Source organism: Thermobia domestica, chromosome 5, assembly GCF_964235325.1.
Source record: "Thermobia domestica chromosome 5, izTheDome1.hap1.1, whole genome shotgun sequence".
In the NCBI taxonomy this organism is placed as follows: domain Eukaryota; kingdom Metazoa; phylum Arthropoda; class Insecta; order Zygentoma; family Lepismatidae; genus Thermobia; species Thermobia domestica.
In genome coordinates this window covers 290520077-290651918 of record NC_137458.1, presented here as the reverse complement: position 1 = coordinate 290651918, position 131842 = coordinate 290520077, and the positions used below count along the sequence as shown (strand labels likewise).

Genomic DNA, 131842 nt, shown 5'->3' with positions numbered 1-131842 from the left:
ATAGTATTGGAGCTATGGACCTTCAAAATTATTTTTTTTTTTCATGTTTTCCGCAGCCTGTAACTCCGAAATGCCGGATTTCTGCTCTCAGGTTAGTCTATACTTTTTGTCTTATCTTGGTGTCAGGAACCACCTTCCAAACGTTGTCGGTGTTGTTTTGAAACACCCTGTATAGCTATGTGGAACAGGTCTCCCAGTTGAATACATTTCTATACTATCTTATATTTGCTTAGTAATAGTAGTTTTGGTTACTCAGTGACTAGGCTTTCTTCGAGAAAATTTTATTCGGGAGGGCAAAAATAAAATTTGAAGGGGCTGTACTGCAACACTATTTGCAGATTGACATGCAATCCCAATTTATCTTAGCTCCGGGAGGGGGCAGTCATCTCCGGCAGTGCTTTGCTTCCCCTGAAGGAAACATTGTCAATGGCATTATTCTGCAACCTACGAGATCGAGGATACTTTAGCTCTAACTCAAACTCCAAATTATAATTCCAAGGAGCGGAACCACAAATTAATACAGGTCACTGAAGAAGAAAAGAATTAAATTACAAATAATTATACTGATTGTAGAAGATGACAAATGACGAGCTATAATCGTCTTCGTATGAGGAAAACATAGAAGAAGCTAGTATTTTTCTTGTTCAAACAGAAGTACAATCAAAAACAACTGATCTTCGCTGCCTGACCTTCCCAACGCCCCTATCTTACGTAAGCTTTATATTATTGTACTGTTTTTACTTTCTCCCATGTATCTGCACCATGTTCTAATTATTTTTTCTTTTTCTCACAACATCTGATGTCATTAGATGTTGTTCAAATACTCTGAGAAGATATAATCACTGTCTTACACAGTTTATAAAACATTTTCTTCTTCTTTTTTTTAAGTGCCATAGTAGGTATTCTGTGAGGAACTGGTTTGAAATGCAACAGCCACTATTAACACAATAGAAGGAAGACAAAGAAAATAGTTTTCCTGATTATTTCCTTTCAGTTTATAACTCACTCTTTTATCACTTACACTTTTCTCACGGTTGTGGATCCATGTTATGTGTTGTAGCAATTCAGTGAAATACAGAAGCTCATGAGTAATTTTTTTTTTTAAATTACAAACGATTTCAACGCATTTCCTATATTTTTCACATATCTATTCGGCAGTACGGAAGTTGAAATTTACTGACATTCTTCATAGATCCTTATCAAGAAAGAAAAAAGCGTTATTGTATAAAGAAAATGTTACAGTTTTATTTAAGAAATTTGCTAATGCTGTAAATACTATAGGTTGAATATAGCGCAATTTTTTTATATATATTGTGGTTGGTTAGATTGAAGTTTAGCATCCCTTTTGGCATTGAGGCTATTTAACACGTGAACCTACAGCTTAACTTGGAATCAAAACTACACGAGCTGCCCCGGGAATCAAATTCATGTCTCCTGCACCGAAGATGTCTGCGCTAACCACATAACTATGAGTAAGCTTGTTTACTTCTTTTCATATAAAATACAACAAAAGATTATGCGAGGATAGCCCCAAAACAACACAAGAACATGCTTTTTCTCTCTGTATGTGTTCTTTCTATGTATCATGATCTTGTTTCATGTATGTAGGCCAATTAAAGTTGAGCTATGAATATTTAGAAGTAACTTTATGAAATTTGCATTTTTCTGAAAATTTGCCCGGTACCAATGACAAATGTGGGATGGAAATCAAATGTTAAATAAAATATTTTTACAATTAAAAGTAAAGTCTCCATTCGGATATATTGTGGTAGCCATCCACACACTTTCAGTTATGTGTGGAATTTAAAAAAAAATCGAGGGTTGGATAGAAATATACTCGCGGGCATGATCAATGTTTAGAGAAAAAAATACTGCCGATTTCACCTCATACAATTTGTTTCTCAATTGAGTATGTCTTGCATGAAAATTATTCCTCCTTATTTTATTTCGAAATTTAATCTGTGTGTATATTTTACAATAGTTACTTTAACGACTGAGTTTTCAAAACGTAGGTGTGGAGAAGAATCGATAGAATTAGCTGTGTCCAGCAGAAAAAGAATGAAAGGATGTTAGAAATTATCGGAGAGAAAAGAACAATTTTAGATAGTATTAAGAAGAGAAAGAGAAACTGGTTGGAATATTGGCTAAGAAGAAATTGTATCATGAGAGACGTGCTAGAGGGCATAGTGGCAGGAAATAGATGGAGGGGACGAAGGAGATACAATTAACGGACCATATCAAAACAGAAAAATCGTATGTGAAGACGAATTTCTTAGCTGAAGACCGTGGAGCATGGAAGATTATCAGTTGCGGCAAGTGACGTGCCAATAATGGCAGAATCCTTATGATGATGATGACTTTAGTAAGTGTGTAGATGTAAATGAGTTCATCTTTAAATTGATTTTGGTAATACAATTCTCGAACCAAATAAAGTTTTAGGAAAGTAACAGAGAACCAAGACAGAAAATTGAGGAATAAGCTAAACTTAACATACATGAATTTTGTTGCTGTGCATCATTCAAACAAGCGATTCTCTCTGTCTCTCTCTTTCTCCTCAATAATTCCAATTTCAAACTGGTATGAATAAGTTTCTAAACCGGAAGAAAATATACACATTTTCTATTTTTAAAAATCTGAGTATTTCGGACAAATTTTTCACTGAGAAAATGTTATATAAAATTAGATAGAATGCATTTCCTCATCGACTCATTTCAAGCAATTGAAACTACTGAAAACTTTAAAAAAAAAAAAAAAAAAAGTGCACAACGTTTGAGAAAAATCTATTTACAAAAAAGGAAAAGGAAAAAAGAAAAGTCATAAAGCACTTCTTCAAAAATCATGGTAGATAATGGTTAAGTGATACCTCATATTCAAGGTCCGTCGACCCTACTGTTCCTTTCCTCTTTTAAGGTCGCGTCATAACTACCCTTCTTTGAAAACCGAAGATGCAGTAAAATTGTGACGTCACGGCGGGAGCAGAAACAGCTTTCGCCCAAGGTCCTTGTCATTCACCCTTGCTTCTTTCTTTGATTTTTGCAGGAAAGTGAGTGATTCTTGCTTTCCTATATTAAGGAAACATTAATTACTGTAGTGCTCGTGTTAGCCTATAAGCATGTCGAATTCTAAGTACTTGTCTCAATTATAGTAGAAATACTACGGGTTCCAAAGTTATTTATCATGTATTTCCCTCGGATTTTTTGCGGAAAGTTTGGCAAAAGAAATGCTGTCGGAAAGACATCTTTAAAGTTGAAAACGCCAGCGTCTATTCCAATCATTTTATTCCCGAAGCTTATGGACATAATTTAAAATGTGAGCTTCGAAATATTCTACCCAAGAAAAAAGTTTAAACAAGATGTGCCTTCACTAAACTTACCATTACCATACGGAACCGTGTTGATGTAAATAATGAAAGAATTAAATGTACGGAAGTTAAGTGTTTAAAGAAAAAACAAATCAGACATTGGGGTGCAGCCAGATGAAATAACTATTGTGACTGAAACAAAAAATAACTCTTTGTTTATGTTATTTTCCGTTTGTTCTGTGGAGAGTGAGGGGCATAAACCAAAAGAAGAGCTCTCCTTCTTGCGTAAAGAGAATGAAAAACTGAAGTCTAACAGTATGTACAAAGCCAAATAATATATTTACAAACGAAGTTAAAAGAATTGGAAAGCAAATATAATAAAGAATTAATTTCAAAGGCTAGTTCTAAAATATAATATTGTGATCGTTTCAATAAAGTGGTTAATAACCGGGTGATGATATATTACGAAAAAGTTTTACACTAGGCCAAATAAATATGCTAATAAATGACCAAGAAAAAACTAAGATGAATTGATTAAGAAACCATTCGTGCATTAACACAACGCGCCTCATTGATAAATTATACAATCATCTGCGGTTACAAGTTCGAATCCCCGTACCCAATGTGTCAACATTTCGACGTTTTATGCAAAAATTACCGTTTTTTTCCTGGTATTCTTACCTCAGTTTTAAAAATTTTGACTTAGCAAGGGCGCTGCTTAAAGAGTGTGGAAAAATTTTCAGTGCTTATATTTGATGAATTGAATGTTAATAAGCGCATATTCTATGACCAAGAGGTTTATTTATTTTTAGGACCACACAGAAATTTATCAGGTGGCAATGATTCGAGGCTTAATAGATGTGTGGAAACAACCAGTGTATTATGATTTCGATAAGACTATGAAAAGTAAAAAAAAAAATTACTCTTCGAAATCATATCGAAAGTTGAAGTCTCAGGATTCAAGATAGTTGCGATTCTTTCGAAGTTCAATGGTAGCAATATGAGGCTACGTGGTGGTCTCGTTTCATCTTCTTCCAAGTGGATGAAAGCAATAAAATACAGGTAGTATGAAGTTATATTTCGAACATTTCACAAAAAACTGTGAATCGAAGAAAAAAATAATGTGATTGGCCGACCGTTTTATGTCCTAAGAAAGACAATTCAATCTTGAAACTATTCGACACGGCTAAGACATACTTCAGAATTCGGTTTTTGAATAGAAAAACACAGGAACTCCGCAGGAGGAATGTTCTTTAAGATAGTGGATGCAAAGCTATTCTTCAAGTGCTACTCAATGCTATAGTGAGTACATATTGTATCTGTATGTAGTCTTTATTTTTATTGCATTTAAAAATTTGTTTTCCTTTGCAAATCGCTACGGCGGAACATAGGCTTAGCACACGATATTTGTCCCTGCTTCACCGCGGTGACGTCACACTACAGCTGGAGAAAGTGGCTACGCAGAAACAGGGAGTTATGAAGGGACCTGTAAAAGCGCGGAACAGTAGGGTCGACGGACCTTGCCTCATATTTGACTGGCTTAAACTGCAAGCGATGTGAAATCTGTGAAAACCTCAACAAATACATACACAATATTGTGTGAAAATCGAATAATTGAGTTTCAAAAGTTAACATACAACACCATTTTTTGAATCTCTCGAGAGGGGGAGATCAGGTCGCTTGTCTATCGTTCTCGATTGATTTTAAATCCAAGTAGTGAGAATTTTGTGAAGCTTATATATATTAGGTCTATACGAAAATCTGATATTTTAAGAAAATGATATAAAATCTTTCTGTTTTACGTCCCACGCTTATGCTAGGCAAAAAGAGATGGTGATGATGGGAAATGAACGCAATGCTGGAATGAATAAAGAGGAAACAGGAGAACCCTGAGAAAACCTACGAACATGGTATTTGTTCACCACAAAGACCACTTTTCGCGAGCTAAGATCGAAGCAGGGACCCCACGCACTAGAGGTGAACGCTCTTCCACTGAGCAAACGTGCCCCCATTTTATGATAGATACTGCCGCTCATATTGGCTAGGGAGTAATACACCCTACATTAGGGAGCTAACTTCACTGCTCATACTTGGCTGATTATAATTCTAAGCGCTGAGTATTGCGGAGAAGAGTCTATGAAAATATTCATGATACTGTATCAAAAGCAAACGAGCTTCACAATAGTTATTGCGGTATCCTAAAAAATTGAGAGGAGAGTAAATTCATCTTTATATTTTCTGACTAGCCTTTGGCTACCAAATTTCTGACTACCGAATTCCAAGTTTCTTTTCCTGTTTCAAGTACCTAATAGATAAGATTTTTGTATCCCAAGAAAACACCCGTTTAAAAAAAACGTTAATTTCTTCATGCCCTTTAGACTCCTTAAAAACTAAAAATATTCACTTTTGGCAATTTTCCTGTGAGTTAGTCCCAGAAGGCTATAATCATGTGAAATTTCGTCATTCTAATCCTTCCGGAAGTTCCTAAACATTTTGAGGTTTAGAAGATGTCCCATATAAATAATATGCGAAAGATTTTTCTGTTCTTCATAAAACATTTGGAATTTTTTTTATTATTTTTGGCGATTTACTTAGTTAACGTGAACAAAAACCTATAATAATACGGAATTTCAAGTTTTTATTCCAATTCAAGTACCTAAAATATGGAAGTATCGGTCCCCCCCCAAAAAAAAGCCCGTTTAAATAAGATGACAATTTCTTCATCCCTCCTTTAGACCCCCTAAAAATTAAAAATATTAACTTTTGGCAATTTTCTTGTTGGTCAGTCTCAAAAAGCTACAATCCTATCAAATTTAATCATTGTAGTCCTACAGGAAGTGCCCAATAATTTTGGGGTGTAAAAGATGTCCCATGTATGGTAAACAACATGAAGAAGATTTTTCAGTTCCCTATAAAACCACTGTAAAGTTAGAAAATTTTATTTTTGATCATTTTTTTAGGTAACGCTAGGGAAAATGTACAATCATACCGGTTTTCAAATTTTTATTCCAGTTTCAAGTACCTAAAACATGAGATTATATGCCCAAAAAAACATTTAAATAACATGGGGTATTTCTTGATGCCTCCTTTAGATACAATAAAAATTTAAAATGTTCACTTTTAACAATTTTCCCGTGGATTAGTCCCGGAAAGCTACAATCATTCCAAATTTCAACTTTCCACGCCAACCGAAAGTTCCCCTTTATTTTATGTCAGTTCATGTAGTTCTAAATGTAGTTAGGATTTTAATTCCATGCAGAGTGGACGATTGCGAAGCCTTAAAGAAAATGTAAGACATGTTAAAGAAAAATCAAACATTTTTAAACGAAAATTATTGTGGAACATGTTTTTTTCTTTTAATTAGAGCTGTCGAAGTGTAAATTCAGCCTTACATTATTGGCAGATTTTAATGATGTGGGGATGATGAGAATATGTTAAACAAATACATACTAGGTTTTGTTGTAATTAGTGTTCCTCATGGCACTCCAGAAACTTCTCAGGTCATCACAAAGCAAGACGATTAGTACTTTTTTCAATTCGAGACGAGACTAGAAACATCATATTTCTCGATTGTTTTCGAGACGAGACGAGACATTTCTCGAGTGTAATGAGCAACACTAATTCACCCAAGTCTTAGAGATCTCAGGGACAATTTTAGTGTTACGTGATTCATAATATAAAAACTATTGCTAAAGTGATTCTACGAACATAATGAAGAGCATTTATCTACTTTTAAAGAAACATTACACAATATACTACAATAATAAAGGTTGTTTTATGATACTCTTCATGGATTTTAAACGACGTGGAAGAATTCTCATCTATCTATTTATCTATCTATATCTATATCTATCTATCTATCTATCTATCTATCTATCTATCTATCTATCTATCTATCTATCTATCTATCTATCTATCTATCTATCTATCTATCTATCTATCTATCTATCTATCTATCTATCTATCTATATCTATATCTATCTAACTATATATATATTAAAAGTGACTATATTTGTGACTTAATAACTCTTGAACCATCCATCCGATCTCGATTAACTTTTTAACATAGATGAAGTTCAGGCCTGGGAGGGGCTTTTATCATTTCACTTTGACGGTGTAACCTAGGGGAAGGGGGAGAGGGAGATCTGCAAATAGATCGAAAATAACTGATATTAGTGTCGAATCCATAGTTTTTGGGGTCGCTGAGATGAACAGTAACACTCTCAATGCCGCTGACAATAGTAATATTTAATTTTTAATTACATATATTTTGCTCATTATTTTCTGATTTTTCATTATATTTTCTTTGTTTCTATCGATTCGAGAGCTCTTCATTAATAGTAAAAAGTGAGTTGAGTTGAGTTGATTTTAAGTTTAACATCCCGTTCAGCAGCGAGGTTATATGAGACGTGGGCCTACTGATTAACGTGGAATCCGAATCACATGAGCTCCCGCCGGGAATCGAACCTGGGTCATTAGTAAAAAGTGACTAACTAACGGAATATATTACTATTTTTTTTCTTATTTTAACCCAACGAAACGGCTAATTGATGCTAGTAACTTCTGAATGAAATTAAGCAAAAGAAACTAGGTAATAAATTTTGTACATGAATTTACAGAAGAAGGCGAGACAACCAAAACTTCCCGAGAATTGAAACGGAGCGTGAAAGAATTTCTCGAGAGTTGACACAAGACGACACTTCTACAAAATTTACAAAAAGGAGACCAGGAAACGTTACTTCCCGTCTCTTTTCGTCTAGTGGGTGACGCTAGTTATAATCGGATAACTTTTACGTGATTTATACTTGATAATAGTCTTACATAAAACTTAGAACATAGGGAACGATTTCACTCCGTTATCCTTGATGGATTCTAACCAAAATAATAAGATTATTTCTGTATGTTGAGGCATAAGCAAAGTTTCATTAAAATCACCCAAGTTTTATGAGTGTTAGCGTGGAACAGACGAACAGGAAGACACAAAAATGTCGATCGAGTCAAATGGTACAAGCTTTGTGACGCTTCCTTTAACTGAAAATAAAATGAAATTCTTAAGGTTTATGTCGCACAGTTATGCCGGCTAGGCTAAAGGAGACAGTGATCATGAGAAATGAATGAAATGGTGTAATCAAGAAAGTGGGAGGGAACAAGAGAACCCTGACGAAACCCACGCACACGATGTTTGTCCACCACAAAGTTCACTTGGCACGAGCTGGCATCAAACTGAGGACACCATGCACCAGAAGTGAACGCTCTACAACTGAGCCACAGCGGTCCCATTCCCTTTAACTGGGTAAGGAAAGAAAAAACCAGGGGAACATTAGCTCCATATTTCCACATTTAGTGCTATTACTGATGAACAGGGCCCGGATCTTGTTGACAAGTCAACTTTCTTCTGTTACGCATAGGAGAAGGCAAGTTCAAGTAAAAACGTTATCCATCAACTCTAGGTTCTAAAAATATAGTTTTTTAGGATCAACTTTTGGTCTGTTTTTGCTGTTTTGAAATTTCAGGTCATTTTTTAATATTTTAAGGTAACTTTTAGGTCACTTATGGTCTTTTTATTCTTTTTTTCTACATAAGGAAATCTTTAAATGAACACGGTTTACGGATGTGCAAAAGACGAAGTTGAATAATCTCTTTTCTTACTTCCTGACTACTGGAGTGGAAAAACTGCATTCTTAACAAGGTAATGAAAACTAAACTGTAGCTGATTAACGAAAGGCGGGGGTCGGTAGGTGGCCAAACAGATAGTTTTGGGTTATTGACCACAATGAATGTTATCACGTGAATAACTAAAAATGCATTAGAAGGCGTACAAGGGCTTTAAACGTGTTTTTATTTATTAATTTCCTGTAGTCTAAACTTATACTTTCAAATATTTAGGATCAATATTAACAGACGAAAATCATATTCACGAAGAAATTAAATATCGACTAAAAGCAGGGAATTCGTGTTACTATTCGGTTCAAAATCTCTTGTCGTCGCGAATTCTGTCGAGGAATTTGAAGCTTAAAATATATAAAACGATAATCATGCCTGTTGTTCTGTATGGTTGCGAAACATGGTCGCTTACTCTGAGGGAAGAACATAGACTGAAAGTATTTGAGAACAGGATCCTGAGAAGAATATTCGGACCCAAGAGGAACGAGAATGGGGAATGGCGGAAGCTTCATAACGAGGAACTACATAGTTTATACGGTTTACCCAACATTGTTAGGGTCGTCAAGTCTAGGAGGCTTAGGTGGGCAGGTCATGTAGCTAGAATGGAAGAAAGTAGAAACGCTTTCAAAGTCTTGACTGCTAGACCCATAGGAAAACGACCATTAGGAAGACCTAGGCGCAGATGGGAGGATAATATTAAGATGGATCTCGCAGAGATAGGAATACAAAGTAGAAACTGGATGCAATTAGCTAAGGATAGAAGTCAGTGGAGAGCTTTTGTGAACGCGGCACTGAACCTCCGGGTTCCATAGGCCATAGAGTTAGTTAGTTAGTTAGTTAGTCTAAACTTGCTAAGTTTTATTGTTTAAGAGTGCTTCCTAGTTTCAACTCGGGAGTGAACTGACGCTTTCAATACTTACAATGCCGTACAATGGACTGATCAATGGACATAAGTGATAAATGGACCGCAACTAACTGAAACAAAACTTTTTGAATATGAGTGAGAAATGTTAATTAAAAATTCAATGGATATTAGAAAATGTCAATGTTTAATGAAATAAAAGTTTGAGAAAACGTAAGTTTTAAGGTCAATTTTTTGTGATTTTAGGGTCATTTTACAGGAATTTTAGTGTCATTTTATAGGTCACTTTTTAAAAATTTTTAAGTCAACAAGATCCGGGCCCTGCTGATGAACATACGGCGTTTGTTCATCATCACTGATCTTGCATTGAGGAATCTAGAGTTTTTTTTTCCTCGTGGGGAGGCAGGAAGTGTCTGAAAAATCAAGAGGGTTTGTCAAAAATAAGGGAACGAACAGGGTTGGCCCTAAGCAATTTGTCGCCCCGTGCATGGCATGGCCTCCCCCTTTCTCCAGAAAGAACAAATCTTAAAAGCCACAATTTTAAGTATGTTATCCGATCATGGACAACGAAGAGCAAGGAAGTTTAATTGGGTAATTGCCTGCAGGAAAGGACATGTGAGACTAGAAATTTAATTGAACAAATTAAATAAATAGAATACATTTAAACGTAAAAAGAAAATGTTTTATTTAGTATTTTCAAATTAGTGGTATATACTGTGTATCCACTTCAAGTCGTAATAAAATCTTAGAGATCCCTTCAATAAAAGCTTAGAGATCATAGCAAGGAGCAATTATCTTCTTTACTCATGAAAGTAGAAATTTTTATTCACCTGGAACAGAAATGAAAAAAAAAAATATTAGAACAGCTTCTTTAAAAGCATATTGAGTCATTTTTTCTAAAAAGAAAAAAAAGAAATGAACATCATCCTCCCTTGTCTAGTACAGTAGAGCGTCGATTATCCGAAGTAATTGGGGGACATGGGTGTTCGGAAAACTGGTTTGTTCGAATAATCGAACTGTACATGTTTATTTGCCAAAAAGAAGTACTGTACAGTAAATTTATTCATAAAAAGAAGTGTGCTGATTATTGAAACACAGGGACTGGCGGCTTGGCCGGTCAGCAGCGCCTTATGAAGGCCCCATAGAAGCAATGTTCCGCCAGCGGTGGCTCAGTGCGGCGACTACTGTGGGAAACTTGGTTTGGGAGTGAGGGGGATGATGGACAGTAGGGTGGGAGAGTAACAGGTGCGAGCGAGTACACAGTTCGGTTAAGCGGTCGTTCGGTTGACCGACGTTCGGATAATCGACGCTCTACTGTACATATTTAGCAGTTCTTTGTCTTTATCTATACGTAAATACGACGGCCAGTCTAACACTTTGCGGAATGTTCTTGCAGTTTGATATTGGTAATAGAATCACAATAAATCTTGTACAGGAGCTACAGTTCTTAGGTTGCTTAGTTATGAATGAGACAAGCAGTGTTTGCCAGTTCTCAAGATTAAAAAGTAGCGTCGGTGTGCTTTAAAGGTAGCGGATTTTAACTTTTTGTACCACAAACATAAAAATGATTTTGCTGCTATACACTTTTAATAATTACATATATATATCCTTATAGATTTAATGTAACCACCTGGAGTCGAAAATTCGTCAGAAGGCTGGGTTGGCAACGGCAAGGCGGTGGCCACAGTTTCGGACTGTTTGCGTTGGTGTGTTATGGTAAATTCCTTACAATGTAAGGAACAGTAGAATTGCTGTGTGCAATGTACTGAGCAGACAGTGATAGTTTAAAATGGGCGACCTTTCTGATTTCTAAAAAAAGATATGTTTGCTTAAGTCAGTTTTGTGGGCTCTTAAATTCACTTTATAACGTTTCAGTATAATTTTCCACTCTTGTTTCCATTTCCTTAGTTTATTTGCTAAATTCTTTATCAGGGAACTTTGAATTCTGGAAGTTTTTTAAATTCTAACTCAATTCACTCATTATGTTAATATGGATAATACACAAACACACTAATTTGTGATGTTCACGTGACAGGCTCGTACAACTATTACGCCCAGGCATTAACTGCAACAGCAAGACCCTCAGTGATAGATCATGCCACAGTGCGAACTTAACGAAAAGCATAGTGTTGTCAGATCTTGAGATTGAAAAGTACTGAAGAAAAGAATTAAACTATTATCGAATATGTTAGTTTTAGTAAATCTATAGTTCGTTCTGAATAGAATACTCAACAAACAAAAGTTTTATTGTTGGCTTTATAAATTCAATAATTGTATATACTTGTTGTAATTTGTGATTTCATGTATGAAAATTAAAAAAGTAGCGCATTCTAGAAGGTTATAGCCTGCATAAAATTAAAAATAACCCAAAAAGTAGCGTGTCGCCTAATTTGAAATTTTAGTAGCGAGGGCACTTAAAAAATCGCCCAATCCGCTACTTGCTGCCCAATTGGCAACACTGGTGACATAGTGTGAACAAGTCATAATAAGCAGTGTACGAATAGTGTAGCTGAACGGAAAAGTGTGTGGTGATCAGGTGGTGCAATGTCGCAATTCAAGCAACGCACAAACATCAAGTTCATATGGGAAAAATCTGCTTCATAGACCTTGATAGTCTTAAAAGCAGATTAGCCCCATCGGATGTTTAGCTCTTCTCAAAGCTGAAAATGAATCTCAAAGGTACTCGGTTCCCCACCGTAGAGGAGGTCAAAACCAACGTAATGACTGAACTTCGGAAGATACCAAACAAGGATTTTCGCCGGTGTTTCCAGTAATGGCAGAAACGGCAGAGCAAGCGTCTGGATTCTGAAGGTACCAATTTTGAAGGCAATTAAGTGTAGGAGTACCTATATAGTGGTAAAAAAAAAAAAAAATAGTTACAAAAAATCCGGAAACTTTCTGACTGTTCCTCGTATATAGGCCTACATGACTGAAGACTTGTGTAGTGACATCAAAACGTGATATATTTATTTTGTAAATATTGAGTTTACCACACTTTTGTAACTGTCAAGGTGTTGTTTACAAGCAATATGTGCGTTACTGTCAGGAGTGTTGTGTCACCGTTAAGGCAATCTGTATCATCGTTAGGAGAATATTTCACCGTTAGGGCAATGAGTGTCACCTTAGGAGAATGTGCGTTAGCCTTAAGAGAATGTGTGTCACTGTTAGGACAATGTGTGTCACCGTTAGGAGAATGTGCATTACCTTAGGAGAATGTGTGTTAGCGTCAAGAGAATGTGTGTCAACGTTAGAACAATGTGTCACCTTAGAATATGTGTTAGCGTTTAGAGAATGTGTGTCACCGTTATGACAAGGTCTGTCACCTTATGAGAATGTGTGTTAGCGTTAAGAAAATGTGTCGCCGTTAGGACAAGGTGTGTCACCTTAGGAGAATGTGTGTAACCGTTAGAAGAAGATAAGTAACAATGGATACAACCTGCCAATTAACAGTGTATTATTATGTACACTACTGTCCAAAATTATTGTCGCATGTCTGTAAGTGTGCTGTTGTAGGAATATAATTTGATAACGAATTCGCTCGGTATTTCTTACAATGTTACTACGTGTATAATTGGCAAAGACATATATGTGGCAAGTTTCATGTCAAAAAGCAGTAAACAAGAGCAATGAAACGAAAATAAAACTGTCTTATCCATTTAGCAACATTTTGTTTTACTCATTCTAATTTTCGTATTTATAATTCTTTTTTTATAAAATTTACCACAAATATACATTTCCCGACTATACACATGGTATCAGTATTAAAAGAGTAGGGGTGGGGTGGGGATTCTGCGCCACTTCATCATTTCCAATAACAATCTAGCACACCATCAATAATAATAGCGCACCCCTAATAACAATAGCGCATCCCCCTACCTCCAAATAACTTCTAAACTACCCCTAATAATTTCTACCGCACTCCCTACTTCCCAAATAACTTCTATCACATCTCAAATAACTTCTATCTTACTCATAATAACTTCTAATGCATTCTATCACTAAATCTAGTTACAAAAACCAAAAAAAATCACTAAATCTAGTTATAAAAATCACTAAATTTAGTAAAATAAAATTACAAAACACTTTTATGATTTTACCATAAAAGTTAACTAAATTCTACATAATTACATAATACTTACAAATTAGTATATTGATTGTTACAAGTTCGGATATTGATAATGGAATCGTCTGCTAACCTCGTTCTCTATAGGAAACAATGACTTCTTAAACTCTGTCCACTGATCATAATTCAAACTGAATAGACAGCCGTTAATATCAAAAACTACTTGAACTTCGGTTTGCACATTTTTCACAATCACATTGAAGTTATTAGTAAGTATAAATTTCTTTTGAGGATCCATTCTATTCACTCCATTTTTTACTTCTGACGACATATTTTTTTTCATTTTTTGGATTTACATACAGAACTCAACAGTTGGATAATTATCTTTTAAACCAGTGTATTTGATTTTTATTCCATCTTTAACGATCTCATCAATCATTTTATCTGTTAAGTGTTTTGTAAATCTAGGTGGAAGAAATACCTTAAACTCTTCACATTCAACTAAAATGCTCTTTCCAAACTTAGTTTTAATCTTTTCCATTTTCACAATTTTATATTCTGTATTTAATTCTAATTCTCTTAATCCAATAACCTGTTTTTGTTCAAGACTTCCAAGTTTATTTAAAAGTTCAATATGACTCGCCATCGTATTTGTTATATTAAAACTTTTTAAAAATCAGTTTCTAATAGCCTCGAATTTCGTTAAGTATGTCATTGATTCTGTTAACAATATCTCTTACATTTTCATCTGTTAATTCACCATTCATGAGCTTAATTACATTAAGCTCATCTTTAAACAGCCGAATTCGATTCACCATATTTTTATAATATTCTTTTTTTGAAGCTATATTAAACCGTGTTGATAGGCCAGTGATAACAGCAGAAGCCGAAGCAAATGCAGTTGTAATAATTGAATACACTGTAACAGGAATAAATACATTGATGAACCCTGTAGAAGCTGATAATAGAATTGATAACGTAATAAGAGTAATATAAACACATTTTTTTCTCTTAAACTTCCTTTTGTTTTTCGTTAATAACTTCTCAAGATTTAATATAGTATCTTCAATTAACACAATTAAATTCTCAAGTGGAATGTTATCTGGAATAGTCATTTTATTAAATATGTTTTTATGATATTATCATAAAAACACTTACAAACTAAACAAATCTAATAAACATATTATATAATTGATTTATATCTTCTCAATTATTTTTTCTTTCTCAACATCATACTCTAAATTTTTCTTACCAATCATAACAACATAGCAAATTGTTTTATCTGGTACATCACTTTCAAAATTAACAGTCAGTTTCAAATTAGTTCTATCACTTACAGTTACTGATTTATGCTTGCTTGTATTAATTACGAACATCGGCCTATTTTCTAAAAATTCCTTAGGATAATAAAACATCTCAGTATTTCCAATTGTAGCTCGCTTATATACTGTATACATTTCATAAACTTTCAAATACTTATGTTTTGCAAAATCTAAGTTTAAAGATTCTAATGGGAAAGATTTATTTCTAGAATTACGAAAATGGATATTCTGAACTTTACAATGATCAAAATAGCTTGAATCTCTTTCTTGATTATCATTTCTATCAGTTTGGAAAAAGGCAATCACAAAATTAGGCATATCAAATTCACTTGAGTTAAATTGTGTGGTTAAATCGAATTCTAAATATTTCCCACTAACTGATTTCTGTAAACATTGATACGTATTGAATGAAATAGGAACCTTACCTTCTTTTAACATATTAGATCTTAACAAGGTGGCATAGTTAGGTTCATAATTAACAATAGGCATTTTTAACTCCATATTTGTAATCTTAATTTTACCTGGATGTGGTTGATCATTCTCATATGTTCCATCCTGCTTTTTTGTTTTCCAAATAGCAAATGCATTATCATCAGAACCACTTCTTTTAAATGTATATTTCAATCCTCCTTTCCACATAATATCTTTAAAATCTGAACAAAATCCTGGCAAAAGTCTTAGCAAAAACACTATTTCTTCATCTGTTCTTGCCCACGTAATTCCTTCCCATCCACATTCATCATAGTGATTTGCCTCTGGTTTTGAAATCGTACATGTGTTTACAGCTGTTGAAGTTAAACCAAGATAATCAATAATATCTAATATCTGTCCATGCTTACTAACTTGAATTTGAGAAAACAAATGTGGGAAGAAATTATTAATAAGTCTAATATTTTGACCAGTAGTATATTCTCCATCACCATCTCTACCTCTAATTTCAAAAGTTACATAAATATCAGCATAATAAGGATGTATGAAGCCATCACCCACGTCAATATCAAATTCAATAGACCTGTTTTGTTTATTTAAATTCTCGATTGTTTTTGATTAGGTTTAAAGGATTGTAATTCATATGATTCTATCTTATCCATATTTATTATAAAAAATATTTATAATCGTTTTATGAATTAAGCCCATAAATTAAACTCATAAAACTTAAATATAACTTCTCCAAATATCCTTATTCCTACTCACCTGATTAATAATTTCTGAAAAACTATACCAATCTGTAAACATTTTTAACACTGTAATGCATAAATGTCCACAAATTACCTCGTTAAAATGTTGTATACGGCTGCTATTGTACTTTATATTATGACCAAGATATTTTACGAGTGTTTTTGGTGGATTACCTCCAAATGAATCAAACACATACTTTCTATTTCCTTTTTTCCAATAACAAATCCAATGCGTTCCTATATTTTTAGACGTATCAAAATTAACAATACCACACTCATTCTTCCTTGGTTGTTTAGGCAATTCATCACTCATAAATACACCTCTAAAGTTTCTTATCTGAAGTTTTTTAACAAGTTGTATTAGATCTAAATTACTTAAAGGTTTAATTTCTTCTTTTTCTTTACTGTTTTGGAGTTTACGTTTTTTGAAAGCTTACCACCTTGTTTTTCTTCCATTGCTAAGTTATGTCGCTTTTGTTCCTCTAATTCCATTTTATTCTTTTTTGCATCATCTACAGTCTTAGCAATAGCAGCCGCACCTCCAGCAACAGAACCTAGAGCACCTATTAAAGCTAAAATCGTTGGAATAGTAAATATAAAACCACCATAATGAACTTTATTATCATTTGCCTTCATTTCTTTGTTTATTTTCTTAAGTTGTGGTATAGAAAGAGATAGAGACATACATTGTCCTTTACTTAGTTTTGCCTCCTTTTGTTTGAGTTGTTTGTTAGTTAAAATGTGATCTATATTTAATTGTTTAAGTTCCTGATTAGGAATCGTAAATGTAAAACCTTTTAACTGCATATTTATTATATAAATTAAAAGCTTTTTATGAAAAAATTCCATAAAAAGTACATATATAAACCTAAATCTAAAAAATACTTATAAACCTAATCTTACTTTCATTACTTATAAACCTAAACCAAATCTTACTTTTGTATTCATCATTAAAGCAGTTCCAAGAGCAGGTAGTTTTTCAGTTATTAAATTAGCATCTTTATCAAAAACTCTTTCCCAAGCTTTATTTTCTAATTCCTTATCTGCAATATGTCTTGATTCTGTATCTTTATTATCCCTATAGTATATATCATGTTCTTTACAAGCCTCATCTAATTTGTTAATACCTTCATCACCTCTTTCTAATCTTTCTTCTAACTTAGTCCCAGGCCCGCAAAATCTAAATCCTGGAATATGCAACTCAAATGGAAGTTTATTAATCAAATCATTTACTAATCCTTTTCCATACTTTTCACTATTCCAAAATTTTGGTGGCAGCGTATTCAATATCTTAATCAAATAACCTATACCTTTTGGATCATTAGGAATAAATTGTGCAAGTTTAGAATTAATCATATCCATAATACCTACTTTTTCATTATAAAAGTCATCATTTCCAGATTTTTCTTCCCCATCAATAACAATCAAACGATCAATCAGTTTTCTCACATCATCCATCCATATGTATTCTTTTGATAATTCGTTATATACCTTTATTCCTTCTCCAGATTTTGGTGTCTTTTTTGAAGGTGTTGTTGGTTTTATATATTCATCCCAAAATAGGTTTGATAATTTCTTTATATTTTCTACCTTTACTAGATTTTTGTTTTCTTGTACTTGGATCATTATTATGAAATGCAACACTAGAATCAATTACTATTTGTTTATATTTTTCTAGATCATCATCATTATAATTTGTTGGATTATGTTTTGTCAATAATTCCCATAAACCTTCTGTTCCTGTATAATGTCGATTATTAATAACTAAATCATCACCATGAATTTTAACTTCCGCATTTCCTATCATATGTATAATTTTCCCATCTTCATCATATGGTTGTATTCCAAAACTTTTATCATCTCTAGTTGCATAATATCTTGAGGCAATCTTACCAAAATGAGTTGTTGCTAAAGATTCTATTCCTTCTACTTTATATTTAATTTGTTTTTTCATGTGTTTTATTTCTTCTGTTATAGGCGTATCACTTTCATTTATAGAACTATCATACATAGGCGGTGTTTCTAATAAGCTTGAATCCACTCTGGCACTTTTATGTACAACTGGAACTAACTCTTGAATTAGATTTTTATTTTCTTCTGCTACTTTTGATATATCTTGCCCTAAATCTTTAATTGCATCAATAACAGGCTGATCTTGTTCTTTAAATTTTTCATACTTACTTCGATTACTTTGTTTAATTTCCTTAAATCTTTTAATAAGTTCTTCTTTTAACTTAATATACTTCTTAGCTTTATTAACATCCATTTATTATATAAAGAAAAAAATAAAAACATAACATAACGTAACATAACATAACATAATATATACGTTCACCTGCATTCATATACGTTTAGTTTACACTTTTAGAAATTCTTTAATTTTATTTCTATATTTACCATTATTCACCTTCCTAGTCATATCTATTGTTAAGAAACCATGTTCTTCACTCCAACACTTGCTACATAATAATTGTAATTTTTCAAACGACATATCAGATGCAACAAATTCATCATATATATGTTTTAAATTTACATTGTCCTGTCTAAATATACAAAGAAAGTTTAAGTTGTCCCTAATTAATTGTTTTGGCACTTTAGAATATGTTTGTCCAAGATAGAAACAGTTCAAACCCTTATGACGACCTCGAGTAAAATATTCTCTAACGTGATTTTGTTCTTCTAAAATGAAATCATCAAATACTACCACAGAATAGTCCTCACATTCATCTAATGGAATAATCTCTTCATTGTTTCCTTTTATTATTGCTATTGTGTCTTTAATATTACGTTCTATATCTCGAAAAAGTTGTATTAAGTGTTGGTATTTAGGTTGATTTAAACTTTTAGAATATATATAAACATTTGCATATTTTAACCATTTAGGTGCCAACAAAAAATTATCAATCATTAACGTCGTTTTACCACAACCACTAGGCCCAACTATTAAACATCTTATATCATCAGGTAACAACTCACCATTCCTCTTTCTCTTCGCCGTTTCTTCTGTTAACCTTACTTTAATATCCCAATTATCCATATTAGTTATTTATTATATAATAAATGAAGGTATTTAATTTAAATGGTTATTCATCTGTATTAAACATGTCATTGCATTACCCATTTGAAAACGATTTAGAAGTAGCTGTTGCAGGATTTTACACAACATACTTAACTCCAAACATTACAGAAAAGAACAATAAATTAACATTTTGCACTGAAGAACCTGAAGTTACAAGACAAGCCATAGTTCAACCTGGTCAATATAGTTTAAAAGAATTAGAAAAATATATTAAATCAAACCTTCCATTCTACACTGATGAATTCAAAGATACTTTTGAAATTACAGAAGACAGGAAAAGAAATAGAGTTAAAATATTTAGTGAGGTTTGTGATATAACCTTAGATACCATTAACACTGTATTAGGTTTTAGTGATAAAAACTTGGCTAATAACATAGAACATATTGGAGATAAACCCCCAAGGTTTCATCCATTTGATACTATAAATATTCATTGTTATTTAGCAGAAGGCATGATTTTAAAACACAATGATACAACACACAACGAAACAGACTTAATTGCAACATTTAGAACAAATGCAGAGTTTAGAGAACCAATTATATATGAACCTAATGAAAAGATATTTTTCCCAATACATCACAATAAATTTAATAATTTGAAAGTTTCAATTAAAGATGAAAATGGTGATTTGATTGATTTTGGTGGAGCTCGTATAACTTTTACTTGCTGTTAAATAATTTGAATTGTTATATAATAAATATGGATATATTTGGTAATACTAAAACGAGGACTACAAACCTCAATCATGTAAGTGAAGTTTTTACATCAAATATAACATGGGTTGATTTCAAAAACAAAAGACTTGTTAATGTAAGTGATGCAATTGACCAACAAGATGTAGTAACTTTACAACAGCTAGATTCAATAAATAGTAATGTTAATAGTCAATTGGAAGGTGATAGAAACAAATTTGAAGATGTATTAAAAACATTACAAGACACATATATAAAGAAAGATGATTTTCAAAAGATTAGGATGGATACTACTAAATTGATTATGCAGAAAGAAACTATACCCCTAATATGTCGATTGAGAGTTAAAAATGTTAAGGAACCAATCTTTAGAATATTTAATCTCTCTAATGGTTACAAATTTCTATATAATGGGAAAATAATGCACATGGAATTAAGTTTGGATAAATACTTTCTAGAGATATATTTAGGTGATACTTTGATTGAAAATTTACCTGTAAACATTAAAAAGGGTGATATAATTATGTTTCAAGCAAATAAGAATTCAGCTATGGAAGAAGGGCAAACATTGCAAGTTATTATGTATATAGAAAGAGAACTTTCATAAAACCATTTGCTATATTCAATCTATATAACAACATTCTAATTCAATCCATATATATAACATTTTAATTCAATCTATGTAACAACATTCTAAATTGAATTATACAGATGAATTATAAATTGTTATATAGATTGAATTATTGTTCGAATTATAGACTAAGTTATAGAATGTTATATTGATTAAATTATATAGATGAACAGTGTTTGAATTGTAGAAGTTATTATATAGATTGATTATAGATTGAATTATAGATTGAAGTTCATGATCAATTATAGTATTAATGAACAAATACCAACAACAGCATTAATTATAGTATTAATCAACAACAGCATTAATTATAGTATTAATCATCAAATATCGACACCCGTTAATTATAGTATTAATCATCAAATATCGACAACAGCATCAAACAAACATATGCTTGAATTATAGTTTGAATTATAGTTTGAATTAGGCCGATCTTTAGAATTATGTTGTTAGTTGATATAGTGTTTGAATTATAGATTGAGGTTAATAATTTTCCATATAATAAATAGTATGATGTATTGTGTTAAGTGTAAGAAATCAACAGATACAAAAATAGATAACATTAGAATAGAACAAACAAATAATGGAAGATATATTAAGAAAGGTATATGTGTTGTATGTAGTACTAATAAATCCCAATTCATTAAAAAACCCGATTGACTATATGAAGGTGAAGGTATTAGAGAAGACATTATAGAAGAAATTCATAAACCATCTAGAAAGAATTATGCTAGGTTAAGTGTTATTGTTAAAGGTATAGATGATTTATGGCAAGCTGATCTTGTGGAAATGGATAGTGGTGTGTTAAAAGGTGTTTCAAAATTAAATAAAGGTTATAAGTATTTACTAACAATTATAGATGTGTTTTCAAAATATGCGTTTACTGTTCCTGTTAAAGATAAGAGTGGGAAAAATGTTACAGAAGCATTTGAATCAGTGTTAAAAGTAAGAAAACCCAACAATTTACAAACTGATCAAGGTAAAGAGTTTTATAATAAAGAATTTGAAGATTTGATGGGAAAAAACAGTATCAATCATTACCCAACATATAGTGGTAAAAAATCTTCTGTTGTTGAAAGATTTAACAAAACACTTAAACAAAATATGTGGAAAAAATTTACTGTTCAAGGTAATTATAAGTGGTTAAAAATATTGCAAGGTTTGGTTGATGAATATAATAATAAAGTACATAGAACAATTGGTGTGAAACCTGTAGAAGTGAATAAGAAAAATGAGAATGCGATATTGAAAAAAGTGTATAAGAAAGAATATAAGTCTGTTAAGTTAAAGTATAAGATTGGTGATTATGTTCGTATAAGTAAAATTAAAGGTTTGTTTGAAAAAGGTTATACACCAAATTGGTCAGCAGAAGTGTTTGTTATTAATGAGGTTATACCATCTAATCCACCAACATATAAAATTAAAGATTTAAACAATGAAGAAGTTAAAGGAAGATTTTATGAACCAGAATTATTGAAAACTAAATATAAGGATGAGTATTTGGTTGAAAAAATATTGAGAAAGAAAGGTAATAAAGTGTTTGTTAAATGGTTAGGGTTTGATAATTCACATAATATTTGGATAGATAAAGAAAATGTTGTAATGTAAATTTAATGTGTTTAACTTTTATGAATATTTTCATACAAGGTAATAAAGTGTTTGTTAAATAATTAGGGTTTATTAAATGGTTAGGGTTAATAATTTACATAATAATTAAATAATTAGGGTCTATTAAATGGTTAGGGTTTAATAATTTACATAATAATTAAATAAATAATTTGCATTAATAATTAAATAAATAATTTGCATAATAATTAAATAATTAGAGTTTATTAAATTTTTAGGGTTTAATAATTTGGATAATATAATATTATAAAAGTTGTAGTGTAATTTAATGCGTTTAACTTTTATAAATATTTTCATAAAAGGTAATAAAGTGTTTATTAAATGGTTAGGGTTTAATAATTTGCATAATAATTAAATAAATAATTTGCATAATAATTAAATAAATAATTTGCATTAATAATTAAATAAATAATTTGCATAATAATTAAATAATTAGAGTTTATTAAATGGTTAGGGTTTAATAATTTGCATAATAATTAAATAAATAAAAATAATATAATATTATAAATGTTGTAATGTAATTTAATTTGTTTAAACATGAAAAATATTTTCATAAAAGGTAATAAAGTGTTTATTAAATGGTTAGGGTTTAATAATTTGCATAATAATTAAATAAATAATTTGCATAATAATTAAATAAATAATTTGCATTAATAATTAAATAATTAGAGTTTATTAAATGGTTAGGGTTTAATAATTTACATAATAATTAAATAAATAAAAATAATATAATATTATAAATGTTGTAATGTAATTTAATTTGTTTAAACATGAAAAATATTATGAAAATGAATTAAAAAATCTGGTGAATATAAAAAATGATACAGTGTTTTTTCATATAAGGTGTGTTATTATATGGAAAAACACTGTATCATTTTTTTAATGTTGACATTAACAGCTGTATTAGAAAAATAAGTATGCTAATGTTGGTATAAAAATATTATGAAAATGAATTAAAAAATTTAGTGAATATAAAATTACGATACAGTGTTTTTCCATATAAAATGAGTATGAATAATGTTAATTTTACTGGTGAGGAGATGAAGGAGATGTCAATTACAAAACTAAAACAAATATGTAAAGTCAAGAAAATCCGCGGCTATAGTTATTTAAATAAGAGTGAATTAATCAAAAAAATCGAACAATACCAAAATGAACCAGATGGATTGAAAGTTATATACACAATGAAAGTTGATGAACTAAAAAACCATTGTAAAAGGAAGGGGATAAAAGGTTATTCTAAATTAAGAAAGGCTGAACTTATTGACCGTATTATAAAATATGAAGATGAACAAAACAGATCACAAATTAGAAACATATTTCCATTTAAACAAGATGTTTTTGAAGAATCCAAACCACAACGAATACCAATTAAAGTACAAACAAAGGAAACAGCAATACAGAAACGATTACAAACTATCACAATTGAAAACATAGGAGGATATAAGGATGCGGTGAAGTTTTTAAATATAAGTGGGAAAGTAGTTATTAATAAAATCAAGGAAGAATTAAAGCACCATCCATTAAAAGTCAACCTTGAATTCATTTGTGATTATATTAAAGATAAAGAAGTACAAGAACGCAATTTTAAAACTATGAATGAAAGAATATTACAATCAACTGACTTAGATGAATATATAACCAATGCTAAACAAAAACTATGTAGAGAGATGGAGGAATTTCAAGGAAGAGGTTCAGGTTGGTCATTACATCAAATTAAATATTTAGAAATCAGATTAAATAAATATGTACCATTACGAGCTTCTTCCTATATTGACCTTCCTAAACCAATTAAAGATAAAAAGCAGTGATTAATGTTCAAAATAAAGATAATAAATGTTTCTTATATTCTATTGCATGTTATTTAAAACCTATAGATCATCAATCACATCCTCAACGGCCTTCAAACTATACAGAAATTGTGGATGAATTACAAGAGAAATATTGTAAGGGTATTGAATTTCCTGTACAATTAAAAGATATAGTAAAGTTTGAAAAAAGAAGTAACATATCCATTAACGTGTATACCTATGATGATGAATATAATATATACCCACTTCAAATCACAAAAAATAAGCAGGATAAACACATCAATTTATTATATGTAAAAGATGAAAATAATGATCACTTTTGTTGGATAAAGGATTTATCAAGATTAATAAGAAGTCAAGTGACAAAGCATAAGGAAAAATTATACTTTTGTGATAGGTGTTTAACAAGACATTTTAGAAATGAGATACAATTACAAGAACATGAACTATATTGTAAGGAGCATGAATCTGTTAGAATAGAACTTCCAAAACCATATAACAATCAAATACAATTTCAAAATTATAATAGATCATTGAGGGTACCATTTGCGATATATGCCGATTTTGAATGCTTGTTATGTAAAATGGATGTAGACCATAATTGTTCTAAAACTGTGAAGTATCAAAAGCATTTACCAATGAGTTTCTGTTATTACATCAAATACTCAAATGGTGTGTATAAAAGGCCTGTTAGTTATATTGGTTTAGATGCTGCAAAGGTGTTTGTGGAGAATTTAAAACAAGAAGCAATAGAAATAAAGAAAATATATAACAAAACAGTTGAAATGATTGACCTAACTAAAGATGAGGAAAATAGATATAATAATTCCAATAGTTGTCATATATGTGAGAGAAACTTGAATGATTTACCACCAGCAATTGAAAAACAAATAAATATGTTAAATAAGAAAATAAAATTCGCTAAAAATAATGATAGCATGGTTGAAAAATTAGAAGAATGGAAACATGAATTAGGTAAATGTTTGAAAAATATAAATATAAATAAAGCAAAAGTAAGAGATCATGATCATTTAACTGGAAAGTTTAGAGGTGCAGCTCACAGTTATTGTAACTTAAGCTATCGAAATTCTAATTTTATTCCAGTATTTATTCACAATTTAAGTGGTTATGATACTCACCTGTTTGTTAAAGAACTTGCTTATGATAAGAATGAAATAAAACTAATTGCAAATAATGAGGAAAAATATATAACATACTCAAAATATGTGAAAGTTGATAAAAAGAATGGAATTAATTTACGATTTCTAGATTCATTTAGGTTTATGTCAAGGGGTTTAGCAGAACTAGCAAATAACCTTACAAAAGAACAATATAGAGAAACGTCAAAGTATTTCACTAATGATTTATTAGATTTAGTAATTAAAAAAGGTATGTACCCATATGATTATATTGACTCAATTGAAAGATTAGAAGAAACAAAACTACCTTCAAAAGAAATGTTCTTTAATAAACTTACTAACACCCACATCAGTGATGAAGATTATGAGCATGCGAAAAATGTTTGGAAGTCATTCAATATTAAAAATCTAGGTGAATATACAGAACTTTATAACAGGACAGATGTATTAATATTAGCCGATGTATTTGAAAATTTTAGAGATGTGTGTTTAAAGACAAATGGTTTAGATCCTGCTTGGTATTTCACTGCTCCTGGTTTATCGTGGGATTCAATGTTAAAGGTGACTAAAATCGAACTAGAAATGTTAACTGACTATATAACAAAATACTTTGGCTTGTGTAATATTTACCTGTACCTTGGGCAGAAAGTACTCATACATATGCACTATACTTAGTAGAATGTTCATTTCATATTAACAAAAGAAGAATGTTTTTAATATATGTAAGTGATTATTATGGGATAGTTGTTGATATAGACATGTTTTATGGTTACCTAGTCAGTGAGTTTGTGTACTTAACAGTTTAAAGAAAAGGATATTTAAGTTATATCAAATAATAAACCAGTTTAACACCATTTATAGACGTTGTCATATTTATTAAAAAGGTGAGATTAATGGTATTTACATATCGAAGCTAATTTTTACATGAGGAAGAAATACTACCACTTCGAATTTTTATTTTAGCAAACGAACCAGGTTTACGACTATCTTTTTGATAAGTCGTTATAAAAATTTTGGTGCCGAAACCCGGGACCTTGTAAATTCAGTTCCCGAAGAAGAAGAGTAAGGTTGAATTTACTTTTATATTACAGTTAATGAATACGAACTTAACCATATTGCGAAGTGGTAAAGTAATCATAAGAAAAATGGACAACGAAACAATGCAGCAGGAATCAAATACTAGTGACAAAGATGAAACTAGTGTAACACCAGGTTTGACATCAGAGGATCGACTCTTGTTAGCTTTACAGCGACAATTAATGCAGATGTCTACCGAGATAAAGAAGCAAAATGAAGAATTAAAGCAGAACATGGAACAGAAATTCAACGAATCTAACAAGACCATGGAACAGAAGATAGAACTGAAGTTTGACGAAGCTAACAAACAAAATGAAGAATTAAGTAGACGAATGGAACAGAAGTTTGACGAAGCTAACAAGCAAAATGAAGAATTAAGCAGACGATTGGAACAGAAGTTTGACGAAATGGAACAGAAGTTTGACCAAGCTAACAAGCAATATGAAGAATTAAGTAGACGGATAGAACAGAAATCAGATGAAACGAAACAGACAATTGTCCAGGTGGTGAATGACATATCCTCGCAGTTCGAGGAAAAGTTAAAAAGGATATCCGATGAGTGTCAAGAAAAGCACAATCACCAAAATCAAGAAATCTGTGCTGTAAAAAAAGATTTAGAAGTAATAGAATCTTCCATTAAACAGCAAAAGATCCAGGTCAGCAACAACTCTAATAACATACGTGTAAATACACAGTTGTTAGCTACTATTCAGGAAGAGATTAGAACGTTACAGGCTAAAGACAACCTTTACCGTAATAACCTGGGTAGTGATCGCTTTGAGTTTCCCCACTCACCAGAGATGAACTCGCCTTCGCCGGGGTCTGATGAAGATATTATACTAGAAGAAAGTTGTCCGAAGAGTACTGATGAGCGAAACATAGATGGTGTGACGACACAGCATGTCACGGATAGGAACTATCACTCAACAAGAACAAGAAATGAGAAAAAGAAGGTAAAATTAAGTGTTAAGATGAGTGAAATCCGAGCTATGAGCAAATTCAGTGGTAAGTGTAATGAGAATGCTACTTCTTTCTTAGAGAAATTCCAAGACGAATGCAATATAATGTGTATAGATAGATCACAATATATGAAATTAATACCCCATGTATTACTCCCACCTTGTTCCTTATGGTTTAAAGCAATACGTGATCACATTAGTACATATGAGGAATTCAAAGCGGCATTGATCGCAAATTATGAAAATGACTTTTTGCTGGCAAATAGAGATGCCACCCTTAGAAATCAACACTTCAATCCTCGATTGCACAAATCTGTTGTAGAGTTTGTTGTAAATGTCTACAACGAATTAAAGGTCGTTAATCCTTTGCAATCGGAATCGAGAATAATAGCATCGATTCGAAATTTGCTTCCATTTAAACTGCAACAGATCTTATTTTCCACACAGTGTATGAGTTTCAGCCATTTATTGATGCTTGTCCAATGCTACGAAACTCAATACCATGCCATGAATCCACAATCAGGAATAGGTAAAAATAAGAATAATTCAGATCATTTGGTGCCTGTTCGGAATTTAAATATTCGGAGTGTGAATAATACAGAACCTAACCTAAGCCGAGTATACTCTAGCAATCAAAATGAGCAAAATAGACAAAGTTATGTAGGGACTCCGCCTAACCTAACTAATCATGGTAATTATGATGTCAGATCACTCAACCGCAGTAGACATAAAATTAATCGAAGTAATGAGCGAAATTCCAGAAATGCAGCGAACTACGTGGATAGACGTAATTGGAGAGCAAGAGAGGGCACTTCATATCAACATCAAAATCACGATGAAAGACATGTACAACATAATGTAGAACCTAATCATGATTGTGCGGTACAATGCACCTTATTAGAACCGTATGCAAGTACGAATGTAACCTGATTACTGTCAATGAAATTTAGTTAGACTCATATCAGCTCTAGATTTTCATGAACATTTATTTTATTTTTAGTCAATTTAATTCTCTTTAATTTTCATTAATCAATGATAATTTTCAAATGATTTTTATTCTTTCTTGTTAATATGAGGAATTATAATTCGATTTATAATTAATTAAAAGCAAAGATTATTTTTATTAGATTGATTTGTGTTGAAAATTTAATTGTCAAAGATTATGTTAAAAAGAAGCTCTATTCTATAAAACTAATTATTCAACGACTAACTTGAACGAGATTCTTCTTTATTATAACATCTTAGTGCTACGATGTATATCTTTAAATGTAACATCTAACATATTTGTTATTTAATGCGCCCGCAAAGATTAATACTATTTGTAACCCACGTTTGTCCTTTCCATTTTTTTGAAATCGCACCCTGTGACGATTAATTAAATAAGCGACGATATTTTAATAAGAAAATGTAATGATAATATAGTAGATAATAATGAAATAAATATAATTAATGTAATTAAAGATAAATATTGATGAAATGAAAGAATTGTTATGAATGTATTTATATATATATGTATATGTGAAATGTAATGAATAGATATACAAGGTGCAATCAAAATATGAGGGACATATGTAATGTATGAACATTAATATAAACGAACCAGTGGTTCTTGAAGATAAAAGCCAAGCCTACTCATGACTTTTATATTCAGTCCCTTTGTCGAGCGACATTTTTATATAACAAAATACTTTGGCTTGTGTAATATTTACCTGTACCTTGGGCAGAAAGTACTCATACATATGCACTATACTTAGTAGAATGTTCATTTCATATTAACAAAAGAAGAATGTTTTTAATATATGTAAGTGATTATTATGGGATAGTTGTTGATATAGACATGTTTTATGGTTACCTAGTCAGTGAGTTTGTGTACTTAACAGTTTAAAGAAAAGGATATTTAAGTTATATCAAATAATAAACCAGTTTAACACCATTTATAGACGTTGTCATATTTATTAAAAAGGTGAGATTAATGGTATTTACATATCGAAGCTAATTTTTACATGAGGAAGAAATACTACCACTTCGAATTTTTATTTTAGCAAACGAACCAGGTTTACGACTATCTTTTTGATAAGTCGTTATAACTATGACAAAATATTAATGATTGAAAAAGGTATAAGAGGTGGAATTTCACAATGTAGTAAAGAGGTATGTAAAAGCAAATAATAAGTATATGAAAAGTTATAATAAAGATGAACTTTCAAAGTATTTAACTTATCTAGATGCAAATAATTTATATGGATGGGCAATGAGTCAATACATGCCCTACAAAGACTTTAAATGGGTTCAACCTTACATAAACATAATGAATATTCCAGATGATTCAGAAACTGGCTACATATTAGAAGTTGATTTAGAATATCCAGAATACTTACATGATAAACATACAGATCTACCATTAGCTCCAGAAAATATGTGCCCACCAGGATCGAAACAATCAAAATTATTAACAACGCTTTACAATAAAGAAAGATATGTTATTCACTATAGAAATTTAAAATTATATATGTCACTTGGAATGATATTAAAGAAAATTCACCGAGTATTAGAGTTCAAGCAATCAAACTGGTTAAAGGAATATATTGATCTAAATACAAATATGAGAACGCAAGCTAAGAATAATTTCGAGAAAGATTTTTACAAGTTAATGAATAATAGTGTATTTGGTAAAACAATGGAAAACATTAGAAAGAGGCCATCAATTACTTTAGAATGTGATCCAATGAGGGTGGAAAAGTTAATAGCGAAACCGAACTTTGATTATAGAACAATATTTACTGAAGATTTGTGTGCGATACATATGAAAAAAGAAAAATTGATCTTCAACAAAAATATATATGTTGGTATGAGTGTGTTAGATTTATCAAAACTATTAATGTATGACTTCCATTACAACATTATGAAACCTAAATATGATATTGATATAAACTTATGTTATACGGATACTGATAGTTTTATATATGAAATTGGGACAGATGACTTCTACAAAGACTTAAATGAAATGATTGATTTATTTGATACAAGTGATTATGGAAAGGATAATCAATATGGAATACCATTAGTAAACAAAAAAGTATTAGGAAAGATGAAGGATGAAAACAATGGTAAAATAATGACAGAATTTATTGGGTTAAGGTCGAAAATGTATGCCTTTAAAGTTGAAAATAAAGAGGAGAAAAAAGCAAAAGGAATAACAAAATGTGTAGTAGCAAAAGAGTTACAATTTGATGATTATAAGCAAACCCTATTCAATGATGTGAAAACATATAAAAATATAAATCTAATTCGAAGTTGTAAGCATGATGTGTATACCATAGCTGTAAATAAATTAGCTTTAGATTCGAATGATGATAAAAGATATATATTAGAGGGTGGTGTAAGTACATTAGCTTGGGGGCATTATAAGATATAGTTAAAATGTATTTATGTGTAGTTTAGTTTTAGGTCATATTTAATTAACTTTTATGTATAGTTTAGTTTAGTTTTAGGTCATATTTAATTAACTTTTATGTATAGTTTAGTTTTAGGTAAATTTAATTAACTTTTATGTATAGTTTAGTTTTAGATAAAATTTAATTAACTTTTATGTGAAGTGTAGTTTAGTTTTAGGTCATATTTAATTAACTTTTATGTGTAGTGTAGTTTAGTTTTAGGTCATATTTAATTAACTTTTATGTATAGTTTAGTTTAGTTTTAGGTCATATTTAATTAACTTTTATGTATAGTTTAGTTTAGTTTTAGGTCATATTTAATTAACTTTTATGTATAGTTTAGTTTAGTTTTAGGTCATATTTAATTAACTTTTATGTATAGTTTAGTTTAGTTTTAGGTCATATTTAATTAACTTTTATGTATAGTTTAGTTTAGTTTTAGATCATATTTAATTAACTTTTATGTATAGTTTAGTTTAGTTTTAGGTCATATTTAATTAACTTTTATGTATAGTTTAGTTTTAGGTAAAATTTAGTTAACTTTTATGTGTGGTGTAGTTGATAGGTGTTAGTGAGTAATTATGTATAATTTAGTTTTAGGTAAAATTTATATTTTTAAGTCATAAAAGTTGTTTTTGTAATTTTATCCTTAGACATAGGCAACCAGTAACGTGTTAGAAAAAAATTATAAGAAAATAGAACCATTTACCGTTTGAATTTTGAAAATCGGTTAATATTTGATGGTTACAGCAAACTCAAAATTTCGGGAATTTTTTACGGGTTTATTTTTGAGTTTTCGGGAAAATGTTATTCTTTAAAAAAGTGTTAAAATTTTATTTTAATTATGGTAGTATTTTTATTTTTTCGATTTGTTGAAATTTTGTGGAGATATTGAAAAAGGGAAAAGTATCCTTTGGGTTATGCAGCCATTTATGCATTTTAGAAAATTGGTTATGTTATTAGTATTCATTTGCCGTTTGAATTTTTGAAATCGGTTAATTAGGAGCCGAGGAATTAATTAATAACGTTATTTGGGGGTGGGACTCCTCAGTGTTGCCAACTCACTTTTAACAATTATCATATTTATTAGTAGTGGGGTGAATTCATCCCGATATGTTTTAAAGCGATATCTTGAAAAATTAAAATCCTGGAACGTTCCGAAAAAATATATGGAGTTGGATACACTGACTTTTTCTTTTTTGAACATTAATGTTTTAGCTATATTTACCATCTAGGTGACTATGATCAATAAGTTACTCACCTACTCAATAGATGGTGTGGCATGTAGTATGTTTCAGAGTAATAAAAGCTAGAGAGTTGCGGACAGATTTTGTATCAAGAATTTTCTTCAAAGTGATGACCGTGAATCGAAAAAAGCGGGACTGACAAGAAGCTGTGACACCTAGGACAGACAGCCTGGACAGACAGCCAGGACGGACAGTTTTGGTGTTGTTATTATTACATACTCAGAAGAAAGAGAGAAGGAAACTGAATTGTAAATGTGTGCGTGTGTGTTGTGTTGGGTTGTATAAATACAGGCGGCAAAATGCTAAATTCGTTATTTTTTATCCGATTTTGATAATTCAAACGGCATTTAAAAGAATATGTATCAGAGTTTAAAATGCAATTGTTCATTCTTGTTAAATGTTGTTAGATTTAGTAATTTTTTTGTTTTTGTAACTAGATTTAGTGATTTTTTGTAACCAGATTTAGTGATTTTTGAAGTCTAAACCGGTTATAACCAGATTTTGTAACCAAATTTAGTGATTTTTTTAAAGTCAAAACCGGTTATAACCAGATTTTGTAACTACATTTAGTGATTTTGTAACTAGATTTAGTGATTTTTGTAACTAGATTTAGTGATTTTTTATAACCAGATTTAATGATTTTTGTAACTAGATTTAGTGATAGAATGCATTAGAAGTTATTATGAGTAAGATAGAAGTTATTTGCGATGTGATAGAAGTTATTTGGGAAGTAGGGAGTGCGGTAGAAATTATTAGGGGTAGTTTAGAAGTTATTTGGAGGTAGGGGGATGCGCTATTGTTATTAGGGGTGCGCTATTATTATTGATGGTGTGCTAGATTGTTATTGGAAATGATGAAGTGGCGCTGAATCCCCACCCCACCCCTACTTAAAAGTACCCTGCAAAATCATTATCAAATTATATTCTTACAAGAAGACAGTTATAGATATGCGACAATCATTCGGACATGAGTGTACATAGCTATTAAATAAATAAACGATGTGATCTACAATAATAAAAACTACTAGTAAATTAGTATCAAGGAATGACGTACTTTTTAGGGCCATAAAAGTTGGTTTTCCTAGCTTTCTTCAAAAACTACGCATGAAATTGATATTTTGTTTAACTTAATGAGATCTATCATTTGATGTATTCTCTTAGGACAATAGTATAGCTAAAAAAAAGACAAGTAGCAGTATCATATGTAGTAGTTAATGCAGGGCCGGATTAACCCACCTGTAGGCTCAGGGCTAGAAAAAAAGATGTGGCCCCTACTGACTTCATGTGCTAAATGAGTTGTTATAGTAATGATAATAAGCAAGAAATCAATTCATCTGTGTATAGATGTGGCTATGTATAAGAAAGAGAATAAGAATTTTAATAGAAAGAATAGAATTTTAATTGGAATTTAATTAAATTAGGAACAAATGTGAAATTGAATTTTGAATAGTATCCGGTTGGTGCTGATGAAAAGAATCGGTGGTAGTATGAGAAAATATAATAAGTTTGCCGTTTTTAAAATATTTTTGAAGAAATTTAATTGGATCCGGGTTTGTGCTATTATGAAATAGAAAATGTCTAAACATTCTAAAACCTGCAAAATCAAGAAAGGGTTTCTTTCTCATGTATACCGTTATTTTAATTTATATAATGACTTTTCTGGGAAAACATTTTTCTGTTACTATTATATTCATCGAAAACTCGATTATTATAATAAAAATGTTAAAAATGTGTCAAAGATATTATCTAATGAACATGATAAAAATTAACATCTGCTTATTGAAAATGAGTTCCGGAAATTACGTATACAAATAATACCTTTTAAAAGGATAACTTCTCTCGCTTGAAATCTGACCGCCTATAGCCAAGTTCTTTTTTTTTTTTTTTTTTTTTAATTTACACTGCTCCTCATTGATGGGAAAATTGATTTAATACAGGGGTGGATCCAGGAGGGTCGATCGGGGCGTTCACCTCAGCCCCAGAAAAGGCAACTTTCTTACTTTATATATAAATAAAACCCATCCCAGAGTTTGGAGCTCTTAAAAGTAGCTTTAAGTAGCAGTATTACAACCCACCGCCCCCTCCCCAGAAGTTCGTCCTGGATCCGCCCCAGATTTTATACGGGAAAAGTAGGAATTTGGATCGGAAAACAGAAGGGAAGAGATATTAGATTGATATATGTAGAGTTGATTACATCTTTGGTACCTGTGTACTAGGAAATCTATCGAATTAGTTATATTGGAACTGTTGCTTTTCATCACCGTATTGGCTTATTTATACAAATTGAAAAAACGAAAAATATAATAATATAACAGTGTGAAGGGTTAATTTTGTTTTTGTTCTCTTTAAAGAAAGTGAGCAGGTAGTAAGGCGTTTATTTGTCTATGTATGCGACCTTGAGACGTGATGCCGGCTATGAGAGTCTGTAAGTTGAATCTTTTTTGATTTACCAAAACTTTTTTTCTATCGGATATTATATGTAAGGATAAGTAGTTGGGATGATGTCATTAAATTATATTGAGTATGGAACTTTGTGATTGTATGTGAATCTATATACAATGATAAATGTACCAGTCTATTTCAGTTGGATATGATTTTACTGTGAACTAAACAACTAATGCGTGATGAATTGGGAATATATCTTCAGAACTATATTGTTTGCTTGGAGAAAAGCAACGTCGGTGTTTGTATCTTTTATTTTATCGTTTTGCAATTATGCTTTCAAAGTCTTATTTAATAACTTTTGAATGATTAAGAATGTTATTCCTGTACACCAGAGACGTTGTGCTTTAGAAATAGCATTGGATTGGATTTAAAGTTACCGTACTTTCTTACCAGGAAGGCTATTGCAGATATCGACTTAATAGGAATGTGATATTGTACCAGGAATCGAACACGGGCCTCCAACGCCGAGTGCCAGCGCTAAATGCGCGTGCACTATCCATATGACTATCGCGGAAGTGTCTTTATTTATGTATACGTGAATGGTGTATAAATACATTAAAGGTTGAGTTTTAGTGGACCAGTTAATTGAAGATGTGATGTGATGTGGTCACAGGAGAGATTATAAAAACAACATTAATGTAGAACTTTATGTTGAGAGAATAAATATATTAACTACATGGTAGGAGAACACTGTAGTCGTACAAAGATATCATATATTGGGGGTTGAAGTATTGCCAACATAGAGATATTGAAAGGAAATGATGGAAAACAACGCTAGGTTTAGTCATAGAAATGTTGGAAGACTTGTTATGTTTGATCTTATAATGAATAGTGTCGTGAATTAAGAGAGGCGAACTATAAACTAGAAAGTCAAGAATAATTGGGATTTAACGGACACACAAGAAATATTTATTTACAAATGACAGAACTTCTGCGGCCTCCTAAGTATTGTTAGTGATAAGAGTTTAATGTTATTTAATGTAATTCTGAATCATGGAAATGAATAAATATTTTGAAGTATGATACATGTATTGAGGTCCTAAAAGGTTGCAGGAATATATATACTCAACGTATAAAAAACATTACCGGTTGTATAACATGGAACAAGACTTTCTTTTGCATTTGAGATCTAAAAGAACTATTTGCAATAGTGTGTACCTTTTTTTTATGATTTTGACTTTCATAATAAGCTCATTTCAAATAATACATATTCGTAGTGAAAATCACAATATATTTGATCTAAATTTTTTTATGTTATTTGAGATGCATACTATCATTTCGCCCGAACTTTTGTATGAACTACTTACGAGTCCCTATCACTGCGAAATTAACATACCGCTAATTTTACAGTAATTATGTGATATATTCAAATAGATAAAAGATAATCGAAAAGTGGATCAAGACCTCCCTAGACGATGTTATTCTGCATGAGTAGGGATGCGCTCGAGTCGAGACATGTCTCGAATCTCGACTCGACTCGACTCGAATTCGAGTCGAGATTCGAGTCGAGACACACTTTGTAAAATTCGAGACGAGTCGAGACAAACGTATTTCTCGACTCGAAAATTCGAGTCGAGACACGAGTCGAGTCGAGACGGCTCCTTAAAATCTCGACTCGACTCGAATGTCTCGAAAATCTTTCTATAATTTTCAATATTATTTTGAAGAAAGTATTCACTCAGAAACAGCCTTGAAACCAATTCCAGCTTTTATTCCTTCACAAAGGTACAGAACGCATAAAATTAATAGTTAAATCTTTAAAGATCAAGATTTAATTTTCAGCTCAATTCAGTTAATTAGAACTAATAGTTAATGTCATTGTATTTGGTTGTACTGCAAATATAATGATAATAATAATAATTGATTATCTAGTTTGTATAAAACTATTATCCGTAGTCTAAATCTAGTTTATATAAAACTATTGCGATAAAGTGAACCTCATAAATTCTCTGAATGAGCAGTTGGTAGTCTATAGTAATTTAGCATAGTTATAATTATTGTGTTTTCGTTCCCATGAACGCAATAGGGTTACGTAACTTCTGGATTATTCGCTTGCCCAACTATTCTCAGGCTTTAATATGTTGCAGCATATCACGAGCTACGGATAATATATAATGTAACATTTGTTGTACATCACATATTATGATACGAGACTATTTTACATAGTATATCTTACCTAATATAAATAAAATAAAGAGTTTGTTTGTGTGTTTGTCTGTCTGTCTGTGTGCAACGTGGGGACCAGACGAGTGGACCGAGAGTTCCCAAAATTTGGTCACGGGTACCTTAGTCCAGGCCCCAAATCAAGACGAAGCGTTTTTTTTTAATTTCGAACCAGAGGGTCTCGGGGGGGGGGGGGGACGTTTACTGGGACCGACATGGGGACCAGACAAGTTGACCGAGAGTTACCAAATTTTGGTCACGGATACCTTGGTCCAGGTCCCAGTCTAAGGCGAAGCGTTTTTGTCAAAATTGGAACCAGGGGGTCTCAGGGTGGCGTTTAGCGAGACATGTAGTAAAAGTAATCCAAATTGATCGACATTAGTGTCAAATCCATAGTTTTCACGGTCGCTGAGATCAATGGTGACACTTCCATCAGCGATGACTTGCAAATTCAGCTACTACTGTATGCGGGCCGGGTGTCAGCGGGTGAGGAATACCGAGACATGTATAAATAGCCCATATTGATTGATACTAGTGTCAAATCCATAGTTTTCGCGGTCACTGAATTGAATGGTGATACTTCCACAGGTGTTGACTTCCAAATACAGCCCCCATGCGAAGAATGGGTATATTAAGCTAGTATTACAATAAATGGACTGCTTGGATGCCAAGAACTAGTACAGATAAGTACCATTCACTTCTATGAATAGGTATTTTTTAAAAGGATTTTTGTAAACACTAAGTTATAAAACAATGAACTACATACAGTCGTTATGGTTTTGGTTCCCAACATAAAAGAAATATGGATTGTTCATGAGATATTGAACTTCAACTTTCACTCCTGGAAAATTTCAATTTTGGAGTTAGGCCACTTGGCATCAAAGCAGTTCACTGTAAGATAAATACATTCCGCACATTAGTAACATAGTTATTCAGGGGCCTTCGATTTCCATCCTCTCAAATGAAAGCTGAACGATTGCTTGATACATGCTGACTATATTTGAGAAATAGCGTATTAAGTTTTCGAGCTTTGGTGCGTATCCGTATTTACACTCTGATATAACTTTAAGTTCACACTCAAATCGAGCTAATTGTTTAATGCATTTCGAAAGCTTTTGTTTTTATGCAGCTCATTAAGGAAAATCTATTTCATAATCGTAACATTTATGTACTAAAAAACTATGAACGTAAAGTGGACTCGACCTAGCCCCGTGGCCGCTGTGACTCAGTGGCACAGCTCTCACCCTTGGTGTGTGAGGACTCTGATTCTGTGTGTGTGTGTGAACTCCGCGGCTAGTGTACGCGTCTTTGCCGTGGAAGACTCGGGTTCAATTCCCGGCGCGAGCTCATGTAGTTCGGATTCCACGTTAATCAGTAGGTCTACATTTCATATATCCTCGCTGCTGAAAGAGACGGTAAAGTCAAAATCAACTCAACAATATATATGTGTGTGTGCTTATGTGAATTTCCTCGTGGCTGTATGGTTAACACATACGCCTTGATCGCGGGAGACTCTGGTTCGATTTACGGTGGAAGCTCATGAAGTTGTTACCGGTATCCCACTTTAAACTGTAGATCCATGCCTCATATAATCATAGATATAATATATATGCCTTTGATACACTTATTTTCCGACTTGGAAGCCATCGAAAATTTCCGGACACAGAGTCCTGTAGACCGAAAATGAGAAACATGGCTACAGAGTAAAACAGCCATAGAAATTTAAGCTTTTTAGGCTAACTTAATCCTTACACATAATGCAACTAGCTTGGCCAAGTTATAATGGAGGAAATGCTATCATTGCAACACTCTGAGAATAGAAAATGTTCGTCAGGTATTACTATCCCCCCCTCTCCTGCAGAATGAAAACCCTGACTAAAACTCAATATATATATATATATATAAACCTATTTTGTGTAATGTAACAAACAGTGGCGGATAGTATTCATGTTTCCTTGCAGAGGTCCTTACGAGGGTTCGCTTCCATCTTCCTCTCCCCAAGAACTAAAATAAATTAAAAAATTGCTATTACTTGTTAATCTTGTACAAAGGACGCAATTAAAGTCCCAGTGTAACACCCCTTCACATTTAGATTTTTCCCCTGGAAGAAAACCAGTTATTATTGTTTCTTGATTTCTCAGTCTCACCTACATAAACATACGAATAGAATTACAGGATAGGACATGTTTAGAGTGCTTGCACGTGACATCTAACTATATTTCTCATCAAATGTGTCACAGATGAAAATTTCCATTTGTACTGCCTCTATTTTCTGGTACATATGTTTCATTTATGTTATGTTGCAAAAAAATTCGTTAGGAAACAAGTACAGACTGCGCCTGTGTGCTTGACAAAACGTAAATGTACTGGATAATTATTTCTTCACTTTCTTCCAAAAAAAAAAAAAAAACATCTCATGTCGGCTAACAAAAGGAGGTAGCGGACCAAAGATAGCCGTTGTTTACCTAAGGTCGTTACACAGCAGGGGTTTCATTCAGTCAGAGGGAAAAGAAAAAATAATTTAAGGTTTCTACATTTGTTTTGAAGTGCAATATACTTCTTCCTTTTATTTTAAGAACCATTTCCTTCTCATTTGTCTGCATCAGAAAAAAAATGCAAAAAAATCACTAGAATGTGCCTATTTACCCAAAGTACGTACTAGATCACTAGTTCAATAGTAAAATCACTAAATCTAGTACGAAATCATAAATGTGGCATCCCTGGGTGGAAGCGAAAGTAATGGTTGGAGTAAAAACTAGTCCGTATTTCTACTGCGTTCTGTTGTTGAATTCACAGAAATGTTCAAAAATAAATTCAAGAAGTAAAACACGATCCTACAAAAGACTGTTTACTTGCTCACTGGTTTTAGTATTGTGAACTGAAACTCAAGTGCGCAGTCATGTTGAATACTTCTGTCCCTTTCTACTTTACAACTTGAGGTGGGATGAGGGTCAAGATAGATCTAGTGATATACCGCTAAAGGAAGTGCTTCAGTACAGAGTCGGAAGCGGTATGTATTGTTTATACTACTTACAACGTTACCCCCACATAAAATATAAGTTCACCCTTTCTCCCTTCCCTTTTTCGAATACAATGAACCGACTCTTTTGCTGAAGAAAGATGCTAAAAGAAAATTGAAACATCTGTGTCTAAACTTTCTTTGAAGCGCAGTCTTTTGTATTTGTAAGGTTTTGCGAGTGTTTGCGAGTCGAGATAGTCAAATCTTTTACCATGGACTCCTCCTGCGAACTGACCGTGAGTAAACACCCGATCTCGCTGTGCTCAATTTCTCTCGCACACGTGAAATGAGTTTGTTGTTTCCAAAACAAATAGGAAGTTACCTTGTGCTTTTGCATTTCTGCACGCACACAGGTACCATTGTTGTTTTAATGATCAGAAGAAATATCAAAACCATCTGATATATATGATACAAAACAGCTAACAGAGGGAGGCAAAGATAAAAGTAGGCCTATACCAAGTTTTCCGCGTGGTACCATTATGGAGAATAAATATTTGATAAAGTCACGTAGATGCGCTTAAACCTATTCCATCTGTCCTTATAATTTTTCTGGTCTCATCAATTTCTCAGGAGAATACGTACAACATATGTCCAAATTCCATATATCCTCTTTCTAAACTAATGAGTAAACTCATTAAGAACACCAACTGATATCAATAAACAGGAAAGAAAACAATACTTTATACTTCTATCATTTGGTACACATCTCTATGAAACACAGCTTGTTTCTTTTCGAAATAGCTCCTTCGTGTCACAGCTGTGGTTAGTTTTGTTTTGTGTTAGGATGAAAGAGAGAAATGCAACATTTGCTTCGCGGTGAAGTTATATATATTATTAAGATGAGCGGTGATAAGTGAGGTTTAACAAAGAGTGCCTTTCGGATGCACAATTTAACGGGTAGTTGCAGTCCGTGTTGAGAATCGAACCAAAGCTATATAAGACATGTTAATATTGAGCTCTTTTGTGGTAAAAGTGAACTTCAGAAACACAGAAAAGACTTGAAACATCAAGCTAATGTAAAGCAATTGAAAAATAGCCTACCTATCGCTGCATCTTTTCTGTGGCTAGGAACATGCAGTGTGTAGCAACAAGAATCGTGTTAAGGACTTTTTTTCGAACATAACATTCCCTTCCACACCATAAAAGACAATATAATGTTTGTTAAAAGAAAGTGCACATAATATTTTTAAATTTTGTTTGCGATCCTATCATGCATAATTATAAATAATGCCTTTCATACTACGAGAATGAGTTCAACTATACGTCATGGCCCCTCTAAAGCGGGGCCGCGGTGGCTCAGTGGTAGATCGTTCACCTCTGGTGCTTGGGGACCCTGGTTCGATCCTAGCTCGCACTAAGTGACCGTGTGCGTGGGTTTCCTCGGGGTTCTTCCGTTCCTCCCACTTTCTTCATTCCACGATTTCACTAATTTCTCATCATCACCCCTCTCCTTTAGCCTAACCGGCATAACCGTGGGACGTAAAACTCAAAGATTTCACTTCATTTTTTCCCTCGAAAGCGATATGTTTCAAAATTATTTATTGTTAGATATTGTAAATTTACGGTATCTATTTTAGTGGACGGGAAATTTTGCATCTAATCGGATAATTTCAGGAATTCGCAGTTACGAAATTTGCATCACTGTCTTTTGAAAGGATGCCTAGAAAAATACTACTAGAAAATAACTAAAAACACAAAATGGATTTGATAGCCAAATCCACGTCATCTTGGTGCGTCATCATTTTTCTTTAAATATTTGTATTTAGTATTAGATTAGAGTTTAGTGTCCCTTTCAGCATCAAGGCTATATGAGACGTGAACTTAAAAATTAACGTGGGTTCAGAACCACAGGAGTTCCCATCGGAAATCGAACCTAGGTCTCCCGCACCAAAGACGCGTACGCTAATCATATGGACAAGGGTGTTCGATATTTAGTAATGTGTACATAAAGTTGTGAAATTGCGCTTGTATAATGGAATGCAATTCCTTCTACTGACATAAACCTTCACAATACTTAGCTGGACAAAGTAGCTTTAAAAAGAAAATGTCACTCTTTATGTTTCAGTTCCTGGTTCGACTGAAGGATGGAACAAATTGCAATGAGCGTTTTTGGATCCTACTTTGTGTAGTTGATTCATCATAAACTTGGTATTTGATACGGATATGAACTATTACACTTATTTGGTGTTTATTTCTAAATAATAAGTCCTAATACAACTTCATAAAGTTGTAATTCTTCTTTAGTTTATATCACTTTACACAATGACAAATCCAAAAGGTGTGTTGTATCGGTGCAGTACCAGTTTTTCACGTTTTTCAAAATGTTCCAAAACCCAAAGAATAATCTTTAATTTCTGATATTTTAGTCGTCACAAATTACAATTTTATAATGTAGTCAATGTTTATAATTACTGGGCAGTTGGGCGTTTAAACTAATGACATCATAATAAAGTCAAAACCATAATTTTGAGTTGAATTGATTCTGAGTTTAACGTCCCGTTTAGCAGCGAGGCTATGTGAGACGTGGACCTACTGATTAACGTGGAATCCGAACCACATGAACTCCCACCGGGAATCAAGCCCAGGTTTCCCACGCCAAAGGCAAGTATGCTAACCGTTAGCCACGAAGGAGCTCCACCATAATTTTAGTGGGCGATAAGAAATATCTCGCCAGTGCTTTTACAATAAATAAAATTTTATAAGTATTAAAGAATAGTGGTAAGAGATTTTATAATAGCTCTTTTATTTATGAGATATGAGTATTTTGAAAAAAAAAAACAACTAAAGAATAGGTTGGCGGAATCACAAAAGACTCGTAAAATAAACTTTTTTATAAATACATACGCACCTTACTCACCTTTTATAATTGCTATGCTTACGTTCTCCATAAAAACAGAAATTCTCTTTTAGTGATACTTTACACAAGATCATGAAGTGGGTTCAAATTTAATTAAAGGCAAAATACAATACAATAATCCTCAAATATTGCCTCAAGTGAGTTTAAAGATTTCTAAACACTAGTGCGAAACCGGGCTCTGCCGTTGCGATCGATTTACAGGTCTTGAGACGAAAGTAAGAAGGGACTTACGCACACAGTAAGTAAAAACAATTAATATGCCTGTAACTTTCCCCCAAATGGGTGTATCTTAAAACTAACCTCACCATTATTTTTCTAATTAAATTCTAGCCCGAAATTATGTATCATATTACCCTATTCCCATTTTGAAAACTTTACCTTAATTCAAAATGGCGGATTTCAAGATGGCTGCCATCAAGGTCATATCTACCATACGACTTCCCCCCAGGACTTATATGTATCCACATGGTTTTTCTTCACTTTTCTTCATTAACGCTCCGTTTACAAAGGGTAGTAAGGGACTTCTGTAGTAATCTCTAATAACCACATCACAACTCTTAAAAGTTATTAAAAAAAAATAGAAAACATGCACCATGGCAAAAATTTGTCATCACAAGTAATGATGCATACATGCCTTCTATCAGCAAAAAAAGTTTCATTGAAACTGGAGCCGGACATTTGAGTGATGTCCCTTGTGGGATGTGATTGAACGTCACGTCAGAACACATCGCCCCCCTTCCCGGAATTTACGGGAATTAGGTGAGCTGAGTGAGCACATGTGGTGCCAGCTCTCTCCAGCGACCTATCAAGGATCATTGCGTGTATGCCAAGACGTGTCGCCGTTTTTATCCATGCCAAAAGTCGACATACCGACAATTAGGTAGGTAGTCATGATGGTCTGGCTGATGTGTGCGTATATTTTAACTCGTACATTTTGTCTCGAATCGAATTCGAGTCGAGTCGAGACAGAGACTGTCGAGTCGAGACACGAGTCGAGACAGAAACATATTTTCGAGTCGAGACACGAGTCGAGACAACATTTTCTCGAGTCGAGTCGAGACAGGCTCGAGAGTCATATCTTTTAGTAAGTGTTGTTATGCATCGTGTGAATGCATATCATCGTGAATTTGGAAGGAATAATATGATAGCTTATGTGAAGAAAAATCTTAACATGATTGAAAGAGAGATGGAAGATGTATATATCGATAGACAATGAACTTATTAACGCAGAAAGTTGTGAACAATCGTTGAAGAAACACAATTTGAATCACAAATGGATTGGTAACATCAGTTTTATTTGCTTACAGACATGGAATTTTTTGTGAATCTGTCTCCATTGAATATTATCTAGTTTTACTCGTTTTGTATTGTTCTATTGTATAAAACCTTTTACTCGTACATCTTCCACCTTTCATTAAGATATAACAGTCTTATATCTTTTCTTTTTACATTTTTAGTTATTTAGTATATTAAAGTTTAAATTTTTGTAAGTAACTGTTTTATATTAGATTTTCTACTTTCATTCGCGTCTTTGTATTTATGTGGTTGGATGTGTTGATGGGTATGCTACAGTAATTCGATGTTATTCTTCTAGACACCTATTTTTCTTATTATTTACATCTCTCCCATCAGGTTCTATTATCACCACTCTTATGATTATATAGTAGTTTTTCTTTCATTACATGGTCCTGCCAAGTAGGACCTATTTTGAATCTTCTCACTTGTCTTTACATTCTTGATTCTTTCTTTCACTCTATCTCTTCTTGTTTTTTCACACATTTAGTACTCACATTTTACACATCCAGCTTTAATGACCGCATGTAGCTGTTCTAATAGCTTATGATACTTTTTGGTGATATTTGCGGTAGGTAGTCCACTAACAGGATACCTAAATTTTTCTGCTTATTTCTTGTAAGCCAAATTTAAACATTGTTTAACTAATGCTTATTCAGACAAACAATATCTATCTTAAAAATTATTTCAGTGTTTGTTGGTTCATTGTTGAAAAATTATAGGTGGAATCCTTAGCGACAAAATTTATTTGATCACACAAAGTATCAATATTGGATGGTGGTGATGTGGAAACAGCTGTTGTAACATTAAAGGTATGTGGGTTCTCTACCCTAAATAATAATATATACATTTTTGATATTTCGGACAGGAAAGAAAGAATACCCTTTTCTCTTTATACGTACTGATTGATTTAATTATTCAATTGTGTTATTGATTTAAAATCCGTAACAAAAGTTTAAGATCACCTTCGTTTTCGAAGGATTATTGAAGAATTACAGTATATGTAAAATATATAAGAACAAAACATTAGTAGATTACAGAACTATTTAGGCTCAATTGATACACATTGGACTAACGCATGCTGCGATGTATTGTTCATGATCTATTTCATTTTTTTTTTTTTTTACACCATAAGCATGAAATAATACATCGCAGCAGGCCTGTATCCAGGGGGTCTAGGGGAGCCAGAATCCCCAAAATATTTGCTGCCCCCCTAAAATTTTCACGGAAGGTGTGCAAATGAACTATAATATGGTGATTAACTATAATATGGTTGGATCGGGTTCCCCTAACTTCAGGCCGGGGGCCCTACATTTTTGGGCTGGCTACCAGCCTGCATCGCAGTAGGCATTCTGAACACGAGAAATCGTGGAGATGGAGTTCCCTAGCACTTCCGATTTCCCGCTGACGAATTACGTATTCACTACTGTCAAGGCATACTTTTTGCTTTCTTTGGAACAATCTTTACATATGATCATATATCAGAATTATGTTGGGAGCATGATTGGGAATTATGCCCTGTGCGGGAGCCATTACGCACTCATTACACATTGCTAAAATACGTATTTTTGGATGGCATATGTATGACTTCTTTTACCCTGATTAAGGACCGATACTCTACGATTTCTTGTCTTTGAAACAACACGAGTTGCAATGTAGTTTTTCCGCACTTCTGGATGATTTTAGCTCTGAAACTAAACACTTTTTCCCATAGATCCATGTTAAATTTTTCCTTATTTTGGTGTCAGGAATCACGTTCCAATTGGTGTTGTTTTGAACCATATACGTACATATATAGGAATTATAATTCAATATCAATTACTAAATATTATTATTATTATTATTATTATTATTATTATTATTATTATTATTATTATTATTATTATTATTATACTTACTTTACCATTGAAATTGAGTATACAAATATTTTTGTCTATATATTCTTCACCTCTACAATTCATAAACTGATCTGATTATAGCTATACAATAAGGAGTCTGGTCCTATTGCCTATACATTTTTTATTTTATTTTTTAATGTTTAAGGAAGTATCCTCTAAAAATATTGTAAACATATTTGTACATTCATACCTTCCTTTTTTGTTTTTGCTTGAGACTGTCCTCGTTCCGTAATGCGAGCTCGCAGTGTTTTGCAGAACTGAAATATTTAAAAATAAAAATCAACAAATATCAATAAGGCTGTAAGAACATTTATTATCAAGCAATTTGTATTAATTGATTAAATATATCCAAAAGTACCGTTGCGGGTAATAATAATTACACTTATTAATTTAAAGTACGTATTATTATTGGCATATTTATTAATTGTAGAATCTTGCGAGTGAAAGTGAATGTGTGTACATGTCTATGCCTATTTACAATGAATTATACATATTTGCGTACGAGATAATTTTTATTTTATTCGATTTTCTGCTACTTTCTGTTTCTGTTAGCGTTACAATACCGCTATTTTAGAGACAAAATATATTCAAATTAGATCAACTTATTTTTATAGTGGGGCCGCGGTGACTCAGTGGTATAGCGTTCACTTCTGGTGCATTGGGTCATTGATTTGATCCCAGATCACTCCAAGTGAAGTTTGTGGTGGACAAACACCGTGTGCGTGGGTTTTCTCGGGCTTCTCCCGCTTCCTTCCAGTCTCTTTAGCATAGCCTACATAACCATAGAACGTAAATCTTAAAGATTTTATTTTCATCTTATAAACTGCCTAATGCACATGACTAAAGAAAGATGTAATTATGTTTTCACCACAATTTGTTCAAATACAACACTCAGTAAGTACAAGTACAAAACCAAGAAAAAACAATCAAGGCCTGATTAAATTATGGTGTCAGAAGTATTAAAGCCTGAAATGTTTTACCATTAAATGTAAGAGATCTACACGTACTTTTAGAAAAAAAAATGAAAGAAGTTTTAAAAATTAAGACACTACCATGTTAGTAGTGTTGCGAAAGAGACGAACGGAGTCGAGAGGTACACTCATGTCCAAAATTATTGTCGCATGTCTATAAATACGTTGTTGTACGAATATAATTTGATGACGAATTCGCGTGGTATTTCTTATAATGTTAATATCTGTATAATCGGCAGAGACATGTATGTAGCAAATTTCATGTCAAAAGAGCAGTAAGTAAGAACAATAAAACGAAAATAAAACTTTATTGTCCATTTAACAACATTTTCTTTTAATCATTCTAATTTACGTATTTATAATTCTTTTCCTTTGAAATTTACTACAAATATACATTTCGCGATTATACACATCGTAACAGTATTAACAATACCCTCCAAAATCATTATCAAATTATATTCTTACAAGAAGAGTTATAGATATGCGACAATCATTTTGGACATGAGTGTACGTTTTAAAATCAGAGATATGACGAGAAACATTATAATTAGAGCAACCCAAAAGCCTAAAAAGCATAATAATAATTTACACATATGGTTAGTACCTTGAACATGGTTGTGATTGTCTAAGGGTTCAAAAGAAACTAATTTTAAAAGCATAATAATGCATAATTTTAGAAAATAAAGCATAAAGCATAATTTAAAATACATAGCACAATTCTTGGAAAATTCTGTTTAACTGCAAGTTTAACATACTGTATACATATTTTTTTTTTTTAAAAAAAAACATTATTTACAACGCAAAATCATTGAGAACATAACAATACAACAATGAAAAGCTTATTTTTACTTCTGTAAACTTTTCGTTGTAATCCTTTGATGTGCAGAAAAGAAAAAAAAGGAAAAGAAAACTTTCCGCCAACAATGAATAGTACATAAGAACACCATACTACATTGTTATGGGTACCTCTTGAACTTGAGCACTTTCTGTACTTTTTTTTCTGTATATATGCTCGAGTAAAGTATATCTCTTTACAGTGCATTAAGTAGAAAGTTCATTAAATATGAAATAAACTGGTTGCAGGTAGGAGGGAAGATAAACGAGCCCTCGGATTTTCGGTTCAAAATTGATCACAACGTCTTCCTTAGGTCTCAAATAGTGTTTCCTGAAAATTTCAGACCGCGGAAACTTCAAAAAGGTGGCCAAAATTACGACAGAATTTACCATATATGGGCAGGGAAGGTAAACGGGCCCTCGGATTTTCGGTTCAAAATTGATCACAACGTCTTCCTTAGGTCCCAAATAGTATTTCCTGAAAATTTCAGACCGCGGAAACTTCAAAAATTTGCCCAAAATTACTATAAAATTTACCATATATGGGCAGGGAAGAAAAACGGGCCCTCGAATTTTCGGTTCAAAATTGATCACAACGTCTTCCTTAGGTCCCAAATAGTGTTTCCTGAAAAATTCAGACCGCGGAAGCTTCAAAAAGGTGGCCAAAATTACGACAGAATTTACCATATATGGGCAAGGAAGATAAACGGGCCCTCGGATTTTCGGTTCAAAATTGATCACAACGTCTTCCTTAGGTCCCAAGTAGTGTTTCCTGAAAATTTCAGACCGCGGAAATTTCAAAAAGGTGCCCAAAATTACTATAGAATTTACCATATATGGGCAGGGAAGATAAACGGGCCCTCGGATTTTCGGTTCAAAATTGATCACAACGTCTTCCTTACGTCCCAAATAATGTTTCCTGAAAATTTCAGACCGCGGAAACTTCAAAAACGTGCCCAAGATTAGGATAGAATTTACCATATATGGGCAAGGAAGGTAAACGGGCCCTCAGAATTTAGGTTCAAAATTGATCACAACGTCTTCCTTAGGTCCTAAATAGTGTTTCCTGAAAAATTTAGACCGCGGAAGCTTCAAAGAGGTGGCCAAAATTACGACAGAATTTACCATATAAGGGCAGGGAAGATAAACGGGCCTTCGGATTTTTGGTTCAAAATTGATCACAATGTCTTCCTTATGTCCCAAATGAGGTTTCCTAGAAATTTTAGACCGCGAAAACTTCAAAAGGAGCCCAAAATTAGGATAGAATATACCATATATGGGGTGGGTAGGTAAACGGACCCTCGGATTCTTGGTCCGAAACTGATCACAATGTTCTCCTTAGGTCTCAAATTGAGTTTCCGCGTTCTGAAATTTTCTACCAACACTATTTGATACTTCAACATTTTGAGATCAAATTTGAACCAAAAAGCTGCGAGCCTTTTTATCTAACCTGTCTATACGAGGTTATAGAGGGTACATTGTATAGTAATTTTGGGTACCTCTTGAAATTACCGCTGTCTGAAATTTTCAGGAAACACTATTTGGGACGTAAGGAAGACGTTGTGGTCAATTTTGATCCCAAACACAGAGGGCTTCTTTATCTACCCTGCCCATATATCGTAAACTCTATCGTAATTTTGGTCATTTTTTGAAGTTCCCGCGGTCTAAAATTTTCAGGAAATACTATTTAAGACCTAAGGAACACGGTGTGCTCAATTGTGAATCGAAAATCCGAGGACCCGTTTATTTACCCTATCCATGTATGGTAAATTCTATCCTAATTTTGGGCACTTTTTGAAGTTTCCGCAGGCTGAAATGTTCAGGGAATGCTTTTTGGAACCACAAGATCACATTCTGATCAAATTTCAGCCGAAAATCCGAAGGCTCGTTTATCTTCCCTGCCCGTATCTGGTAAATTCTATCGTGACTTTCGGGAAGTTTTTGAAATTCTGCGGTCTGAAATTTTCAGGAAACATTATTTGGGATCTAAGGAACACGTTGTAGTCACTTTTGAACCGACAATCCGAGGGCCCGTTTATCTCCCTTGCCCATACACCGTAAATTCTATAGTAATTTTGGGCATCTTTATGAACTTTCCGTGGTCTAAAGTTTTCAGGAAACACTATGAGACGTAAGGAAGGCGTTATGATCAATTTAGAACCGAAAATCCGAGGGTCCGTTTATCTATCCTACCCATATATGGTAAATTCTATCATAATTTTGGGCATTTTTTGAATTTTCCGCGGTCTGAAATTTTCAGGAGATACTATTTAGGACCAAAGAGTGACGTCGTGATCAATTTTGAACCGAAAATCCGAGGGTCCGTTTTTATTCTTTGCCCATATCTGGTAAATTCTGTCGTAACTTTGTTCACCTTTTTTAAGTTTCCGCTGTCTTCAATTTTTAGGAAACACTATTTGGGACCTAAGGAAGACGTTGTGATCAATTTTGAACCGAAAATCCGAGGGCCCGTTTATCTTCCTTGCCCATATATGGTAAATTCTATAGTAATTTTGGGCACCTTTTTGAAGTTTCCGCGGTCTGAAATTTTCAGAAAACACTATTTGGGACCTAAGCAAGACGACGTGATCAATTTTGAACCGAAAATCCGAGGGCCCGTTTATCTTCCCTCCTACCCTAGTTGCATAAAATATTAATAAAATAGATCAAGATATTTAGAATATTTAATGTATAGTAAATATTATACGTTATACAGGATTAATGTAAAACAATGATTGAAATTAACAACAAAGCATAATAAAGCATAATTTGGAAAAAAAAATAAAGCATAATGTGGGTTGCTATAATTATAATTCTGGTCTCGAATCAGACGAAACTACAAATGTCACGAGTCCCATGGGCAAGATTAGTTCACCCAAATCTTAGATTTCGAGCGCTGTTTTAGCGTTTCATGATTCATAGTATAAAACTAATAAATTGATACAAACAATTGTGCCAACACAATGAAGAACATTTATAACATTTGCAAGCCATTACATAACCTACTTGAATAATAAATATGCTTTAAATGTTGTTATATCACACTTTTCGCTGATAGGGCGGGCCTATAGCCCTTGTTTGATATACATACGTGCCTGAAATAGGGCTACTGTTGTCTGGTATAGGTGAACTTTGTACCACATTTCAATCAATCTAATATTTCTTATCTGTGATAACGATAGATCATATAGCAGGTGAATTTAGTGGCGGAATTCAGCTATAGTACTCTGAAGAACATACGTACTTGTAAGACCTGCTATAGCAGTCGGCAGCAGTAGTCATGTATTGTATGAACTGAATTAGCAGTCGGCAGCAATACAGTTATGTATTGTGTGAACTGCATTAACTGTCGACAGCAATAGTCATCTACTGTGAGAACTGCATTAGCAGTCAACAGCAACACATTCAGGTATTTGTAAAACCTTTAATAGTAGTCGGTAGCAGCATAGTTACATTCTTATGACAACTGTAGTAGGAACGGCAGCAGTACAGTCACGCAATTTTGAAATTTGTTGTAGCAGTCGGCTGCAGTGCACTTACGTACTTGTGAGAACTACTGTGTCGACAGCAGCGCTGTCACATACTTCTGAGAGCTGCTATAGCACTGGACAGGTACAAAGTCTCGTACAAGAGAAAAGAAGATGTCGTACTTATGAGAATATGTCAGGAATGAAAAGGTTAATTTTCAGCAACATTGTAATTGAAGAATTAAAATCCAGACTTACCCCTTTCGGACTGTTCAGAATACATTGGATGATTTTATACGTCACTTCACATTTTTCTTCGCCCCCTACAAAACAAAAGGTCGTAAGTAAAACATTGATCAAGTGACATCGACAAACTGATAAAAGTAAGCACTATGCCATCCACCGTAAAGCAGTATAATTATTTTTATTACATCGTTAATAACAATATAATCGTAGCACTAGTAGCAGTACTGCACTTTGTAACATAAAACTATTGAATAGTTGTGTTGTATTGAGTAGTTGTCGCTAGTACTTGCTACTGTGGATAGTTATACGTATAATCAATAGCTCAAAACCACTTGCTATGTCAATATAATAAAAATTAAAATTCTTATCTAAATAGAAAATATCTTCAGATAAATAGTGGCTTTTTATTTCACTACAGGCTTTCAAATATACGGTACATAATTTATTAACTAAAATTGGAAGATGTGGTTCAAAAGTTTTAGAGATGTGTTATCCAGCCAGCCTAAAAATGATGTAATACAGTACATAAAATTGAATAAAATTTTAATACTTATGAAATGCCTTATATTATTTTATTATATAGTTCTAAATTATTAGTATGATTTGAGCAATCCGAGTCATTTCCCCACCTTCTCAACTCAGTTTACTTCTTTCATTCTCAGTAAAATCATACTTTATTTCCCTCATTTTCAGTAAAGTCATAGTTTATTTCTTCCATTCTTAGTAAAGCCATAGTTAGAGATATGTATGGATACTGATATTTTTTCCGGATATGTTTTTAGTTTCTGTAGGGATGGCGGATATACTTGCGGGTATTCGTGAAAAGACAAAAATTTCGTTATCATTCTTCTCATTACAATTTGAATTAAATTAGCAATAACCAAGCAAAATTATGTTTCGGTGGATTTGCTTTTAAAATCCTTTATATGAAGTGCTAATGTGATTCCATGAGAGTTTCAGGTGGTTTATTCTCCTTTCTCAAGAATAGTTTATCTTCATTTTACTTTTGCATTCTGAATAAAGAGACTCACGCCTTATGAAGAACGAGATATAAAGAAATAATAATTTTCTCCTTAATTAATTCACAATTACTATATTATCAACTTGAATATTTTCTTTGTCAAGAAAATGTGCATATCAACGGAACTTAAGTACTTATTATATTTTCAATTAATTTCGCACTTAATGTATGCATGCATTTTATTCTATTTTATTTAACGTAGTTGACTTATAACAGGCATATAACTTATACAGTTTATTAAGCATTGTTAAGGACATTAAGTCTTGGAGATTCAGGTGAACAGGTCATGTAGCCAGAATGGAAGAAAGTAGGAACATTTTCAGTTTTGACTGAAAATCCAATTATAAAACGACCATTAGAAAGACCTAGTCGCAGATGGGAGGACATTAAGATGGATCTCGCAGATATAGAATACAAAGTATTAATTGGATCCAGTTGGCTCAGGACAGAAGTCAATGGAGAACTTTTGTGAACGCACTATTAAACCTTCGGTCAGGGCCGTGCCGTGGGGGAGGGGTCGAGCTGGGCGACGGCCCCGGGCGTCGAATTAAGGGGGCGAAAAATTCGGGAGGAAAAAAGATAGGAAAAATTGCTTGGAATATATGTATGGAGGCGCCGTCGTATAGTCTCGCCCCGTTCGCTGATTTTCCACGGCACGGCTCTGCCTTCGGGTTCCATAGGCCATAGAGTTAGGTAGTTAGTTAGTTTAGACTTATAACAGAAAAATATTGTATTTAATGTTTTTGTGGCGAACGTTATTGATATTTTATAATAGGATTCCCAATATTATAAAATAGATATTTACAATTGTTATAATACAGTAGAAACTAACGTTGAAATCTGAATTTTCATAGAGCAAACAAGTTGTAGGTATATATGTTTGTTTCCTCATATCTGTGGATGTGAATGTGAGTGCGGATAGGGATGGGATGCTGCGATATTTATTATCTGCGCAGATCTCTTAACCATAGTTCGTTTCTCCTATACCTAGTAAAGAATTAAAAGAACATGATAAAAAGATAGAAAACCTGTCGATAGCTTTACAGGTACACAATACTCGTTGGTGTACGACTACCTATACACCACTGCCAACATTTGTTCCTACTCCACCTTTTTGCTCTTATGTTGCTCTGGAGACGTTACACATCAACCAGTTGGATAACTTTTATGTTATTTGCTTATAATTTTGTTTCTTTTTATAAAAAGTAACCATTTTAGTTTTTGATATTAAGACATCACCCTGTTGTACCCTTAACGAATATAGCATACTCTGATGCGAAAGGTTGTATTACTATCTGACGTAATGTAAAGGTTGTATTCTATTCATTATTATAATTATAGGCGTATTATTTTGGTCTGCTCCGGGGGGCACTCTCAGAGCTCGGGGGGGGGGGGCAGTGCTCCCTCCCAAAAAACAGATCTGGAAGAAACACTGGATGATAGTGAGATCGAGCCCAGCTGACGGAAGTGAGCCAACACAAGTGAGCACGAGTCCAATCCAGATTAGTGTGCCCAAATCCAAGCAAGTGAGTGACCGTTCCAAGGAGCCTAGTAAGTTCGAAGCTCATTAAAGAATGTGAGTCCTAGACGAAGAAAGCGCAAGCCTCAACGAGAATAAATAGTGCGAACCTCACTGAAAATGTGGAACCCGAGCCCACATTAATACACACTGGTGTCAGTGAGTTTGAGCCCCATTGATGAGTGAGCTCGAGCCCAGTTGACGGGAGATAGCACGCGCGAGTGAGCAAGAGTCTAATTAAGATCAGTAACCCCGAACCTAACTAATCGCGTGCTCGCTCGAAATAGATTAGGGTGCGCAATCTCCAAGGAGCTTAGTGAGAGTGAGCCTCACTAAAGGATGTGAGACTGAGTCCGAGTAAACGCGAGCCTCATTGAAGGATATGAGCCTGAGCTTGAGTAAGAGCGAGCCTTAACGAGAATAGTGCCCACTGAAAGTAATAAATTCATTGCAAGCCCCACTGACGTTATTGAACACGAGGTCATTAATGGTAGTGACTCTTACTCTAGTTCAGATTAGTAAGCCCGAGTTTTATTGAGTGTGGTGAACCCAAACCCAATAAACGTGTACCCCAATGAAATGAAAATGAAATGAAATCTTTAAGTTTTACGTCCCACAGTTATGCCGGTTAGGCTAAAGGAGACGGTGATTATGAGAAATGAATGAAATGGTAGAATGAAGAAAGTGGGAGCAACCGGGAGAACCCCGAGAAACCCACGAGCACGGTGTTTGTTCATCACAAGGTTTACATGGCGCAAGCTGGGATCGAACCAGGGACCCCAAGCACTGGAGGTGAACGCTCTACTACTGAGCCAACGCGCCTCGACCCCAATGAAATTAGTGAGCGCGAGCTCCCAGCAGTCTAGTGAGTGTGATCAGGGCCGGATTTAGGGGGGTACACCGGTGCACGTGCATCCCTTCGTTGTAAATATACACTATCTAAAATGAGAAGCTAGCAGTGAAAATAGCAATTCTTTCCGAACCTTTCTGCCATTATTTTTCCATTTGGGGCTTAAGAGAAAACAGAGCTTTGCAAAAGCAATACATTAAGTCGATTTTCTGAAGGTTGAAGGAAAGGATTCACCAAGCAAAACAATATAACATTTGTCAAGTAGGACAAAACTGCGACCTTCTTTAAAATAACCGCACCCCCCTCCCGTTCTATGTATCAGCGTTGTCAAGAGTAAAGAATATTGCCACATGTCACTTTGAAGAGTTTCAGTGTGATTGGTTAGTTTGGTAATTAATTGATACACCCCCGGTCAGAAAATCGTAATTCCACCCTGAGTGTGATCCTTATTGGAGGATGAGTCCTAGCCCAAGTGAGCACGAGCCTCAACGGAAATAAGAACGCGAACCCTATTGAAGGTAACGAACACGAATCCATAAGCTGCACATGTAACCAGTTTAAACGTTGAAGTGAATATTTAAATAAGAATAAACGCAATGAACACTACATGTTGGCATACGGAAAATATAGTTTTGAGTGAGCATTACTGGCGGAAAAGAGAGAAGCCAATCAGGTTTGTCTCGATTTTTTTTTTTTTTTTTTTTTTTTTAAGGCTTCACTGAGTTATTGGGACAAAATGGACAAATCCTCTTTTCTAACATTTTTGCTCGTCCTACACAGTGTTTCTTCGAGACATGTTTTTGGGGGACACTGGCCCCCCGGACGAGACCAAAATACGTCCATAATATAATAATAAATAAAATAGAGCAGAAGTGCCCGGAACACTTTTTCTGAAGGAACGACTGGTCCTACATGATCTGCATGATCTGCATCTAGTTATTTAAATTTCTTTCAAGTTCTTCAACTTCATATGTTTGAAAAATACATGATATTCTTTTAACCTTTTACTTCTGTTCGTTCTTAACAATTCCATGGCAATTATATATATGCAGAGAAGAAATTGCATGACTGCGGAACTTTTTTGTTACAGGTAGTTTAAGAAGTTCGTGTTGTAAGTCTGTCTCATAATCTTTAGGTAAGAATGAATAGAATAAATATTAGCATTGTTTACATCGATTCTGTCTGCGCGTTTACACCGAGAAACTCACTGTCGTTGTATCAACAACATTTTAGAAAAGGGGTGCTATCTTATACATGGAGTCTTCCTTTCTCAATTCGGACATTGAGCAACAACAAAGTTATTTTTATTCATTTTTGTCTCAATAATTACCCATTCTTTATAAATTTCACGTATCGACACCGCTTACTGTATTCCGTACAATGTGTTTGTTTCGTGCTCTCTTCCACGTGACGTCACGTCGGGCAAGAATTCTGGGTAATTTTTTCTTTCGATAGCAGAAAATGTGCTACCTGTAATACTCTATATACATTGGGTAGTTCTGGTCGCCAAACAACGTTCACGTGTTTTTTCCCTCGAGATTCTTCCGTTTCCTTCCACTTTCTTCATTCCACCACTTCATTGATTCTTATCACCAACGTATTGTTTAGCCTACACAGCATAACTGTGAGACCCAGTATTGTTCCTAATAGCTATATACATAAAAATTAATTGATCTAGAAACAAGCTTCAATTTTGATATATTTTTAATGTAAACTAAAGTTTATGTTCTGTCTGTTTGTGTATGAGCTCTGAGAGATGCTGATTGAAGAGAGAATGACATGTTAGATCAGGGCACAAAATTTCCAGTTGCAAGGTCGCCATTGACGACTAGAAATTTAGAGCTGGCGACCTGTGTTCAGTAGGAATGGTTTCTGCCTAAACTCACAGTGTTGCACAGTTTGTTTCGCACGAAAATAATTGTCACTGAGTGAGAGAAAACGCGTAATGTGAAGTCTTCACAACGGACAGGGAAGGTGAAGTTTTCACAACGTTGTAATTCGCAAAACTCAAAATGTATATGAATAGCTATATATGAATTGTTCAATACAAAATTGATTATCCTGAATTGTGAGCGTGTGTCCTCCCTCAGTTCCATTCCATTTTAAATTCCCCAGTCAGCCCCATCTGAAGTGGAATAAGGCTTTCTGCATAATACGTTGACGCAAACCTTATATTATGGTGCTGTCTTTTTCAACGTGTTGGCAATGCTTTGCCGTGGTGACTTGCATTACCTGCTCAAGAAATAAAGAGGTATGAAGTGGTTATGATGTTATAAAAAATAGTTTAATGAAACTTATCGCCATCGACGTTCATTTCTATTGTTTTTGGTACTTTGATTCCGTTAATGGCAAACAAGTATAAAACTCATTAGTGTGCATATTACCTATAAAAGAATGTTTTCCAATAATATTTTAATGTTACTCATTGTCATTAATATGCGTAGGAAGACAGACGCTTTGTGCTGAAGGCGCGAAGATTAGCATTGGGGCGTCATCGTGAAACAAATAAGCAAGCAAGTATATTGATTCTGAAGGAAATCCGTGACAAAATTTATAATCCTTCACGCTGTAGTGAAATATATTGTATAAACAGTTTCTCGAGTTAGTGTAGTTTCATGGAATTAATATTTTAGTGAAAGTCAACATATATATATGAAATAATACAATTTAGTTTGAAACCACGAGAACACTCCTTGTGAAAATCAATTACAATGTCAGTGTAAAATGAACGAACAAACTTAATAATCGAGTGTGAACAATATATGTGATTAAACGAAGAATCCTCCACGGAGTGGTGAAATTAATGATATAAATATCTCCTATAGTCAATGCAGTTCACAATGTAATCGTTCTAGTGAAAATTAGAGAAGATATGTGATAAAATCACGACTCAGTTGTAACTCAGTGATTATACATTCTGAATATTTATTACGTACTAGTCCGTTCAATTAACCAAACTACTGTAATATTTATAGTAAATCGCCCCAATATTAATGAAAACACAGTACAAGATTCGTACAAATACAAATTTATTAGTGTTAGTCTGAATTTATTGTATTTCAAGTAATTTCATATTAAATTCTGCGAAGAGGAAGCGTGAGATAATGTAATCCAGATGGAGGCTTGAAATCATCATCGTCGGAATCAGAAGACAAAGTTGCAAGGAATTCTTCTACATGGAATTACTCTAAGTCCCCCCCTTCTTAAATCCCCTGTAATTGATGTGTTCAGTGAACCAACGTATGGTAGGTGGTCGTGTATCACCAATCTTAACATAAACCGGCAATAATATATCATACCATTTTAAATTAATCCTTCGTCATTTTTCTTATTTTTTTATTATATATCAAAATGGGCTAGAAGGTTCTGAAAATATATCGAAACAGATTTATCAATAAAAATATATTTAAAAAAGGCGCACGTAAGTAAATATAACATGTGAATTACTTTTTGATCAAATAAAATTTATCCTATGCATTTGTTTTGTTTTCAGTTATCTTTTCCGCGTTTCTTACATGAATCCCCACAGGGAATTATTAGTATTGTGTACAGGTATTTAGGTATACTCTGCAAGCATAAAAGATTGACGCGTCAAGGATGGTGGGTACGCGCGAGCGAAACCTCAGCATGAGTTTATTTTGGTTTGTGATTTAATAAGGAAGCTTGCATGATTTTTACTCTAACCAATACCACCTGCAGAGTGAAGTACTTGTTCCTTCTAACCACTAAGTCCGCTTTAAATACAAAAATCAATAGCCCGAACATGGGAAACCGAACCCGGCCGGTCATAGAATCTAATGTCTGGTTTTGAAATTTTATGCCCTGGTGTAATCTCTTTCTTTGTCAAACCAAATGCCGGGTGGGAGGGGGGGATCTCTTATAATTTTGCATGAGAGATACTGGCGACCATCATTTTTGGATTGGCGAGTGCGTCTGGCTTTGAAATTTTGCGCCCTGTGTTAGATGAAAGATAAAACTGACCTATACACTTGTTTCAGCTGTGAATATAGTTCTTATGGTTTATTAGGCTTATTTCTTGACGGTGGCAGTCAGTCAGTTTTTTTTCTGGAGTCTGCTGTAGGTCACTCACTAAGTTCTCTATATTTCCACTGTTGGTTGTTAACATAATGTAACTAATAGAGAGCGGAGATTTAGAGTCAAATTTTTAAAAAGAAAAATTTATACACTGATTTCATTCGAACGGAATCAAATTTGGCATGATAGTAGATTTTGATCTGGTAAACAAGTAGACCTATGTGAAATATTGTTTTGCACAGGCTTTTGGTTCCTAAGTTGTGCACAAATTACTAAATCAATATCTTGGGCATAACGAAATTATAATAAATACTGTTAATATCCTACAAGTGGTTGTATTTGTAAACACCAACATGTACTTTTATTTATACACAAACCCACGTACTCTTCTACTACAAGTTAGTACATGAAGCAGACGACAGGAATCATCGTCAACACTTGCTCATGTGATAGAAGACGAACACCAGCGCCACCGCTTCCCAGAAGACGGTTATACATCTTAATGCGTTGCTACAATCAACATCAGTCTCGGCTGGTCAACTCCCCTCTCTTAGCTTGCCTGGAGCTCTGAGAGATCCTAACCTAACCCAAGTCTCCTAGCTTGCCTGGAGCTCTGAGAGATCCTAACCTAATCTAAGCCTCCTAGCTTGCCTGGAGCTCTGAGAGATCCTAACCTAACCTAAGCCTCCTAGCTTGCCTGGAGCTCTGAGAATTTTAACCTTACTCAAGCTTGTTAGCTTGCATAGAGCTGTGGGAGATTCTAACCTAACCCAAGTCTCCTAGCTTACGTGAAGCTCTGAGAGATCCTAAAATAACCCAAGTCCCCTAGCTTGCCTGGAGCTCTGAGAGATCCTAACCTAACCTAAGCCTCCTAGCTTGCCTGGAGCTCTGAGAATTCTAACCTTACTCAAGCTTGTTAGCTTGCATGGAGCTGTGGGAGATCCTAACCTAACCCAAGTCTCCTAGCTTACGTGAAGCTCTGAGAGATCCTAACCTAACCCAAGTCTCCTAGCTTGCCTGGAGCTCTGAGAGATCCTAACCTAAGAAAAGCCTCCTAGCTTGCCTGGAGCTCTGAGAGATCCTAACCTAAGCAAAGCCTCCTAGCTTGCCTGGAGCTCTGAGAGATCCTAACCTAACAAAAGCCTTTTAGCTTGCCTGGAGCTCTAAGGTCTCTAGCCCACTCTGCTTGCCTGGAATATTCTGGTAACTTAACTGCTCTCTTGCGTAGAGCTTTGAGAGATTTTTAACTGCAACCACCCAGCTTGCATATAGCTTCTTGGTTTTCCTTCCCGCCTAGCTTACTTGAAACTTTGCGGGTCTCCAACTTCTCTTTGCTTGCGTGGAGCTCTGAGAATTCTAACCCACACTCACTTAACTTGCCTAGAGCTTTGTAAGAATACTTCCCCAAGCTGCCTGGGCCTTGCGATACCTATTTGTCCTAACTATTTATTGGATTTGTATTAATGATTCTGTGTTATATTGTTTCATAAGATAATTTTTGTAGCAAACGTTTGTGGGAGAAAACCGACTCCAGTATGTAAATTCCTCCGCTTTCTACCTTCTCAAGGTAATTTCACAATACTGTTTAAATGTAGCAATTAAAATCAATCGTGGACGAAAACAATCAAATGAAGAACGACTTGTTGCGACTGTTCACTTGTATAATATACATGGGTCGTTCAATATATTAGTTTCCCTAAGCAGTAAAATATTTAGTCTTTAAGGTACGTTTATGTACTATACATACATATGTAGGTGGGTCCTTCCTTATCTCTCCACATAATCCCCATTGAGATTCAGGCGTTTGTGTCACTGTCGCACCAATTTGTTCAAACCCTTTGCAAACAAATCAGAGCTGTGGCTATTTAGCTCTCTCCCACATTCAACTTCAATTAATCTGTTTCGAAACGTTCACCTTGCAATGCAAACTTTAACATCGGAAAATATATAGAAGTAACTCGGTGCTAAATTGAGGCTGTATGGGGAGTGGGACAGCCGTTCCAAGTCTAATTCTTTAAATTTGTCTTGTTTACGTGCTGAGTGAGGATGGGCGTTATCGTCAAGAAGAGACCAAGTGGCTTATGTCGAATTGCATTTTCTTTTGATTCTGATGATGATGAAATGAAGCGGAATGTAAGGAGAGTGATAAATAGCCAGAACCCTGATTTTCTGCAAAGGATTTGGACAAATTGTTACAATGGTGAGAGAAATACCTGAATCTCAATGAGAATTATGTGAAGAGCTAAGGAAGGACCACCTACACTATACACATATATACAGGGTAGTAGGTAACTCCATCGACGAACTTTGGAAGGTGATTCCTTATATGAAATGAAAGAAAAAAGTTCTAATAAACATGGGACGAAAAACGTCTCCTTTCAGAGTTATGAACCGCCGAAAATTCGAAAATTCACGTTTCGAAACGCTCTGCCTTAGAAACTACAGGACCGATCCCAAGCGGTTTAAGAAATTACAAAGGAACTAGTATGCGAACTATCCAAATATCCATGTTTTACCATCCTTCGTTATCGGCGAAACGAACTGTAAAAAAGAAATTGAGGTATAGCGATACTCCTTTAATTAGTAATAACGTGTTCGTTTCGCCGATAACGGAGGATGGTAAAACATGGATATTTAGATAGTTCGCATACTAGTTCCTGTGGAAACCGCTTGTTATAGGTCCTATGGTTTCGAAGGCAGGGCGTTTCGAAACATGATTTTTCGAATTTTCGGCGGTTCATAACTCTGAAATGAGACGTTTTTCGACCTATGTTTATAAGAACTTTTTTCTTTCATTTCATGTAAGGAATCACCTCCCAAAGTTTATCGGTGGAGTTACCTACCACCCTGTATAGTTTACAAATATATCTTAAAAAATAAATATTTACAGCTTAGGAAAACATATATATTGAACGATCCACGTACAAAATCATGTTACTTGTAATCGTTTTACTGGATTACGCGCCATCTCTCAGCGCTACAGCCCTACATATCACACCAGATTTCTATTCGATCCCACTTCCTGCTTTGTACGTCTTTCATCTTACATCTTTCTTTCGCTGCAACACTTACCAGTAATTTATGTGTTTTGATTATACGAGTGTTTCCATTACTTTGTTGTACGTTCAAACGATTGCAAACAGTGGCGTATTTAGGATTTTGTGTCTGGAGGGCTATACACAATATGTAAATAAGCACTTATATTTTTCTTTTTGGGTGCCGACAAGTTTTAATGAAGTTCACTTTCCTTCTTTTAATATTTGTATAATGACACTTCCAGGTATATGAGAAATGAAAACATTGAGTTCGAGTAGGGATGGGGCCGAAATAACTGAAATATACGATAATAACTAAATTATCAAGAAGGAAATGTGCGGGGAGAATATGGAATTCAGTGGTGGCACATTTTAGAATAATAAGTAACCTATCGTTTAAAATTAAATACAGGTCCCGCGATGAGGAAAAGAAATGTAAGTTATTTAAAGGAAAAGGCGAAATTTGAATGAAATAATCAAAGAATAATATAGTTATTAACAGTAGAAGGATATTTATATTATTACACTATGGTTTATTAAACAATATACATTTTGTTCTTACATAATTTTTCACAACTAATTTAATAACTTTACGTTTTCTAAAACAGCTCCTTATGAACAGTACGGTGATTAGGGCCTGTATTAAGATACATACTTCCTTAGTAGCTGACCACGTACGACTTGAATCACAACTAACAACAGTCGTAAGTGTGATAGGAGAAACGAAAGAAAATAACAACTAAGAAACAGAAAAAGAAGAGTAGAATGGACGAAAGAAAGAAAAAAGAACGCAGTTCTTACATTGAATGAAATTTGACAAATACAGTATTATTTCTGAACAATAAGCATAAGAAAATGAAAAGTCAATGAAATTCTTAGAGATGGTAAGAAGGATTATTGTTGTAGGATTATGCATAAAACTAACAAATTTATTTCGAAGGGCTTGAGCCCGATAGCCCCTAAATACGTCACTGGTTGCAAATATTTAATTTCACTCACCCTTATGTTGTCCATTGCAGTTTAGGAATATATTTGTTTTCTTGGTTACATGTCGATCCTTCTTGTTTGGGAATTTCTTGAGGTTAAAAGTGCCATCTGGGTTTAACTAAATAAGCAAAAAAATAAATAATTTTAAGTGGCAGTGGAAATTTCTACATTTAGAACAATAATTCATCAAATCACAATTTAATATGAATAATACAGGATCATATTCATGTTATTATTTTTTTAAATATAAGTACGGTAATGCATTGATCTCAATGAAATAAGCGAACAGTATATTTTAAAAAGATTATAGAGTTTATGTAATTAAATCAGTGACGACGCTAGCTTTAATCTCTTAGAGGGTCAAAGGAGGGGCAGATACATTTTTTGGGGAGGGAGGTTATTTTTCATACCAAGAATGGCAGTTTTATTATATTTGATTTACATTACAGTACATGTATTCCCTTGTTGTTCTCATATTATATAATTATAAATTAAACTTCTTTCAAGTAAAATTTGTAACAGATAAATAAGGTAAAGTCTGCACATGAAATACAGGGTGTCCAATGTAAAATGCAACCCGGAGTTTGGGATAGTTGAACTTTTGAACCTGAAGTGGTACACAAATATGGTTATATCAAAATAAAACCTTGTTCATGTATATATTTTTAAACTAGGAAACAACCATTGAAGTACACTAGGAACTACACAGTGTTGCCAGATGCAACCGAAGGTGTAAATCATTTTTTTTTACAAAGCACGTAAATTAACTCATAACTCATGCGTATGGATGTCCTGTCGTTAATTTTCAAGTTTTTGTTTAGTTGGAGTAGCTTGGAAACTATGGAGCAGAAAAAAGATTTTTTTTTTCATTTTCACCGATAACTAATCGGATGAGGTCTCTATAAGGGACAAGTAGAGAAATCGTAGTTTTCATAAATTAACACTCTGAATTTGCAACTCTACTGATGTTTCAGTACATCAAAAGGTGTGTTAAGGATTTGTCTACATTATGCAATTCCTGAAAACAATGAAAAAGAAACTTGAAATTATCGTGATAAAACTTTTACTTACATGCACCCGGCAACATTGCTATTCATCACGAACTGAATTGTCAGTTCTACGGCAGATTCTGGAAGGGGCCCGCTTTGATTCAATGAATAGCAGTGTTGCCGGGTGCATGTAAGTAAAAGTTTTATCACGATAACTTCAAAGTTTCTTTTTCATTGTTTTCAGGAATTGTATAATGTAGACAGATCCTTAATACATCTTTTGATGAACTGAAACATCAGTAGAGTTGCAAATTCAGAATGTTAATTTACGAAAACTACGATTTCTCTCCTTGTCCCTTACAGAGGTCTCATCGGATTAGTTATCGGTGGAAATGAGAAATTCTTCTTTCTGCTCCATAGTTTTCAAGCTACTCCAACTAAACAAAAACTCGAAAAATAACGACAGAACATCCATACGTATGAGTTATGAGTCAATTTACGTGCTTTGTAAAACAATTGATTTACACCTTCGGTTACATCTGGCAACACTGTGTAGTTCCTAGTGTACTTCAATCGTTGTTTCCTAGTTTAAAAATATATGCATGAACAAGGCTTCATTTTGGTATAACCATTATTTGTGTACCGCTTCCGGTTCAAAAGTTATATCCCAAACTCTGGGTTGCATTGTATATTGGATACCCTGTATTTTTCAATGCAACTTTTGATAACCTAAACATAATTTGAAGTAATTTTGCGCATGCTACAAGTAACACATTCGTCTATATTATAGGTATGCTACATTACGAGGGGCTGAGGAAAAACTCGTAGCCCAAGCCAGAAGGAATGTAGGTAGAATGATGAACTCCAGTTTTGAAGAACATATCTCTGTATGTGTAAATACAAATGTTCATATTAATACTGAAATTGTTATTGTGTTTTTCATGACTCTGAAGTGATTGTGTGCGCCCAGCCAGCGAATTTCACGTACATCGAGATCACAGCTGTCATAAAATTTATGTTCAACCTAAGTAAATTCATGAGAAAATCAGTGAAACACTACGGGACTCTCTTCCGTTATATACAGTGGTGAAGAATCAGTGACAGTTTAGACGTGACAATTTCCCAACAAATAATGCTTTACATTCAGGATGACCAATTCAGTGACTGTCCCCGAAATCATGGATGCAATTCGTAACATTGTTCTTGAAATTTGCAGAATTTCAGCAAAACGTGTGTCAAAGATTGTGCACATTTCTATGAAACTCGTCGGTAGCACAATTCATAATGATTTGGGCATGCGCAGGTTCTTGACATAATGGATTCCCAAAAATCTATCAGGAGATTAAAAGAGTGAAAGAGTAAAAGCATCAAGGGAAGTCTTCTCCCATTTTGACCTTAATGCCGATTAATTTCCATCACGAATAGTAATCATGGACGAAATATGGTTGTATCTCTATGATCCTGAAACGAAGTAATAGCCAATGGAGTGGTAGCACTCATTTCTTCCTCGATCCAAGAAGTTCAAGAGACAGAAGTAGACTGAGAAAGTGTTTGCAACATTCTTCTGGGATAAAGATGAAGTCGTACTCAGACTACCTGTCCAAGGCTCAGACATTTAATGCAGAATCCCTGCATTACTATTCGCAAAATTGAAAGAAAAATTCAAAGTACAACGCCGCGGGAAATGCAAAGAAAGGAATACTGTTATTCAGAAGAATGCATCAGTTCCTCAAGCACTGCAAACGCAACTGACATTGCATAATCTAGAATTTCAATGTCTAGATTATCCTCCTCATTCTCCAGATTTAGCTGCGTCTATTACCGGTACTTATTTCCCAAATTTAAATAACACTTGAAAAGACGCCATTTTAGTTCTGATAAGGGTAGTGCTACGAACAGTGGCGAGGAAATCTCCAGATTTTTTAAAACTGTTCTGCAAAAAATGGAGCACTGTACAAGGAAGTGTATTTAATCTCGAAGTATGTAGAACAACTAAAATTTCATAATTCCACGTGCACTCCTTCTGGCTTGGGCTTCGAAGTTTTCAGCAGCTCTTTGTACATTTCTATTCAATATGGTACGACGTCGCGTCAGTGCTTTGAAGCAAAATAACTAAGGGAGCACGAGTACATACCAAATACTAACTAAAGGTTAGCACTCTGACAATAAGTTTTATTGGCTGTTAATCAATTTAATTCCATATATTTATTATTATCATAATTTGCAGTAAGAGAAAGCACAACTGTTTTTATCTCCAAAAATTAAGCTCTGGTACTGGCAAATTAAGATATTTTAAGACCATCTTATGAATGTTGGATGCCGATAATATTATTTCAGAAAAAGTATAGAACCTTTAAATAAAACAAAATGTGTAACTGAAAACAACAAATCTGGATAAATACTAATGTTATTTAATGTATAGCTATTCTAATGATTTTACCTTTTATTTGTTTCTAATCGAAGCTGATCCAATTCGAAGAAAACAAGTCGACCAACTCTAATATTGTTGCTAGGCACAATGAAAGTTCTGTTTTCAATTGAATTGGATCAACAATATTGTCTTTTCTGATTGTTGGAAATTGAAAATCATAAGAAAGAACTATGACTAAAAATTACCGGAAAAGCGCAACATTAGAAAACAGAAGTATACATGCTGTATAGAAGTATAGACGCTCAAAGAAAAAATCTTGAACACTAACCTTTCACGTAGTAAATGAATGGTTAGTACAATTTGACAATGAGACTGACGTAGGAAAATACCAAATGTAGAATGTTTTAAGATTGTAGGAGTCTGGGGGGACAGTCAGGGGGCAGGAGTAGCTACCAAGGGGGCGCTCGCTCCCCTTGCCCCCTCTGGCCTCGTCAATGAATTGAATCAAAAGTTTTTCACTATCTTATACAAGTTCACTACCTAGAAAGATCTTTTTCGATCCTAGCTCGTCCCAAGTGGACTTTGTGGAGGACAAACACCGTGTGTGTAGGTTTCTCAGGGTTCTCAGGTCTCCTCCCACTTTCTCCATTCCAGTATTTTAATTTATTTGCAACATCATCATTTCCATTAGCTTCATTTCAAGTTTCTTTCTGAATTTGCGCTGCCCGCTCACGAAAATTGTGGATCTTCCCCTGATTAATAATCTTTAATATCAAAGAAAAGAATTTTCGCATTTTCTGGTGTAGAATAACATTATCTATTATTGTGGTACGTTACATTTTATTACCTCTTTCCACTTACGAAAAACGGGCAAAAGAATAATTATTAGTTTTTCAAAAATATTTAGTAGTCTTCCCCCTTAATAAGGATACGTTTTCATGACAGTCTCATGGATGTCACTGGAATTTTGCAACGAAGTATTTTATGACTTCCAGCTGGATGTCATTGGAACGCAAGGGGTTAACTCGCCACTTTGCAAACTATAGTCCTGCAGCGCAAAATACTTGTCGGAAGCACGTATTAAACTTAGACATGACGAGATTACAAGTATGTTAGATGGTCAGCAGCTTTTCTATTCACTTAAATAAAATTGAGCATTCTTTTTTGAATAAGCTGTATTATATCATTGTCGTTTCTGCCAGGAGTCACTCCTAAATAGCGGAAGACTGGGTTTGTTAAGGTTAATACAACTTGCAAAGCGCAAGAACAGTGAAATTATGCGTAGTAGAAAATAAGACCAGTAAGAACACAAAATGTATATTTGCATAAATTAATACAAGTAATAATATAGGCAATCCTAAACCTTCGGCTTGCTGTATGCAGCGCCGTAATTTAGATTTTTTTCTGGTGGGGGCATGCATTAATACATGTATTTGGGCCGCCTAGAAAAGTTGTTTCTCTAATTCTTGGGCCCCCTCTTTCCACCTTTCTCTTACTCTTTATGGGGCCCCGGAGCCTATGGCCCTCCCGCACGGCAAGGTCTGCGGGGCCGTTAGTTACGCTCCTGGGCCCTTTCCATACATGACAAATTAATTATGGGGACAATATTGACAAATCTCAAAGCGATACGAATAAATATTATTTTTAGGGCCTCTAATACTAGACAATTTTAACTGAAATGGGCCCACGACTCATTTTTTGTTTTATTGACCTTTTGCGTGCTGTTTTGTTTATGTAATGTAGTGAAGCTGTTTGATGTTTCATTTATAGTATCATGTTCGTATTTTATATGGTATAAGAAAATTTTGTTTTAAAATGGGCCCCCCTCGAACGGCGGGGAGCTTCCCTGGAGGAGCAGTTGCCTTCCCTGCCCCCCACAAGTTGCGGTCCTGGCTGTATGCTATGGGTTTTTAAGTCGTGACTAATTGAAACTTCCAATTGTTTATATTTACCAATTTTTAAGTTTTCTCAACTAACTCGCGATTACAAATAATAATAATAATAATAATAATAATAATAATAATAATAATAATAATAATAATAATAATAATAATAATAATATGTGTATGTCATCAGCTTTTTTGTAGAAAGGGGTCACCAAGAACCACCAAACTTGATAGATAGATATTCGCCAGATCTAAGCGCGTACGAAGACATTCTTTCAATTTTCGGCTCCGGATAGAATCCGTAAGTTCAAAAAGTTAAGCAAGTTTCCTCTCTGGTTATGGCTAAGAACGCCTTCCATGTGTGCAGCTTGCATTATCTCTTTGTTGTGCGGGCTTACATAACATGAGAGGATATAAATCTTGGGAAATGGAATGGTTGTAGAAACATTTTTCTTCCTCCTTTTATCCAGATTCTGAATTAAGATCCGGCAACAACAGACGCTTAGAGTTAGTAGTTAATAAATCAAATTGTGTTTGACACAGAATAAATACTGTGGATTTTATATAATTACAACCTTATTTACATTTAACAAAGCCATTTTAATAATAAACAAGTAAGCTTATTCACGTTCAGCATCATTACTATTCACTTCCAAATAAAGATGCGAGCTCTCTCGTAGCTAAGCGGTCAGCGAACGCACTTTTGGCGTGGGAGACCTAGGTTCGATTTCTGGCGGGAACTCATGTGGTTACGCTGTAGGTCCATGTCCCATATAGCCTCGTTTCATTTCAAAACTGAAATCAACTGAACTCAAATAAAGGAGCGCAGGTAGGCAGGCAGCGAACATAGTGGAGCAGCGATTGTTAACTATTAAGTGTTACTCACAGACTGAGATAGTTTTGTATTATAAGTAAATTGCCAAACTGATTTTATCAATGGGTTCAAAACTTTTAAAACAGCTTTGGCTCAAAACTTATATTTTGGACGTAATAACATTTTCTAAAAGGTGACAACATGCTTTCACGAAATATGTACAGCAAAACTTGTTGATAACGAAAATTTTAGTTACTCAATAGATAAGTTTAAGGTCTGAGTTTTTTTTTTTTTTTTTTTTTTTTTTTTTACATAATTTCTTGTATGAAAGTTTGTGTTAGACCAAACTGATTCTGTATTGTAATATTTTGGTTATTTTATATTGATTTAGTGGTTAAGGCGTGTTCTTTCTGTGCATGTAATCTTTGGCTCAATTCCTGCTGGAGGTGCTTGTCTCGAATATGAACTCGAGTAATGGTTCAGATCCAACTTTCAGCTATAGGTCCTGTCTCACATAGCCGCAGTGTTGGAAAGATATATTAAACTAAAATCAATCCAATTTCACTACAGCAGTTAATGTACTGCTTTCATTTTTCTGCTTTAGGAGTACAGTACTTTTAATTTGGAACTTTTTGTTTATTCATTTGTATTTTCTACTTACCAGGTTTTCCGCTTCATATATACAGTTGAAGAAACACTGGAATCAGATATAGAAGAAATGCATATAAATAATTAGATCAAGAGATCACATATAAGGAATGAAATAACAATAACGTTAGTAGTTTGCTTTCAAATTGATATCTCACTGTCATTCAGTAGCAATCTTGGATTAATGATTGAGTTCTGGACTTTTGTATTTTGTGTTCTCGTGCAATACCTAGATTATGAACAGCGGGACCTACTATTAACATAGGCTCTGAACTAGGGATGGCCACAAAGTTCCGGTTCCGGCGGAACCTGTTCCGGACCTGAGTCCGAAAACCCGGTTCCAGGACCGGATCTTAGGAACCGGTTCCAGACCTGGATCCGAAAACCCGGTTCCAGAACCGGATCTTAATAGCCGGTTCCACATCAGGATCTGAGAACCCGGTTCCGGAACCGGACCTTCTAGAACCGGATCTGTTCAGACCCGAAAACCGGTTCCACCAGGAACCGGTTCTGGCCATCCCTACTCTGAACCAATGACGAACATGCTTGAAACCAATGCAGATGGTAGATGCATACTATTATTCAAAGATCAATCCTCATAGTACAGGCCGATTTCTAGCACAGTATTATGTTCCCTCGAATAAAAACAGGTTAGAGTACCACACGTACCAGCCATCGCTAATGATTGGAATAACGAATAATATACTATATAATTAAGAGATTATTCCATTAATGAACATTTGAGTAATTAAATTTGAAATACATTAAATACATTGAAATGCATTGAAATTACATTAAATTTGAAAGTAAGATGTGTTCAATATAAATCCGCAAAAACTTCTAGAGGGCAGCACCTGTCTCAGATAGTACATGAACAGGCGGCAGAGCTGTCAGTGTCAGAAGGATGAGCCAGCAGTGCACCAACAGGTACAGGAACAAGTGGTGTTATCGTTACCCTGTTTAACGGTGAGGATAGAATCGAAGGAAGACCTATTACGGGAACGTGTCTACAAGTTCTACGGCACACATCAAAGCAAGGGTAAAATGTACACAGTAAAATATTTTACAGCCGAAGGAGTGCTGCATCATTTAAAAGACATGAGAATGGGCTTGAGTGGAAATGGTAGTCGGAATCGGGACGACCAGCTCGTATCCACGAAACAAAATTTGCAGCAGCTGAAGAAGACACTCGCAGAACAACGATGGTGTTTCAATGCGTATGGCGGAGCAAAAATTCATGATTTCTGCGTCCATGATCCACCATTTAGTATATAAGAAAACAGATCTACAATATAGGAAGAAACAAAACTCCCCCAAGCTGAACAACAAACCCAAATGTGGCCGTTCGTTGCGAAAATTCGGTGCTCGTAATTTTATCTTGGATGATGAAACCTATCTTACATTATCCTATGTCTCTATCAATGGAAATGATGGATTCTACACATCTGACCTCTCTACAGCTCCATCTAGTGTTAAATTTGCCACCTAGAAGAAATTTGAAGAGAAAGTGCTTGTTGAGACTAGGTGCTAGCCAACCGTTGTTGCGTTGATCTGGATTTCCTATCAACGCCCAGACGTACCTGGTACAGTGCATTAGGAAGAGACCGTACGTACGGTACATACGTGCAAACTATGAACCAGGGACATATGTGTTCTGGCTTGATCTAGCATCCGCGCATTACGCCGAAGTTGCAACTAAGTATCTCAAGCAGGAAAACATAGAATTCGTACCGAAACAAAATAACCCAGCTAGCTAATATTCCAGAAATTCAAGCCATCGAAAATTTGTGTTCAATTTTGAAGGCTTCTGACTATGCTAAGAGATGGCATGCTACAAAACCGGATCAGCTCGTTCGACGGGTCCTTTACTGCCTGAAGAATATCGATCTATCTGTTGTACAAAACCTTGCAAGATCCACCAGATGTCGTATCGACAAAGTGTGTCGTGAGGGAGTGATTGAAAGCTGTTAGTGCCACGATACTATTGCCTGTGCTGTGACTTCTCGTATGTATCACCTTTGTACCTTTTTTCCGCATGGCATTTCAATTATACTTGTCATTATAACTTGTACGGATTTATATTGAACACCCGTTATTAGTCTGTCTCTTTATATTTAAACAGAATTATCACGATGACACATATACCTTTGTCTCCAATTGAATGTATACGTTCAAACCTATGTTTCAAAACACTGGACACTGTAAGAGCATACATTATAATTGCAAGAAATCACTGCCAATTTTGCTGTCATAATCTTGCTGTTAAATTACAATAAAGCATAATATGAGCAATTCAGTTGAAATCAAAATATGTAATAGTTACTAAGGTATGTGTATCACTGTTAGGATTACGAGTATGTGTATCGCTCTTACGAGTGTTTGTCTCAGTTTAGAAAACAAACAGCAATAGTTTTAATCTGCTACTTAATAGTGTATAACTCTTACAGACACCAAAAAATTGAACAAACAATAGTTATCTATGAACTATTATTGACAACAAAATGACTTTTACTTGTTTAGCTAATACTTTTTAGCCACAAAATTAGAAGTCGTTCATATTTACTATTACTTCCGGTTTCAATCCTAATTTCCATATGGAAAAACGGTGAGATATCGAGATGCGGTGTTTTGCAATCTATTCAGCGTCCTAAGAATAAGTTCCAGAGATTGTATGGGTCAATGAAAATTTGACCCATGACTCATTGACCCACCACCCAGCGTAACCCATTCTGACCCACCATCCACCATGACCCACTCCGAACAACAACCCAGCATGATCTACTCTGACCCACCACCCACAAAAACCCATCGTCATTAACTTTGACCCATGATCCAAGTCCTCTCCACTGACTAAAGAGTTTACACTTGTGATAAAAATAAGGCTGTGAAATTATCACAAACCGGAATTTGAATTTCTACGGTTAACCAATCAAACACTGTTCTGTTACAATACCGGTGGATCTGACCTTCACGATATAGAATGGTAAAGTGTTTCTTATGGGCCATATTACGACGAATTTCTATTTAATTATCATATATAATTATTTCCTTGTTGAATTACAGATATTTTTCAGTGGAAAATAGGATGAAATTTGAAAGTCTCAAATTAAGGTAAAGTAGACCAATGAATGGCCTCGAATTCCAAGTAACTCCTATTGCTACTACTACAATTATAAATATCAATATCCAAAAGTGCCTGAAGGTTTTTTTTATTATTTAGATATACTCATCTAAGGGAAATAAATAGAAAGAAATGAAAAAGAAAGAAAGATGGAGGCTTTCAAAGTAAATCGTAGGCAAATTTTCCAGTGTTCAGAAGATGCTGTTTACAATACACTGAGCAGAGTAGGTCGGTGGGTCGTTGTGGGTCATGATGGGTCGGTGGGTTGTAGTGGGCCATGGTGGGTCGGTGGATCAAAGTGGATCAGGGAATTACGGTGGGTCACAGTGAGTCACGCCCTGTTGACCCACGACCCAATCACAAATCTTGATCCACGACCCACTGACCCACTTTATCTCTGATAGGGTCCACCTCCTCCATTAATCCTCTACACTCTATTAAAACCATAAGTAGTTCGAATTAACGATTTCCGGTTTCAAATTCATCACAATAGAACGAAAACAAGAAGGGATGGCGAGTAGGCCTAATGTTTTTTTTAAAATATGGATTAAGCACCCGAGGAACAGGTTACCTTAGATCTTATTACTCTATTTCTACTTGTTAGTTATAGACGTAGTACTTCAAGTTTGAATATTGAATTCCCATAGTTTGCAAGTCTACCACAAGATTCACATTGTGAAACGAAATTCCCTTGTTTAACATAAAAAGTGCCTTGAAATGTAATTATACGGAAGTCATTACACTGATTTGAAAATAAAGTTTGAATTATTTTGATTATGACTATCATTATTGCTTTTAAGTGCCTTATAAATCTAATAACAGCGCTAAAAATTACTATTATATTTCTTTCTGTAAGAGTACAAAATGTAAAAAATCCTTACCTGTTTCTCTTTTGGCACTGCTTCGGAGGACGGTTTGGAACATAGTTTCATGTAATCAGCTGTAACAGATGTGTAAGAACTTCATTATATATACAGTATATGTTCTATTTTATAATTACAATTAGATTTTACACTGGTGTTACCACTCTTAATTCTACTACAATTGTTGTCGAATGAATCCGGATTCGATGGGCCACAATTTGGGAAGCAACTTCAACAAGCCAGAAGTCAAATACAACGGCGATGGAAACTGATGTGCTACCAGTGGCGTGCCGTGGAAAATCAACGCCCGAGGCGAGAGTATACGACAGCGCTCCCGTACATATGAGTAAGGTCGAGAGACCAACCACGAAGAGCCACCATCGTTGGTACGAAGCGTAAGAATATTTTGAAAAATAAACTCTACTGTTCCTTGATTTTTAGCAGTTTTTGTTTCTTTTTTCTTTCCATTTTGTATGTGTGCTATTTATTTTTCCTCTCTTTTTTCTTGCCTTCTTTTCTTTTCTTTATTCTTCCCGAATTTTGCGCCCCCTTACTTCGGCGCCCGGGCCATCGCCCAACTCGCACTCCACGGCACGGCTGTGTGCTGACCATATATAAAAGAAACAACACCATTTCTTAAGTTATAGAACCTTATATAAATAAGTCTTAAGAGTTATTATTAATCGTAAGTGTTGGCTTAAGCCCTTCCCTGCTTGCTACCAACGAATTTAGCGTAGATTTTATTACTTTTAACCCAATAAATGTATAAAATCTCCGAAGTTATGCATCGGTGGATGTTGACAGTATACAGCTTAATAACCATTAAGAAAAATATACAGTATTATCAAGTTGCAATTAGGGATGTCCACCATCCGGTATTTTACCGGACAGTTCGGTTTTTAACCTTCTTGTCTGGCACGACCTCAAAACCGGATGTTAAATGTCCGGTATTTTTTCTTCTTACTAGTAATATTCTCTGTTCCTATTCAGATTATTTTGGAGTGACGAAAGAAATCTTTTGTCGCTTAACATGGTTAAAGCAGAATTTATAATTCGCTTTGATATCGACCTATTGTGTGCTTAATTTGCTAAAGAACTGAAGGCAAGAAAATTTACTGAACTTACCAAACTGCTAAAGGTCAACAAAAGAGCGTAGCTAACACTACTTCATCCTCAGCTACATCTTTTAATTAAATAATGCATCCAGATTCAGCAAAAATATGTATGTAGGCATTATGAGATATTATCAGCTTCAGCGAAGACTTACTTTTCAAGTAGGCCTATATTTTGTGCATGTCGTAAATTATATTGTCAATTATATTTGCTTTTCTGTTTTAAATAAGATGTATCATGGATGATAGACTGTAAAAATCACATGTGCTAACTCAACCAAACTGGAATAAGTAAATTTCATAAATGCTTTAAAAGTAACTAAAGTTACTTAATTCGAACTCTGAATCGCTCAATTTTATGTGAAGTAACCACTTTCAAGTTGTTCACAGTTTTTTGACGAGCGATAATGGCCACAATCTTAAGAGTGTATATCTATACTCCAGAAGGATGTACGGTATTTCTGTTTTCAAAAGTTGACCACTCTAGTTGAAATGACAGTAAGATTTTCTCTGAGTAACCATGGCTATTATATTTCTGCGTTAGACCCTTTCCGCACGGTGTCTTCTTCCACCAGGCAAGAGGCCTAAAATTGCCCGGAATTGGTGATGCTATTTATATGTGAATATTAGACAAACCCATGTTCCAAGTTGTATATAATACATCTATGGATCAGTAGAACTTCATTTCATATCAGAATGGAAAACTCTTCATTTCATCACGGGAAGCTAGTTTCAGGTTTGCTCGCCAGAGGTGGTCTCCCTGACTAACCACGAGTGACATCTAAACGCACTGAAGTACATTAACTGAAGGAAATACTCGGCTTAAGGAGGAAATATTTGGCTTTCGTGCTATTCGGATTTTCATGCTAGGAATAGGGTTACCAGATTGAAGTGAGGACAAGCCCGAATATCACTGACATTACGTAATTGCAATAACAATCCGAAACTAAAGATTGCTGCATGTTACTACCGTCGTTAGTTCTATCACCTCTAACCATTGTTACTAACACTATCATTGCTAATACTGTAACAGATTTGATAAAAGTAACACGAAAAATTAGTTATATAGACGTCTTCCTGATAGTTACGACGCCAGCTTTAATTTCTTGGGGAGCTGGCAAACGGAGGAGCAGAGACATTTTGGGGACCAGCTATATTTGTAGTATATCGAAAATAATAAGTTCTATATTACTTGACCTGCATTATAATACAACATATTTGGGAGGGAAGTTTTTGAGAAACAACAGAAGGACCCTCAAAAAAGGGCAATACAGAAAGGCACTGCGTCAAAAAGGCCCGGGTCAAAACGGGCCCGCTTGAGAAATACCCCACGTCAAAAGGTATGAGATGGAAGTATAAAAATGCTTATTAGATGAAAAGAACGGTACCGTTATCTGTTTTGTTTATGTTGAAGCAACATATAGGTAGATCTTTAGGCATAACAACGATATGCAACAGTAGAGTGACAACGATACGCATGGACGGAGAAAAAGCAAATTGTGAAGTGGGTATTCATGTAAAAACTGGTGTTCCCACATAGAAATGTACGTTAGGGAATAATGTATTTCCAATTTTGCATAAAAACATTTGTTTATTAATATTCGTAACCATTGTCATCTATAGAAAGTTGGAACATTGTTGTTATTAGAATTGCTTTTGAGCTTAACTTCCCTTTCAGCAGCGAGACTCTATGAGACGGGACCTACTGATTAATGTGGAATCCGATCCACTTGAGCTCTCACTAGGAATCGAACCCTGGTCTCCCACGTCAACATTAGGAAGAATGTTTTTCTTTTTTACTTTTTTACGGCTTCTAATGAAGCTAAAAACTAGACACCTCACCTGTATGTTTAGTATACAGTAGCCCCTATCATTTTCGCCTAATCAGATACTGTTCCTCTAGCGACAGTGATTCCACTCAAGAACAGTGCAAAATTGTTTTGAAAAGGGATTTTTATAGGGAAATACGAAAAAAATTCCTCCGTTACTTTCCTCTTATATACAATACTGGGACAATCTGTATACCATCTCCAAGCCTGTTTCATTAACTTTCAAACTAAGTATAATATATCCCAGATAGCACGAATACTTGCGGCAAATTTTTGCTTCGTTTAGTGGAGCAAACAATCTGAAAGTTTGCGAAGGCAAAATTTCTTAATATTTATTAAAAGCTTTCAATATGATCTGCAAATTTTCGCTGATTTGTAAAAATAAATTCACCACTGCAATTAACTTGCATCTTTTTTGAAAATATAGCGTTGAAAGTTTGCCTTCGCAAACAGTTTGCAACTCTGTAAAAAAACTTGTTTCGAAAAACTTGCTGAAAGCAAATATGTGATGATATTACCGAGTGCACGCGCATCGTACCCAGAATTCACTGCGCTACATCAACTGTGACAAAACAAACGGGAAGTGAGAATCGAGAAAAACCAATGCACCAGAGGACTCCAGAATAAACTCACTGGTCTCTTATCAGCCTGACGTTATTTTGTGAATGTGTGTGAGAGATATGATCGTTCAGTAAGTAGATAAATTGCGATATCCATTTTCTGTGCATTTATCGTTCGTAAGTTTCTTATCTTTGGCAAGTAGCTAAAGATGTTTAATGCTTCCCACTAAGAAAAGACGGATCTACATTATAAAAATTTTGATGTTTCATAGAGTTAGGTTTCAGTTTATAAATTTGCAGCAAACATTACCTGATACATTTGCAGCAAACATGATCTTGCGATCGTGAAAACACTTTCTGCAATGTTGCTGCAAACTTTTTAATATTTTCACCAAATTTATCAGCTCATTTTCGGAAATTTTGTCAAAGAAAATTTGCACAAAATATTTGCAGCAAAGTCCTGGCAAACTTTCTTGCTGTGCAGTCGCAAACATTTCGTTTGTAATGGCAGATGTTTTCATTTTCTGAAGCAACTTTGCTGCAAACTCAGCCAGCGTCAACTTCGTTATTTGCATTGAACTTTCGGCAAATTTTCTCATTTGAAAAGGCAAGTTTTTTGCAAACTTTTTAGTTTGCCTTTGCAAATTTTTAAACATTTTTAAAAATTTTTCTGTGCTATCTGGGATAACATAACCCCAACTACAGGGTGTGCTAGAATGTTTCAAACAAAATTTGGAAAGTGTAAGAGGCAAAAAAGTTACCCCCAGCCATATCTCCGGAACAATGGGGAATGGACCCTATGTTCACGTAAGCATTTTTGCTTAGAATGACCTCCTCTATCACCTCCCAAAATCTTTGACCTTCCTCACAGGACACCTTGTATATATATATCCCACACCATTACACTTTCTTCTCCGAGTTTTACAGTGGGTTAGAGATTCTTGATATTTAGCTCTGTATTTACTTGTGGAAAACTATTATTCTACTCTCAGACCCATACAGATTCAATTTTGCTTCATCGGTACATATTCCCATCAAGTTTTGAGAATATGTAGGAAAGTTTTAACAAATTCCAAGTGCCTTATGTTTCTTAATTTGGATAATACAGGATTACCCTAAAGTCGACACCCTGTTGTAAGATACTCTCATGTAGGCAAATAGTTGTTATTTGAATATTAATCAATTTATTTTTATTTTTCACAAATCGAAAATACACATGAATGAGCCACCGATCGTTATACTTCCCAGGAACGTGCTATAATTGCATCAGTGTTTTTAAGAAAGAATGGATCGGTGATTTTGGCTCAGCATGAATTTCGCCGTCGATTTCCTGGGCGTGTGGTATGGACTGGTCAAACACTGCGACGTCAAGCCGCTCGTCTCGAGGAAACTGGGTCAACACGGAACAGTAGAAGTTGACGGCCTGTAGCGTCCGCACAGTCGAGAACATCGCTGCGTTGCTGCAGATGTCCAATATCAACTAGATGACGGACCACGTAATTGGGCATCAACAGGCGATCGTTACAGCGAATTTTGGTACAAGACTTACGAATGTTCCGATACAAAGTACAAAAAACAAATCAGTTATTGCCTGGAGATCGCTAGGTACGTGTTCAGTTTAGCCAAGCCCTTCTAAATCTTGCCCGCAAAAATGAGGATTTTCCATTAAAAATTATCATAGCGAAGAACTTTTTCACCTATGCGAATAAGCAATTTTTCTTTATTTCTGGGACACTGATACAGGCCCGTATCCAAGGGGGTCTAGGGGGCGGCCCACCCTAAATTTTTACGGACCCCCATAAAATTTCCACGCTAGGCTTGCAAATGAACTATAATATGATGATGAAATATAATATGGTTCGATCGGGCCCCTCCTAACTTCTACCCCCTACATTTTTAGGCTAGCTACCGGCCTGCACTGGTAATAATCCGCGTGTAATTCACGAAAAGCCATTAAATTTCTCAAAGTTACTGTTCGATGCGGTGTTTACGAAAAAAAAGTAATTGGCCCCTAATTCCTTGAGGATAGCATTGGTGACAATGTGACTGTCACTAGCGCGGTTTACAGAACCATGATCAATGACTTCTTGCTGCCACAAATTGACGGATCGGATTTCAGAAACATATGGTTTCAGCAGGACGGTGGGACCGTGCACACAATACGAGTAACAATGGGCACTTCGAAGCAAGTATTTCACGGTCGCTTAATCTCCTGTTTTGGCGATAAGAATTGGCCCGCAAGATCGCCCAATTTGAAAGCTTCAAACTTCTCTCTTTGAATGTTTTTAAGTCAAGGGACTACAGGAACAGTCCTCTCACCTTGACAGCCCTAAAATAGAATATTAAACAAGAGGTGGAGAATTTATCGCCAGATGTTTTAAGAAAAATAATGGAAAACGTTGTGAAACAAGCCTGATTGTGCATCAACTCTGCCATTTTCTTGACTTAAAGACACAAAATGTAAATGTCTTAATAAATGTAATTAAAAGAAAGAACTGATATTTTTTTTGGTACAAACTTAAAAAATAGGGCGAGGACATTTGTGCCACCCTGTATATGATTTCCTTCTTGCTATTCCACAATTATACCCTTCCACTATTAACCTGCATTTTTTCACCAATACCAATTTTAACCTGTCAATCCGTATCGTTCTTACTGGCCTGTTCCAATACTTTTGACTAACCCTATAAAATAAACAAGTGCTTTGTACAGAATATTTTTTCATAATAATAAGATTTTTATACTTTGATCAAAGGATAAAAATGGAATTCTATAACTAAGAGGACAGTCATTAATATGATAGATATAGGAGCACAAGCAAATTTTCATGGAGAACCGACTTAAGTGATAGCGTTTGTTGCAAAACAAACAACAACTGAACACAACCAAGATTAGCATCCAAATTTCTCATATTTTACTAACATCCACTGATATTCTTCTTTCTTTTGGACAAACACTTGAGCTTACTAAGGGCCTCCTGCTTTGATCTCAGACTTTTTAAACGTAAGATCGTTTCAATCCGGGCCCTTTCACTTAGTCCCTACTGTCCAAGATTCTTTTGATCTGGGTCCTTTTGACGCAGGACCTTTTAGTCAAGAGGCATTTTTGACACTGGACAATTTTGACTTCGTCTTTTTTGTCGCGAAGCCTTTTTGTCGCTGGGCCTTTCTGTCCACGTTTTTTTGTCCGGGCCCTTGTGACATGGAATCATTCTTATATATGTTACTTAGGAATTTATTTACATTTCTAATGTATAGAGTTCAAAATATATATTACTTACACACATTGATTTGGTACTGATCCACACATTGCTCAAAATATTTCATGTATAGTATCTTTTCATATCCATTCTGAAAAGGAAAAATGTAAAACAAACGTAAAACATTAATTAAATATTACAAAGCGGGACAAATGTTTTATTCTTCGAAATGTCTTGTAAAAAATTCAGTAATAAGTTATTTTAAAATTCTTGTATACTGTAATTTAGTTACAATTTAAAATAAATTTTAATACTTACAAAATCCTTCAAAGTAAAATGAAAATGAAAGCTGGGTCATTCCACAGAAAACAGTTAAATTCAAGACACTCAATATCCAGTTTGTTTGTTTTTATTCCCAATTTTCAGTGCCCTTACTGTAAACATAATGCATATATCACATATGATTTTACCACAAAATTTACATCACTATACTGCAGGAGAGTTTGAATATTATATTTTCGTTACTAAATTACAATAGTGTACCAACTATCGTAAACAAAGCTTCGGAAACTTGTTTGTTTTTGTTTATTATGTTTTTATAGTTGCTATTAACTACTGTATAAAACTATGTATGATATAAAGTATGACCTCATTTGCCACCTTAACAGGCCTGCAAATTTTTTGATGAGTTTTTTTTTTAATCTAGCATAAAGTTAGCTTATAATAAGTAGGATTTCCATTCGCCCTATTTTACTCACATGCCTCCTTTTTTCTTTATTTTCTTTTTTTCTTTTTAGACTAAAATAAGCATCCGAACGTATTTTCGCACACAATTAAATTCAAGGATCTTATAAAATAGAGGATCTGCCCTTACAACAAAATCTTGAAGCCATACGTCACAGTTTCACCACCCCTACTCTGCCCACTTCACCCAATAAGATCGCAATGTTTTGAGCCAACAATCATGGTGGAAACGAAAGTAGCCAATCAGACGATGGCAGAAACGAGAGTAGCCAATCAGACGTGCCGATGCTCGGTTGTTTTTTGGTTTCATCGATTTAATAGGATGAAAATACATATGGACGGATTCTCTATTTATGACATCCTTGATTAAATTGACCTAGTTTCCTACCAATTCGAAAAAAAATAATCGAAAATTAAAATAAATTTCTTGCATTTCGATTCTTGCAAATATTTGTATTTTTCGACTACAAAAAAGTGTGCAATAGTCGAACGCAGCTTGTTAGACGATAGTCTGCTAATACTTTTGTACAGTCAATTGTCCAAACAGTGGAATTGATTGACTCCAGATTCTGTTGCAAGCATTCTGAATGTTAAGTAGAATTTCAAAATCAAGATTATGTCGTGTTAGAATTTCATTCATGCACAAGGGGAATCTCAGCTCTTTTAAAGTAGATAGTTTGAAATGAGAATTACAATTGACCACAGAAAAAATGTGTTTTAAGTTATACTCGTATTTTAAAATTTATGTAGTATTTACGATTTTAAAAATACTTTTGAAGTTGTGTAGATTAGTAAAAAGTGATGATGATAATGATTGAAATGGTGAAATGAAGAAACTGAGATGAAACGGGGAATCCTGGAAAAAACTCGTACGCGTTGTTTGCCCACCACAGAACTTGGTGGAAACTTGGATCAAAGCAGGGACTCTACGCACCAGAGGTGAACGCTGTCATTGAACCATTGTGATCTCCGTTTTACTTTACGATATATGGTAATCTTAATCATCATCATAGGTATTCCGCCATTATTGGCAGATCATTTGCTGCCACTGGGAACCTTCCATGCTCCACAGTCTTCAGCTAACCTCTTTGTCTTCACGTAAATTTTTGTTTTGATAGCGTCGATTAATTGTAACCCCCTTCCTCTTTTTCCTACTACCATATGCATGTCCCTTATGATACAGTTCCTCCTTAGTCAATGTCCCTACAAGTTTCTCTTCCTCTTCTTAACAACATCTATAATTGTTCTTTTCTTCCCCACCACCCTGTCATTCGTTTTCCGCTCCATCCAGCTAATTCTCTCCATTTTTCTTCACACCTACATTTCGAAAGCTTCCAGTTATTTTTCATCATTTTTTAAGTAATGTCCATGTTTGTGATCCATACAGTACAACACTCCACACGAAACATTTTATGAGTCTTTTTCTCAACTCTTTATTCAAGGTCCCACAAAATAATATTTTCTCCCTTCTAAAGACTTCTTTCGGAATTCATATCCTTGCTTTTATCTCACGTTCGCACTTTATATCATCACTAATAATACTACCTAGGTATCGAAAACTAATAATCTGTTCTATTTTCTCCCCTCCTACACTATATTTGACAAAGACCCCTTCGTTCCAATCACCATGGCTTTTGTCTTTCTAACATTTATTTTCATCCCATATTATTCACAGCCCTTCCTCAAGTTTTCTAACATCCTACTGATTTTCTCTTCAGACTCTGCAACAAGCACCATATTAGCTGTAAATCGTATACATCTAATCATTCGATCTCCTACTGAAATGCCGTCTTCACTTTATAGGCTCTTTTTCACTATCTCTTCTAGAAGATATTAAATAATGTAGGTGAGAGACAGCATCCCTGTCAAACACTCCTTCCAATTACACTCTTTTTTTTGTCATTTCGTCTCCTATTTTAACACTTACTTGTTGGTTTGTATACAAGTTTCTCATAAGTGTTCGATCTTTCCATTCCAACCCAACCTTCTTTAGGACTTCCAACAACAATTCCCAATTTACGCAGTCAAAAGCCTTTTCTAGGTCAATAAATCTCACATACACTTATTTTCCTTTTTCTACAAAAGTTTCACCAATCACCCTTACTAGTCCAATTGCATCTCTTGTGCCTTTACGTCTTCTGAAGTTGAACTGTTCCTCCTAGACTCTTTTCATTTGTTCTTCCATACAATCTATAATGACCAAACAATGTACGAACACATACAATATATCAATCGATGTATCTTATTGTGCTGAACAAAATAGCGTGCATGAGGATAAATCCTCATGCGTAGTTTTCGAGAAAATGAAAACATTAACTTTAATGACAATGAAAAATATGTCGTTCGTGTTCAACGAAAACAGGCTCAAAAACCACCATTTGTTAAGATGAAACTGATACTAAAATAATACCCCATAAATCTTTTCATCGTTACACTAAGGCAGTGGTTCTCAACCAATGTGTCGCGACACACTGGTGCATCACGTAGTCCCCTAAGGTGTATAGCGAAATTTTAGAATTTAAAAATCATGAAGGATTTAATTATAATTAGTTAAAATCGAGACAGACTGTACCAGTCAACACCTCCAGTAGTAGCAACAATGCTCAGTGATAAAGTGGTTATAAAAACTAATTGGTTTCACTATGATAATAATAATAATAATAATAATAATAATAATAATAATAATAATAATAATAATAAGTATTATTATTATTATTAATATTATTATTTATAATAAAAATACTAAACAATTGTGTCGGGATGTCCTGGACGCTCAGTAAAGTGGGCCATCAGTCAAAAAAGTTTGAGAACCACTGCACTAGTTTCTCTACGATAGGCTATAGATGGTTAATGAAGTATTATTATCTAACGCTTTCATTCTCTCTTAAACTTTCAGCTATTTTTAAATATCTTTTAATGAAAACTATAGTTTTTAGAACAGTATGTATTTCTTGCAAAATAGGGAACGAATTTCTCTTAATCACAGTTCTTTTCTTCATAAATTTCATGAAACATCTACAACTGGCAGTTCTTTTGGAATAAACAATAAATTTACTAAATCAATAATTTGGAACAGTAACTAACACAACTGACATACAAGGTTAGAAAAGTAAATTTACAACAAAAATATTTACTTACAATTCCAAAGAGGCTTAACAGAGTCAACAGACAAACAATCCGTAGAATGGTATCCATATTTATCGTGCGAACATGTGCATTGCTTATTGCAGGAAACGTAATATTTCTTTACTTCCTGTTCATTTCAAATGGAATAAAAAAAGAAAGCAAGCCAAACCCATCAGGTCATTCTCTATATAAGTTGTCAAACACGCACATTCAAACATATTTTGAGAGACAGGAAAAAAAAAAAAACATGTGGCCAGAAAAATTGCTGTATTCTAGTTAAAAACGAAATGTATTTCAGACATTAGAAGTACAGTATATAATAATAATAATAATAATAATAATAATAATAATAATAATAATAATAATAAACATTGTACATTGTATATTCGTGACCAATTATGGCTTAGACTATGGTCACTGCTAACAACAAAATCAAATCCAAATTATTATTATTATTATTATTATTATTATTATTATTATTATTATTATTATTATTATTATTATTATTATTATTATTATTATTATTATTATTGCAAGTAACATCCGATCATGCCATTAATGAAAGTACCCACACTTGGATAAATTTCTAACTGTGCTTTATACTAATTGCAGGACACTGAATCCAAAGAAATTATTTTAAAATTTATCCGTCCACAGATCATGAGACAAATGACCTCAGATTTGAAGTATTTGAAATATAATTAATGCTCATGTCAATAGTACAAGTGCTCACATTTGGATACATTTCTAATTGTATTTTTTACACTAATTTTTAATACTTTCCATTAAGAAAAATGTTTGTATATGATTAAGTAATGATGCAATATGTACATTAAGTACATATACAATTTGTGCTAACATATTCAATGAATTTCTTCTGTATGATCAATAAAGCAAAATTGTCTATCCCAAAATTTAAATCATTCCTTGCGTATCCCCATAAGTTTTAAAGTATTTTCATTTTATTCAATACCCTGAAATTAGCATAAAATGTGCAATTAAAAACGTATCCAAAATAAGTACTTTTATCATTGGAATAAGCAGGAGTTCAAATATCCAGAACTTGATGTTATATTTTGCATGCACTGTTAAAAATATTTTCTTAAATATGAGAAACCGTTTCTTTCTTATCTGTGCACCGAGAATATCTTTTCTTAGAAGCAAGAGACGTCTTTGGATTTTTATCTGTGGGGCAGGCACGTAGCCAGGATTTAGTGAAGGCGGGGGAGGGACCGTGACATGAAATATTGTTGTCATCACACCAGGGATTCGATCATTCTAAACTATTTTACTGGAACATATATTGGTTCGTTTAGCCAGGATTTCCGGAGGGGGGGGGGCGTGACATGAAATTCTGAAGGCCCAGGAGTTCGATCAATCTAAACTACTTTACTATCAACATATATTGGTTTGTTAGGACAATAAAATGAGGATATGTTGCTAAGTATTTTAATAACAGACTATGAAGAAATCTCGAGTAAAATAATAATAAAAAAAAGTATTGAAAAAGATTTTACAATATTTACATCCTTCCTCTGTCCATTCAAATACAGGGTGAGTCAAAAGTCCTTGGACACCTGCATAAGTTTGAAAATCGACGGGAAAAGTAAAAAGTGATTATGGGAACAGAGGTTTGATTGCGGGCCGCAACTTTTGGAATGTATGTCATTCATGGCCGCCATCTTGGATTCAAGTCAATTTTTTTAAATCGGAAGAGGGGTGTATGAAACATCAAATAACACTAGCTTGAGCTCAGGAATTTAGTGGTGTAATTTGTTTTTTCCTATCTTGTACAGTTTCGAAGTTATTAATGTTCAAAGGTGGGAAATCACCTTGATACTGAATGCTACAACACATGCTCTACGTGTTGTCCATCCCCTGCAATGCACAACTGTAGTCGTCGCAACCACTCTGACTGTACACGGAGGAGAATGTCTCCTGAAATTTGGTCACAGGCTTGTTGGATGCGTTCCTCCAGGTGTCTCAAATCACGGATTGTCTCACTATCTGCTTAAGATGTCCCCATATATTAAAATCAAGGTGCGTTAAGTCAGGGGATCTGGGCGGCCACTCCACTTCCCATCATCACTTTTTACTTTTCCCGTCGATTTTTAAACTTGTGCAGGTGTCCAAGGACTTTTGACTCACCCTGTATAACAATTTTCCTTTCATTATGACCTCAACTATTATTAAAAAAGTACATATTCACTATTATGAAAAGCACATAGTCAATAATATCTTGTAAATATTTTACAATATCTGTCCCTTTCTCTGTTGAATCAAATGTTAACAGAATTTTCTTTCCACATAAATTTTTGTTTTTATTTTTACGTCAACTACTGTCTGTTCCAAATGACAGGTTAAAGAAGCAGCAGAAATTATTTTTGAAATAACATGTTTGATACTGCAAGGATGCGATGACGAAAAATCATGATAAAAAAGTGTCCACGCTATTACACAAAAGCACTATGCTTTCGGAAGCTTGAAATCTCAATTACTAGTAGCAGACATTCTGAGAATTCCGTAACTTTTCTAGAAATTTCAAATTCCGTGACTTTTCCAGAATATCTCGCTCACCTCGCCACCATGTATTGCACGTAATACAAATCTCCTCATAAGAAAGAGTAACCGAAAGCTTCCTGTAGCTTTTTATTTTTAACGCTGATTCTTCTTTTTCTCATTTCATTTTGTTTCATCCTTCCTTAATTTTTTTTCATTTCTGGTCTTGAAGGAGGGTACGGACCCCCGGATCCCCCCCCTTGGCTACGTGCCTGTGTGGGGTCATCTGAAGGCAAAGGTATACGCCGGAAAGATCCGGGATCTTGAAAACCTGGAAGAACGCATATTTGTAGCCTGTGCCAATTAAAATGCCTAGTAACAATTAAAAATCTATTTTTAGTTACGACGTGCAGTTTGTCGCTGTTCTGAAATGAGCCATTTTATTTCATTCACAACTTTTCAAAAATATACTTTTATACATAACATAATAGTCAAAATTTATATTTTACGGTATAAATGTTTAATTTGTTCTTTCTATTTCCGCATATTTAAATTAGTGTTTATACAACCCAACAATATTTATATTATTAAACTGTATTGTCACTCTTATAACAATTAGAATCCGTCTTTAGTGTATATCGCCCAAACGTTGTGATCCAAACTTGTGATCCGAACCGTTTAGTCCAGTTATGTAGTCAAAATAGTTGGTGTCTCCGACCCAACGTTGAGACTAACATAGTACTGGATAACTGTTAGTTTCTATTTAGGACACGTTGCAAATTGCCGTTTGCCCTTCACAGGGATTGAACTCTATGAATATCATGGAATGTCTTAAGAAACAGAGACAAACGGGAATCGAACCAATAACGTTATAAAATGGCTTCCCGACCAGAGACAGGCAGGGATTGAACCCCGCGAACGTTATAGAATGGCTCCTTCCCGAAGAGGGACGTCCAGGGACTGAACCCGCGAGCTTTATACCCGTATGTCTTGTATAGACAAAGGAAATGGATGAAAAAAGAAATCGGTGATGAAGAAAAATGGAAACGTTGACAAATCCCCACGGACAACATATTGTGATCTTTGTTTCAAGACTTTTATTTTGTCCCACTTTTTAAGACTTTCAAGCTATGCTGTGCATAGGCATAAGTATCGGAAGTCTTACTGAATGGTTATGTCCGTCCGTCGGTCCATTTGTCGACAGATATCGGACCAAACACGATAAGAGATAGCAAGGAAGGGTGTTTTCGATATGCATTCAGTATCCCAAGAATAGGTTCCATCTCCTCCCTTAACAGTGTACTCGAGAGTTTCTCAAACTGGAGGTTGGAACCCGGAGGAAAGTCGCGAGAGGAATGCATGAAAGTGGCGAAGGGAGGTGATAAAGATAGGTGTAATTAGAATATAGTAGTGGAGAAATATACCGGTATTTTTAAAGATCGTTTCTTTTTTTTAAAATAATAGACATATTTTTATTTCTATAGCCTACTTTCTATCAAACACAGCAAAGAATATTAAATAAAGAATCGTTAAAAATCGCAGTAAAAGATGAATGAATCTAATGAAATATTCCACATTGAAATAGAAGAAAAATGCAACAAAAGTTGTATATTGAAAATCACAGTTGCAATTGGAAGAATACCGGTATTAGTGTGGTAAATGAGGGCAATATGAAATCTAAGCCAGATGTTATTTCTCTAAACTATACAAGAATAAGCAGCTATAATCAAAGGGTTATTAGAACCCAGAAATTACTTACCGGGCTCGCTGACAAGAGAATGTGATAAAGAAAAATGGGTAGTGATATGAAATAGGCTGAGAGAGCCTAGTCTATTCGAACCTACAATGCTAGAAATGTGTCATTTCCGGTTTCACATTGACCAACTTTAGAGAAAAAAACGGTAATAGATAGCAAGAAACTTGTTTTTTTTTTGTTTTTTTTTTTAAGGATGGATTCAGGGTCACAGGAATTTTTGCTCACATCTCTTTACTAAAACCTGAAATTCTACACGTTTACATTATACCACTTCCGGTTTCGATATTGATGATGGTAGAGCGATGTTAAATACTTAATACATATCGAGAAAAAGTTTTTTTGGTTCTATGAGCTCACTGTTCCAAAACTAGGCTCTATGCACTTTTATCTCTTACTAAACCAAAATTGGAAGAAATCTACTTCTACTTAAGATTTGAAAGTCTACTGTAATTTTCCATGGTTTCAAAGTCTACTGTAATTCCACAATGGGAAGCGAAATCTACTTGTTAAACTTCATGAATTCTTTCTCATCATGCGCTAGCATCCGTCTCCTTTGTTATACATGCTTAAGGATTATTTTTTCAGATTTGAATATGCCTAGAAATTGCAAATGGAAGTCGGAGAGTCAAGAAAGTATGTAACAATCTTACATACCCATTTCTTTTGTGAATTTTACTACTAAACATCAAAGTTTGTTTATGTAGCCTCCAATATGAAGTGCATTAGTTAAACAAAAGCGTATTTTTTAAATTTTTACACAAGATTCGCATATGCACCCACTTTTACGTCACCGGTAGGGTAAAACCAGATGCTTTGACTTTATATTTATTTATAACATTCTAGCAGATTGACCGTTCTTTGCACGTGGAGACTGCGTTTCATTTTGGACATAAAGGGCAATGGGGGCTGAATTTAGATTTAAACATCATCGGAACTGTCAATGTTCGTCTCAGCGACCCCTAAAACTATAGTCGACACTAATATCAGTAATTTTGATTATTTTAATATATATAAGGTAGTTTATATATAAATTTCCCCCCCCCCCCCGCAAATTGCAGGGCTGAATTTGAATTTAAATGGAATCGGAAGTGTCACTGTTCGTCTGAGCGATCCTGAAAACTACGTAATCGACACCAATATCGGTCATTTTCGATTATATATATATATATATACTAGCAGCGTTCACCCCGCTTCGCTGCGGTCACCCCGGAACGCAATAAACTTTGTTACTTAGATAATTTTTACTTTTTCGCTTTCAAGTGATATGATAAAAACCATAGAAGATTGCAGTAAATGTTAACATTATATCGCCTGTCATTTATGTTAACCCGCCCCGCTTCGCTGCGGTCACCCCCGAACGCAATAAACTTTGTTACTTAGATAATTTTTACTTTTTCGCTTTCAAGTGATATGATAAAAACCATTATAACGCCTGTCATTTATGTTAACCCGCCGAGTGACACGATCATGCGGGTTGCATATACATACGTTTATTTTTATACCTATGATGAACTAACAAAGGATTTGTACGTAATGGACACCTGAATGGTCAATTATCTCAAGACACTGGTAATTGAAAATTAAAGTGATATGATAAAAACCATCTAGGGTCCAAATCCTAATAACCCCCCAAAAATAAAAGAAATTGGTTCAGCCGTATTAGCGTGATGAGCGGACAAAGGATTTGTACGTTCTCTTTTATATATATATATATATATATATATATATATATATATCCCCTCCTCAAGTTGCGGGGCTGAATTTACAATTAAACAGCATCGGAAGGTCACTATTCATCTAGCGAGCCCGAAAAGTATGGATTTGACACTAACATCGGTAATTTTCTATCATTTTAAAATATGTCCCTCTCTCCCGCTCTTAAGTTGCACCGTCAAAGTGAAATGATAAAAACCATTCCAGGCGCGAACCTCGTCTAAGTTGATAATTTGATCGAGATCAGTCGGGTGATTCAAGTGTTATGAAGTCGCAAAATAGGGACTTTCAATTTTATATATTAGATTAAGGTACTTCTCTGCAACTTCTAATGTGATGTAGCACTAAACATCATTCTATACTTGTCCGGTATACAGTTTTACAGCACTTTTCTAGCACAATTTTACCTTTAAGAAGCCATCAAGCCTTAGCTGCCCGGCTCTACCCTACTTTCCCTTATAAGACAATATCTACGATTTAAGGTGGGATCAAACACAACGTAATGTGTTCAATGTTCTTTCATTGTGAATCGAACACTAGACCTTGTTCACCAAAGCACACAGTACTACCTAGAGTTTACTGATAATATGCTAGCCACTAGACCAGCGAGCCATATGTTTGGAATGGCATTGGAAATGCATGACCTTATTATTTGTTTTAGTCTTTTTCATGAACATACGAAAACTATTTTGATAAGTGCATTAAGTCCACCATTTATATATTAGGGATTTTTTTAGACTGAAAATGTGAAATTTGTGTACTATCGGTGATAAACTTTCTCAGAAAACATTAAAACACTGTCTTCGTTGCGCTTCGCTGCGTTTTTAAGACTAAGGTATAAATATTGAGTACAGCATCACCAGTGGCGTATTTACGATTATGTTTCGGGGGGGGCTTTGCTAACTTTCAGGGGAGGCTTTGCCTTAAAATGTGAGAATTCTGCAAGATATTTCATATACTTTACTATAGTAAGTAAGATTTCGGGGGGCTTATGCCCAGAAGCCCCCCTAAATACGCCACTGAGCATCACATTAAAATAAGTTTCCTGCTTCTAAGTAGCAGAAAAATAATCTCGATACACATGAATACAAACCTTTTCTATATTTGATTAGCCATATAAAATGAAAACAAAGTAATTTTTTGACAAAATTTTTATTTTGCTTCCTTATCTTTTACATGAAACAAATCAAAGATACAGTACATTTACATTAATGTAGAGAAAACTCGTTCCAGCCAAGGTTTCTACAAATCGTAATCCGCCATCTTGTATCCTCAAAATACATCAGCTTTGCTGAAAAGAGAAAAATATTGTCTGTTGATGTTCCTTTAAATTTCATTTACCTTATTCTTAGTAGGGTCTATATGATCTGAGAAAAGCGCAAAAAATCTTAACAGGAATTTATTTTTACAATGAATTTTCCATTTAAATTAGAATTGACGTTAAGTATGTTAAACTTGAAGAATAAAAACATTTTCCATTTTTCTAAAGTTTACTGGTAATATGCTATATGAGTGCTATCACTAAAAAAAAAAAGTGTGACATGTAAGTACGTATTTTTCATCATTCTTAATTGTAAGGGCTCTTGAAGGAAGTTTAAAATATAACATTTTATCGTTAAAGCTAAAGCGACTTGCATATGGTCAAAGAAAGGTTGAAGAAGTCCATTCAATACGTCAAACTTACACGTTCAAAGAACAGTGTTCAAGACATTTGAACAAGTCTCTCGAATGAATTTGAAATCCTTTGTACACAATCAGAGAACTATTGAAATCACAGAAAACCAGGCGAAAAACATGATAACAATGACAATATTTTTTTTCAACCTTCTGAACTCACTGTCATATCTGCATCAGACTTTCTTTACAAACTTAGCCGATATTCTTGTATACTAGATTCTCAAGTTAATATTTATACCTATAACTTGCCTTCATAATTTTAACAATATTTGACTATGGGCATACAAGCACCACAAACACATAAATCCTGTGTACTTACATCAACAAGATTACTCATAATATTTCCAGCGCAGACATTCGCTTTTGTTTATTCGCCTATTCGGTATTGAATGCTTTTGAATTGAATTGTTTACAACAGGACCGAAACAAAATCTCTTGGAACGAAACAACTGAATTCAAGACGAAAATGACTATGTTGACGTTATTTTAATCAAATAGCCTTGAATGGTCTTGAACAAAATTCTTATGCAAGCTTTCTTTGACCATGTAAAAGCCGATTAAGGGAATGAGTGCACATTTTATCGCTACGAATCACCAGATAGAACATTCATAACGAAATCCGAGAAGAGACAGTCTCAACCTTGTCTCGTGCGAATCGCTAATTTATACTAAATTCAATGACAATAAGAGATGTTTGGGCTAATTCTAATGCTATACAGCAAACTCTCGATTACTCATGCGTGGATTATTCTGTTTTCGGAAATTCTTATAGTATATTATTATTATTATTATTATTATTATTATTATTATTATTATTATTATTATTATTATTATTATTATTATACTTCCACGCTATACTATGAGTAAGGGTCAGAAATCTTGTAAAACAGCTAAGTCTGTCCGTCAGTACGTCTGTGTGTTGATAGGTGTCAGAGGAAAAAAGGGTAAAAGATATCGAGAAATGCTTTTTTTTTTTTCAATGGATTAAGCGTTCCAAGAATATATTCCATCTTCTACGGCAGTTCTCTCTACCGAGCGAAGTAGCTCAAGTGGTAGAGCGTTGGCTTCGCATTCGGGAGGTCGTAGCGTTCGATTCCCGCTGCGGACCATCCTGACTGGAGTTTTCCAGGGTTTTCCTCAGTCCTACCACACAAATTCCGGGATGGTACCTTTTAAACAAGCTCTGGCCGATACCTTCCCAAATCCTCTCCCTTCCTATTGTTGTTGTTAGATATCCAGTCAAAAATGGCCTCTGAGACGTATCTGATGATTGTTAAATAAATAAATAAACCAGAAGTGGTAGAAATAAGTCGTTTCAATATTGATTTCCATACAACAAAAACGGTAATAGATCACCACACACACACACACACACACACACATATATATATATATATATATATATATATATATATATATATATATATATATATATATATATGTATATAAGCCCACAACACTCTTCCACGTACGGGAAAGAGTTGAAATTTACTAATATTTCCGGGTTCAGTATCGATTTACGCAGAGCAAAAACGATAAGATATATCGAGAAGTGTTTTATTATGGAATAGATTCAGCATCCCAAGAATAGATCACATCCCCTCCATTGACTCTCTATTGTAACCGGAAGTGATAAAAAAATGACTGTTTCTGGTTTTAATATTGATAGTTGTAGAACAATAACTATCATACATAGAGGCAAGCGGAGTTTTTGGAATTAATTCAACGTCTCAAGAAAGGATATCATCTTCACTTGCGTCATTTTGTTAAAACCTGAAGTGGTAACAGTTTACTGTTGGAATATAAGAGTATGTAGGTACACTCCGCATCAAAAAAATTGCGACAGCTAACGCCGTGCAGTTAGGCCACCCAATATACACCTTCTTATCCCATAATCGTGTCAGGTAAAGAGACCCCCTCTCTCTCTCTCCTCCTTCCTAAGTTATATCCGGAAGAGAGTAAATCAATGCTTTATTTTCGGATAAATCTTCGGAAAAGACTAGAAAATAGCAACTTCTTTGGTTATTTGAAAACAAAATTTTATTTATACTAGTTCGACACAAAATTTGTTCTCATCCTATAATTCAATGTTTTTTTAGACGTTGAAATTTGAAACATGCTACATCTATGAGGAAGATAAACTTTTCCTTTCCAACATTTGTAACTTTTTATTACGATACACTTTGGACTTTTAATATAGAATATTTCTGATAGAAATTTAGCAGTCAAATAGAACTGTTCTATTTTCTCTTTCTTTCTCTTCCCTTATCTTTTCGTTTCGTTTTTGTTTTTTGCTTTTTTGTTCAGTTTGCATTAGTAGTCTGAAATGGAGGATATGACCAACGCTATCTGCTGGGTATATTAGAATATATTTTGGAACAGCACATCCAATGAACACTACCGAATTTGCAATCGAACCACGCCGAAACAAAGCATGCGTGTTAAACTTTTGACATTATCCTAGATGTATCTTGGAGATCTGCAGTTCTACTCGAAATTGAATATGCTATCCATTATGAAAGGGACATAACGAATGTTTAAAGCATCATCTATATTAGAATAGTTCTGAAAAAATATGTGAAAGCAAACGTTATTGGTTACTGTTGGATTTCTGGAAACGGAACTTTATAATGTGAGGTTCTTTTCTTACTACGTTTGAATTTCACAGTTTTATCTGTTCTCCCTTTTCTTTTTCTTCTTCTCTCCTCTTCTCTCTCTCTGCCTCATTTCTGAATGTCTGTGTAATAGACATCCATTTGTTTTGAATTTTTCATTGTGTGTGTTTCAGTTTCTCTCTACATCAACTTATGAATCTTGTTTCGTCTCTGTTTTATTATTTCATTTTATTGAAACTAATACATGTGTAGTTTGAAATAAGAATTGTGTTCATATTTTTAACTAATTTTAGTATAGGAGAGAAAGGAGTAGAAAGAGGGGGTCTCTTTACCTGACACGATTATGGGATAAGAAGGTGAATATTGGGTGGCCTAACTGCACGGCGTTAGCTGTCGCAAATTTTTGATGCGGAGTGTACAAAGTGTTTCAAAATGTGACACTAGCCGTTTCTAAGGAAGATAGTTATGAGTATGTGCAAATATAGAGATTAGGTAGAGATTATAGAGATCAGATTCATGGAAGATTTTAAGGAAGATATTTGGAAGTCATAGCTAAGAGTCTTTTAAGATAATTTTGGTAAGAGTTTAAAAGTATAGCTAAGAGGCGTAAGAATTAGTAAGACAATGATGATAATTATGGGTAAAAGAATGTATGATGATAATGAGTTGTAAAGAAGATAATCAGATAGGTTCTGATTGAGAATAAAGCAACTTAAGAAGATTTGCGTAGTAGTGATTTTGGAGTAGCATTACTGTAGAAGCACGATAGAGATTACTAGGGACATTTTAAGAAAGATTAAGAATTAAAGGAAGGATAACTTTTGATTAGAGAAACCTAAGAATAAAGAAACGAACCTACACAGAATTAAAATTTACTACTACTCCCAGTTTCAAACTTTATCGCCATACAACTATTAAAAAAATGTTGTATATCGACAAACAGTTTATTGAAATCGATTTAGGATCTCAAGGAAACATATCATCCCTACCCCTCATCTTGAAATTTGTAGAAAAAAAAGCCATTTAGTTTCATTTTAACATTGTATTTCATGGATAGATTTGTGTCCTGTACTATTACACTAATCTTAACAGTACTGCGGGTAGTTTATCAAGCAAGGATAATATTCATTAGTACTATAGGAATACATGAGGAAGAAATTATTTATTGTCTATATCTTGAGATCAACTTAATGGATCGCCTCCATTTTTACCCTCTGCATCCTCACCAAAATAAATGGTGATGTATCAAATAGTTTTTGAGTTTTTGTGACTTCCGGACAGATAGAGTAAATATATATAAAAGAGATTTTGGGAAACCGAACTTCTTAATTACTTGAATGTTTTTATGTTATTAATCAAATACCGTTCTTAATATTGGAGCAGTGTAGGAAACAACTTCATGAAAGGGAACTTCGAGCTCCCAAATTCTTACCGTCTCTGGATTTTTGGATACATACCTTAATGTGGTAAAATGCTAATTTTCCATGTGTTGTGAAATGGAGGTTTAAACGTGAAAACTCCCCTTTGTGTACTGTACGCCGCTGATTCGAACAATTAATATTATTCGCTATTCGAACAACGAGTTATCGAATTTAACGGCACCAATGGTTTTGATATGCAATATACAGTACAAAACTACGTAACTCGAACGAAAAATTTTCTACATACGCAAAGTTTTATAGTGACTCAAATTTCTTTTGGGTTAACCCAATCTTTATGCTTGAATTTACGGAACTGTATACAAATATCTCGTGGAAACACGCTCTTACACGTCAGAATAGTTCCAAGAGTATTTGAAAGAGTCGGTAATTTCAAGTAGGTGGGAAGTATTTTGACGAGAGACACTTACTGCACCAAAGATGTTGGTCAAGAATTGTCATAGCTAAAGAAACATTCAACAAGAAAAGATCACTCTTAACCAGCAGGAATAACATCTGACTAAGGAAGAACTTGGCTAAGTGCTATATATGGAGTATTGAACTGTAGGTTTCAGAGATTTGGACATTAGAGACGTTATAGCAGAAATATTTATATAGCTTTGAAGTGTGGTGTTTGAGGAAGATGGAGAAGATAAAATGGAAAAGAGAAAGTAACAAACAGGGATGTTTTAATTTTTAAAACCGATATGAGAGAAGAGAACCTCTTAGCCAGCATCCTTCGTAGAAGGGCCAATTGGATTGGACATAGGTTATCTTGCAAAGAATTTGTCTTCTTCATACCGCTATAGAAGAAAAGATTGAAGGAATGCGAGGAGTAGGAAGAACACAACTGATCGATGATTTGAAAAATAGAAGAAAACATTGGGAGCTAAAAGAGGAAGCTGAAAACAGGGAAACGTGGAAAAAACATTTCCAGGACCGAACGCTAAAACAAGAAAAAAAAATCATTAGTCCCAGGACACGTCAAAGGCACAATACTAAATATTAATATACTATACTTTAATTTTGGTTTATCTTGTAAATGATTGATAATCGAAAAAATGAGGCATTCAGAGCACAATAGAATCAAATCCAAGTATTAAAGTTGTCAGGAAAAGAGACACAAACATTGTATGGTGCACTTAAGACGTGGAACAGTTAACACTAATTTTTACATATAAGAACTATTTGAAATATGTTGGAATAAATCTTTTGAGCTCTGAAACCAGTGTCAAACAGAGATTTTAAACATAAAATATATCCAATATGATCAGAAATGTGGACTTGATTCCCTTGTACAGCCACCAGCAAAAGTATCTCCCCCTGAGTGCTCTTATTCCATTACTTGGGGTCCAGATCATTTGTAGTTTGTAAAGAACCTGGACAGATGCGGCCCAACTTACACGTACCTTTGACAGCAGTTGGTAGCACAGAATCAGGTCTCTAACGCACAAAACAGTTCTCCATCCTGAGATGAATCTACGGTTCAGAGCGTGTTATCCAATGAACACCATATATTATTCTCAATATTGCTATGTATGTAATGTACTGTTTTGTTTTATACTATATATTGAGAGAAATAAAAAATACTGGCTACACATGAATCAGAAAATACTTGAAAGTAGATGAAGATATCAAATATATAGCAATTGCTGGAAATAAGTTTGTAAATGATTCCCTCCATTGACAGACTTTCCCCAATTCTCATTCTAACATCTTTTTTCTTACTGGAGAGGAAAAGATCTTGCTTGTCACACTGAATATGCATTGAAATTGATATTGAAACATTTGAAAAAGTTTGAACCTGGCCGGGATTTTAATCTTGTCCGCCGGATAGAAGTTCAATGTACTAATCACTTACCTACCGCGTCACTTCTTCTTCCACCCAAACTATTAGCTAGTTAAAACCATTGCATAAGATTATACATAAGATACTAATGCTCGCATAACGAGACGTTCATTATGTCAGTATCACAATGACTTACTCGAGATTTGCTTCTCAACTCAAAAGCAAGTTATATAGACCTTGGTCATTGAGGAAAACATCACGAAATGTTCTTCAGGTTGAGGATACCTCATCAATATAACGATGGCCTCGATTTACATTACTATTCTTCCTCACCTTAATTTCTAATTTTCAAAGAAGAAAAGACTGAAGATATTATTTTCACGTTCTTTGAATTGTATCAACACGCGTATAAATAGAAAGTTCTATTTTCATCTTCCGTAACTACTACTTTATTTTCTTATCTTTGTATACGGAAACTGTAACAGTGTTAAAGCATAAAACTCCTATGGCACAGACCCGTGTCCGAATGCTGTCGTGGCAATCCTTTTTCTTTATTGAAAGGTATTGTTTACGTAATTGGTATTTTAATTCTGTTATTTCTTTATATTATTATTATTATTATTATTATTATTATTATTATTATTATTATTATTATTGGAAAGTCAAGACTTGGCTACATATTTTATATTTTATAGAGTTTTGATTGAATTACAAGTCTTTTTGTTGATGTGGAACGTGTCTAAAACGGTGAATTGCATTAAATATTAATATTTCTAGCAGTAATAGTAGAAGAAGTAGTAGAAACTTATAAGCACTTGCTGAGAAACAATAACGTTTGTGTTTGATCAGTCGTATGTTTTATCCTACTAACGGTATGCCTTACGATATTTATAAATTGTTCGCTAAACACGTTACGTTCCCACACAGTACGAATAAAGGTTGATACGGCTGACGTCATCTTGTAATCGTGTTTCGTAGTTCACTTTTCTATTGCAAGTGTACTGAAGAAAGTTATTTCAACACTAAGACCGAGAGTAATTGAATATTTTCCATGTTGCCTTACATTGGAAGTACTGCTAGTTGCCCCTCGCTGGTCCACCGACGCTTTCGCATTGGGGTAGCTTGAGTTTCAGGTTGTTTACATTATAAGTTTTCTTTTCCTATAATTCCCAAAAACAAACCTTAAATACAAAATTACATAATAAACAGAAATTATGTATAAAAAAGTAAGTTTAAGTGCGCGGGTTGCACATCACGTCTTCGCGGGCCAACAGTTAGAGATTTTGATTTCCCCAATATTCAGTAGACTGAACAAAATGTTGAACTCGACAATCTGCAATTTATATTAATGGCTCGTGAAAGAATATAATTATAAAAAAATACCGAAGAGATATATTTAAACTATAATTTCACATAACATTTAGCCTTGATGCTCAAGCAGGGGTTAAACTTCCTCATATTTAAATTCTATAGCAACAACCACGAATACTATCTCTTTCAATCATTTTCAACACTTTACTTTGTCAATTTAGATTTTCATTCGTTTGATTATTGTTTCTGCATAACACTTTCTATTTTATGACCTAATCAAGAGTTTTATAATATTAGAATCGTAAAAGTGTACAATTTGCTGAAGACACTTCACACAAAGTTTTCCAACTTGATTAACAGCGATGTCTTAGAGTAGTGGGGTAAGCGTAGGTTTCACATCTAGGTGGATGCGGGTTCGACTCCCGTTGGGTAATTGAAAGAAATTTTTATCATTTGTAATATTGATACTTCCAATGTGAGATAAAATGGAAAATATTCAATTTCTCTCGGTCTTAGTGTTGAAATGACTTTCTTCAGTACACTCGCATTAGAAAAATAAACTACGAAACATGGCTACGTGATGACGTGAGCCGTATCAATCTTGATTCGTACTGTGTGGGAACGTAACTTGTTTAGAGACCAATTGATGAATACGTAAAGCATATTGTTAGTATGGGTCAAACACACGACTGATCAAACACAAACGTTATTGTTTCCCAGCAAGTGCTTATAAGTTTCTACTACTTCTACTACTACTACTGCTGCTAGAAATATTAATGTTTAAAGCAATTCGCCATTTCAGATACGTTCCATATCAACAAAAAGACTTGAAATTAAATAAAAAATTCATAAAATACAAAGTATGTAGCAAAGTCTTAACTTTCCAATAATAATAATAATAATAATAATAATAATAATAATAATAATAATAATAATAATAATAATAATAAATTAATATCAGCATTATAATACCAATTACGTAAACCAGCGTTTCCCATCCTTTTTCAACTTGCGACACACTACGTATGTAAATAAATTCTCGCGGCACATTCATAAATATCATTATTATTATTTGTAAATATAAAATACCGTGATATTGTTTTTCTGTGATTCCTGATGTTCTCACAGAGAAGAAAGCTCGATCACTTGTTTTCCCCGTGGTAAATCATTATGCTTATTTTTCGTTCTAATTTAAAAACAGAAAACAATTGCAAAATTATAGGACTCAGGTCTTTAAAAATACACTTTCTTTTTCGAAATCTGTATCCAACCTTTCACTAAGAAGGAAGATCACAAAATAACGAACGAACAAACAAATGTACTTTTAAAACACAAATGTAGGTAATTTGCATGCATGTCTGCTACGTCGAAAGGATTGGATGATTTTTTAAAATTTCAAGTTACGATATAGCTTGTAACAATAAAGAAGCAATAATGGTCATAATGATAACAATTTAAAATGTACAGTAAGAATTTTTTAATAATAATATTATGGTATTGAAGGTTACAATTCGTGCTGTCAAAATCGGTTTCTGAAAAAACCGAAATCCGGTTTTTGAAAAGGGAAATTTCATAAAACCGAAATGTCGGTTTTAAAAACCGAAAACCGCTTTTGCGTTTTCGGTTTCTCAAAAACCTCAAACCGCAAATGTCACAAAAATTCGACAACACTAGCTGTGACTTGTACAACAACGAACTATCCCTTTCGCACAGTGCTGCACATATTACCATAATTGTCTTGGAGCAAATAAAAATTCAAAACACACATATAAATCAATATAATTGTCTCGATTGATAGATGCTTTCACAATTGTTAAAAGGTGTAATTAAAAACAGCAAAGATTGTTTCTGCTTTAAAAAGGACAAACATGGTTTCACTTATAAAACCGCAAACACGGTTTTGGCGGCTTTTGCTTTCGAAGAGAGCATTTGCAGTTTTCGGTTTTCAGAAAACCGTTTGTTTCAAAAACCGAAAACCGCAAATGTCACACAAATTCGCTAGCACAAGTAATAATATATGAAGGTTACAATTCCTCAATAATAAGTAAAAGAAGTTGGTGCACGAAGCAAAATTAATGTGCGACTTGATCTTGATGTTTTTTCATAATCTTCAGTTCTGGACGAACAATTGATAAACACACCCTTATTTCGTGTTCCGGAGTTAACAGTTGTGACTGTTCTTAAACTTAATTGTGTTCATTGCAGACAATCCTGCTTTACTTAAGTAGGATGTAGAAAATGGAATGAGAACTTTCACAGCTTTTGTAGAAATAGCTGGATTTCTCTTCACAAGGAAATTCAGAATGATGCCATGTCTTGCTGAGAGTACTTGAGCTTCAAACCTCGGTCATTCCTCATATCGACCAATTTACTTTCTTCCTGGACATTTAATTCTGCTGACTCTAGGACAGAAGGCGAAAAGGAGTCCCTCACCCAGTCAAATGAAGTCAACTGAACCATATCAAAACACTTCTCAACATTAGTGTGTATGAGACTCCGACAAATAAAATTGTTTCTGAAGTACTATATGCTACGCAGTAATGTATGTACAATAATATATTATAATTACAGTGATTTTTTTCGTTGTGGAAGTTCATAGGAATGTGAAATACAAATTTACATTTTTTTCTATGTCTTCCAATTTGATTGTTATAGAATTAATAACTTTGTTTCGATTTCCTCGCGGAACACCAGCGGCTCATTCGTTGTACACCGGTTATTAAACGGTGATGAAAACGATACCTTCCAATAGAAAAAAAATTGCCATGACCCGGGAGGAGATTTATGCTTTATCACTTTGCTGCAGTAAGAAAATAAACTAGTAGTTACAGAAGATAAAAATAGAACTTTCTACACGTGTTGATACAATTCAAAGAATGTAAAAATAATGTCTGTCGTCTTTTCTTCTTTGGAAATTAGAAGTTAAGGTGGGGAAGAATAGTAATAAATCGGGGCCATCGTTAAAAATAATGACGGAGCCTCAAATTGAAGAACGTTTCGTGATATTTTCCTCAATTACCAAGTCACGTCTAAGTTGTGTTGCATCTGTCGAGGCGTTTTACAACTGCAAATGACCTGGACCCCAAGTAATGGAATTAGAACACTCAATGGGGGAAATACTTTTGCTGCTGGCTGTACACAGAACGTTCCAAATGCTCATCAAGCCATGTTTATTTTGAGTTTTACGTTCGACAGTTCTGTTCTTGACGGTAAAGGAGACAATGTTAATTGTGTCATTCAACATTGCCCAATTTGTGAATACCCCTCACCAGCTCTCTATTAAAACACCTTGTATAATACCTTGGATATCATTGGTGAATATTATTCAGGTGGCGTTACTAGTTTAGTGGTAACTATTGATAAATCATTTTTATTATGCACTTTTTTTTAGATATACTTACTTGTACTTTATTTTTATCCATTAGGCACTTAGATATTTGGAAAACTTTCTCGCAGTTATCAGTTACTTGTGAATGATCTGTTGAAAGAAACAAAAGTATTAACAAAGAGAAGTGTTCCCACACATTGGAAATTCATAAGATAAATCTACAGTTCTTGATCTAACTTACGGTATTCATTTTCGTCTAGATGATGTGTGACGTAGAAGAATGTTTTTACAATCTGAGCAAAGCAGAGAGAAGCACAATGCGAAAAGGAGGAAAGTGGGTAAGGTAAGGGAGTACAGAGATGGGCACCCTCACTCATTTTTGCCATTAAGAGGGCCGCCCTCACTCTCACTTAACCTCATTTTGACAAATGAGGGTGAGGACAAGTGAGGGTGAGTGTGAGGGAGTCAATTGAGGGTGAATGTGGCTGAGGATGAGGGCATCAACAATATTCGAATGTAAGTGCGAGTAAATGTGCGTGTGAGGAAGTCGATTAAGGGTGAGGACATCAAGCTGAGAGTGAGGACATCAACAATATTTGAGTGTAAGGGCGAGTGGGTGTGAGTGAATTGATTGAGGGTGAGTATGAGAAAATTGATTGTGGGTGAGCGTGACTGAGGGTTAGGAAAATGCCTGTCTCTGGGAGAGCAAGTGCTAGTGGCATCCATGAGTGGTATGCTTGCAAACAATTTACAACACTTTCGAAATTATTAACTAGGTATTTGCCTCGTACCACTATCTTTTATCAACGTCACTAAGGTCTGTGCCAACTTGTTCCTTTCCCCTACGTTTACCAAGAAGGGGAGAGGAATCTCTAACGTCACAGAGCACTTAGGTGCAAATGACTTCCTTATGACATATATAACCGTTACCGGGTTATATAGGTATTTTTGGACGCTCTGTATATTTGTGAAAGACAGAAACCATTCTTCAATTTATATTTTATTTTTGCAACGAAATTCATTTCTTTTCTTCGATGGGAACAGCTAACAACTTAACTTTTTCCTATGAGTAAGAACAAAAAAGAACCTTTCCTCGTTCACCAATATTTGTTCCACAGTGATTTTAGTGACTAACAAAGGCGCTATTCATTTTCTGAACTACATGTGTGAGAATCGTACTTAGAATAGCTTCAGGGTTGCTTTCTTATTCATTAATATCCATAGATATATTATACAATTATCTGGAACTGAATTAAGTGTTTTCTTCGAATACTTATGGAAATTCTAATAGCCCAGGTACATTGAACGTCTGTTAGGAGTCACCCAATATTGGCGAACATCAACATCTTGTATCTCAAAGTTCTCACATTTGAACTAATGTCCTCTTCTTTTGCATTGTGGCTAGTGAACTGTTAATTATCGCAAATTTCTTTGCATATACATACAGATTGTTTAAACCAGATTACATTGAACTGACAATCTTGGATAGTTCGTCAGTCCAATTTCCACCCGGAGTATCACAACTCGGCAAGTCTTTCTCCAGATACCAACGTAGAAACTGTACGTGTACTGTTCGTCATATAGTTATGCGAAGAAGCATAAGTTATTATATAGTCGCCCAAGGACTTTGTTAGCGACTAGCCCTATTTAGTTAATTCCCTGGTACTTTGACCAAGTTCGTATAAGAGTTATCGGTTCCTACCAACACTTTGGATTTTTACACTTCGACTGCAAGCATTGATTCTAGTAGAATGCCAATGTAGATTTTTTTGTTGGATCAATATAGCACCAGTCTGGAATTTACGTCATGGGATTCGTCCCACTTCTACACCATAGTGTTGACCCTAACGTGCGTCGTTTAGTGGTGTGAGAAAAGTGCTTATAGTGATCTTCAAAATATAAAATTTTATTCGAGTATACATCTGATAAAGATTTACACGGGCTATTCTGTGTTGTTGAAAAGTGAAGTGTTAATTTGTTTGTGTGTTTATCAAATTAGCGAGCTATCCACATCTATATCAGTGTTTCGTGTTGTGATTATTCTTTCTACAAACTTTTTATATAGTAGATCTAATAAATAAGTATATCATTATTTTATTTAATGTGTTTTTGTCTCATGTGTTCATATTGTTTCTATGTGTCGTGGTCTGAGCGATTCTCTGGATGTCCACGGGGATTTTGAGACGAAACATCTGAACCTCTCGATGTTTCATACTCATTTCATTGTCGAGACCTAGAACGACCAGGGAAGAGATTGTATACCTTTTTGGAGATGTTCTTCGAAGTCTTAATGAGGTAAGTAAGAGATTTCAATAGCATCAAATGGTTGGAAGTCAGGAGCAGTTCTGGAAAGCGGTTACACATATAAATAAAAATTTGCTCACAACCTCTGATGTTCGTTAACAAATACATTTGTAGCACTTCAGTGGTTAGCCTCTCTACGTTTGGAGTGTGTGGTCCCGGGCTCGATTCTTGGTAAAGGGCATAGAATTTTCAGTATTCAGTCAGCCTCGTATGGCAATTGTGCAATCCAAATATTCAGAAAGAGTCCGGAAATTGTACAGCTGAGAATCGATGTGCTGGCCATGAATTATAAAACTGGTTGCCATTCGGCTCGACATACTGTTCATAAGCCAGTAGTGGCACATAGACTTTAGATTCTACGAGGAATGGTCGAAAAAATAGGTTACAAAGCACAAAACTTGCGGGTTTGAAGACTTCGGTTTCTGATTATGGATACCCGAGAAGCGTACTTTAAAAATGATTAGTCATCTGGAAAAAATAGAAGTGATGTCAGTGCTGCGGTTCCTATGGGCCAAGAACACTACATCTACTCACATTCATAAGCAGATTGTATAGGTGTATGAGGAAGGCTCAATTTCAAAGCAATAAGTAGGGAAGTGGTGTCGTGCCCTTAAAGAAAGACGGACCAATATTGTTAATGACAACCGTGGACATAAGGTAGACCCATTACTTCAACCACTGACGTTACGCTTGGAACGACTAGAGCACCCTTCTAGAGCTCTGACATAACCCCAGTGAGTTTTACCTTTTCCTTGTCTAAAGCAAAAATGGCTGGCCACCATCATCTGGCATGCGATTATGTCAAAACTGCTGCCTCACGGTGGCTACGAGAACTTGACGCAGATCTCTAAACAAATGGTATAGAAAACTTTATCTGCCGTTGTGATAAGCGGTTGAACGAAAACTGTGATTACATCGAGAATTATTGTTAAGTGCCCTTTATGATTAAGTATGCTGATTTTCCAGCTACTGTATGTTTTACATATAAGCCATAATAGGCTTTGTAACCGTATCATTACGCTGGATGTAACATGGGTAAAATCTTACGAGCCACAATTGACACGCCAATCAAACAAACAACGTCATTAGGGGCCATCATAAAAGTCCCCAGCAATGTGAAAGTTATGGTGATTCTTATCTACGACTGGAATAGTAATCCTAATGGATGCCGTTCCCCCACATCAGACTGTCAATGCACAGTATTTTTGTTCCCTTCTGAAACACAATTTGCGAACAGTCTTGAGAAAGAATCTTTTTTTTTTTTTTTTTTGTAGAAACCACCCATCATCTTGCTGGTTAACGCTCGGGCGCATACAGAGCAAGATCAACTAATTCGTTAGAGGAGAAGTGCTTTACCATCTACCCTACTCCCCAGATTTAAGCCTTCGTGACTTTGACTTCATTCCTAAGATGAAAGAACGTCTTTGTGGTTCGTTTCAGAACTGTTCAAGAGTTTCTTCAGGGTGTAGACCAGTCTATTAAAACTACTAATACAAGATGTGTTGCTGTATGCAAACAACGACTTCCACAACACTGGCAACGGGTTATGCTTTATGCTTGTGACTACATTGAATAACTGAAAACCTTTGTAACATACATGTATCAATTGTAAATAAATAGTTGCCACTATTAAAGTTCCAACCTTCGCCTAAAAGGAAATAAGTCTGTTATGTTGTATGTTTGTAAAATATAGTCTCTTACTTTGAAGGAAGAACGCAGACTGAAAGTATTTCAAAACAAAATCCTGAGGCGAATTTCCGGACTTAAAAAGGACGAAAATGGGGAATGGCGAAAAGTCAATAACGACGAACTGCATTTTTCCTTTTATTGAGCATTGTTAGAATCATTAAGTCTAGGAGGTTGAGGTGGAAAATCGTGTAACCAAAATGGAAGAAAGTATAAACTCTCTTCAGAAATTTTAACTGGAAATCAACTCAGAAAACGGTCATTAGGAAGACTAGGACGTGGATGAAAGGACAATATTAAGATGGATCTTACAGAAATAGGAATACAAAATAAAAACTGGATTGAGTTGGCCAAGGACAGAAGCCAACGGAGAGCTTTTGAACACGTAGCATTGAACCTTTGGATTCCATAGGCCATAGAATTATGTAGAATGCAAGCCTGTCTAGATTTAACCACTAAATACTTAGTTGAATATGACAGTATACTTGCAAACAATATAACATTTCAGTATGTTCACAACATGTATGCCGGCAATAATTTTACTCTCGAAATACTGACATGTCCGCATACGGAAGTGGAACCTGTTCCTAGGACGCTGAATATACGTCAAAAAATGTTTCGTGGTTCTCTTACAATTTTTGTTCTATGGTAATCAATATTGAAACCAAAAGGTCTAGTGGTTTCAACTACTTTCATAGAAGGATAGGGACTGAGATACGACATATTCTTGAGATCTTGAATCCATGTCCAAAAAACGTTTCTTTACTTCTATTATTTCTATTGTTCGCTATTTTAATCAGTATTGAAATATATCAATATTCTAAAGTTCTATCTTTTTTAGGGTAGAGCTAAAATGGTACACGGGATTTTTTAAGTTTCCCAATCACGTTTTAATATAAAAATTCTTCTTATATACAGAAGTAACTATAATTACAGTTCAAATATAAGTTTCTCTGGGATATTTGGTGGTTTGTTGGTGAGTTTGCTGGAACCAATGTCCTAGGGTGACAGGATCCAAGGCACTTCGAGGCCAAGAAGTGTGTATAGGTACCTTTCAGAGACCGGGCGTTCTAGAGAGGAAGATAAAACTCAGAGACCAGGTGTCCTAAAAAGTGATGTGTTTTGCAGAGATTAAACGTCCTAGTAAAAGGAACGCTCAGAGACCAGATGTCCTCAGACTGATAAGAATAAAGGAGCTCTCAGATACCAGGCGTCCTAGAGAGTGATAAGTAGAGACCGGATGTTAGGCAAAATGCCTATTCTTTATTATTAAAGATATGATCAAAAGTAACGTTTTAAAGTTTATATGGGGGTTTATAGTTTCGATTTAAGCCAATTTTATTTTGCCTATTTTGCCTATTTCGACCTTTACTGCCTAAATAATTGTTTTAGTACCTAATATTGCCTATTCTATGCATTTTCTTCAAAATAAGCCTTCATTGGGAAAATATATAATTTATATAACATAAATAATACACACATATTAAGTGTTTGTAAACACAAGCACGTGGTACGTTACGATATGCTGAACTTCAAAGATGTGCACATTTGGAATCGACAATTGAATCTTGACAATTGGAACGGAACCGAAAGATGTGCACATACTTTGAGAGGTGATTCGTGACATGAAAAGAAGACAAAAAGTCCTCTTGAATGTCACGAATCACCTCCCGAAGTATGTGAACACCTTTATGTCTCGTTCCAATTGTCAGGATTCGATTTTGGATTCCAAGTTGGCCCCCTGTCACTCGTACACGAAGCGGAATTTGACAACTTGCAACAGGACTTTTTGTCTTCTTTTGATGTCATGAATCAGCTCCCGAAGTATGTGCACATCTTTCAGATTCACCCAGTATGTATAGAATGCATAACAAGCTTCGTTTTTATATATACAATAAAAGAAGATATTAACAAACAAGTATGTTTCTATATTCTTTGAACATTATCTATGACTTGAATCTATTTTTTTAATGATGCTGAGTATTTATCTTCATTATTTCGAATTACATTTTAGTGCCTATTTTACTGCCTATTTTTTAAATTTTTAGTGCCTATTTGCCTGCCTATTTTCCAGGTTTTTAGTGCCTAAACATCCGGTCTCTAGTGATAAGGATAAAGGAGCTCTCAGATACCAGGCGTCCTAGAGAGTGATAAGCATAAAGGAGCTCTCAGATACCAGGCGTCCTAGAGAGTGATAAGGATAAAGGAGTTCTCAGATACCAGCCGTCTTAGAGAGTGATAAGAATAAAGGAGCTCTCAGATACCAGGCGTCCTAGAGAGTGATAAGCATAAAGGAGCTCTCAGATACCAGGCATCCTAGAGAGTGATAAGGATAAAGGAGTTCTCAGATACCAGCCGTTTTAGAGAGTGATAAGAATAAAGGAGCTCTCAGATACCAGGCGTCCTAGAGAGTGATAAGCATAAAGGAGTTCTCAGCTACCAGGCGTCCTAGAGAGTGATAAGGATAAAGGAGTTCTCAGATACCAGGCGTCCTAGAGAGTAATAAGCATAAAGGAGCTCTCAGATACCAGGCGTCCTAGAGAGTGATAAGGATAAAGGAGCTCTCAGATACCAGCCGTCTTAGAGAGTGATAAGGATAAAGGAGCTCTCAGATACCAGGCATCCTAGAGAGTGATAAGGATAGAGAGCTCTCAGAGACAAGGCGTCCTAGAGAGTGGTGATGATCAATCGGGGGAGATTGATGCTTTCTGTGGTATTGTGGCTTCCTTTATCCTGAAATGTTGCTGACTTCATTAATCTTTGTTACTTGACGGTAGTTGACGATGATTGACAATGTCTTTTTCGTGGTTGTCGTCTGAAGCTTGTTTACACCATCACATGGTGTCGGGAGCATATGTAGAACTTTCTAATTTTAGTACATAGATATGGGTGGGGATAGAATCTATTTCTACAATTTATATTTATCTATAAATAAACGATTTTCGTTAAATATTACCATTTCCTCCCTCTGACGATCAGTATTGAAACCCAAAATCAAAGATTTTTATCACTTCCGGTTAGAAAGGAGGTGAAATTTATTGTTGATACGCTGTATTCATACCAAATAGTCATTTCTCGCTATCTCTTACTGTCGACAGATAAACGGATATAGCCGTTCTATAACACTTCCCATACTTATGCATTGTATACTTCTGAAGACAAAAAAGTCCTTCACAAGGTACAACTAAATACAGGGTATTACAAAAATGTGTTACAATATTTTGGGAATAGATTTCTCACATGAAAATAAGAAATAAAGTTCATAGGACCTGTGGTCGGAAGTGCATATTTCATAGTTATAGGGTGCCGAAAAGGTGAAAAAATTAACTTTAACGGTCCATAGTTCCTACTGTAGGACCGATCGTAGTCGGTTCAAGATATTGATGAACTAGTATGTGAAGTATCCAAACATCCATGTTTAAGAACCTCCAGTGCTTGCACAATCATTTTTAGAGAGGCTTTTTGTGAGTATTTGATCACTCTCCGCTTACCTCTCTAGAAATTGGTTTACAAATACTGGAGCATTCTTAAATATGGATATTTGAATAGTTCACATATCAGTTTCTCAGTGATGTCCTGACCCGACTACGATAAGTCCCATATGAACTTGCAATAATAGACTTGCGATACAGTTCACTTGTTTTACGTTTTCAGCACCCTATAACTCCGAAACTATCCACTTTTGAGCACAGGTCCATATGAACTTATTTTCTTATTTTGATCTGAAGACTGTTCCCAAAATATTGTGAAACATTTTGTTACACCCTGTATGTGATAACATTAAAGGACATCGACGTTAAAATGTTTCGTATCAATAAAATTACTTAATGACTAAGAGGCAGCTATGATGTTGTGACAAACTCCTGCAGCAAACTTAGCAGAGGAACAAGTGGGTTGATCTATAGTAATAAATAGTAGTATCAGATAGACTCTATAGGTCTCTCATACTTTCATCTATGACTTAAAAATGAAAAGGTTTATAGGAGTTTGTAGAACGTCTAATGGTACGAGTATATCGTAGGTTGGTGTAATTGAAATGTCTGCATCGTGTGCACTATTTTCAAAACTCAAAAAGTAAATAAATAAAGCTGCAATACCTGGTTAATCAAAACAGTTGCCGTCTGCAACCATAGACTTTTGCTATATGACTTCTTCCGACGACTTCGTTTCATAGCGAAAAACAAATCTGGATTTTGACATGTGAAGAAACCCGTAACTGCACCTTAACCACAAGAAATCATCATCATGGAAGGTCCTTTCTTCCAAAAAGTGCTCGAGATGCCAGAAGAGTTGGTATTCGGTGATCAGAGAAGTCAGGAGGATTCGGTAGATGAGGAGGGGTTTCATATTACAACTCATGAAGAATCTGCAATTTGGGCATGCACTGTCATACAACATGAAGACATCACGTGTCTTAGACATTTCCGGATGATTTGGGGCAATGTTGCTCTGCATTTCATGGAGATTATAGAAGATCCAGCAAGAGAAGGTTTCTGACAGATCTCAGTGACGTTGCCATTTACTCATGTGTCTAGGCTTTTTTAGGTGCATCTATAGAGGCAATTTAATCAATGATGTAAGACAGAGTGATCGCAGTTGGTAACACTTACTAGGAGACTTACCGAAGTATCACTCACTGATTTGAATGAAACTTTGCACACTTGTAGAACATCGACAAATAATCGACACGTATTTTTTTATATATATCGGCAATGGTGAAGATTTAAGGGCGGAAACCATCCTTTGAACGTCGGGGGTGGTCTCTAAGCATAGACAGAAAACAACCATTTAATTTAGAAGAAAACATACTGCCAGGGGGATTAGGACAGCTGATTCAGAAAATGACGTCAAAATTACAAATTCAAAATGGCGGATCCAATATAGTGATTACAATTACAAAATGTCCTCTGGTTTGAAATTCTTTCACTTAGCCAAGGACAGTTATAGTTGTCAGAGATTGCTGCGAGGAGGTTGCAAATCAATTTGAAACCCCTTTCTGTACTCATTTTAATAGGATGTTTGATGAAAGTGAGTCTGCATTTCTTACTATAGAGTTTACAGAGACACAAACAGTAGAATGTGCGGCACAGTCAATAATTCTATGACTCACAGCTACACCATATAGCCCTTAATTTCTGAAAATGGTGTTCTGTTATCACTGTTGTCAATTATTTTACAGGAAATGAATGAAACATTTGGCTCTATAATCCAAAATAACCTCTTTTAATCTGAAAATGTTCTTGTGAAAGCATCAAATTCGGGAAAATTAACATCAGGTCTTGTGACATCATGATTTCAAGAGGTTTTTCTCCCAGCGTCTAATGCAAAGTCCATTTTGTTATTTGATTCGTGGAGTGGTCACAATTAATCAACTTTTCAACCTATTTTACGAACAAAAGAGTACCTCAAAATAGAAACCATTCGGCACTAACAACTGGTAGGATTCAGCCTCTTGATATGTTCGGCTTTAGACCGTGGAAAAACTTCTTGATACATTTTACTGATATTGTCCTCTGTAACGTATATTTGCGTTTTCCGTCGAAAAAAAAAGATTTCTGATGGAATTATAATATTGTATATTGAATGAAAAGGTAGGAGTTAAGTAATACGGCTTCTGCTCACTAGATGCCCTTCCACTTCAGTTATAAGTGCTAGTTACGAGGAGTTCCCTCGTATCTCAAGAGATGGCAGCACTTGTAGGCTGTAGCTGCTGGGTGGGATTGCTCAGCAACTCGGCCACTTGAAGATTGGAAAGGTGAGGGTTAGGTTTAAAAGTTGGTGGACTTAAATTAAATTCAATTTGGCATGGCATAACATTAAAATTCCCTTTCGGATAACCTGGTTTGGAAATTCGTTATGGTTGGCTTAATACTACATGAATAATATTGCTTCAACTAGTGTGTTTAAAGATTTTCTGAATAATAGTGTATGTATAGAAATTTCTTGTTGTTTTGGTAAGTAGAGTGCTATTTTCTACGTAATTGAAGAATTGAGCTAGAACTTAGTACTGTCCTGGGGAATAAAGTGAGGACGAATTATTTAACCTCTTTTGGCTGTGGAAGGAGATTTGAAATTTATTCGTCCTCTCGTTATTTTTCAGAGCAGTGCATGGGACTCCCAATTCTTGGGTTTGGATCCCATTATATATTGGTTCGGATCGCGCATGCTGGGTTCGGATCCCAATAATCTTATATTATGCCAACTCTCAAACTATTACAAGGAGAAATTTTAAGTAGGAATTTTCATAAATGAATAAACGAGTTAAGACCGGAGTGGACGTATTACTGGTAATTCCTAACCTAACGGAGAATATTGTAAGTTTTGTGGAAAGAAAAGCAAAAATATTTAACACTTGGATCCGGATTGTCACTGAGTACCGAAAATGGAATTTAACTTTAGTAAATGGGAACAGTAAATGTGTATGCGGGAAATATTGTATCTTTTGGATTTATTGATACTTTTCAGGTTAATTAATGTTCAAGAATTTGGTAATTTCGTAAAACTTTGGAAAATTTAACGTTAATCGTTCGAATTATCATTTGTTGGAAAGGTTTTGAAGTAGTTGAAGTATTTAAACGATTTTCTTCGGGGGTTGGATATTTATTGTTGTTGTTATATATATATTTTGTTTGTAATAAATTGTTCCAGTTGAATTTTAAGAGTTTACCTATATCTCCTAGTCTAAAAAAGCTTGATTGCTACCAGAAAAAAAACACATATTATTTTTCAGTGTTTTTACTCTGCAATTGCCAAAACAAGAATCGGGGAAATCTAACTCGACTAGTGTGCTTGTGATTGATTTGTATGCAGGTAGAGGAAGGAATTGTGTCTGGTTATTGGGCAAGGTTTGACTTTTACCTGTGGACAAGTTAATCACGGGACCACGGTTGTATGTGTGAGCATGCAACGTTACAACTTTCCAATCTTGAAGTGATACTTGTTTTGGCTATATACTTGTTTAAATTAGAATGTAATGTTAATAATAAAAGCGCAGAGTAATATACAGGAGATATATGGGAAGAAAAGAAATTTGTGTGAAGAAAATTTTTGAAGGTGCACCTAGCACAAGTTGGCACGAGTTGTTGCGCATTTGCTTGTTGTTTGTAAAAGGAGAAGAATTTACGGATAAATTTGAATTCTGGCTACAGGAAAGATGGATAATAGGCAGAATTATGCAAATATTGATAATTTTGAACGTAGTAGTACGAGTAGTGAAGAAGGATTTGTAGGTTATGTAGCTTTTGAAAATCCTTGTTTTCGTAATGTTGAGTCAAATTTTGATAGTAACTTTGTTGAACAAAATCGTGGGAGGCCACGGATACGTTCTTCCTCTGTTCCAGGCTTAGATAGACGAAATCTATACAGACATAATATGCGTTCTGAGCATTTAAATTTTGATTTTAATAAATTAGCAACCGAAGGGGTGTATAAATTGTTATTGGCCGAGACTAATCAATTACCTTTGGGAGACGGTACAAATACAGAATTATTATTCCAATTCATTTTGAAACTTGACAAAATTGTGCGTAGTAAAGATTTACCGTGTGATGTAATTTTAATAGCTAGTTTAGCGCGTACTAAAGAGGAATTTAATTACCTTTTACAGTCAATGATTGGTACAGGTTCAGTTTGGGGAGACATTTGTAGACAACTTGTCATTAAATTCATCTCACCTTTGGCTAGAACACAGTTTATGCGCTTAGAGTTTTACCGAGTTATGAGGGAAAATCAAACCTTGTATGAATTTGTGGAAGAGAAATTAGCATTAATACATGTTTTGGATATGAACTTCGAAGAACCGGTTATTTGTAACTTAATTTGTAATATGGTTAGTCCAATGGTTCATAAATTTTTCAACTGTAGGGGAGTACCGATGACTTTTGAACAACTTGAGGACGCAGCTTTACATTTTGATAATATGTATAGATACAGTAGCGATTATTACAAATTGCGAAATGCTGTCGGACCAGTAATGGGTAGTGTGAATAAAAATCCCCATAAGGGAATAACGAATAAATCGGCTATTTGTAACGTAATTAGTCAACCTGGTATAAATTGTAAACCGGTAAATTTGGTAGAAGGTAGATGTTTGGATGGAAATCTAGAACAAAATCAAAATGTAATAGTTTCTAATAATAATATTCATACGTCATCGAGTAATGAAAAATTTCAAGGTAAAACAGGTGCCATTAGGAAGAATATTGTGACTAGTTCTTCGGGTTCAAACAAACATTTTCGGAAAAGGAACAGTGCTATTGGTAGAAATTCTGAACATAGGTCATTGGTGGATGAATCTGGTTTCCAAACTGTAAATTCTTCACATTATAATAAAAATAATAGAGATCTTCTGGTCGTGCCTGCATATATAAAAGGGAAATTAGTCAATACCATCCTGGATACAGGGAGTGAGTCCTGTTTTGTGAGTGAAATGTTCTTTAGAAATCTGCAAAAACAGTGTAAAATTAGAGAAGTAGATGTTAGTTTGCAAGTTGTAGGTCTTGGAGATCAACAACTGACAGTTAAATCACGAGTTCGCTTATATTTTCGGATGGGTTTTCAACAGTTTTCTGAAAACTTTTATAGAGTTCCATCTTCAGAGTTTGATCTCTTATTGGGAAATAGTTTCCATCGAAAATATCAAGCAGTGATAGATGTGTCAAACAGACTTTACAAAATTCAAGCTAGGAAGTTAATAATTCCTATAAATCCCCCATCTAACCTGCAACAGTCTACTCCTCGGACAAACTTTTTAGCTTCTAGGGATAGCGTAGTACATCCCACTCCAGCATGCTTGAATGGGGCTGAGGAGGCTGCTCGATTCCCTAGAACCTTACAAAATCAGACATGCAGATCAGAACAGCAGGCGCTTGGAGAACAACAATTGGCTGCTGAATTGGAAACCTATGTGGATCATGAGGTGCTTCAGGTTACTGATTCCGGGCAGAATGCAGCACCTTCAGAAGGTAATTATAAAGTTTCTTCAGAACTTTTAGTTAAAGATCCTGAATTACAAAATTATGTAAATAATCTAGTAACTTCTTTTTCAGATGTTATTACTAATCGTTTAGGATGTGTGAAGGATTTCTATTATCAAATTGATTTAATTGATAAAACTCCAGTTAAGTTACAACCATATAGTGTACCAAATTATAAACAAAAAGAATTAGATAATTTTATAGAAGATTTGGTAAAAGAGGGGGTGGTAGAAGAGATTAATGCTTCTCCATTTTCCAGTCCGTGCTTTTTGGTCCAGAATAGAGACCATAGTAAGAGATTAGTCGTGGCTTATGGCTCTGTGAATAAGAAAATAATTACACGGAATTTTCCGTCACCCAATCTTGAAAATGTTATCTCTAGCATATCAAATAACCATATATTTTCAAAGATTGACCTCAAGAAAAGTTTTTACCAGTGCTTGCTCACTGAGGATAGTAAACAGGTAACCGCTTTTGTAACTAAAAATAAGATGTATCAATTTCGACGCCTGCCAATGGGGTTATCAACTTCTCCACATGTTTTGAGTTATTTGATGTCAAAAATATTGGACGGCTTAATTGGGGATAACTTAGAAATATTTTATGATGACGTGTTAATATTTACACCTGATTTGGAGTAACATAAAAAACTGGTTGAGGAAGTTCTAAGTAGGTACAGGGAAGCTGGATTAACTGTATCACCTTCCAAAACTCTTTTGTTTCAAACTAGAATAAAATATCTAGGGTTTCAATTTGAACGTGGAACGATGACCATAGATGAGGACCGACTTGAAACTATTAAGAATTTACCAAAGCCTAAGAATAGGAAGGGCTTGAATAGGGTGTGTGCATTTTTTCAATTCTTTTCTAAATTTGTACATAACTTTGCTGAACTCATTGCACCTTTACAGGAGATGCGTTCCGCAAAGGTTCCATTTAAGTGGACTAAAGAACACGATGATGCCTTTCAAAAACTTAAAGATGCATTTTGTGACGAGGTAATCCTTAAGGTCCCGGATATGAATTCAAGTTTTGTTATTCATTGTGATTCTTCCTTGAAAAACTACAGTGCTATATTATCTCAATATAATAGAGACGGCGAATTAATGCCGGTACATATGTTTTCAAAGGCCATACCACCATCAGATTGGAGCAAGAATGTATACGAGTTAGAGGCGAAGGCTTTATCTTTGGCGTTAGAACGTTTTGAATATTATTTGCATAATTTCTTTGTAGTTTACACTGATTCGAAGGCTTTGTCTTGGTTATTACATAATCACAAACGGCAAAGAAAGTATGGTACCTTGATGGAAAAAATTTCACAGTTTAAATTCAAAATTCTCCATATTAGGACGAGTTCTAATATAGCAGCAGATTTTCTGTCACGAATAGGAAATCATGTAGAATTTTATACTAATGAACCTAATACAGCTGAGGTTATAAAAGATAATGGTAAAAATGTCAACTTAAGTTTTGTAAATTTTTGGAAATTGCCGTTGTTAAACGAACCTTTAAAAACACATCAACAATCAGATAAAGATCTTCAAGAAATCATAGGTAAATTAAAAAAGAAAGAAAGTGTAGACTCATATATTTTAAGAGATGGTATCTTGTTAAAGAAAACGAAGAGCCAGATTGGGGATGGTTATAGAGTAGTAGTTCCACAAAGTTTAATACCAACTATACTTGACTATTTCCATTCTCAATTGATAAGTGGTGCTCATAGAGGGGTAAGAAAGACAACTGCCGCCATAGCTAGACGTATGACATGGCCGAATATGTTTAAGGATATCAATGAATTTGTGAGATCGTGTCCTAAATGCCAAAGGATTCGCGATAGGAACACCTTGCCTCAGGGGAATTATTATACGAGACAAGTTAAAGCTCCAAATAACACGTTTTTTATTGATATTGCCGGGAAATGGCCAAGTAGTCAGGGATATGAATATGTATTAGTTGTAGTGGATGCCTGTAGTAAATTTGTATTTTTAGAGCCTTTAAGGAAACTGTCGAGTCAAGCTATATGTAAGAAATTGATGGATATATTTTTAAGAACTGGGTTTGTCTCTAAGGTGGTTCATGATTGCGCGACATATTTCGTATCAGGATACTTTACACATTTCCTGTATAGCCTAGGGATACAGGACATAAAAACCTCGCCGTATAACCCATCACCGAACATTTGTGAGAGAACGATACGTAGTTTGAAAGGGATTTTGAAGGCGTACATTGATAAGAATCAAAGAAATTGGGCCCAATTATTATCTAAAATTGCTTTCTCTATCAATGTGAGTCTTAATGAAACTACGGGTGTCTCTCCATGTGATATCTACTATGGAAGAACCATGTATAGCCCGCTTGATGTCAAGTGGCTAGTAGATCTGGGTATATTAGACGAAGAAGTTGACAAGAATACGAAATATGAAATCATAAAGAGAAATTTAGAGAACGCCTGGAAAAGATGTGAAAAAACCTACTCTAAGAGGCATTTGCCAGTTAACTTTAAAGTTGGTGATCAAGTTTTAACCAAAAGATTCATGAAAGCATCATTGGAAAAACACTTTAACCCTAAACTTGCTGAAATTTGGGAGGGTCCTTATTTTGTAGTTGGACAACCGACTATGAATACCTTATGGTTGGAGAAGGTGGACAACCCCCAGGTCAAAATAAAAAGACATGTTCAGCATTGTAAACGATATATTCTGCCAAGAAATGCGCAACCCGTGAACCAAATTAGAGATCAGTAGGTTAAGGTGTAAGAAAAAAAATAAAATAATAATAATAATAAGTAATGAAGATTATTTTATTTTGGTTATATATATATATGTGACATGTTTGTGTGAATTGTTTGTGTCGCTTAATTTTTGTATCCTGCAGGAGCTGTCCGTGGTTTTGGTCCTAATGTGTTTTGTGGTTATGTCCGTATGAATGAGGGAAGACGACCTTCCAGTATTTACCCGAATTTGGATACACATATGTACGCGGATCTATCGCATTCTTGTAATAAAGCACGTCCTCAAGGTATAGATGGATGGAGACTGTAAGTTGTAAAATTTTTGTATAAGCATGCAATGCATGGGAATTGTAATTATAATTAAGAACATGATTCTTCTCCTTAAACGCATATACTTTTGATGGATGTAATTAAAAATTTTTGGGCAGACGGATCTATATGTAACGTATATTTGCGTTTTCCGTCGAAAAAAAAAAGATTTCTGATGGAATTATAATATTGTATATTGAATGTAAAGGTAGGAGTTAAGTAATACGGCTTCTGCTCACTAGATGCCCTTCCACTTCAGTTATAAGTGCTAGTTACGAGGAGTTCCGTCGAATCTCAAGAGATGGCAGCACTTGTAGGCTGTAGCTGCTGGGTGGGATTGCTCAGCAACTCGGCCACTTGAAGATTGGAAAGGTGAGGGTTAGGTTTAAAAGTTGGTGGACTTAAATTAAATTCAATTTGGCATGGCATAACATTAAAATTCCCTTTCGGATAACCTGGTTTGGAAATTCGTTATGGTTGGCTTAATACTACATGAATAATATTGCTTCAACTAGTGTGTTTAAAGATTTTCTGAATAATAGTGTATGTATAGAAATTTCTTGTTGTTTTGGTAAGTAGAGTGCTATTTTCTACGTAATTGAAGAATTGAGCTAGAACTTAGTACTGTCCTGGGGAATAAAGTGAGGACGAATTATTTAACCTCTTTTGGCTGTGGAAGGAGATTTGAAATTTATTCGTCCTCTCGTTATTTTTTAGAGCAGTGCATGGGACTCCCAATTCTTGGGTTTGGATCCCATTATATATTGGTTCGGATCGCGCATGCTGGGTTCGGATCCCAATAATCTTATATTATGCCAACTCTCAAACTATTACAAGGAGAAATTTTAAGTAGGAATTTTCATAAATGAATAAACGAGTTAAGACCGGAGTGGACGTATTACTGGTAATTCCTAACCTAACGGAGAATATTGTAAGTTTTGTGGAAAGAAAAGCAAAAATATTTAACACTTGGATCCGGATTGTCACTGAGTACCGAAAATGGAATTTAACTTTAGTAAATGGGAACAGTAAATGTGTATGCGGGAAATATTGTATCTTTTGGATTTATTGATACTTTTCAGGTTAATTAATGTTCAAGAATTTGGTAATTTCGTAAAACTTTGGAAGATTTAATGTTAATCGTTCGAATTATCATTTGTTGGAAAGGTTTTGAAGTAGTTGAAGTATTTAAACGATTTTCTTCGGGGGTTGGATATTTATTGTTGTTGTTATATATATATTTTGTTTGTAATAAATTGTTCCAGTTGAATTTTAAGAGTTTACCTATATCTCCTAGTCTAAAAAAGCTTGATTGCTACCAGAAAAAAAAAACATATTATTTTTCAGTGTTTTTACTCTGCAATTGCCAAAACAAGAATCGGGGAAATCTAACTCGACTAGTGTGCTTGTGATTGATTTGTATGCAGGTAGAGGAAGGAATTGTGTCTGGTTATTGGGCAAGGTTTGACTTTTACCTGTGGACAAGTTAATCACGGGACCACGGTTGTATGTGTGAGCATGCAACGTTACACCTCTACAGCTATAACATAAAGTTACATCTCCGTAATAATATAATTTAGATCCAAATCACTGATTCACAATCAGTTTTCTTCTCCCACATTTGCAAATCTTATTAGATATGCGTGACACAAAAAGTTATTCGTTACTGTGAAGCGTTAGCAATGTTTATGACATTTTTTTTTACAAAGTATCATTACTGTGAAGCGTTTTCTCAATAAATTCATAATTATAACAATTGAGGATATGTGAAGTTCTGACATAGTGAAAGGCGAGGGGACTTACTATACTTAAGTACCCCGAACAGAGAGAGGTACAGAGACTCACTTTAATCAAGCATTTCGTTAAAATAAAGGGGTTTCAAATCAATAGAAAAGGATTTCAAATCGGTCTGTTACCTTCTGGTAGTAACCCCTACCAACTATAATTGTTCTTGGTTAAGTGCAGAGAAATTCAAACCAGAAGACATTTTGCAATTTTAATCACTATATTGGGTCCACCATTTAGAATTTTGTAATTTTGACGTCAGATTCTGAATCAGTTGTAATAAAACCCCTCTGACAGTATGTTCTCTTCTAAATTAAATGGCTGTTTTCTGTCTATGCTTAGAGACCACCCCCAACGTTCAAAGGATGGTTTATGTCCTTAAATCTTCACCATTGCCGATATAAAAAATACGTGTCGATTATTTGTCGATGTTCTGCAAGTGTGCAAAGTTTCATTCAAATCGGTGAGTGACACTTCCGTAAGTCTCCTAGTTAGTAGCAAAGTAGGGACTGCATTGTCTCTCCGCATGTGTGTTAAGAAACGTCAGAGACCATCTCTTGTTGGTCCTGCTATAGCACTCTCATAATCCGAAGAGATAGTTTCGCCTTGACGGAGAAACACATGCCACCATAGATCACAATATGAGTAATATTTTTCTAGATTTTGGAAATCGCTCTGAACTGGGAATCGCAACCACTGTCCTGACCATTTACGATTGTCTTTGCAGACTCATTTTTAATTTTTCATGATGGATACTTTTCCACTTATTCCGTACACCGAGAATCACGCATCTCCAGACAGCGATTCTTATTAGTAGCTTCCAATACTCGTTGTGCGCATGAGTCAAAATTTTCGCCTTTTCAGTTGCACGGAGTTACCGATCTACGGTAATATGGTGTACACCTAACTCGTTTGCAATGGCACGAACACTTTTACAAAGGTATCCTTCAACATTGTTCCTGACAAGCTCATCTGAAAAATGATCTTGGGCGGTGTCCACGCTACTCATTTTCAGTGTTGTACCACCGAAACGAAATTGTATACTGATTTTGTACCGATAAATGGTGATATCAATCCATCCATTTATGTGTTGCTGAGGTGAGTTTTCCATTAGACATCAAAGCTGTCATTTCATTCGCAAAAACCTAATATATTAGTCTATACAATTACTTTTATATACCTTGTTTACATGAGGGATAGTGTTCCTTGAACCCTTTCTTCCAATCTTCTCTTGAAATCCTTTCGACAGCTTCTTGAATATTATTTTCGTTAAAATTCCCACTATCATCCATCTAAAGTAGAAAATTATAAGAAACATAATATGAAAAATATTGATACTGTAAAACTAAAGACGGTTTTTATATCTTTTTCCTTGCATTAAACATTAAGAGGTTTATTTCTCGTGCCTCATAGCAGCATTAAGAAAGATATTTTAAGACCAAAAGTCTGTTTCAGATACATCACACATTCTAATTCACTAATATACTAGAGTCAATGGGATAAGGTGTACATTTCTACATCCCAATACTATATATATGTGTCAGGCGTTTGTTTCATAGCCAAATAATAATGGAAAAGGAAGGATAACCATTTCTCCAGTCTAAGATGAACCTTTTTCTTTTTAGGAGTGTTTTGCCCAATGAACACCATACATAACTGACATTATAATTAATTGTGTAGGGCTATGTAATGTATTTGCTTATTACATACTGCATGCAAGAAGAAAGAAAGCACTGTTCATACATGAATTAGAAACTCCAACTGGAAGCATGCTCAAATCTTGCAAACGGTGCGAGATATTGAGAATAATAATCGAAAAAAATCTCCCCTTTATGATACTCCTTGGCTTTTTTTAATCAATACGTCTTTCACTTGTGTCTGTAAAGGGACATGTACAGATGTTGTAAGGAATGATAAGGAGATTTATGCTCATATGCGAATGATGCGTTGTGTAGAGAGCACAGGTTCAGCTAGTATATATATAAAAGACTAGCTTATTCTCAAACTTTGTATCTAAGTGTCTATGAAATTGTCAAGTTTGTGAGAAATAAAACATGCCAGAACATACTGTTACATAATCAAGCGCACAAGGAAGACCTGCGCTACACAGCACAAATCTCCCTCTAATTTAAGAAAGTATAGACGATTCAGTTAGGAACACAGTTAAACTTCAAGCAATAAAGAGAACAACTTTGCGTTAGTACAGTAGATCATATTGAAGTAGCAAACGAACGGGTACAGAAGTCAACTGCCTATGACGTATTTGCTGCGTTCATTGACTGTGAAGAAGCTTTTGATTTGTTGAAGATCTCTACGGTTAGTAATGCTCTTAAAAGAAGTGGTGTCGAAGAAGATTTCATAACAGTTATGGATAATAATATATGAAAAAGCCAGTGTTTGGCTCTATACAACAACTGTAAGAATACAGAATAGGTAGAACATAGCGAGACTACACTGAATGGGCAAAAAAAATTACATCTACCTAGGACCTTGCGATTGCAGAGCTTCTTTGGTTCGTTATGGTAATTATGCTAGAAGGTACTGGTATCGTTCTTGAGAAATGCTATACAACGCAGACAGGAAAAGTCTCTCAATCCCACAAATTTGAAGATTGTGAGCATCTTGTTCGAACCATCCGCTCTGCTACATCGTATAAGTGCTGAAAGGGGTTAAGAATAAAGGTCAAGAAGAAGCGTCAGAGGTTTGAAAACTCATTATTCTTGGACTTCGCACTGATTTCATATATCCATCAACAGTTATCAGAGGACCTAATTCATCCAAACGGAATATTCCTCACTCCATTACACTTCAGCCATCCTCATGCACTTGCAATACGTGGCACTGGGGGTCCCATCTACTCGGGTTGTTTTTGCCATATTCTAATCCTTCTCCTTCAGCATGGAACAAAGTGAAACTGGATTCTTCGGTCCAAATAATCCTCTGGCAAACTGTAGTTGTTGTCTTGCTTCTTGCTGTTAACATGAACACAATCGTAGGTCGTAGGCTGAAACAGCCCATTCGTGCTACATTTCGACGAATGGTATCTTCTGAAATGGGTATTGGGCCCCAGCATTGAAATTATCTTCCAGTTGTACTCTCGTATCTCTTCTTTCGGCTACACAATTCTACGGACTCGTCTCCGACCTATCTCATCCATCTTTATTTTATGGCCAAAAAGTGTCTTGCTGCTGGATGTTTATGCTCCCTCATCAATTTGTGAGGCATACTAAGAACGATAGCACTTAGAAACTCTACCGGACCCGCACTATTATAAATACTTGGACATACGTACCATAGGAGTACCGAAAATCACACTCTTTTCAAATTCGTTTTGCTCCTCCATAGTACCGGCATCAGGTTCGTTACAGATATAAAATTGTCTGAGCACACAGCTGGGTTCAATTACTTTGTCGACTTTCGTTACAATGAAATTTACTTTTCACTCGCTAGGTGTTTCTTGCCTATTAACTTTTGCCTATTAACTGTAATTCTCCTAAGCATTTTATACATGTACTTTCGTATCTTTAAATCTATTAACTAAAACAATAAAGGGATAAATGTAAATTAGGAATATTTGACTCATGATGATGATACTATTCTCTTCACAAACAACACAGATTTGTAAGATATAGAAGAGCTTAGTTTGAAAAGAAAGAAAGATAAAGGATGAAAATGGGAAAGACAAAACTGATATTCAACAATTTCACAAGGCAGTCAATGATTAAAGTTAAAAATACGGAATTGGAAGAAGTGAATACCTTCGTCTATCTAAGACAGAAGGTTTCCATGTATGGTAACAATAAAGAAGAAATTAACAGACGCAAACTAGGCTGGAATGTCCTCGGAAGAAAGAGGCTCATATTGAGAATAAAGTGCCAATATGTCTAAAGAATAAATTTCAACGAGTATATTCTATTCATACGGATCAGAAACATGGACACTAACAAAATTAGACATTCTCCATCTGCAGACTACACAACGAAGCATGGAGAGTTGCATGGTAGGAACCAATGCAAAGATATTAACAAAAGTGACGGACATTATTGCAGAGGTAGTGGGGTAGACATATTGCAAAAGAAATGATCGGTAGACAGAGCAATCCTTGACTTTATACCAAGAGAGAAAAGGTGCTTTAGAAACATGCTCATATAGGGTAGTATAAGGAATGGTTGAATGTTATATTCCAGGTGTTTCAGATAAAACATGCAGTGCTTATAGACTACGGTTGGACATAACAAAATGTAACAAAAAGTCAATCAGGAAAATGTCAGAGGGCGCATAGAATAAAACGCTCTCCTTGCCCAAGAGGGCTGCCTGTAATGGGGCCCTGGAGATCACCGAAAAATTTTAAAAAGCTAGGTACATCATTGAAAAGCTCTTGAAGATACAAAATACTTTTGATGAAAAAAAATTCTTATGAGGTACACTGTTTACGAAATGACCACTTAATTTTGAGTTCTGGACATTCCAATAAAACGTCCAGTGCTTATAAATCACAAACAGTTGGAGATAAAAAGATGAAAAAAGTGAGGCAGGAAAATGTCAGAAAGCGAGTTGAATGGAGTGCTTTATTTGCCCACAGAGCCCTGGGAGCCATACTAAAATCTTAGATGGTACGGTATGTAATTCCTACATCATTGAAAGAATTATGGAAAAGCAAATAATTTTTATAGGAAAAAGTTTTTCATGTGTAGAAAATGTCAACAATTAGATCTCTAGTTTTTGCAAGTCAATAAAATTTCCAGCAGGTTTTGGCTTTTTCGTACACAGTGCTCCACACGATAAACTTTTTCTTACTACAGTTATTTGTCCTTCCATAATCTTTCCAATGATGAAAAATATTATATAGTTTGCTGTTGAAAATTCTGGAATAACCCTGAGATCTCACCAATAAAATTCTAGTTATTTCACATCTGCTACAACTATAGAAAGAAAAGTTTGGACCGCATTTGCAAAAAGAGCTTACTGACTTAATATAAATAATCACGAGTAAAAATTTTCACTAGTTTTCTTTTATTTCTACCAATTTAATACTTACTAACTTATATGTCTTCATCATGCACATAAGGAAGCACTGTAAAACAAAGCAAAATGTAAATTAGGTACATTTTTGGAAGCACTTACACAGTTATGAGTCATACAGAAGTATTGAAGCAATGACAACGCTAGAGAGGTATTTTTCTTTACCTATTTATCCATATTTCTGGGCATTACCGACATCTAGGCCTTATGAATCCCATGTATGAGAGATAGCTACCCTTGGAGAGCGCGCTAACCGGAAGGGGGAATGTAGAAAGGAATAGGGCCTGGAACCTGCATATAGACAACATCCTGGCATTTTCCTACTCTGAATGGGAAAACCTAGGAATAACTTCATTCAGAATGTCATTCCTGAAAAAGCTGTTACACCTTTTCAACTGATTGTCCCCACCGGAATCGAACTCAAAAAGAATTTTAAAGCTGGAGCTGTCACTGAATCGAAGTATCATCTAAACCGACTTTCGTCACACTGTTATTCTTTGTTTTAGAACACAAAAGCTATACCTTATACCTTATCACAGTGGTTTTCAACCTTTTTGACTAATGACACAGACAGAGGCAGATCCAGAGCTTTCTTGTGCGGATATATATATATATATATATATATATATATATATATATATATATATATATATATATATATATATATATATATATATATATATATGTGTGTGTGTGTGTGTGTGTGTGCATGCTGCTAAATTCAACTTCGAAAATCAACCTTAACCTTCAAGTTCTCGTATCTCTTATATTTAATATTTATACATAAACCAATTTCTACATAGTAATCAATTCATTAGTTAGTCTTTTTAAGGCAATAAGGGGTATAGCCACACAATTGGGTGAAAAGTGTCCTTACACAGATTGCTGTGATATTTATAACAAAGATACCTCATATCCAAAGATCCAGAAAATCAACTTCAAATTCCTTCGAACTTCAAAGTTATTGTTGAAAATTCGAAAATCAAAAATAAATTCATATCTCGCAAAAGACTTTTACAAGGATGAAACAAAATATGAACATACTTTGCTTGAACGGCCTTACCAAAAACAAGAAACAATGTATTTTGCCCTTCAAATTTCTAGCCAAAAGCGCATCGAAAATATTCGAATTCAAATTTTTTTGCTTTATGTTTGAGTGACCACCTTCTATTTTCCACTATAGAAGCAGCACCAACTTACTTATAACAGCTATATTTTGATAACCCATGGTTTTTTGATAACCCTTGGTACAACTTGGTGTAAAATGAGGAAAACCAAAGTCGAACACGCTAGGAAGATATGCATGCTAGGAAGACTCGCGTTATGTTTTGGCCGGTACGAATACTGTCAGAAGTCAAAGATGGCTGAGTTTAAGTTTCTGACTCGTCATGAATGGTTCTACATGGCAATATAACTTTCATAACCGTACCTCTTCCAGAAACCGTGATATGATTTTCCACCTTACCCACCTCTGAACTACTACTTCTAAGCAAATACCAAAATTCAAAGGTGTGGGGTCTGTAGCTTAGGGGTGTTCGTACCTATCGAACTTCGAGAGTGAAAATTTATCGAGTTATTATCGATTACTCGAAACCGTTCGAGTATTTGAAATTACCGAGGTTTCGGGTATTATCGAAATGTCGAGTATTATCGAAGTTTAGGGTTAGGAATGCGCAAGAGACAAGATTTGTGGCTGTCTCGTCTCGAAAATGTGCTGTAAAAGTGATGTCTCGACTCTAAAAATATTTCTCTATTGGAAGAGCCTTGTCTCGACTCCAATTTTGTCAGGAAAATCCTGTCCCGGCTCGTCTCGTGCGCATCCCTATTTAGGGTATTATCGAAAGTTTGAGAACTATCGAAGTTTCGGGTATTATCGAAAGTTCGAACATTCTCAAAGTTTCGGGTATTTGATTATTACATGAAAAATTCGGGATTATCAGTGTATTTGGAAGAAACAATGCAATCGAGGTTATCATAGGCAGGGCCGAATTTAGGTGGGTCCAAAGGTGAACGTGCACCCCCCTTCCCTAAATTGTAAATATACACTACCTAAAGTGAGAAGCTAGCAGTGAAAACAGCAACACTTTCTGAAAATTTCTGCTTTCATGCTTCCGTTTGGACTAAAAGAAAGCGAAGTTTTGCAAAATAGTTTAAGTCAATATTCTGCAGATTGAAGGAAAAGAATTTGCCAAGAGTTGGTATTTAGCATTTCCAGGGCAATTCCTTATTCACACCACAGATGTCTAAAGGCATTTAAAAAATTCAAATTTAGTTCAAATGTACTGGTAGTTATTGGTGCACTTCTCGTCAGAAAATCCTGGATCCGGCCCTGATCATAGGTGTACACAATATGTACTATATCGACCTATATGCAGGATGTTCATTTCAAATTTGCTTCCTTTGAAATGAAATGAAAGAAATTATCTTCCCACAGGTCTTTAAGACTCATATTTATATATCTCTTTCCTAATAGATTACATAAACATGAGTCTTAAACACCTGTGGAAAGAAGCTTTTCTTTCACTTCATTTCAAAGGAGTCAACTTTTAAAATTAACATCCTACATATAGGCCTCTGTAGAACATACTACGTACACCTATGACAACATCGATTGCATTGTTTCTCCCAAACACACAGATAATCACGAACTTTTCAAAATATTCGAACAACTATATAAATTGCGATCATAGTGAGATCTATCAGTATGATTTGCTGCTTTTAAACAATTCGAGACTTACGAACAATTCGAGTATCTCACACTCGTCGAATGTTTCTAACATTTCGAATGTCCTCAGTACTTCGAGTGCCTCGAACACATCGAGTGTCTCGAACATTTCGAGAGTCTGAAACATTTCGAGTGTCTGAAAAGTTCGATAATTTGACAAAATTAAAATTCTTTACCGACGAAACGGTTTTGAAATTTTATCGAATTGTTATCGATTACCAGAATATCGGAACAGCCCTACCGTAGCTTGTCTTTAAAATAAAAATATATCCAGAATTCTGAAGTAATTGAGGACTACTGTTCTGGAAGATAGACATGCAATCTACCAAATTGTTACTGAAATGGAATGAGTTGAAATTTCTAGCTTAATGTTCCACGATTATGCGCTTTAGGCTAATAGGGACGAATGAATAATGAAAGTGAATAATGTGGAAATAAACTTTTGTGCTCTCCCACCAGGAATCAAACCCAAGACCACATGTTTTAAAGACACACATGCTAGCCACTAGACCAGTGGGGAGGACTATTGGCTAAACTTATATCGACTTATATCGAGTATCACATGTAAGTATGAAAAGGGAAACAAGAAAATATTAGAAAATAGAATATTGATAACTTACTTTACTGTTATAGTGGTCTATTTCTCCATTCATAAGCGCAAGAACTCTTGCTGCAATAAAATTAAAATATAATTATTGTTAATATACAAGTATATTGCACCAAAACATTTCATCTAAAGAATTTTCATTGTAAATAAAGTCTCGGAATTCTATAACCTAAAAACGTTGAAAATATGCATGCATTTATGTCCTAATGACCTGAAACATTATATATATATATATACTAGCTGAACCTGCGCTCTCTACACAGCGCATCATTCGCATATGAGCATAAATCTCCTTATCATTCCTTACAACATCTGTACATGCCTCTTTACAGACACAAGTGAAAGACGTATTGATTAAAAGAAAGCCAAGGGGTATCATAAAGGGGAGACTTTTTTCGATTATTTTTTCTCAATATCTCGCACCGTTTGCAAGATTTGAGCCTGCTTCCGGTTGGAGTTTCTAATTCATGTATGACCAGTGTTTTCTTTCTTCTTGCATGCAGTATGTAATAAGCAAATACATTACATACACAATTAATTATAATGTCAATTATATATGGTGTTCATTGGGCAAAACACTCCCCCCCCAAAAAAAAAAAAGGTTCATCTTAGACTGGAGAAATGGTTATCCTTCCTTTTCCATTATTATTTGGCCATGAAACAAACGCCTGAGACATATACAACAGTGTGGTGTTGGAATGTATAATGTTTAGGATGTGATGCTTTAGTTTTTTTTTTTAATTTCAACACTTCCAATGTACCCGTAAAAGTGTAATAAAGAAATAGTGCCCATGCTTTTTAAATATTCAATTAGAACTGGACAATCTACATGAAATTTGCAATCGATCAGTGAAAACGTCATCTTTCTAGAGCCTGTAGTTTCCGAGATCTCATTGTCGAAAGGATTGGACACAAACATATAAATGTAGTTTAAAAGAACTCCAGAGATGGCAGCACAATTCATTTGCATTTATTTCGGAGAAGGCTTATTCAAGGCAAAGGCCTTTGAACAATAATTTAAAAGGATAAACTTTGTGAAAAATATTTCTTTAAGGAATTTATTTAAAGTACACTCTTTTAAAAATATTTGTCTTTGTTATAAACGTGAAATCACAAATAACCGTAAATCAAAGGTTTGAAAGCTATGGTTATAGGTTAGAGCTCGGTCGCTCTTGGCCACCTGGAATCTCTAACCAGGTAAAAAAAATAGGGTATCCGTAGCTGGCGGAGAAAAATAACCAAGTCCCTTAGGTATTCCATCCCCATTGGTTTATTTTAGTCGCGATCTTCGTATATACGGTTGGATTACTTGCCTTTTTGGGGTTGAGAAAACAACCGTCGAATTGATTATAATCCTCCACGGAGGTAAACAGACGTACTTGATTCTAAGTTGACGACCTTGCTATTTCTTTGGTTTTTCGATTTACTTGATTCTCTCCTCTTCGGAGGCGGAGCTACTGGAAATCAGTTGTGTGCTATTTATCGCTTTATCTTCTAACCGCTTATTATTACTCAATTTTCGACAAGGCAGTACTTAAGGAGTTTCTCAAATGCCGGGCTCTGATCCGCCAGACCATCGAGTTGAAAGGCATAAACTACCGCCAACTGTTATGGGTCCACCAATAGACCGCCCACGGGCGCGTGCACGTACAGCATCTCATTCATCTACCTCTAGCCTCTCACCAACTCGCGAACCAAACAGAGACCGTTCACGCTCACCTAAAAAGCTTAGATATACTGATGCTTTGCGCAGTCCTCCTAGAACCAGTACAGCCAGCATCCAACTTCAATCTACGCCATCTACTTCAGAAGCTACTATGGACATTGTTCCTACTCTAATTTTTACAATTCTATTTACTAATCTTCCTGCTGAGCTCATGGACATCAAAAAGTTTTACCAAAAACTAATACGATACTGTTCTAGACTGGACCTCCATCAATTAAACAAAACCTCTAACGGAATCATCCTAAAAACAAAGAACCCCGATCTTTATAAGCATCTCATCTATAAAGTGGGACCAGCAATGTTTGGCGTTAACACGAAAATTCAACTCCTTAAAACTCCTTATATCAAAACACCACCTCCGCCTCGGCGTACTCCATTTGGAGTTGATCCTACCTATACCGAACAAGACATACTAGAGGAACTAAAGCAAGATGGTATTCAACCTACTAGAGCTCTCCGTATTAAAAATGCTAATGGCCCTACATATATGGTCAGACTACTAACAGATGATCCAGCACTGGTAGACGATCTTCTAAATAACGGTGTCTACATCTACCGTTGCCACCATCGGGTCGAGCCTTCACGCACACCCCCGCCTCTCTCACTACGGTGTGAAAATTGCCTAACTTATAATGCGCATCCAACGAACAAGTGCACAAATCCTTCCGTCTGCTCCCACTGCAAAGGAGATCATAAAATAAAGGAGTGTCCTAAGCTCAACGAACCCTCCAGATGCAACACTTGTGATGGGGAACATCCAACTTACTCCTACAAGTGTAAGGGCAACCCTAAACCACTTCCAGATAAGCCCGAGACTGTTGTACCTTTACGCGTTCATGTCTCATCACGTCCGACTAGTACCACAGCGACCACACAAACATCTTATTTACCACCACCTACTGTGGAAAGTATTTTGAAGTTCATCACTATCGTTCTTCAAAATGCCTTTCCCTTCCAGCGTGAGGCTATACTAAATCATGCAACCAAAGCCGCCTTCGATATATTCCAGCTCCACATGGCAGCTACATATTCCGGACTCTCAACCTACTTCCATTTTCATACAGACACCCATCATGAATAGTACAGGTCAGAGAAGGACGACTATTACATTGCGATTCTGCAATATTCGTTCGCTACCTACCAACCGAGTTCTCCTAGAAACTTTAGCAACTCAGCACAATGCAGATAGCATCCTTCTTAATGAAACCTTTCTAAAACGATCTGACCGCTTCTATCTTCCACGTTATCATCTCATACGCTCTGATCTGCCACAAAACATCGCACGTGGTGGTGCAGCAATAGCCGTTAAGCATTCTATTCCACGGCGCCATATCATACCACCTTCTCCCGGGCAATATCCCGAACACGTCATACAGACGCTCTATTTTCCAGCTACTACTATTACCATCGCCACCACCTATGTTCGATCTACACAACCACTTCCGTATCGTTTTCTGACATACTTAGATCTCAACTTTAAAACATACATCTTCTTAGCAGACATCAACTACCATTCTCGTACAGCAGCTCAGAAACAACGCTTTCATGATTTCCTCCAAACTACTCATAGTTCTTTACTGCAGCTGCCGCATCCTACTCGTCCGGAAAGCGACACTACTCCCGACGTGGCAATCATTTCCAATAATCTGTTACCACTTACTACTATAGCTGTCCTTGGTTCCATAGGTAGTGATCATCTCCCAATACTTCTCTCTATAACTCCACGTCTGACATCCACTGCATCTGCATCACCACGCACACTCAGATATAACTTTAGCAAAGCTCGGTGGGATCAGTACAGCACTTATATTACCGAAAATCTGCCGCTACTGCACCTACTCTCACAACAGTTGCATCTATTGAAACACTCTCACAT

General features: G+C 34.8%; 2 protein-coding genes across 3 annotated transcripts in view; both read right to left on the bottom strand.

Moving 5' to 3' along the window:
- Positions 1-10518: 10518 nt before the first annotated feature.
- On the bottom strand, positions 10519-84088 carry LOC145684915 (uncharacterized). Of its 2 annotated transcripts, XM_081757266.1 has the most exons (8): positions 84000-84088; positions 80199-80268; positions 73436-73494; positions 69447-69482; positions 62738-62843; positions 51291-51355; positions 45951-46017; positions 10519-10657 (listed from the first exon to the last, which is right to left on the bottom strand). In XM_081757266.1, the coding sequence occupies exons 1-8, from the start codon at positions 84054-84056 to the stop codon at positions 10650-10652; spliced, it is 468 nt and encodes a 155-aa protein (XP_081613392.1). In that variant the 5' UTR covers positions 84057-84088; the 3' UTR covers positions 10519-10649. The 2 variants fall into 2 exon arrangements, with proteins under 2 accessions (XP_081613392.1, XP_081613393.1); XM_081757267.1 differs by lacking the exon at positions 69447-69482.
- A 7026-nt stretch (positions 84089-91114) lies between these two features.
- The window catches only part of LOC145684914 (uncharacterized), a 54792-nt gene continuing 14064 nt past the window's right edge, over positions 91115-131842 (bottom strand). The window contains exons 3-7 of the mRNA XM_081757265.1: positions 128254-128303; positions 124925-124960; positions 121067-121178; positions 102167-102243; positions 91115-91246 (exon numbers count right to left, since the gene is read on the bottom strand). Of these exons, the coding sequence (XP_081613391.1) occupies positions 91238-91246; positions 102167-102243; positions 121067-121178; positions 124925-124960; positions 128254-128303 (284 nt within the window). The 3' untranslated portion in view covers positions 91115-91237. The remainder of the gene's footprint in view (positions 91247-102166; positions 102244-121066; positions 121179-124924; positions 124961-128253; positions 128304-131842) is intronic.

What these genes read in the sequence shown, in the direction of transcription:
- LOC145684915 (XM_081757266.1), bottom strand. Translation starts at nt 84,056, where the DNA reads ATGGATACCATTCTACGGATTGTTTGTCTGTTGACTCTGTTAAGCCTC. An exon ending in TGTTAAGCCTCTTTGGAATT is followed by an intron (nt 80,269 to 83,999) that starts GTAAGTAAATAT and finishes TTTCCTTTTCAG; the next exon opens with AATGGATATGAAAAGATACT. An exon ending in TCAGTACCAAATCAATGTGT is followed by an intron (nt 73,495 to 80,198) that starts GTAAGTAATATA and finishes CATCTGTTACAG; the next exon opens with CTGATTACATGAAACTATGT.